This window comes from Polypterus senegalus, chromosome 13, assembly GCF_016835505.1.
Source record: "Polypterus senegalus isolate Bchr_013 chromosome 13, ASM1683550v1, whole genome shotgun sequence".
Lineage (NCBI taxonomy): Eukaryota > Metazoa > Chordata > Cladistia > Polypteriformes > Polypteridae > Polypterus > Polypterus senegalus.
In genome coordinates, this window is record NC_053166.1 from 75,144,538 (window position 1) to 75,288,716 (window position 144,179).

The 144,179-nt window shown below is 38.3% G+C and overlaps 2 protein-coding genes and 1 long non-coding RNA gene across 3 annotated transcripts in view; 1 reads left to right on the plus strand and 2 right to left on the minus strand.

The window, feature by feature from the left end:
- Positions 1-7,032: 7,032 nt before the first annotated feature.
- On the minus strand, positions 7,033-68,215 carry fam120c (family with sequence similarity 120C). The gene is made up of 10 exons (XM_039775370.1): positions 67,091-68,215; positions 31,334-31,580; positions 30,979-31,061; positions 30,514-30,642; positions 30,169-30,271; positions 28,622-28,704; positions 27,788-28,143; positions 22,444-22,702; positions 22,161-22,332; positions 7,033-7,286 (listed from the first exon to the last, which is right to left on the minus strand). Exons 1-10 carry the CDS (start codon positions 67,601-67,603, stop codon positions 7,033-7,035), a joined length of 2,199 nt encoding a protein of 732 aa, XP_039631304.1. The 5' UTR covers positions 67,604-68,215.
- A 30,729-nt stretch (positions 68,216-98,944) lies between these two features.
- Positions 98,945-144,179, minus strand: part of si:dkey-151g10.3 (serine/threonine-protein kinase WNK3) — a 321,517-nt gene continuing 276,282 nt past the window's right edge. Inside the window, exons 20-25 of the mRNA XM_039776345.1 lie at positions 135,897-135,984; positions 127,289-127,407; positions 126,489-127,084; positions 110,604-110,818; positions 104,956-105,155; positions 98,945-99,354 (exon numbers count right to left, since the gene is read on the minus strand). Coding sequence (XP_039632279.1) covers positions 98,995-99,354; positions 104,956-105,155; positions 110,604-110,818; positions 126,489-127,084; positions 127,289-127,407; positions 135,897-135,984 — 1,578 coding nt within the window. The 3' untranslated portion in view covers positions 98,945-98,994. The remainder of the gene's footprint in view (positions 99,355-104,955; positions 105,156-110,603; positions 110,819-126,488; positions 127,085-127,288; positions 127,408-135,896; positions 135,985-144,179) is intronic.
- LOC120542868 lies at positions 141,173-141,752 on the plus strand. The gene is made up of 3 exons (XR_005636246.1): positions 141,173-141,263; positions 141,357-141,530; positions 141,627-141,752. It is a non-coding gene; the product is annotated as an uncharacterized LOC120542868 (long non-coding RNA).

A 144,179-nucleotide genomic window follows, 5' to 3' on the forward strand; every position in this document is an offset into this window, starting at 1 on the left:
CGCTTCCACACTGAGAGGGCAATCCACCCTATTCCGGCTGAGGACCGTGGTCTCCGATTTTGAGGTGCCGATTCCCATCCCAGCTGCTTCACACTCTGCTGCGAACCAATCCAGTGAGAGCTGAAGATCACGGCCAGATGAAGCAAACAGGACATCATCATCTGCAAAAAGCAGTGACTCAATCCTGAGCCCACCAAACCGGACCCCCTCAATGCCCTGGCTGCGCCTAGAAATTCTGTCCATAAAAGTTATGAACAGAATTGGTGACAAAGGGCAGCCCTGACGGAGTCCAACTCTCACTGGAAATGGGCTCGACTTACTGCTGGCAATGCGGACCAAGCTCTGACACCGGATGTACATGGACCAAACAGCCTTTATCAGTAGGTCCGGGACCAAATACTCCAGGAGCACCCCCCACTGGATTCCATGAGGGACACGGTCAAATGCCTTTTCCAAGTCCACAAAACACATGTAGATTGGTTGGGCAAACTCCCATTATTATGCGAGTCTTCATGAGTTATTGAACAAATAGACCTCTTTTCTCTTTTTGCAGTATAAAACACCAGTTTGATGTCTTAAGTTGTCTACACAGTATGCATTTTGCTTCTGGAAGGGACGTTCACTGGTTGTCAGCCCAAGTACATTCAAAAGACCATCTCTATGACTTAAGACAAATACTAAATATTTTTGATTTTGGGTTGGGAGAGGGGTTTTATGGGGGGGGATGGGGTTTCACATCAAAGACTGGTCTGAACGAGACACTGGCAGCGTCAAACTATTTAAATGACGATCATGGAAGCATGCTGCAATTGCTACCAACTCCTTAAAAATTTTGTAAATAAAGTTTATAACTAAAAATCTCTGGAAAAGCCATATAGTGTGAAGGGGGCATAAGTGTTCAAAACTGCCATTTTACGGCTTTCTGCAATAGTATGTTTTAAAGTTTGGCCACCAAAGTAGTTGTACTGTTCAAACTGGCCTGCATGCTTTCTGTTAACTGTTTCTCAAGTTTCCTCAACAGCAGTACATTTTGTTTAATGCTGCTGCTGTAGTATGTGAATTTCCCCTTGGGATTAATATATTATCTATCTATACAAGCCTCCCAATACAACCCTATGCCTTATTCCTAAAATGACTAAAGTTTCCTTCTTGACAGTTCACCATCAATATGTAGAAGGCGTTAAGAGGTTTATCAGGCTTTTAGTTTTTCCTGTCCTATTTAAAATTTACTGGTAGCATTTAGTTTTTGACCATCCTTTTCCTTGTGGACATTATCAACAACGTCCTACCTAAAAATACCGTAAAATTGACAAAGTGCATTTAGCTTACAACAGAGTCAGTCCCAAGTCATAAATTAGGCCGATGAAACATTTATACATTTAAAACAGATTCCAGTGCCTCTCCTTATGACACACTTTAATATTTTTATTGTGGTTTAGCTCGTGTATAAAATACATATATATTCTACAATTGGTTTCTGAGGTCTTTTTTAGGTATTCTTTTAGAGTCAGAGCTACAACACATGCAGCCAAATGAAACTTTCCAAACCATATGATCAAGCAGTCTTCAACTATTAGATAAAAGTCGAACACTGTCTAAATTAATTTCTTTCTGAGATTCTTAAGCATGTTTATTTATAGTCCCCATGTTAACTTTAGAATTCGGAAATCTTTGAGCTGTCCTCCATTTTAAACCAATCAGATTACAACCAGTTTACTTTACCCTAAAGCTGAGCTTTACTTTTGATATTCTCCATTTTGATGGTCATCTGTATACATTAGACCTGGACAGATAACTTACATCGGGGTGCCCAATACATCGATCGCAAAGCTAGTGCAGGAAGATCGCGTTGCATTCAAAAAAAATTTTTTTTTTTTTTTTTTATTAAAGTTAGTCTATCATATATCCTCTCTATAGCATTTGCCACTTGATTGGCATACAGGGCGGCCAGTCTGAGATCTCTTTTCTTCTAACACACTGGTCATCCCGCACGCACGATCAAACACGCGAGCTACTGCCACACTCCGGCTGTGATCTAGTTAGCGTTCCAATTTATATCGACTAAAGAAGGGAATTAAAAAAGAATTGTTTGGGGAGGGTATGGGCTAGATATGGAATTGAAAGAGGATTTACTTTCTCAAAATGTCAAAATTGAACTGCGTTTGTCTGATTTGTCAATCTATCATCATTATTCCAAAGAAGGAAAATGTGGAAAGGCACTTTCGAACTGTTCATAAAAACTACGAAACGGACTTCCTTCCGAAAAGCAATCTAAGAAAGAGAAAGGAGAGGGAACTAAAATCGAAGTTAAATCTGAAAGCCGTCATTTTTCACTCGGCTGAATTCAAAAGCAAAGGCAGACACACCAAAGCATTGTTCCGGGTGAGTCACTCGATCATTTAGCATAAGAAGTGTGCTATCTCCTTGACTGCGTTATTCAGCTCTACTTATTTAAGCGAGTCAGCCTTTTCCCACATGAAGATTACTAAATCCAAATACTGTAGTGACCATAAATGTATTGAATTGTTATTGTACCATAAAGGTTATTCAGTTATGCAAGGTGCGACAACATATATTTTATGTATAAAGTATACACAGTATGTATGTATGTGTGTGTGTATAACATACATACACAGTATGTATGTGTGTATAACATCCATACACACATAGTCGACCCTTGATATACAACCGGCCTGACATGCGAACAACTTGATTTACAACCAACATCTTGCGTTACGACCCGAATGCGGTTACTTGTATCCTCTTGTGCGATTGTAAACAAACAGCTGAGAGCGTTCGTAAGCGTCAATCGGAGCCCAGATACATGTGTTTGTGGACGTAATTTTGGTCAGTGCAGTGATCTATCTATCTATATCTATATATAATTCACTAAGACCATGGCAAGCAAGACGCATAATTGCTAAGGAAGGAAGAGAAGGTAACGAAGGTAAAGCGATTGTTAAGGGATGTTAGCTAGTGGGCTGGCGCGGCACATGATGATGTCATCAGGCTGAGTCAGCACCGGCTTGCTTTGGAGTGTATTATTACAGCAGTTCAGAACGCGACCAGCTTTGAACTGAGTGCTCGACTACTGTCATTATTAACTTGAGAAACAGTGATCAAAATCGAAACGAAGGAAATTATGCAAAAATATGAGAGCGGTGTTCGTGTGACCGATCTCGCTAATATGTACAGCATGTTGAAATCCACCATCTCAACAATTTTACAAAGAAAAGATTTACATAAGGAGGCCCCTTCTAAACAATAACCACCTTCCATTTCATTCTCCTCCTCCTCCCTTCCTGCAGCCCAAAGATGTCAAATTAAATGGTGAGTACAGTGTGAAATTGTTGTTTCTAGTAGGCTAGGCACTTTTTACAACTTTTTGGTTAGTACATTAGAAAAATTATTGGTGTTTTGGTAAGTTATGAACATTATAAAACCCTTTTATTATGAAAAGGTTAAGTAAGTGTTGATGTGGGAGGTTCAGAGCGCATTATGGGTATTTCCATTATTTCTTATGGGAAAAATAGTCTTGACTTACAACCAACTTGAGTTACAACCAGCCCTCATGAGCAATTGAGTTAAGTAAGTCAAGGGTCCACTGTGTGTGTGTGTGTATATATATATATATATATATATATACATATACATATATATATATATACATACATATATATACACACACACACACTAATAAAAGGCAAAGCCCTCACTGAATGACTCACTCACTCACTGACTCACTTATCACTAATTCTCTAAGTTCCCGTGTAGGTAGAAGGCTGAAATTTGGCAGGCTCATTCCTTACAGCTTACTTACAAAAGTTAAGCAGGTTTCATTTTGAAATTCTACACGTAACGGTCATAACGGTCGACAACGTCCGCCATGTTGAACTTTCTTATTTATGGCCCCATCTTCATGAAATTTGGTAGGCGGCTTCCCCGCTAACCAAAACCGATGTCGATACTTATTTCGTGGTATGGCGCCATTGTCGGCCGCCATATTGAATTTTCCACACGTCACTAATTCTCCAACTTCCGTGTAGGTAGAAGGCTGAAATTTGGCAGGCCCATTCCTTACAACAATTAAGCAGGTTTCATTTAGAAATTGTCCGCGTAACGGTCATAACGGTCAACAACGTCCGCCATGTTGAACTTTATTTACGGCCCCATCTTCACGAAATTTGGTAGGTGGCTTCCCTTAGCTAACCAAAACCAATGTATGTGCTTATTTCGGTGGTATGACGCCACTGTCAGCCGCCATATTGAATTTTCCAACATCACTAATTCTCCAAATTCCCGTATTAGGTAGAAGGCTGAAATTTGCAAGGCTCATTCCTTACAGCTTACTTACAAAAGTTAAGCAGGTTTAATTTTGAAATTCTATACGTAATGGTCATAACGGTCAACAATGTCCGCCATGTTGAACTTTCTTATTTATGACCCCATCTTCTCGGCCACCGTGTGAGGTGGCGTTGGGTCCCCCATCCCAACGCCTTCCACGTTGTTGGCTGCCTGCCTATATAAGACCGTCCGTCGTTCCGGTCTCTACATTCCCTTCATTGCTTCGTCACGGGATTCACGTTTCCCTACTGATAACTGCAGCCTTTTTGTTTAATCCACGGCTTCTCCGCTGTTTTATTGTTTGTTTATTACAATTATACAGTAGTTATTGTATAGGTATTTTAGACTTACTTTACATTTCTCAGGTACCCATTTCCTTTATCATTCCAACCCCCATTACCATGTCTATCGAGGTGATCACTATCGATCAAAGAACTGTCACTTACCGAGTGGTTTCCATGCCCGGAGATGGCACCTACCTTTTCCATTCTCTTTGCTACATATTGCACGGCCATATCAGGCTCACTCTTGATATCCGGAGGAACATTGTGTCTTATGTATTGAATGACTGGGACAGGTTCAAGGTGTGGACTGATGACAGTACAGGAGATAATTATACTACACAGGAGCACTAGAAGAGTGAAATGCTTAAGCCCTTCACCTATGGTTCTGCATGTGAGTTGATTGCTGCCGCTGAATTGTTTGGTTGTCGCTTTAAAGATATATAGATATATATAATTTTTGAAGTAGGTAGATCATTTCGACCTGGTCATTTTAAAAGTAGCTCGCAAGCCGAAAAAGTGTGGGTACCCCTGACTTACATTATGTTGGCAACACAAGGCTTTTCCACATTGCCATTGCTGTTATTTTATTCATAACATTTACTTTTGTGTACTTTCTGGTTACAGTAGTGCCATGTTTACATTAGAAACTTTTAGTAGCCTAACAGTACACTAACTATGGCTACAAACATTTAGCTTCCCATTTTTCAGATGCATCACTGTCTTTCTTTTCAAAATCTTATGCTCTTGTTTTTACACAATGCTTCTGTGATCCTTCTACAAGTCACGGCAGGGCCTTTTACTGATGTAATCTTTGGTTATAATTCTCCTTATGGTTAGACAACCAAACCTCAACCCACTCATATTTGATCTAACCTTCAGAACCCAAATGTTTTGGGCAAACATTTTCAAGCATTACATGTGTTTATTGAACACCTACTTTATGGAATTACGAGAATGGTTTAAGAACAAAGCCAGTTTCAAAATACAAAATTGCTTTAATAGTAGAAGCCCTCTGTGGTTTAGCGGGTCCGTGGCTCCCAAAAAAAATATCAGGTTTTTTTAAAATCCATATAGCCGTGTCGTTCTCCATGGGCACAATTGCACGACCGCGGGGAATTAATGAGGTGATTGGAGCAAGTCGCACCTGCACGTGTGGGTGCGGTCGTTCTTGTTTGCTTCATTGGCTTCCTGCAGTGTGCAATTAAGATGCTGTGCCCACGGAGGCAGAGGTGTGTGTATATATAGACGGATGGATAGGAGTGGAGGAGGATAAATCGTGGAAAAAAAGAGATAAATCAAGGAAAGAAATGGAAGGAGGTAGAACGATGTATGAAGGAGAAGGAGGTTAAAGGACAGCAATGGCAGTCTAGGCTAGATGATCTGGCCACCTTAAGAGAGAGACAGAACGAGCGGGGGCCCCACAAAGGAGCGTTAGATGGAAGCACTCTTGGGGGCTAGTTCGCCCCACTGACAATTAGCGAGTGGGGTGAGCAGGAGAAGGGTCATCCTGTTGGATCTGAGGAGCGACTACGGGTGCGTGAAAGATCACGGGAGGAGAGCCAACCTTGTCGGTCTGGCAGTGACGTCCGTTTGGAGGCCAAGACGGAGGTTGACAGAAGGAGCTTGTGGCTGTTGGGTCTCCGCGGCTGCGAGTAATGGTGAGCCGGGGAGAGTGTGATGGAGGTGGGCCAGAGAACAAGGGAGTGAGCGACTGCATTTTTAACTTCTACATTTTTAACCTCAGATTTTAAAGGATTTATTTATTGTTGATGGTTTTAACCCCACTGGACACTTGATTTTATGGATTTATTTACTGAACTTTGACACTGCACTTTTGCACTTTTTGATTTGATTATTGTTTTAAATAAAAGCACTTTATGGAGTATATCCCCTGACCTTGAGAGATTTGTCCCTATTTGTCAGCTCATCTCGGTGACATTATTGACGGTGTTGGGTTCAAGGTTCCCGAACAGACTATGAGAGCATGGAAGAGAACCCGCATCGTGACACCCTCTTGTACTTGTCCAAGCTTTTCAGTATCCCTTCTACAACACCAGCCTCCACCTCTATAGCATCCTTATGGTATTGAATATTGAATTATATTGAATGGAAAGATTGGAGCAGTGATCAGTGCTATCACTCCACAGCAAACTACAGCAATCTACAACTTGTTCAGATGAAGGAGTCTAATGTTTGAAAGAGCACCCATTTGTAAAAAATATTTTTAAGGTCTGTCTGTAGTTACTGAAATCTCGCTAATGAAATGAATCAAAACTCATAACAAGAATTTACCTTCCCTATATATCTTTTATAGCAAACTATATTCCAAACCACTCTCTTTAAAAGCATAATGTATATAAATGGAAGCTTGTCTGCCTCTATGAATTGTTTCTGGCTCAGCTCCTTACCTCAATACACAGCACATCAAAAGTAAGTGTGTTGGCACATTGCTGGGGTTAAGCATTCCTGGTGTGTCAGATTTGAGGCAGGCCAGAAAAGCTCTCATACGGCGGTTCTTGTCTTCAACAGCACGGCCCAACCAAAGTTTCTTAAGATTCGGGCAGGTCCACTCCCTGAATGTCAATGCAGGAACCAGCTCAGGTGTCAGTGGAGATTTTGCCTTGCTGGCAGACCATTCTTTGATGAATACAGGAGGAACTGGGGACAAAAGGAATACATTTTGGTATTAATCAATAGAATCTAAAATGGTGGTAAACACTGACAGCAGTAGATCGTTTTATTAGATTTGCCGCTTTTTCAATTAAGAAAAATGCTGCTTTAGTTCTACTTTGCTAGATAATTCACAAAAAGAGATTACTACCATTTTCTGTACACAATACATTAGTAGCGTTTTCAATTAGATTTTCTCTATACTTTCTGATAGTGATTTTTGACACTTGCTTTAATGCAACAATATACTTTAAAACATACTTAAATGATTAAATGACTTAAGTAGAAACAGACATGAGAAACAGAACATAGATCTAATTTATAAGGTAAAAATCAAAGTTTAATAGGGTGAAAGCAAATCTAGAAAACATGTTTACCAAGCTAGGTCTGGGGGAAAAAAAATGATAAAATTCCTAAATCAAATGTCACACCGGATAAAAGGAGTTTACATTTGTTGCTAGACCACTTATTGCTGCACATCTTTAAAATTTTTTGGCTTATTGGCAACATTACTGCTATGATTTAACTTTGGTGATCTTTAAGGAAAACTTTAAGTGTCTACTTCACTTAAAGAAAATAATAATACTCCTCAAAGGAGCAAAACTTGTGCTTATATGATGAGGGACGTGACATGAGGTTTTCAGAGCACGGTATGTATGGCTCATGTGATTTTTAGTTAATGTATTATCAGTTTCATCTGCAATGATGCCGTCTAAAGGGGTGCTTGCTTTAATTTGAAAAAGTCATGCTTCATGAAGCAGGTGCTGCTACTAGTTAAAGAAATTTAAACCACTGACAGACTCTAAAAAGGGATGCTGGACGCATGTTAAAGTAATGTAAATACTGTACCTGACACTGGATTTCATCTTATTAGAGCAGACAGAGACCCAGTGTGATGTGCAAAAAAAGCAGGAGGTGGACTGGTCATGTATATTAATGAGGAATGTGTAAAAGGAAATGATTCATTCTATCACCAACACTTTAATGAGGACTCACTCCGATCCTGTTGCAAATACAGTATGTGGTGACTTCAACCATGTGAATTTGGAAGAAGCTATGACAAATTTCTGTCAGTTTGTGACCTGCTCTGTTCAAATGTTAAAAATACCTTTAGGCAAACCTGACCATAACCTGATTCAACTTGTTCCCTGCTGCAAGTCTGTTATTAGACGGAAACCTGTAGCCACCAAAACAGTGAGTAAGTAGAGCCTGGAGGATGAAATGACTCTGAATGACCGCTTCCAAATAACAGACTAGGCAATTATGTGCTAGACACATGGGGAAAATACAGAGGGACTCCATTCACTGCATCCCAGACTATATTAACTTCTATGTTGACACAGTGCTACCCAAAAAGACAAATCCAAACAACAATCCCTGGATTTACTAAGGAGCTAAAAGGTGTCCAGAATGAGAAAAAATGCATTCAAATTCAGTGGCAAAGAGGCTCTGAAGGATGTGCGGAGTATGCTAAAGTAAAAGCTGAGTGAAGGAAAGGAAAGTAAAACACACTCTAAATCAGAACATGAAGGATATCTGGAATGGACTAGGTATAATTACAGTACTTAAGCAATCCAGGGCTCAGGAGCTAGAAGGCGATATGGACAAAGCTAATGCCGTGAACAAAACATTTAATAGATGTTTCCATTCCACTGCCAACTTTTTCCAATGACCAGTCTCCCCACACCAATTCATACTTCATCAACAATTCCAACTACTTCATCTGGAATGGCCAGTGACAAGTCCACCTCTGACCATAAATCAGACTCTCCATAACTGAAGACCATGTACAGAGAAAACTGACAACCAGGTACACAGAGGAAAAGCTGTGGGACCAGATGGAGTAAGTTTGAATTATTAAGGCATGTGCTGACCAACTTTGTGGTGTCCTCTGTCGCCTTTTCAGTTCCATAAGGCTTCAGAAAGTTCTACTGCTGTGGAAAACATTCTGTATCATTCTTGCTCCAAAGAAGGCAAGTGCCTCTTCACCCAATGACTTGTGTGTCACATCATTAAGACCTTTAAGAGACTGGTCCTGGACTATACAAGTCCTGTTGTGGAAGACCACCTGCACCCACTAATATGCCTATCAGACAAAGATTGGCATGCAGGATGCAGTTATCTACAGTATATGCTCCACGAGGCCTACTCTCACCTGGGCAAAGCTGGCAGCACTGTGAGGATTATGTTTTTTGATTTCTCAAGCACCTTCATTACCATCTAACCATCCCTGTTAAGAGGTAACCTCAGAGATATGCAGGTGGATGGGCCTGTGTTGTCCTGGATAATGGACTGTTGGGCAGACTGCAGTTTGTGAACACCATATGGAACAGGCCTATCTCCTTTTCTCTTTACTCTGTACATTTCGGACTACAAATATAATTTTAGGTCATGCCACTTGCAGAAATTTACAGATGATTCTGCACTTATGGGGTATATTGATAAAGGGAATGAGACAGATTATCAGAAGTCAGATGGTGAACTTGGTTTCTTGGTGCAATGTGAACTGTCTGCATCTTATCAGCAAAACTAACTAACTGGTTATTCACTTCTAGGGCATAAAAGAGACTCCATATCCAGTCACTATTCAAGGAATAGATGTAGAGGTGATGTACTCCTACAAGTACTTGGGGGACCTTGGGGGTTGGAATGGTCTCAGATCACAGAGGAACGACATAATGAGAAAGACAGGCTCCTTTTCCTCTGGACGGAGGCTACATTCTTTAATGTGGGAAGTGATGTCCCTCACATCTTCTATTGCTCTGTGATAGTCAATGTGATTTTCCACACTGTGGTGTGCTGTTAACATTATTTAAAGAGAGGCTTGTCAAATCAACAAGCTAAAGGTCAAGCTCAGTTATAGGATACACTCTGGACTCCCCTGGAGGAAGTAGTGAAGGAGAGCATTAAAACCAAACCGTGTGCCCATTAGGAAACAATGCTGCACATCCTCTCTCTGACACAGTAACACTAAATAATTTCAGCTAACGAATTAGTCAGCAGAAGTGTGTCAAAATGCAATTAGGGCTCCTTTAGAGCAGCAATACATCTGCATAATGCCTAACTGTGACTGGGCTTACCTAGATAGAACTTTTCTTTCTTTTTAATTTTCTTGCTTTATAGTCATTCTGGTGTGTGTTGAAACAAAAGTGTGTCTTTAAATTTATTTATTTACTTATCTGCTTATGTGTTTATTTATTTAACGAGCCTATGTAAAAATCCAAATTTCTCCTTGGGGACAAATACATTTATCATTTTATATATGTATCGGTCTATATAAAACTATCTATCTATCTATACAGCAAATGCACAGAAAGTGGCTACCTCAATGCAATACATAAAAACATCATTTTTGATACATTAAAATATTTATAAAGAAATTAGTAATGAAGCTTATACAATGTAAAACTTGCACTCTGTGATTGAATGCTGAAGAATTATTCAAAACAACATATACTGAAATAAAATAATTGGAGGAAATCTCCACTTAACTCGCTTAACTAGACAGCTTGTACCCCCAACACTGAAACCAGCTGGGATTATACAAGACTAGTAAAATACCCGCGCTTCGCAGTGGAGAAGTAGTGTATAAAAGAAGTTATGAAAAAGAAAAGGGAACATTTTAAAAATAACGTAACGCTGGCATATTATATATATATATATATATATATATATACATACACACACAAACACACACACATACATATATACACACACATATATTATGGGGTGCCTAACAGGCAAATACATTGATTTTCTGAATATATAAAGTCGGCGTCAGAATACATAAAGTCAAAACTTGAATATATAAAGTCACTGTCGGAATATATAAAGTCAAATCTTGAATAAATAAAGTCAGCGTCAGAATATATAAAGTCAAACTTGTTTTTGAATATATATAGTGAAAGTTAAAATCTATTGATTGAAACGGCTCTGAACTGAACTAAGTTAACAAAAATGTATTCAGAAAAATAAATTAAAAAAAACACTGTTCGGTTAATGTTTTGAAAATGATGCATGTGCCCTGCCCAGGATTGGTTCCTGCCTTGCATCCAGTGTTGGCTGGGATTGGCTCCAGCAGACCCCCCGTGACCCTGTGGTCGGAATCAACGGGTTGGGAAATGGATGGATATTCCAGCGCTTACTTTATATATTCCGACGCTGACTATATATATTCAAGATTTGACTTTATATATTCCAGCGCTGAGTTTATATATTCCGAAATATTCCAACACCGTCTTTATATACTCAGGTTTTGACTTTATATATTTGGGAATGACTTTATATATTCAAGTTTTGACTTTATATATTCAGAAACAAGTTTTGACTTTATATATACGACGCGACTTTATATATTCAAGTTTTGACTGACTTTATATATACAAGTTTAGACTTTATATAGTTAAATTTAGTCATCATTGCATAACTTTTTCTTTACCATAGAAATTTAAAGACTAAATTCAACTTCCATTCCTACCAAAGATATTTCTGGCGACTAAATAGAACCTACTTATATCCAAATTCGAGCTATTGAGCTGTCGCCTGCCTGCCTGAATAAGTCACCCTTGCTTCGCTCTTACTTTTTTACCGTTCATTTAATCATGGCTAGTGGCGGAAAATTTATAAAATGCAAGGAGGATTACACTGAGTATGGCTTTACAAAAAGAATTATTGATGGCATTTCGATTATTCATAAAGCTTGAATTGGTGATCTGTTTTTCTGTGTTAACCTCATATTTTTCCATACTTCTTCTCAAACCAAGGGGGTGCGAGGGTAAAATGAATCGGGAAGCTGATCAATGTAATCGGTGTACCAGGAAATCATGCATTGACAGAAGTTCCCCTTTGCATGGAATTGAAAGTGTGATTAAATGCATTATTTTTTTAACGCATTATGGAGCACATGCATCGAAGCTTCTCAGCTGTGCTTGTGCTAAGAAAAGGAAACATTTTAAAAATAACGTAACACGATTGTCAATGTAACCTTTTGTAAGTAGGATTCAGTGTGGAGAAACTCTAGAGACAGCGTGTGTATTAACTTGTGGATTTTTCTGTGAGTATTTGGTAGCAGTGTCACAAAGTCACTTCCGTAAGACTGCGTTAGCTCAGAGCGAAATGAGATGAATGGGAGGGGAGATGATGACGTGACTCCCCCACCCGCCTTAACTGTCAATCCCCCACAAACACAGTCTCTCGGAATTTGCATAAGCACAGCCCTTTACCTGCAATTTTAACTTAGTTACAAAGTGATCAAAACTCTCGTTTATATCCTGCGTCCTCTCATTAAACTTGTATCCCGCATTACCGTGGGCATGACAAACGCCAGCGCAGCCTGTCTATGAACTTAATTTAAACTTTAGGTTTACACCGTGCTTTGTTTCCGAAGTAGCAGCACTCATGAATATGGTTGTATATGTCACTCGCTCGCTTCTTATTGTTTCGCTGCCTTTTCAATTATATAATGCATGTTTTCTTCAGCGCTTTTTGGAGCTCTTCCTGGTTTTCTACGTACTGCGTTGACAGTCAGTTCACGTGATTGCGTGGGAGGCGTAATGATGTCACACAAAACTCCGCCCCCCACGGCTTTCGAGCTCAACTCCATTACAGTATATGGAGAAAATAGCTTCCAGTTATGACCATTATGCGTAGAATTTCAAAATGAAACCTGCCCAACTTTTGTAAGGAAGCTGTAAGGAATGAGCCTGCCAAATTTCAGCCATCTACCTACACGGTAAGTTGGAGAATTAGTGAGGAGTCAGTGAGTCAGTCAGTCAGTCAGTGAGGGCTTTGCCTTTTATTAGTATATATATATATATATATATATATATATATATATATATATATATATATATATATATATATATATATATATATATTTATATTGTGAGCTGGAGGGCTGATCGCACCCCAAATAGAGACAAACGCCGCTGGGAAAACCACAAAGACTGAAACACTGACTACCCTCACATTGCTCCTTATCCTTGCACTATAACACGTAATACAAGCCTCGCACAGTACTCCACCGACTTAAAAGCCGTGTACAACGCCTGTCAGATTTGGAATTGATTGTTTGCTTTCATCTCTCTCTCGCTCTGCTCCTAGCGGAACTGTCATCTCTGACTTGTCATGGAGCAGGTTTAAGCTCATGTGTTTGCAGTGTTTGAATAAAAATCCTTCTTGTTTCTACAACCTCCTGTGTCTCTGTGCAAATCTGTGACCCAAGCGTGACAATATATATACATATACATATACATACATACATATACATACATACATACATACACATATATATATATATATATATATATATATGTATAGCGCAAAATCCCCGCGCATCGCAGCAACGAAAAACTACTTTTACATTTTTATTAAGAAGAAAAGAAAACATTTTTAAACTGAGGGAAAATATAACAATAACTATCTGTTAGGGATCTCTTTGTATACCACGTTGTCAGTTCAGCACTCCGGTTGTAATATGACCAAGCTGTGCACTGAGATTACTTGAAGAATACTGAGAATGCAACGTATAGTTGTCCAGGAGAAACATGTTGCCTCAAATCAAGGGTCTATCCCTGAGACTTATTGTCATCGCAAAGCAGAGCCTTACTGGAAATTTGAGGCAATTGAACTGAAATGGGAGATCAGAGGGTATAATGGTGATGCGAGGAATACATTCAGAGTGTGGCGCTCTGCTGTTTTTTTGTGTAGCTGCCTTCACACAGCTTCTCCGCTGCTTTATAAACGAACGCCATATAAGGCCGTCATTTCTCCGTGCTTCGCGGTTCTGTACTGTTTTATTGTTCGTTTATTACGATTGTTATTGTTCTTGTGTAGCTATTCGAGACTTACTTTACTGTTCAGGTATCCATTTCCTTTATTTAATCCGCGGCTTGTACGCTATTTGTTGTTCGTTTATTACGATTAGAGATATTTATTGATTCCCTTCTTTAGCTGACTGCCAGCTCATATAAGGCGCTCCGCTGGTTTTTTGTGAAGCAGCCTTTACACAGCTTCTCCGCTGTTTTATAAACGAACGACACATAAAGCCATCCTTTTTCCTTGCTTTGCCAAGGAAGCTGCCTTTTTATTTAATACACGTGTTCTTTGCTGTTTTATTGTTCGTTTATTACGATTATTATAGTTCTCTTCATATATCACGTTGTCAGTTCAGCACTCTGGTTGTAATATGACGAAGCTACGCGAGCTCACTCTTGAGAATGCAACGTATAGTTGTCCAGGAGAAAAGCAATCTTGCCTGAAATCAATGGCAACCTTTTGTACGGTCTGTCCCTGAGACTTATTACTTGTCATCGCGCAGCAGAGCCTTACTGAAAATTGGAGGCATCTGAATTGAAATGGGAGATCAGAGGGTATAACGGGGATGCGAGGAATACATTGAGTGTGGAGAAACTCTAGAGACAGCGTGTGTATTAACTTGTGGATTTTTCTGTGAGTATTTGGTGGCAGCGTGATGAAGTTGCTTCCGCAAGACCGCGTTAGCTGTGGAGCTCAGCTCGGAGCATATTCTTTTCCTACGTTGTCAATTGTGTAATGAGTTTTTTGAACAGGTTTGATACATTTAAGTGATCACTCGTACTGCGTTCAGTCAGTTCACGTGAGCTGCTCTCTTGTGTGATGTTGCGATGTCCACGGCTTTATTTAATGTTAGCTAAGACCCGCACTTAAAAGTTTCTCGCTACAGCAATTTTAACTCCGTTAAAAAGTGATCCAAAGTCTCGTTTATACCTCGTGTCTTCTCATTAAACTTGTACCTCACGAATAAAGTATTCAGCGTTTTTCTTCAGTGCTCTTTGGGAGCTCTTCCTTCTTTTCTACGTACTGCGTTCACAGTCAGTTGACGTGATTACGTGAGAGGCGTGTTGATGTGACATGCAGCTCCGCTCCCCACGGCCATCGAGCTAAAGTCCATTACAGTATATTAAGAAAAATAGGTTCCAGTTATGACCATTACGCGTAGAATTTCGAAATGAAACCTGCCCAACTTGTGTAACCAAGCTGTAAGGAATGAGCCTGCCAAATTTCAGCCTTCTACCTACATGGGAAGTGAGGAGTCAGTGAGGGCTTTGCCTTTTATTAGTATAGATTTAACTCGAAGGCAAGAATTACACACATCTCAGACCCATCATTCTTACAGAAAAGTTTGACTAACTGCTTCAAATTAGTCATTGAGATATATGGTGATTATGATGCTTCTTTTGAGGCAGGCAGGACTAGGGAGCCCCAGAGGTCCACCTTTAAAACACCTGAAAAGGGATGCTGTAATGACAGGAAAATCAGTTACTAGGAGAAATAGGCAGGTTAACAGCACTGAATGTGCAATGCTGCCTCCTCACTGAACAACAAAAGTGGTCAACTCTAAATACAATGATATCCTGATATTTGGGTAATGATACAATATGATTTTTAATGTTTTACAATATATAAAGGATTGTAATTTAATTCAGCAATAGAGTCCAAATCATTTTTTTATTTGCCCGCAGTATAGTGGAAATTGGTTTGAAGCATCTTTCAATTCTACAGAAATTGGTAATATTTCCTTTATCAGTGATAATGTAAAGTAATTGGCATATTACCGATTTTGGTTTTATTATACTACTGGCTTTAAAATGATCATTTTAAAGACAGTTTTTACTGTCAGCAGTCCTCATTTAGCTACCTCATTTTATGCATAATCTGAGGTGGCTGAAGAACTGATGCACATTGTTTAAAATAATGAGGTGCAATTTATATACAGTATAAAAAATTATATATGAAAATATATGCTGTATAATCAGGTCGCCTGTATCACTTTTTGCTTCCAGTATACAGTGGAGAAATGAGGGAAATGCAGTTGAGTTTAGTTATTCCCTGACCAAATGCTCCTGCCTAAAGCACCGAATTGGCATCCCATGCTGCACATTCTCCTTCTGACCTCCAAATGTGAAAAAGAACCACTATCATAAAGATTAACATGAAAAACTATAAACATATTTAAACTACATTGCCCTACAAAATGTTGTGAGATGACATATTTTTCCTTGATGTATTCCTCTCTGCTCCATAGTTTAAAATTACAAATCAAACAATTCAGACATGAATAAAGCACACACTGCAGACTTTAAGGATATTTTCACACATTTCGGCCACACCTTGTAGAAATGACAAAATTTTTTATACATGGTCTCCTCACTAAAGGCACCATAATGTTTTGGCCATGGCAATTACAGCAGTCATAATTAGTACATTGTTGCATAGTTCTTGCATGCAATGACTGCTTAAAGTCTGCAATTCATAGACATCACCAAGTGCTAAGTATCTCCTCTAATAATGCTCTGCCAAGCCATCTTCAGATCCTGCTTGTTGCTGGGGTGTGTCCCCTTAAGCTTTCTCTTCAGCATATGGAAGACATGCTCAATTCAATTTAAATCAGTGGACAGGCTTGGCCACTCATGAGGCGATACTCATGTGTCGCCTCAGCAATACGTTTAGGATCATTATCTTGTAGGATGAAGTCCAATGAGTTTTAAGGCATTTACTGGACCTTCAGCAGATGTTTCTGTACACCTCAGAACTCCGGTCACCGGTTATATCATCACTGAAGAGAAGTGAGTGTGTTCCTGTGGCAGCCATACATGCCGAAGCTATAACACCTCCACCTCCATGTTTGGATGAGGTGGTATGCTTTGGATCTTGGGCAGCTCCTTTTCCTCTCCACACTTTGCTCTTGCCATCACTCTGATACAGGTTCATCTGTATCTCATCTGCCCACAAGACCTTTTTCCAGAATTCTGCAGTTCTTTTAAGTACTTTTTCACAAACATCCTCTTTTGTGGCTAGTGGTTTGCATCTTGCAGTGTGGCCTTTATTTTTGTTAATGAAGACTTCTGTGGATAGTCGTCTGTGACACACACATCCGCCTGATCTGTCGGAGAGGCAATTGGGGCTTTTTCTTTACCAGAGCGAGGATTCTACAGTCTTCAACAGTGGATGTCTTCCTTGACCAACCAGTCTCTTTCCAATTACTGTGCACACCTATGCATTATTTCTTCATAATGACATTCCAGACATTTGATTTAGTCTCCAATGGTTTTACTGTTGTTTTTTAGTGTATCGATTACTTATTTGTCTTTCATTGGCACAGCTCTTGTTCTCATGTCGAACAATGGCATGTAAAAACTACAAATGTAGTCTGTATATAGAAGCAAGCCGTAGTATCTTAGGCCTGCACTAATGAAGGAATGAAGCACGCTTGAGTAATCACAAGCATCTATGACACCAATTGTCCAAAACGTTATGGTGCCCTGACATGGGGAGACCATGTAGAAAAGTTGTTAGCATTTCTACAAGAAGTGACCAAACTGTATGAAAATATCCTTAAAGTCCGTAAATATCCTTAAATTTGAATTGTTTGATTTGTAATTTGGGGAGCAGTGGGTTAACTTACAGAAAAATGCGTCTCTGTACCAAACATTACGGAGGGCACTGTATGTCTGAACATTACTCAAATATTTGCTTACTTTTAATCTAAATATCCAAACCTTAACTTTTGGCTGATTTGAGAACCCTAGGCAATACTAATTTTACATGGAATACATTTTTATGTGTATCATAAAGACCACAATAACAGAAAGGTGATATACCATGACAAAAACTACAGCAGCATATATCAATTTTTCCACTCATCAATAAGATAGACTAGTGGTTATGTTAAATAAGACCACAAAACCGTGGTTGTCATTCATTCAAATTGGAACAAAAGGTAAAGTTAATGGAAATTGACAAGATCATTTTCTAAGAGACTCTGCTTGTGCTACATGCCAATACAAGATAAGATAACAGGTTCTGGGGGCACTAAACACCTTTATTACAAACAGAACCTGTATTGCTGGGATTTCCCTAAATCTAAATTGAAACACACTAACATACTGGAAAACCACATGTGAAGGTTGTTATATAATGGTTTAAAGAAGGGAACGGTAGAGAGTTTAAGGCAAGAATGCTTAATACAAGAAATTATAAAAAATAAAGCCAGCAGAACTGTTTGTGAACGGATGGATGACATTGCAAGAACAACAGAAACTTGAATAAATCCAGGAATTAAAATTAAAATGAAAGACTGAAAAAAGTGAAGGTGAGATTGAAAGGCCAGATACTTAGGTGAGTTGTTCTATTTCACAATTGTTACTTGTTCAGTCTGTTGCATGTTTATATGTAATACCGTAGATCCCGGAATACAGGCCGACCCGGTATATTAGCCGAACCCCTTCTCTACCTACTAAATTACATGTATTTGCCGATGACGGTATTTAAGCCGACCCCTTCTCCAAGCAAAATTTTCTAAATTTCCTTAAAAGTGTCTCTTCGGGTATATTTATAATGTTTATTGGCGAGAATTTGAGACTGCCGGCATTTTTGATACATAATATAATGTGCATAATTTACCAAAACACCAATCATTTTTCTAATGTACTAACCAAAAAGTTATAAAAAGTGTCAAGCCTACTTCGATTAAGCTAGGAGCATGGCGGCACGCATGGTCGCAGCGGCTCAGGGCTCTTGTTTTCAGTGCACTTTTTTGTTGTTTTTGTACTTTTTTTTTTGTCCTTGTTTGTGCACGATCGGTTTGGCGAACATCCGCTACACCATTCAGAACCTTATAGACATCGGTGTCCAGAGCCAGACATCTGTTTCGAGCGTTTTTCATCACACGCACAACATCCCAGACAACATAGCGAGACCAGCGGGCTCTCCATGGATTGTTGTCGGGTCTAGGAGACAACACAGACGGAGGAGGAAAAGAAAGCAGAAGTGGGGCCGCAGATCCGGGGTTATGCTAAAGCTAAAAAACAACCATACAAGCCCTGTACAGAACTTTTTTCTGCACTGAAGGAGCTGCTTTTAATCTCATTGTAGATGCGTATAGTGACAATAAAAGGCATTCTATTCTAGAAACAATTTCATACTGTACTCACCATTTAATTTGACATCTTTGGGCTGCAGAAAGGGAGGAGATATTTCCACACAATGTCCATCTTCGTTTCGATTGCGATCGCTTACTTTTACCTCCTCTTCCTTCCTTAGCAATTATGTGTCTTGCTTGCATGGTCTTAATGAATTATATATATAGGTAAATCACTGCAATGCCGGAAATTACATCCACAAACACATGTATCTGGGCTCTGACTGACGCTACTAACGCTCTCGGTTGTTTGTTTACAATCGCGCAAGCGGATACATGTGACCGCATCCGTTTCGTAACGCAAGATGTTGATTGTAAATCAAAACAAAAAATTTCATTTTAAACTTCCTGATAATTTATTATAAATTTTATTAATAAAATCAACAACTAAAACACTTTTTTGAATAAATTCTTTATTTAATTTAAAGTACCGGCATGCAAAGTTACTTCTTCATCTGAAAGATGGCTGTGGTTTCGTCATTATTTACTTCCGTATTCATCGGCAAAACCGGCATTGCGCTGGAAATCTTGAATCTGAAACGATACTCGTTGTATAAACCGACCCCCAAACTCCAAGCCAAAAATCTAGGACGAAATTCTCGGCTTATATAAAACGGGATCTACGGTATTTATAATTTTTTAATTAGATATGGTTGCACAAGTGGTGATATGTACTGGTGTTTTATCATCATTGTGTTGGTTAGTAATTTATGTCGTCTTCTTCTTTAGCCATTTCTTTTTTTCTGGAGGTCACTATTTTTGACTAAACACCTACTGTGTCACTACACATTGTACTGTATTGCTATAGTTTTGTTCGAGAGGGACAATCTTTCCATTATACTGATAAGGCCTAGTGAGAAAGTGAATTCAATAAATCGAGGGATTTTAAGTGCAAACGCTGCTTCAAGGTAATTAACATCTTAATAACGATGAATGGGTTAGTCTTGAAAGCTGCAACAATAAAGGTATTACAGTGAAATACTGTTACAAAACACTGTGCATACACAGTAAGGACAAGGTTTTAAAGCAGCTCTGAATAGGAAGGGCTCAGAGTGTATGCAGTGTTATATCCTGGTGCTGTGTTCAGCCCAGTTTTGCCTAGAGATGCTTTTCATCTCCTTGTCGCAGTTCTTACTTGGACATAATTTTAGTATAGCAGTGGGCAAATATTGGTGTATTACATAGAGGCAAATCTTGCATTAAGATTAAAATCAACTCATCAATGTCCAATCATCTACATCTCAATTTACCACGTAAATATAAACTCTGAAATCTAAATTCATAAGAGAAAAATGAGAAGTCATGAAATTATGAAATGTCTGACATCCTGAGATAAAACAACCAACCATACAAAAACAAGAGTGGAAGTTGACGAGAGCAAAAGGTCTTATAGTATTCAGGTAAGGTGGTGAGAAGGCACAGTTGTCAGTGTTGCTGCCTCTTCGCTCCAAAAACTTGTCTTCTAATCTGAGTCAGTCACAGCATAGTGAGCAAAGTTAGCAACTTTCAAGTGTGAGTTTGTGCATTAATGTGCACTGAAATGGACAGGTGTAGCATTGACAGATTATTTCTCTATTGGGTGTGATGCTGTCAGGATAAGCTCCATGACTGTAAATTGATATATAACACAGAGAGACCAAGGATGGGATTTCCTGTCTCTGAAATCAGCAAAAACTAAACAATTTAGCTTAAAATGTTGGCTTTGAGGAGATGCAAAATGTGTAAATACAACTATGTTTTAGCAGAGATGGGTCAGGCAGGAAAAGAAACTTTCATAAAATACAGGTAATCCCAAAATAAGAGGGTTCACATTTTATGAGAGGTATCACCTAAGAAAGCTTTTTGAATTATAAGTCATCATCTTTTACAGTTATGAGAATCAAGGTGGCAGATTATTTTCAGAGTGGCAGACAGCTATGTAAGGTAAAGATACAAGAAACCAGGGATAACAGCATCTTATTCTTTCAAGCAAATAATCCACAGTTGTTTCCAATGTTGCTACTACATCTGGGACTACTGCAATGGAAGGGAAAAGGTCAGAAGACACAGAAAATCCAGCAATGGAGTAGAAGAAATCTATGCCTCTTTCTCTACGTATTTTCCTTCTCCAAAAGCCCTTGAGACCTGCCACCAATCTGCCCACAAAAATGATGCCGCCACCCGCCACCACCACCCCTTCCTCTATTTGTTATCAAATGGCTTATTGAGAAGGATAGTGATGGCTTTTTTATTGTTTATAATATATAGAAACTCTGTTGTTGTCGCCCATTCTAATTAAACCACAAATGCTCTGTAAAAATACAATGAGTATCAAACAGCCTGTTTGATTTTCTGACAAATTAGTGTATACTACAATGCAGTAGCTCCAAATGGGCCAAAAGGGAGTCAGTGAATGGCAGTATTACCGAATCATTAAAAAAGGGAACATGCTTATTTAGAGTTTGTTGAATACTAATAATAAATTAGTTAATTCAGTGGTTAATTTGGTGTTCTGTGAGGAAAAGAGAGAACCAGCTTTTTGGACTTGGAAATGCATACATTTTTCCCTGTTGATTAATGACAACTATGGTATTTGTGAAACCTTGCCTTATGAGGGTTTGTTCAGGTAAACATTATTATCATATAGAGGGTAGGACGTGTATTTCATGTTATTCTAGAAATTAGAAACGGTACAACAATTCACATCTTTGACTTAGGGCATAACAATTAACAAAGAGACTTTAATAAGAAAATGGAAACAGCACTAACTTCGTATACGAATATGAACGCTTGAGAGCAATTGATGAAAGAAAACAAGTAAAGGAAAATATTTCTGCTAACCCAAAATATGACATTTAAAAGTACTTTCAGTATTCGTAAAACCACACAACATTTTATAAAGCATTAAAAATGTAAATATGTACCATCAAGTGGAACCCTCTTTCGTAGAGACAATCTCTCCATTCTTCTCTGGGTCTCTGCCAAACTGAAGAGAACACCATACACATATTGACGTGCTGATCGAAACAGTGCAGCAGCAGGTGGAAGATCAGGATTGCACTCATCTTCTATGCACACTGCAATCTTAATTTCCCCCTATGAAAAACATGCAAAATATGTTAAAAAAAGAAACAAGCACAATACCATATATGTCCAAACCTCTAGACAAGAGATCTATTGTTAAGCTGCTCACTTTCACAATCTCACCTTTGTAAGAACATGGTAAATGTAGGGATACATAAGCCCCCTCCTGTGTCGATGCTCTGCTACGCGTAATACTTCTGCACCAACTTCGGGCAGTGGAGGCGTAGTGATGTCCATATGATTGCGGGTTGCCATGGAGAGGAGGGAAGGGATCTGAGGGCTGCCATTCCCATGATGACATTCACTACTACCACCTACTTTGCCCCGGTCACTCCCAGAATCATCCCAACCTCCTTTTGATTGTGATTTATCTGGGATATGGCTAAAAAAAAAAAAAAGAAACACATGAGAAAGCACATTAGTAATTCTAAGATGTTAGCCTTTACAAAATCCCTCCTCGACAGCATCCTAATTCCTAATGAAAAATACTGCAACGGCATACTACTATATTCAATGAACTGTAAACTAAATACAAAAATGTAGCAACAAAAAATATTGCATCACTGTGGCATGTAATTCAGCATAATAATAAGTGCATAAAATACACCATAGCAGTGGTGGCAGGGACTGGACATGGGCCACTGGAATTAAATCCAGTTTTATCAACTACTCACTTAAATGGATATCTGTGTTCAGCCAGTTGACAATCTGACTGCTAGCTTGGAGGGTCTTCTTGTGTCAACAGTTCCTCTCTCATCAGCTTTGTGGTGCACAACTCACTGGTTAGCTTTCCCCACAAATACATGCCATTGTACCAATTGTATCCACTAAGTAATTCTCATAGGGTGTCAAACTCCACCCTCCACCAGCCATTGTGAAGGCATATCTACAATACGCTTACATCACCAAGCTCTTGGTTTGCTTTACTGATGTTGGCCAGTGATTTTCAATTGCTTTTCATTATCTGACACCTAACCTCCATTTCAGAAAGAAAAATGCAGAGCTGGCTGGATTTAAATTAGGAGATTTAGTTCACCAGTCCCAGGCTTTTCACTTGTTTCCTTACTGAAATTCTTAGCCACACACATTTTTCTTTAACATTATACAAGAATAATCCATACACATTAAAAGATACATTTTTTTTTAAAATCACATTTCACAATAGAACACAATTTTGTCCAAAGCAGAAAGATAATAAAACAATTTGGAGGATGTGTTGTGTTCAAGTTAAATTCCGTGTTTGTCAACCGCTGTAAAGATAACAGGATTCATTCATCGAAGTGTTCACTACCCAAATCGGCACTCGTGAATCTAAGATGTTTAACAGGCATTCCCGGTATTAAGTTGTGGATTTGCCTGCGAATATTTAGCGGCAGCGTGTCTATGAACTTAATTTAAACTTAAGCTTTACACCTTGCTTTCCTATTGATATGTCTACAAAGGCTTGTTCAGCTTCAGAGGGTTGTTCCTCTCATACTGCATCAATAAACAGCTCGTCTTCCTCTTTACCCGAGACATCACACACTGCATGCACGGGTTTACCTTTCCCAGTCCTGCAAACTTTAGTGAAGTGGTTCAATTTACCATTTTTTACACTGTCTTCCTTTAGCTGGACATTGACTTTTTCCACCGTGTACTTTGTTTCCGCAGTACCCGCACTTATGAATATGCTTGTATGTGTCACACGCTTCATATTCTTTGCTGCTTTCTCAATTGTGTAATGCGTTTTTTGTTCAGAGCTCTTTGGAGGTCTTGCTTTTTGTGTGCGTACTGCGTTCACAGTCAGTTCACGTGAGCCGCTCGGAGTACATGCATCGAAGGTCCTCAGCTGTGGTTGCGCTATCTCGTGCGATCTTGCCATGTCCAAGGATTTATTTAATGTTTGCTCGGACCCTTTCTCTCCCACTTTTGCCGAGTTTGTGCCAAACACTATTCTATCCCTGGCCATCTCATCTTCGTTTGCATAAGCACAGTCCTTCACCAGCAATTTTAACTCCGTTACAAAGTGATCAAAAGTCTCGTTTATACCCTGCGTCTTCTCATTAAACTTGTATCTCGCGAATATTGTATTCGTTGTAGGCATGACAAACGCCAGCGTGTCTATGAACTTAATTTAAACTTAAGGTTTACACCATGCTTTGTTTTAGTTTTTATTGTTATATTCTTTTGCTATATATATATATATATATATATATATATATATATATATATATATATATATATATATACATATACATATACATATATATATACATACATACATACATACATACATACATACATACATACATACATACATACATACATACATACATACATACATACATACAGTATACACGCACACACGTGAAATCTGCTTTTTTGAATCTCTCAGCTTGTTTTTGTATTCCTTGGAGAATCATCTGTGCAATTTTAACACCGACTTTGCTTTCTTTGTAATTAACTTTTGTATCTCTAATGATTTTGTTTCAATATAATTGTTTCTGTCGCTCATATTGTTGGCTATTTGTTATAGTTTGTGATGATCACAGCTGGCAAGGATATACTTTTTTTGTGTAAAAATATATTTTGTTGTTTCCTGCTTCTCTTCAAACATCTTCCGTGTGTTATGAACTGTATACACCATTCAGAGGACAGACTGATGCTTGGATCGACTTGCGTTGATGTGCTCAATACAATCAGAGAATGAATGCAAAGCCCCCGTTCCGTTTAACCTGCTCCTACAAATGCATGACACAAAGTAAATTTAATTGGTCACATAATTTTTCTTTCATAGCACTCATAAATCAATTTCTAAAGTAACTCAATAATAAGATAAAAATGGAAATAATAAATGACTATGTTCTTTTTTAATTTAATTATTCATGAGTTCTGCTGTTGTGGACTGAAATTCTACATCGAACACAAAGCACAAATTGCTTCTAGTTTGTGTGATCAACCTGCAATGGGTTGGTGCCCTGTCTAGGGGTTGTTCCTGCCAGTGTCTGTTGCTTGATGAGATACAGTAGGCTCCCGCTGCCTCATGATCCTGCCTTGAATAAGCAGGTTTGGAAAACAGATGGGCATATGTATGTATCATTACCACTGGAAGCCATTTTGATGTGATTTGTCTACTTGTCATGCAAGAATCCAGTACGAACTTTCATTCTATACTACCAATACTGTAACAAACCTAGTGTCATTATGTTTTTGGAATTTTGGTATCGACTTGGTACCAAAGCATTGGTTACCAAGTATTGTGTGGGTATATCTGTATGATGACTTAAGGTAATGAAGCAACTATTTATGTATATTTTAAAAGTTTGCCCCTTTGTCATTGTTGGCTGAAATGCTAGTATGCTTCCATCAACTACACTACATCTCGTTTTTGTGCATGATTGATACTTTGTATTTTTATGGTTTACAGTTAATTCAAAAATACTTTTTCAATAGCACAATAAACTGGATGGCTGGCTGAATAATAGAATCCACTGACCACAGAACACATCTACAGTGTTGGTGTGAGTGGGTGGGGGAGTGGTTTTCACAAACATCACTACAGGAGAAAGCGGCATTCGATAATACTATAAAAATTATTCAAAGTTGATTTCTTGTAAAATTAAAATTCCTGCAAATTACAAGGCTGTAATGGAATTGAAGCCTAAAACTAAAACTGCCTCATCGTAAAATGAACTTGAACAAATGTCTATCTTCAAGAAACAGTAATGTCATCATCAGTCACTCTCTTTATACCGTATGCTGAATAGCAATTCAACATACAATAATGTTCTGTTCCACCACAGCTTCTCTCTATTGCATTAAGTAACAATACGCAGATGTACAATGCTGTTGGATTTTTGATAAAACCATACTGTCATCAATTGATTTCAGAGATTTGGTGTTCCACATTTTACTCCGGTGTTATAACGTCCATCCATCCATTTTCTCAACCCACTTATAACATCACAAAATAGTGGTGAGCAAAACATGTTTGCATACATCCATATTCCAAACTTGATTACCCAGAACAAGGTTGGGGTGGAGCTGGAACCATCCCAGCAAGTTTCAAGAGAGAGGCTGAAACAATCCCAGTGTGGAACACCCATCCATCCCAGAATGAATGTGCGCACACATACACACTATGGGCAATTTAGCATTGTGGCTTTGCAAAACTTATGTTAAACTTCATTTTACATGCGATTACGCAACCGTGAAACTCATTACTAAGGGTGTTTTGGAGTTTTATAAGTTTTTTGAGGGATTGAAAGAAAGTAGGTAGGCTGGCGCCCTGCCCGGGGTTTATTTCCTGCCTTGCACCCTGTGTTGGCTGGGATTGGCTCCAGCAGAACCCCCGTGATCCTGTAGTTAGGATATAGCGGGTTGGATAATGGATGGATGGATGAAAGAAAGTAAAACTGGGTTCGGCAACACTGTACACCCCTACATGACATATACAGCTACAGAAAAGGATCTAGATGAAAAACTGGCACAAACTGTATTTCGGAAATGCAACATAGTCAAACAACCCACAATGAGACAAAAGATGCATGCTTAGACGCTAAAATTATCCAAGTTAGATGAGAAAAAAACAAAAACGCTGTACTTGTGGTCTTAGATATGTGCAGATAACAATGCCCCAGTGTACTACTGCTGCCTGTTGGGAACTGTAGTACCCATGTCAATTACGGTTTTTTGGTTACAGTGCCCCTCCCTCTCCCTGCCATATAGCCCATATTTTCTGTTGGACTATCCACATATGCACAATTGCGTGTAAATTGGTTTAGCTGGTTTGACGCAAAAAAGCAAACTGACAAACAAACAGCTTACAATTTTATTACACACACACTGATGCAAGTGGACAAAGAAAAATGCAATATTCTGTTACAACATAACAGGCTATTGAACTAGCAATAGCGGTTGCCCATCGCGATATTATTGTAGACTAAGATGGTACAATGTGCACATCAATTCACTGCAGTCAAAAAACATTCCTAAAAGAATGGTGCCAACTGCAGTATTTGGTTGCATTTATTTAATTATATACTGTTCTCCATTTGAAGAAATATGTCCTCAATTTTAAGGAAAATATACCCTTAACAAGAATGTATCTATTCTAAAAAGACTTAAAATCACAAGGTGTAAATGAACATAAAAGTAATTTTAGTTGGTGGAGTTCACATCCCATATCAGCCTGTCACTGTTCTAAGTTTAACTGGAAAACAGCAAAAGTGTCAAGGCCATCGGAAGAACATAATCAACCAGACATTTGCACATAGCTCTGTGTATAGTTGGCAGCCAAGATAAGACAGAATCATCTACACTGCTCAAAAGTTTACAATTTTTTTTCAGCACTGTAGTATTTTATTAGTAATAGTATTTAATTTTACAGAAACCATTGCAAATATAGCAAATGAAATTTTTCAAGAAAACAGTGTAAACTAATTGCATAAAAATCACCTTTGTATTTACAGTCAAAAAAATCTCTTACTTTACGCCTGCACTATTGTGGTCTTCTCCATCTGAAGACGATGATGGTGATGAAGCAGGCCCCGAGGAAGGAGATGGTTTAGTGGCTAAATGATGATTAGGATACTTGTTTCCCATGTTCCCAGATGATGTGTTGGCCATTGTGGAGCCAGAAATACGGCCAGCAGTATTATCATAAGGAGCAGACCACTCTGTGAAGGGAATCTTGGATAAACCATCATTACATTCCTGCACAGGCAAATGGCCTCCGGGTGCTGAGGATGGGTGCGAGAACATCAGAGCTGGGTTTGGATGGGGACCACTTAGGAAAGATCCTCCATGATAAGGTATCTTTCCAGACATATTTGGGGCCACAAACTAAAATAAATAAACATAAAAAATAATCATGAAAAACAATGCAACAAGAACATTTTTCCCCCCACAAAGTCCCTTTAAATTTAAAGCATTAGCAAAAAAGTTACTCTTAAATACATAAAAAGGAAATGCACCAAGAAAAAACAATTACAGGAACACTTATTTCTCTCTCTGTATCAGACAGTATACAAGTTTGATGTGTTGTGTCATAACTGTCAAGAGTATTTCAGTATTGTACAGTCCACCAATTTAAATAATTTTTTCTTTTGAAAGAAGATATTTCATAACACAAACACGCACACATTTAATAAAGTAATAAGACATACAAAATAAAGTTTTTATTTAAAATCTGTCAGTCTAACAAACTTCAGTACGAGAGCCAACGAAGCATGATGCACACAAACTGCCTTCTACTTTAAGTATAAAACATATGCATTTGTCAGAACACAAGTGTTACTTTTTTTAATCAGTGGTTTCTCACCAAAGATTTGCCGGGTTGCAATGCTCCAATGTGACCATGAGGTGGTGCTGGTCCTCCAAATTGACCTGGACCAAATCCAGAAACTGTAGAAAAAGGAAAACATCCTTTGGATCAACCAACTTATCACACAAAGACACAGACTACTTTAGTCTAAATAGTGTGGGAAATATTCAGCCTTCAGAAAAAAACGTTCTAAAAGGCTAAAGTTTGAACTACACTTTACTACTATTTTTTATTATTAATTTCTATAAAACTTTATAGGACTCGAATGATTTCATTACAGGTGTCCTACTCATTTACCTACTATTTGACAGTATACCATTCACACTCTCATCGTCTACGTTGATCTTCATTACATTGACTGTGACGAGCATATTTTGCACGGGAAGTACTAAAAAAATCTCTTGTAACATCCCTTATTGAAAAGAAACCTTATGTCACTGACAGGGTTATATTTAATAGATTCCACTTGCAGAACCAGTGATCATTTTTGTGTGTTATTATGAGATTATTTGCAAAACTGTTGATACATAATGAGTCCCATGAGTTGCCTATTAAGTAAAACTTAGAATTACAATAATAAATGAATAATAACATATACAAAAATTTGTGATTGGATAAAGGCTATTCTTGGCTGGTTTGAAGATCATGATTATTTGTATTAATTTCTGTTAAAATAAATAAGCCTTGGATTTTACCATTAAAACCATAAATAAATGATGTTGTGTCATGTCTCTCCAAAGTCATTTCCCTCCTATTAGTTCTAAATATGTATACACAATACATCTACAGTATATTGCAGCTGGTGTCAAGGATGTGAGATAATGTGCTTGTGAGTAAACGTCAATGTAAGGTTACATAAACGTTACAACGATCTATAAGATTATAACGTACTCAAATTACACTGAGAGCAGAAACCTAGTTATGTATGATCTATTACCTGCACATAAAATAAGTTGTTTATAACAGAGAATTAAACCTACCATATATCAAAAATGTTAATAAATATGAATCTAGTATCTAAACACATTATGCAAAGCAGTGGTAAATATAATTTAGATATGGATGACATAGGCAATCGCCCAGGGTGGCATCTTGCCAATAGTGGTAAATGGTGCCCACAAAAAAAGATCCAAAATGGAGATTAGAGCCAGTCAATACATTAGTGGTCCCATTTATGAAATGTAAGGGAAGTGAAAGGTAAGTGGCACATACGCGGTAAATTCCACAGTATGTACACAGAGGGACACAATTTATGCAAGTCTAATATTGACTATCCATTATGGGCACTGATGAATGCTGCCACCTCTCCCTTCCTTGGGTTCCAAATGTCACTACGGCAAACAATGTAATAAGAGACCCAAACAAAAACAAGTATTAAAAGGCTGTTCATAACCTTTTTTTTATTTGAGTTAATGGAAAAAATAATTGTCGTATTGCACTGTAATAAACATATTTCACATCTTAATTTAACTAATGCTCAGTGAATAATACTTATTTTTGGATTTAATAACCTCACATAAAATACTAACAAAATAATTACTCACAGATAAATGGTGAAGGACCCATGGCCAATGGTCTTGGTTTGCTAGCAGCAGAGAAATATTCAACTGCTTTTTTAAAGCGTTCAACCTTGTCTTCAGTTCTAGACTAAAGAAATGGCAGAGAAACAATACTAAGCTTTCCATTAGATATGACAGACCGGAAACAAAACCCATAAAGTACAATAACTCTAAGGCGAAATATCCATTACACACCACATTAATTTCAGCTCAAGTGAACAGCTATCAGCAACATCAGGATGAAACATTCAGACCGACCATCCAAACATAAATATTACATATAAACAGTGTGAAAAACTTTAAAGTTAGTTCTAAATTTCAGGTACATACCTGAGACTGCCGAAACACATCACGTGCGATTGCTTCTAAATTATTAAGGTCCTTAATGGCAGCCACATACTCTGAGACAGCTTTAATGACCACCTCACAAGGGGGCAGAACAAGTTGATGGGCACGCACCTAAAGTGTTTAAAAAAAAATCAAAAATAAGTTTGTTCTTTATAGTAGAGGTAGATGGAGACACTAGGATTTAATCTCACAAGTGCCTAGCTCGACACAAAGAAGCAAGAATAAGACAAAAGGAGAATCTTTACAGCCATAGAACTTACAAAAGATCTGGAGAAAAACAAAATGGTGAACTGTTTGCAGTTTTTAATGGAGGAAAGACAGCTGTACCACCTAGTATAACAGCAAGAAGACTAAAAGTAAAACCTCAATGCAGCTGACAATTTTAAATGATATATTGTCATTGCTTTCTAAAATCTGTAAAATTACACATATATTATCTAGATGTACCTTTAGTGATGCCAGAGGATGCTCTGGCCCCAGAAGACTCCAGTGAAATGCTGCCAGATCTTCATCTGGAAGGATGTGATTACCTGTAATAAATACATTTTCAATATAAGCATGTTCTTATGAATATGACAAACAGTAGTCAGGACAAACAGGACATCTTTGTGTGTTAATATGGTCTGAAAGGAAAGAAACTGTTCTGCTTTCACCAACTATCTTTATTATGTTAACACAAATAAGATCACATTCATTTGTCCAGCCAGGTTAAATGTGTTAACATCAGACTAATCAGATTATATAAGTACCAATGAAAGGTTAAAAAAAAAATGGCGCAGGTCTGGCAGTTTTTAACTCTTACCCAAGAGTGCTGCAAAGGTAGGAAATTGTGAAGGTTTCAGTCCCAATTGCTTGGCCACCTCTGCCATGAGATACTGGTTTGTAGTTAGGTTCTTGCCATTCCAGCTGAGTTTGAGAGCATGTGAACTGAAGTAAGCTGGGATATTACAAAGGGCATATTCCGAATCATGAGCAATGAGTCCCTGGAAACCATAGTCCCTGTAAAAAGAGATCACTTCCTGGTGATGATCCTCCAAACTCTGTACAACCTGAAATACAAAAAATCAATTATAAGAAAAATTAACAAGAGAACACATGAAGAAACAATACTACATTCTAACACATTAGTAAACCATCATCAATCTCCAAAAAGACCTGGCTGAATACAAAGAATACCAAAAGAGATCGGGGAAGAGATAGTCAGAGGCATGCTATGGATTCAATGGCTTACTTAACTGGGTTCCTTGGTAACCTTTTTGCCTAGGAGCACCTGGTGTTCCTGACTTGAAAACAATTGAAGCATGTAGAAACGTTTTCCAGTAAATATTTGATAAACATTTTTTCTTATCCACAAACACGTAAAACGCATTCAGTGAGCACACCTAGCACAGATTAGCCTTTTTTTATTAATTGAATGATAATAAGCACAACTGTAGTTGACTATCCTATCTCACTTAAGCAGCGAGTGCCTGGTTACAAATATTGAATTTCCTGAATGTGTACTCCTGCCTCAATCACATCATTTGCAGAACATAAGCTTTTTACAAAGATTAAACTCAAGGCGGGAAAAATTAACCACTAAACCTTTAAAAGTAGAATGTCTCCTTGATCCTGTGCACATTGGCTGTCTCCTCACCCAAATTGCAGTATCATTCTTTAAACCTCTAGCCATTTACACCATGTCAACTTCATTGTGTCAGTACTCTTGAACATGCGCCGATTTCTGCGGAGGAAGCTCATGGCTCTGTGTCAGATTCCACTGGATTAACATCTCTTTTAATCCTCACCACCGTGGAACTAGCTACCTATTTTGCAAGTCATATTATGCCAGAGTTAAACTAATAAACCCAGCTATAGATTGACATGAGATAGATACATGGAGCCAGGTAACACCCCTCCTGCCTTACAAAGAGTATTGCTCGATTTTTCTCATGCTACATTTTAATGTAATCACTAAGCTCTAAATTAATGTACAAAAATAATTTAGCTATATTTCATTTATCTGACTTAACATGGCTTAACTTAAGCTTACTATAAAGGTTATTTAAATTTCAACAGACAGATTGAGATATGTTATAAATTCTATTCCTTAACACAGATGTTCGCATTTAATCCATTGTTGTTGATTTACTACTGTGTTTCTGGTCATTGTGTAACATTACCAAATAAACTTCATTTCATTAAATTTCATTTGATTTGCCACTGCCCTGACACTCTACTGTAAAAACTGATACAATTTTGCCTTCATTGTACCCTTTGTAATAATAAGCTCATCATCGTTTCTCTCTATTAAATAAAACAACTTTTTTGAATGTTTGGCTCTGAGATTTGTTAATGTTCTTTACAAAAAATATTCTAACGGGAAACTGTTACCGTTTTAATACGAATGGCAAATCAAGATCTCCTTTGGTGTCTAATGTTATCCGCGTAAGATTTACTACATTACCTTTCTTGGATGCATCCTTCTTTCTAAAGTAATTTTTGCAGTGGAAGAACGGATGGTGTTAACGTTTGTAGATATTCTAAGGAATATTGTACGTTGACGTTTTCATGTTTCACACGGTCACCACAAACTGTATCAGCATAGTCTATTGATATGCATTTAACCAATTTGCTGTGTAACAGATCAACATTTTTGGTGTTAATTCGTTTGACTTCATATGTTTCTCTATTCTAGGATTGCTTGTGTAGTAATTTTTCCGGTTGAAAACCCTTCGGGATGAAATTCTTCAATAAGATTTGGACATCATCATCTTTAATTGGGAACATAGAGAGGAAAACGTAAAAATTTATAAGAGCTGAGAAAGCAGGAACTGTGTCTGTCCAAAGCACTCACAGGAATGAGAGGTGAGAGTACCGTGTGCGTGGTTGAATATGGTTGACAGGAGGGCGTGACTTGAAAAAATCTCATGGCCAAAGTCTTGTCTCGCAGGATTTGAAAAAAAATCTCTTGAAAAAAGTCTTGCCTCATCCCAAGATTTTTTTTTTTTATATAATAGATCAGGAGTGCACAATACGTCGTTCGCGCTGCATTGAAATTTTTTTTTTTGTTAGTCTATCATATATCCTCCCTATGGCATTTGCCACTTGATTGACATACAGGGTGGCCAGTCTGAGATCTCTTCTCTTCTAACATACTAGCCATCCCACACGCATGATCAAACGCGAGAGCTACTGCAAAACTCCGGCTATCTAAGTGATCTAGTTAGCCTTCCAATTTTAAATTGACTAAAGAAGAGATTAGAAAAAAAATGTTGTTATGGGCTGGATGTGGAATTGGAAGATGAATATCACAATGAAAGTGCGTCTGTCTGATCTGTCAATCTATCACTGCTATTCCAAAGAAAGAAAAAGTGGAAAGGCACTTTTGAACTGTTCATAAAAACTACGAAACTGACTTCCTTCCAAAATGCGATTTGAGAAAGAGAAAGGAGAGGGAACTAAAATCGCAGTTAATCGAACAGCCATCATTTTTCACTCAGCTGAATTCAAAAGCAAAGGCAGACACACCGAAGCATCGTTCCGGGCGAGTCACTCGATCATTAAGCATAAAAAGTCCTTCCAAGATGGACGGATGATAAAAGATGCCTTTGTTGAGGCAGATGGCTAGGGAGAAATTCCTGCTGAGATTTCAAGACCCCTGGCCAGAGAAAAAGGAGTTTCTCCGTCATTAAACACCTGGCCGCTAGTCTTGGCATTTTTTTTTTCCTATCTGACAAACATGTTGAATGAGCTTAATTTACACCTACAAGGAAAAGGGAAAACCATGGTCAATATGACTAGCTCAGTTAATGTATTCAAACGAAAAAAGGAACATCTGTCCACAAATCAACTTGATTTGGGGAACATCCAAAACCTCGTATCAGAGCTGGAGGCGCAATGGAAGGCGTGTGCGCAACTTGACAGCATACGCTACACAGAGCAGATTGAAAAATTGTCTGTCAGACTTTGACAAATGGTTTCAAGACTAAGCTTTACTTGACTTTAAATATTCAGGAGTGACTTTATATATTCTGCTGCTGACTTTATATAGTCAGATTTTGGTGTTATATATTCCGAAAATCATTATATTTGCCTGTTTGGCACCCAAAAGTATACTCAGAGTGTGTGTGTATTTTTATATATATATATATATATATATATATATATATATATATATATATATATATATATATATATATATATATATATATATATATATATATATATATATATATATATATATATATATATATATATATATATATATATATATATAATATTTTTTTATAGGGCGGCACGGTGGCGCAGTGGTAGCGCTGCTGCCTAGCAGTTAGGAGACCTGGGTTCGCTTCCTCGGTCCTCCCTGCGTGGAGTTTGCATGTTCTCCCCGTGTCTGCGTGGGTTTCTTCCGGGCGCTCCGGTTTCCTCCCACAGTCCAAAGACATGCAAGTTAGGTGGATTGGTGATTCTAAATTGGCCCTAGTGTGTGCTTGGTGTGTTTGTGTGTGTCCTGCGGTGGCTTCGCACCCTGCTCAGGATTGGTTCCTGCCTTGTGCCCTGTGTTGGCTGGGATTGGCTCCAGCAGACCCCCATGACCCTGTGTTCGGATTCAGTGGGTTGGAAAAATGGATGGATGGATGGATATATTTTTATATATTTTGATTGCATATAGTTTTACTGTCAAATAATGCAAAGAGTACGCGACACGTACAGTCATGTGAAAACATTAGGACACCCTTTGAAAGCATGTGGTTTTTTGTAACATTTTTAATAAATGGTTATTTCATCTCCGTTTCAACAATACAGAGAGATTAAAGTAATCCAACTAAACAAAGAAAACTGAAGAAAAGTCTTTTCAAGATCTTCTGTAAATGTCATTCTACAAAAATGCCTATTCTAACTGAGGAAAAAGATAGGACACCCTTGCCCCTAATAGCGAGTGTTACCTCCTTTGGCTGAAATAACTGCAGTGAGACGGTTCTTGTAGCCATCTACCAGTCTTCGACATCGGTCTGAGGAAATTTTACCCCACTCCTCAATGCAGAACTTTTTCAGCTGTGAGATGTTTGAGGGGTTTCTTGCACGTACAGCCCTTTTCAAGTCACCCCACAGCATCTCAATGGGATTCAAATCTGGACTTTGACTTGGCCATTCCAGGACTCTCCATTTCTTCTTTTCAGCCAATCTTTGGTTGATTTACTAGTATGTTTTGGGTCATTGTCATGTTGCATGGTCCAGTTCCGCTTCAGCTTTAATTTTCTAACTGATGGTCTCACATGTTCTTCAAGCACCTTCTGATACACAGTAGAATTCATCGTGGATTCTATGATGGTGAGCTGACCAGGTCCTGCTGCAGCAAAGCAGCCCCAAACCATGACACTTCCACCTCCATGCTTCACAGTTGGTATGAGGTTCTTTTCTTGGAATGCTGTGTTTGGTTTACGCCAAACATGTCCTCTGCTGTTGTGTCCAAATAATTCAATTTTGGACTCATCTGTCCAAAGAACATTATTCCAGAAGTCCTGGTCTTTGTCAACTTTATCTCTGGCAAATGTCAGTCTGGCCTCGATGTTTCTCTTGGAAAGCAAAGGTTTCCTCCTTGCACACCTCCCATGCAAGTTAAACTTGTACAGTCTCTTTCTGATTGTAGAGGCATGTACTTCTACATCAACAGTAGCCAGAGCCTGCTGTAGTTCTCGAGATGACACTTTAGGGTTTTGGAGACCTCTTTTAGCATCTTGCGGTCTGCTCTTGGGGTGAACTTGCTGGGGCGACCAGTCCTGGGCATGTTGGCAGTTGTTTTGAAAGCCCTCCACTTGTAGACTATCTTCCGGACAGTGGAATGGCTGATTTCAAAATCTTTTGAGATCTTTTTAAATCCCTTCCCAGACTCATAGGCTGCTACAATCTTTTCTGAAGTCCTCTGACAGCTCTTTTGTTCTCACCATGGTGCTCACTCTCACTTCAACAGTCAGGAGCACACCAAACTAAATGTCTGAGGTTTAAATAGGGCAAGCCTCATTCAACATGCAGAGTAACGATCTACTAATTATGTGCACCTGGTGTGATATACCTGTGTGAGATCTGAGCCAATTTAAGAGGGAATACATGTGAGGGTGTCCTATCTTTTTCCTCAGTTAGAATAGGCATTTTTGTAGAATGACATTTACAGAAGATCTTGAAAAGACTTTTCTTCAGTTTTCTTTGTTTAGTTGGATTACTTTAATCTCTCTGTATTGTTGAAACGGAGATGAAATAACCATTTATTAAAAATGTTACAAAAAACCACATGCTTTCAAAGGGTGTCCTAATGTTTTCACATGACTGTATTTCGCCCTAATTCCGGGCTCATCAGGCGTACACACTCACTGCACCCCCTCTCGGGGATAGAACCTCAGACATTAGCGTCTACCTACTTGCCGACCAACCACAAGCATTACCTGGTAGGTAACCACCCATACAATCAGATTGTGATTCAGACTACAAATGCCATGAATATGAATATAAAAAAATTCTATATATATAATTTTTTTTTTTATATAATAGATCAGGAGTGCACAATACGTCGTATATATATACACACACACACACAAACACATACATGTATACATACACACACACACATATATATATACAAACACTGATCTCTTGCTATATCACACTTCGACTTTCGCAGCTTCACTCCATCACCCACACCCTCAGTCTCAGCTCAATATTTGGCATAACTGACTCAAATTAGCTTATGGAGGAGGTACACAAGCTTGTTCTATCCCAGACTGTGAACATTTAAAATGTTTACTCAGTACTGATAAAAGGAAAAACAAGCATTTTGTGTTGTTAGTTTAGGCAGACTACTATACTCTTAATTACTGTATGGGTTTCTACACTCAATTAATGGTCATTAAAAAAGGTATGTTGCAGTTTAGTAGATTGCATAAACTAAATTCAGTATTGCTAAGATTGATTAACCACTGCTTAATGTTTTTCAATTGTTACATCTTTATGTTGTTAAATGGAAGTTGACAAAGTTCCTCTTTGTAATTCAGCTTCTGCACACCTCTTTTATAATTTCAAAATGTGTTTAAAAATGACTATTACAGCAACGGTTTGAGCTCTGAATGATATCAGTGATACTAACTTGGTATTATTTTGTTATTAGTTAAGCAGTTGATATCTGAGACATTACCACATGTTTGATAAGTGCACAGCAAATGCTCAATGTACTGAACACACACACAATTACTATCTATCATTTACTTGACACACTTTTTAACTGTTTTGATAATAGATATTTTTCATTAATACGAATAAATTAGAGTCACAAGAATGCACACTTCATCCATATCAGTAGTGGCATAAAGTGCTGGGGCAGGTGATCTGTACTGAATCTGTACTGAGGTCTTTTAATTTCGACCTAATATCTCTGTTTTAAAAAGACGGAATTCTTCTTAGAATTGGTTATTTGAATGCTTTATTTTAGACGTGATTGAGGAAGACTAATTGTAAATATCTGAAAATGATTCCACGCGGGAGCATCAACTTTGTCGTTGATTGTGAATCTATTCTTGTTCAATGCTTAGTTGTTTCAACTAGTAAAGTGACCACTTAATATATGCCAGCAGGTATGTGAACTAGGAAAATATGGCACTGCCAGATCATTGCAAATACAAAGACACTTCTCCAAAACTAAACGCCAGGCAAGGAGAAGACTCTTCAGGACAGCTACCACCCTGAGCACAACAACCACCTTAAGGGAACTGTTATTTCTCTTAAAAAAGTAATCCTGCCAGCCTGTATAAATCTTGCAGCACTACATATTTAATCCTGCAGAAAACAAATGGTGATATCTTTATTTTATAGGTCAGAACCTCTTTGACTAGAGCAAGGGCCTTAAGTCAAAACAGAGGGGAAATGAAGAGCTCCAAAAGGAGGAGGAGAAGTTTGGTGCAAACCTTTTGCCCCTTTACTAGAAAACACAGGTTAAGGACTCTTCTTACAAACACAGGAACAAGCTGGAGGACACAGCCAAATCAACCAAGAAAGATCACTGTTCTGAAACAGCCCAGTCACAGCCCAAATTTCAATTTTATTGAAAGTCTTCTTTTCAGCGAGGAGCCTCTTACAATTTACCTGACCTCAATCTTTCCCGCAAATTTGTGCATCATCATCATTCTTTTTTGTGTCCTCCCATAGTGTAATTCACTCAAGTGCGCTCAGCTAATTTGGAGGCACTGGGATCAGTAGACATCAGGTAAGTCTTTAAGAACAACAGGCTGTCACTACCTATTTGTTCTCTACAAAATCCAAAGTGAAATATTCATATTTAAAAAGCATTTAAAGTTTCTTTTAGGCACAGAAATCTCAGACAACCTGCATAAAATGTTTTCAAGTAAAATAAATTATTCACTTTTTATTTAATTTATACTTTGGATGACCAAAAGGACTAACTTCCAGTATGAAAAGAAATATTCAACTCTGCAAATGATGAGCCATTTTGAATAAATGGCACATAACCACAGTGTGCCTTCCGCAAATAAAAAATACTTCAACTTTGCTGAAAAAAGACCGGAGCGAAAACCACCAGGCTTTTAAACTTGCAAACTTCCAACTTTTTTTTTTTTTTTTTCTTGTAATTAAATACTGTACATATTTGTTTCCTTTTATTTATTTATATTATCTGTTTACTGAAAGAACACTCTACTCACATTTGTTTATGCTATTTTCCTCCTGGTCACAACAAACTAGACCATTTTATATATTTTTTTTTCTTTCCAAATGCATTCTTGAAATAGTATTCATCTTAATACATCATTAATCATCCTATAAAGTGAACTCTAACTTTAACAGTTTATGTAACTCTTTAGACTCCATTCCCATTATTCACATCTTCTTTCATTCACCAATATTAAGATAATTTTGTAATGATCTTTCTAAAAAAAGCTACTAGTGTTCATTTGTTTACAAAGTGCTATACTAAAAGTTCATTACTTTATCGTCAAACTGGCACATTGCATTAAGTCTGTACTCCCCTGCATTGTTTTTCTCTCTACGAAGACACCCAAACTTGTCTGTCAGAGCTGGGAGACCCCAGCGCCCATTTGTGACCATATACCTTCAGACAGGTTTGGTTTGATTGTTAGGCTTCTACTGTTACAAAGAGGAATGCTTAGCACTTAAATACTACCAGTCATTCTCTCCTATGACGTGAAGATCATGAGAAGACAATACAAGTATGAAATATTCAAGGTACCAGTCGGTCACCTAATGATAATCATTGTCAATATCATAGTGACCGCCCAAACCCAACCAAAACCAGATTTCTAGATTCTCCAGGTTATGTCTTTCAAACGAGGTATAGCTTGTCTAACAACCAACACCTTGTCATGAAATACTCTTAGAGAACAAGAAGAGGGAAGAGCACGTCTGTGTTTACAAACTTCTACTGAGACAGACAGGCAGACAAAGGAATATGTTCACATGTGCGTGGCAGTGTCTGGAGGAGAATGACAAGAAAGAAAAACCCCCATGATCAAGCCAAGAAACTTTGAATGTTGTAATAGAGGATAGTGAAAGATGTCTATACGGTATATTCAACTTTTATATCTAAGATGCTTTAGTTTGAGGGGTGGGTGGGTGTTTTGGGTATAAAGTGTAGGCAAGTTCCTGGTTTTTCCAAGGTAATAGGTAGCAATGTTGTTATAGTTTTGTCTTTTTTATATTAGTTTTTACTTCTATATTTTTTCTGACCTTACTTGGAAATTCAGTTTAGTTTTCCTTCATCGTGCATTTTTAGTTTTAGTTTAGTTTTTTATTTTACAAAGACATTTCTGTTTTATTTATATACATATAAGGTTCAGTTTTAGTAATTATAGTATGGTTAAAGAGCTACTATGGAGTTTAGTTTTTGTGTCACAATGAGACAGAACTGTGCACTTATCGAGTTTGGATATAATATGAATTTAATGTTAGTGGAAGCTTACTACACTACACAAAACACTTTACTATTTGGTTTTGCTTTTGTCTGATAAAAACAAGCATAATCAAAACCAGATACTGAATATGAACAATTTCACACAATTTTATAATTTTTAAAATATTTTCTATGTCATTTGTGCTGACTGTTGGCACTTTTTTCTTTTCCTTTTATTGCCCAGAATGGGACAATTTGTAACGAAATTTAGGTGAATTTTAAAGTTTGAGGGTTTTTTACTCTAAATGTCTACACAACACATCCTGCTCCAACGACAAAGTGCTTATAATGAATGCCTTCAATATTGCATTCAAAAATCTCAAATACTGGGCTTCGTTATTTTCTACCAGCCATATTGATCTCCTATTCCATCTCAGGCAGAAACAATTTATAGACAGAATTTTGCCACCTGCAGGCCTGAAAAGATATCAAAAATCAGAAAACAGAAGCTACTGTGTTGTGACAGGTATGCACGGGGGGCTTAGGAAGAACAAGGCTCTTAGGCTTGAATCAGTATCCAGACCCCACCTAGCTATATTGAGGGAAACAAAGAAAAACAAGCATTTAGTGTCAAGGTTAGGGGCAGTGAGACTTGAATAGCTCAACATAAGAACAGTAAACCCATAATGAGCAGAGCAAGAGCAGGTAATAAGAGTGTGGACAGGCACAAAACGCCAGAGACAGCATCTGAGATTAAGAACAATTTATACATTATCTAAACCTGTTTATCCAGAGCAGGATCACAAGAACCTGGAGCCTACCCAAGCAGGTTTGGATGCAAAGCAGGAAAAATCCCTGGTATGCAATATGTACGATATGACTAATGTTAACTACAAAAAGAATATGATATTTCAACTATCTATTTTGAGAGAGAGAGAGAGAGAAACGTTGAAAAAATGGGAATACTTTTAAACATAATTCTGCTATAGGATTCTTTTCACAATATCTGCTATTAATAATGATATTAACTAAAAAAGATTAATAAATATAGTATAAATACAAAAACACATTAGTACGTTTAGCTTTTTATCACTTGCTCTGCCTACCTACCTGTAGTTCAGTAGAGACATTGCCAACTCAGAAATTTTACAAGGTTTGTATCTCTTCATAGATAGATAGATAGATACTTTATTAATCCCAAGGGGAAATTCACATAATCCAGCAGCAGCATACTGATACAAAAAAACAATATTACACTTTTAAAAGCAAAAGTGATTGGTTAGCAACAATATGCTGATCATGTACTACGACCTGGTCAATCTCATGATCAGTGCCATTTTATTTTCAAAATTCGGGAGTGGCCTCCTCTCACCTTTCTCGTGTACTCAATTATGGGGATGGATATTTGAGGAGTAAACCACAATACAATGATTATATTATGTAAATTAAAGAGCCATCAACAACAAAACATCCATCCATCCTCTTCCGCTTATCCGAGGTCGGGTCGCGGGGGTAGCAGCTTAAGCAGAGAGGCCCAGACTTCCCTCTCCCGGCCACTTCTTCCAGCTCTTCGGGAGAATCCCAATGCGTTCCCAGGCCAGCCGGGAGACATAGTCCCTCCAGCGTGTCCTGGGTCTTCCCCGGGGCCTCCTCCCAACAACAAATCAAATAATATATTGATCAATTATTATAAAAGTTCATTAAATTGGACTCTGCAGCTGCATGAATAAAAAATTAAAAGAGTATGTGTTCAGGTAAAGTACCACTTCCGGTTGATAGATTTGGCCCAAAAGTTAACAAAGATCCACAATTTTGTTGTAACGACCACATGCCAAATTTCATCCATCTAACTTTTTTGAGTTACCGTGTTTACCCACAGACATAATTCCAAAAAACAGTATTTTCGGAGTTGGGGAGGTCTAAAACGTCAAGATTCACCAAAATCTTGAGGTCAAATTTTTTTCATAATTATACTTTCTCTATATTTTGTATGCAAAGTGTCAGGTCAATTACTGTCAACAAAAAGCAGGCACCTCAGAAATAAACTGAAACGTTACTCACTCGTGATTATTCTGTCCATACGGTTTTTGTTGACCACCACATTCCAGTTTCAGGCGTTTGAATTACATCTTGATATATAACAAGTGCAAAAAAAGGCAGTACATAAATCACTTTCTATTCCACATGCTTTACCCGCATATTCAGCTTGCTCTGCCACCGCAAATGCTGTGTCAACAGTAGGGCTGCAACTAATGATTATTTTGGTTGTCGACTAATTGTTCATTTCATCCCCCATTGGTCACGATTATTTCATGCCTGCGGCCTGTGGTTGCACATCCTGTTCTGGGCTCCAGTGCATGTCTTACCTCATCTGCTCATATCTGTCCACCTGTGAATGTCACCTTGATGTCACTGCATTAACATGATTAAAATTTAATAATAATCAAATTAAAATAACTAGTGAAACATATGAATTTGAAAATAATCAGATGTTTTATATTCGTGTGACCATCACAATAAAAAAGAAATACATTTAACAATACAAACTAAAGTGCACATAGTCTTTAAACAAAAAAAGTGCATTTAACTTAACAAAAATGGCCACTGGTGTGTCTTAAAAGTCCAAAAGTTTAAATAAAGCTTTAATACAAATAAAATAAAACAATGTACAGTTTATAAAACATTAAGTTCATATATTCCTGATTGCAGAGCAGGAACGTGAGCATTTCAATGTGCTCTGATGTGAGGCTGGCTCTCTTCTTTGAGACAATGTTCCTAGCTGCTGAGAAGAGACGTTCAGAGGGAGTAGAGGTAGCAGGAATACATAAGAATGATTTTCCAGACAGAGAAAGATATTTTAATCATCACAATCTGAAGGTAAAGTGTTGTAGTTTATCACATCATGTACTATATTATGCCAAAATAAAAAATAACGGACTAAAATATGTAACAAGCTAATTACTGATATACTTGCAAAACACAAGTTACCCAACGTTAGTTAGTTAGAGATGGTTTACTATTCATATGAACTCAAATAATATATGAGCTACTCCTGTTCACTCGTTTACTATAGCTCCAAACACGTTAGCAAACGTAACTGAAGTTATATTCACTTAACCCTTAAACCACCACAACCGGCTCGAGTCGGTTTCCAGTGCAATTTGGAAGCACGCCGAAGCCGGGTATATGCGGCGACATACATTCGGCAACGTACATCCATCTCAGTGCAATTTGCCAGCACGCTGGGGGCAAGTATATTCGAAGCCATACATTCATTGAACCCCGCAACTGGCTATATGTGCTTCACAAAGCAATTTGGCAGCATGCTGCAGCTGATCAGTCAGCGCCGCACATTCGTTGAGCAGCCAGCTCATGAGCACCAATGTCTCTGAGATTCAGCCGCTGCACTAGACAAGCCTGCAATCATCGGCGTTTATCCCTGTGTGTTTGCATGCAGCCAGTTCAAGCACAGTTGGCTTGGTGATTTATTGAATTTCATCAATGGCTTCAGTTGCACCTTGAACATAATAGATTGTTGTAGTAGTTTTATTTAATAGTTTTTACAATTCATTTGCAGTGTGTAAAATGATCAGTGTTGCAGTAACTGTGATGCTCTTTGCATGAAAAAAAAATACATGTTCCATTAAAATTTCACATTTTCTTTGTGAATTGTGAAGTTTACTTAAAAAGTGCAGCTAAAAAGTATTTGGCATCCAGAGATGCATTAACCCCAAGTATGTGTCGGTTTAAGGGTTAACTATCATTTTTGAAACCTTGATATACACATTATAATACAAACATCAACGTTAACACGTGGCACTAACTTTACTCGCTAAAACTTCTCTCTCAAGAGACGGCGGCATCACAGCTTCAGGATGTTTGTGTTTCAGATGCTCATGCGTCGCAGTGGTGCTGCATTCAACATTTTTTTCTTTTTCAGGGAAGTGCTCCCTCACTTTAGAAAGTTTCATTCTTAATTTTTTTCCATCTCCTTCACCCTCCTCTATCTGACTCACCATTGCAACCACATTTATTTTCCTGTACGTTCTTCTTCTCCTCAGAAGTTCTTCTTCATTTGGTAGGACTGTGTGCAGTCTTGACAAACAATAACAAATGATACTGCCCCCAGAGTTCATGTAGTACATTGCAGTTACAAAAACCAATGAGGTTCTTTGTGACTGGTGCCTCTATTGAAGGTACTGTTTATGATGCGTCGACAATAAAAAAAAATCCATGTTGATGTCATCGATTACGTTGACTAATCATTGCAACCCTAGACCGCCATGCTCCTTCACCAGCCGCCGTTCACTGGATGAATATATGTGGGGGGCTCGTGGTGGATGACTTTCAGTTTTAGAGTTTAAATGTTATAAGGGTTAAAAACTAACAGCAAGAATATTCATACAAAAACGAAAACTAAAATCATTTTAGTAAATTATTTTATTTCAGTTAGTCTTTTCAGCTACTTTAAGTTTCGTTTAGTTTTTCATTCGGTTTTGTTAATTATTTTATTTCAGTTTACAAAATTGTTTTTTAATAATAGTTTCAGTTTTGATTTTAGTTTTCGTTAACTATAATAACCTTGATAGGTAGTAAGATTCTGCATCTACTTCCAGTGTTTTTTACAGTGTATATGATCCAAATTAATCAACACTCATAATAATGTTACAAATAAGTAATTTGTGTAATTTGTGTGTGTGTATATTCTGTATATTGGTGCTACAAATCTTCATCAGGTTCATAAAAATATTTTATATTGGGAGGTTGAAATTGAATTTTGCACAGCTGTTTATAATAAACTTTGGCATTTATTGTTACCTTTTCACAGGACATAATTTTTATCATTTTAAAAGCTGTTTAACTTATACAATGCCACTACAAGAACAAAATATAAACCATGTCATGATGATAATGTTTTTATATTTTAGAAAAGGAGTTTTTTTTGGTAAAGGCATTTTTGAATTTTGCAACTGTGTGTGCCATAAATTAGGAACACAGTATAAATTTTTCTCCATATGTACAGTATGAAATAACAAGATCTATACTTGCATTACAAAAGATGTGGTTTTATTTTAATTGATCAATAAAGTAAAACCCTACAAACTGGTTGCATAATTTTTTCCAGTAGTGCATTTTGCTTTGTCTTTGTGCTGTTTAGAAGTATATTCCAACAGTTATGACAATAAAAGTAACATTCAATGTGCATTGTTAAGTAAAATGTAGATGGAGTTTGCAAGCTTACTGTAATTTAATTTGTGCCACACACATAGTTCCTTCACCAGATGTATAAATTTGTAAAGGGCAATGCATTTAAAAATCTAGTAATTATGATTTCAGTAAAATATGATTATAATATAGTCATTTATACAAAGTACGTTTTTGGTGTTAAAAAAGGGGAATTTTGAAAATCTGCTATTATATTAATATACTAGCCAAATATCCGCGCTTCGCAGCGGAGAAGTAGTGTGTTAAAGAAGTTATGAAAAGAAAAGAAACATTTTAAAAATAACGTAAGATGATTGTTAATGTAATTGTTTTGTCATTGATATGAGTGTTGTTGTCATATCTATCTATTTATATATATATATATATATACATATATATATATAGATATATAGCAAAATACCTGCGATTGGCAGCGGAGAAGTAAAAAGAAATGGAAACATTTTAATAATAACGTAACATGATTGACAATGTAATTGTTTTGTCATTGTCATGAGTGTTGCTGGCATATATATATATATATATATATATATATATATATATATATATATATATATATATATATATATACATACACACACACACACACACACATATATAAACATATATATATATACATATATATATACATATATATATATATATATATATATATATATATATACTGTATATACACATATATATACAAATCTACATATATATATCTACATATATATATATTAGGTGGGACTCGATTAAAAAATTAATCCAATTAATTAGAGGCTGTGTAAGAATTAATCTTGATTAATCGTATGTAATCGCACGTAAATTTGCCCCAAATCGCAAATGTTTTTTTTTTATTTAAAAGCGGTTTTAGTGGGCGACAGAATCAAATAATAGACATGGACATGAATATTGTAAACTGAAGCTGTTTTAATTTCTGAAAAAAAGCTTTAAACTGCATTTGAATTCAAAACAGAAACAAAAATATCATCCCTGGTTAAAATTGGGCAGACTTAAAAATAAAGTGGTAGTTTAAGTACTTTAAGTACATTTTCAGAATAGTATTGTCTTTAAATAATAATAACCAAAATTTCAACATAAAGTGCAGTTTTCTTCTTAAAAACATAAGTCAGAAACATAAAAGGTAATTTGACCAGCTTACTCTTTAAACTCTGAGTAACATTAGCCAAAATTATTTTGTACATTAGGCTAAAACAGTGTGATCATTGAACATTTTGTAATTAGATGTATTTAGAATTACTAACGGTCACGGAAGTCCAATGATCCCCAGTAAGAGCCACAAAGTCCGCTTTCTGTTAATGCATCTAATTTTGCTTGCTTTTCAGTGTGCACAAAACCATGCTTTTATCAAGGCTTCTTCGGGTAGTCGAAATGATCAGTCGTAGGAACGCGCTTTATTCCGACTCTAACATTTTTGTAGCTGTGATGTGTGCATCAGTGTAATGGATGTACCAGGAAATCATGCATTGACAAAAGTTCCCGTTTGCTTGGAATTGAAAGTGCGATTAAATCGTTATTTTTAGCGTTATGGAGTACATGCATCGAAGCTTCTCAGCTGTGCTTGTGCTAAGAAAGGGAAAATTTTAAAAATAACGTAACATGATTCTGCGTTAACCTAATATTTTTCATACGTCCCAAACCAAGGAGATCGAAGGTAAAATGAATCGGTAGCGCGTACATAGTCAGTACACCCCTCTCGGGAATCGAACCTCGAAATCGGCGTTAGAGGCGAAGACTCTACAATTAGCCACAGCGTGTGGCTTGTCTATGCTAAAGTATGTATTGTAGATCGGGTATATATATACATTTATATATATATACCCGTGTACGCAGTGGAGAAGTAGAAGTTATGAAAAGAAAAGGGAACATTTTAAAAATAACGTAACATGATTGTCAATATACAGTAATTGTTTTGTGAGTGTTATTGAATGTTGCTGTCATCAAGGATTTGATTATCATTATTTCTTTCAATCAGGCTCGTATTTGTAGGATGTGTTCAAGTTACATTCCGTGTTTGTCAATCGTTGTAAAGATAAGAGGTTTCATTCATCGATTAGTTCCTTACTGCATCAATAAACAGCTCGTCTTCCTTTTATCTGTGATGTGACAAACTGCATGCACGGTTTTTTTACACTGTCTTCCTTTAGCAGGACATTCACTTTTTCCACCGTGTGCTTTGTTTCGCAGTAGCTGCACTTATGAATATGATTGTATGTATAAGGCGCTTCATATTTTTTGCTGCCTTCTCAATTGTGTAATTCGGTTTTTGTTCAGCACTCTTTGGAACTGTTGCTTTTGTCTGTGCACTGCGTCAGTTCACGTGAGCAGCTTGGTGTTCTTGCATCGAAGGTTCCCAGCTGTACTGGTGCCATCTGTGTAATGTCAGCTAAGACCCGGCACTTAAAAGTTTCTCTCGCAGTTTCAATGAGTTTGTGCCAAACACCACCCTGACCATCTCATCTTCCTCTGCATAAGCACAGTCCTTCACCCGTGAACATTTACCGGCAGTGTTTGTATTGGATTGCCGCTGATGGGCGGCCTTATATGGGCAGGCACTAAATTACAAACGCTAGTGGCAGCCTGTCTATGAACTTAATTTAATATAAACTTACGGTTCACGCCGTGCTTTGTTTCCGCATATGCATCATTTGCTTCATAATGTTTTTCTGCCTTCTCAATTGTGAAATGGCGTTTTGTGCTTGGAGTTCTTCCTTGTTCTCTACGTACTTACGTAGGGGCGTGATGATGTCACACGAAACTCCCCCCACGCCATCTCCAACTCAAGACTCCATTACATTATATGGGAAAAATAGCTTCCAGTTATGACCCTTATGCGTAGAATTTGAAATGAAACCTGCCCAACTTTTGTAAGTAAGCTGTAAGGAATAAGCCTGCCAAATTTCAGCCTTCTACCTACACGGAAGTTGGAGAATTAGTGATGAGTCAGTGAGTGAGTGAGTGAGGGCTTTGCCTTTTATTAGTGTATATATATATATATATATATATATATATATATATATATATATATATATATATATATATATATATATATATACACATACACACAGACACAGACACATATACATACATATATATACATAAACATATATAGCAAAATACCCCAGCGAAATGGAGAAGTAGTGTGTTAAAGAAGTAATGAAAAAGAAAAGGAAACATTTTAATAATAACGTAACATGATTGACATTGTCATTAGTGTTGCTGGCATATATATATATATATATATATATATATATATATATATATATATATATATATACACACACACACACACATACAGACACACATTTTTTACATACACATATATATCTATCTATATGTATATCTATACATCTACTTTGTATATGTATATCTATATCTCTCTCTCTCTATATATATCTATATCTCTATATATCTCTATATATCTCTACACTGTGTGCACAATTATTAGGCAAGTGAGTATTTTGACCATATCATCATTTTTATGCGTATATTCCAACTCCAAGCTGTATTAACTTGAATTGGATTTAAGCACATCAGGTGATGTGTATTTGTGTAATGAGGGAGGGTGTGGCCTAAGGAGATCAACACCCTATATCAAGGTGTGCAGAATTATTAGGCAGCTAGTTTTCCTCAGGCAAAATGGGCCAAAAAGAGATTTAACTGACTCTGAAAAGTCAAAAATTGTAAAAAGTCTTTCAGAGGGATGCAGCACTTTTGGAATTGCTAAGATATTGGTGTGTGATCACAGAACCATCAAACATTTTGTTGCAAATAGTCAACAGGGTCGCAAGAAACGTGTTGAGAACAAAAGATGGAAATTAGCTGCCAAAGATTTGAGAAGAATCAAACGTGAAGCTACCAGGAACCCATTATCCTCCAGTACTTTCATATTCCAGAGCTGCAACCTACCTTGAGTGCCCAGAAGTACAAGGTGTTCAGTGCTCAAAGACATGGCCAAGGTAAGGAGGGCTGAAACCCAACCACCACTGAACAAGAAACATAAGTTGAAACGTCACAACTGGGCCAAGAAATATCTGAAGACAGATTTTTTTCAAAGGTTTTATGGACCGATGAGATGAGAGTGACTCTTGATGGACCAGATGGATGGACCTGTGGATCAGTAATGGGCACAGAGCTCCACTCCAACGTGGAGGTGGGGTACTGGTATCAGCTGGTATTTTTAAAGATGAGCTAGTTGGACCTTTTTGCATTGAAGATGAACTCAAAATCAACTCCCAAACTTACTGCCAGTTTTTCGAAGACGCTTTCTTCAAACAGTGATACAGGAAAAAGACCGTGATTTTTATGCAGGCCAATGCTCCATCACTTGCACCGAAGTTCTCCACTGCGTGGCCAGCCAGTAAAGGCCTTAAAGATGAAGGAATAATGACATGGCCCCTTCCTCATCTGACCTAAACCCTATCGAGAACTTGTGGGCACTTCTTAAACGCTAGATTTACGGGGGAGAAAAACAATACACCTCTCTGAAGAGTGTCTGGGAGGCTGTAGTCACTGCTCCACAAAAAGCTGATCGTCAACAGATCAAGAAACTGACAGACTCCATGAATGGAAAGGCTTATGACTGTTATTGGAAAGAAGGGTGGCTATATTGGTCATTGATTGATTGATTTATTTTTTTTGAAATGTCAGAGATGTTTATTTGTAAATTTTGAGGTGTTTGTTTATTATTCTCACTATAACAGAGGAAAATAAACAAGTGAGATGGGAAAATTTTCATTTTTCCTTTAGTTGCATAATAAATCTGCACACTAATAGTTGCCTAATAATTGTGCGCACATATGTATTCCCCTGATGATGTTCACACTCACATTTCCATTGTGAAACATTCAGGTTTCAGGTTTATTAACATTTTGGATTGACTGATAGCACTGTGTTTGTTCCATATTAAAATTAATCCTCAAAAATACAACTTGCCTAATAATTCTGCACACAGTGTATATATATCTATATATATCTATATATCTATATATCCTTTGGGGTGCGAGCAGCTGTTGCTGGGGGTGCCAGAATTCATTGAGGATGAAAAATTAAAAACATTATTTGAACAAAATCTTAATTTATCTATCCATTCCTAAATAATTAAATGGGCAGGCTATTTTATATCAGTGCAATACGCTGCTTGTTAAAACGGATGACTCCTAATCTTACGTGCACTTAGTGCTGCGTGGGTATTATGAACGATTGTATTTATTCTTTTAAATTTTAAATATAAGTAATTTTTATTTGGTCGACAGAAATATGTTTAGTAGGAATGAAAGTTAAATTCAATCATCATTGCATACATTTTTCTTCACCATAGAAATTTAAAGACTAAATCCAACTGCCTGATGGGCTCATCAGGCAGTACACACTCACTGCACCCACTCTCGCAAATCGAACCTCAGACGTCAGCACTAAAGGCGAAGCCTCTCATGTTGCGCTAGGGTGTGTGGTTCGTTTATTATTATATATATATATATAAAACTTTTGAGAATGCAACGTATAGTTTTGTCCAGGAGGAAAGCAATGCTGCCTCAAATCAATGGCAAACTTTTGTAGGGTGTGTCCCTGAGACTTATTAATTGTCATCGCGAAGCAGAGCCTTACTGGAGATTTGAGGCATTTCAATTTAAATGGGAGATCAGAGGGTATAATGGTGATGCCAGGAATACATTCAGAGTGTGGCGCTCTGCTGTTTTTTTGTGTAGTTGCCTTCACACAGCCTCTTCTTTGCTTTATAAACGAACGTCATATAAAGCCATCACCTTGTCAATTGTGTAATGCATTTTTCGAACAGGTTTGATGCATGGAAGTGATCACTCGTACTGCGTTCAGTAAGTTCACGTGAGCTGCTCTCGTGTGATGTTGCGATGTCCACGGCTTAATTTAATGTTAAGTAAGACCCGGCACTTAAAAGTTTCTGGCTGCACTCCGGTTGTAATATAACCAAGCTGCGCGAGGTCACTTTTGAGAATGCAACGTATAGTTGTCCAGGAGAAAAGCAATCTTGCCTGAAATCAATGGCATCGTTTTGTAGGGTCTGTCCCTGAGGCTTATTACTTGTCATCGCGCAGCAGAGCCTTACTGGAAATTGGAGGCATCTGAATTGAAATGGGAGATCAGTGGGTGTAACGGGGACATGAGGAATACATTGAGTGTGGAGAAACTCTAGAGACAGCGTGTGTATTAACTTGTGGATTTTTCTGTGAGTATTTGGTGGCAGCGTGACGAAGTTGCTTCGGAAGATGGAGTTAGCCGTGGAGCTCAGCGCGAAATTAGGTGAATGGGAGGGGAGATGATGACGCGACTCCCCCACCCGCCTTAACTGTCAATCCCCCACAAACACAGTCTCTCGGAATTTGCATAAGCACACCCCTTCACCTACAATTTTAACTTAGTTACAAAGTGATCAAAACTCTCGTTTATATCCTGCGTCCTCTCATTAAACTTGTATCCCGCATTACCCGTGGGCATGACAAACACCAGCGGCAGCCTGTCTATGAACTTAATTTAAACTTTAAGTTTACACCGTGCTTTGTTTCCGAAGTAGCAGCACTCATGAATATGGTTGTAAATGTCAGTCACTCGCTTCTTATTGTTTCGCTGCCTTCTCAATTATATAATGCATGTTTTCTTCAGCGATTTTTGGAGCTCTTCCTGGTTTTCTACGTACTGCGTTGATAGTCAGTTCACGTGATTACGTGGGAGGCGTGATGATGTCAGACGCAACTCCGCCCCCCACGGCCATGAGCTGAAGTCCATTACAGTATATGGAGAAAAATAGGTTCCAGTTATGACCATTACGCGTAGAATTTCGAAATGAAACCTGCCCAACTTTTGTAAGTAAGCTGTAAGGAAAGAGCCTGCCAAATTTCAGCCTTCTACCTACACGGGAAGTTGGAGAATTAGTGATGAGTCAGTCAGTCAGTGAGGGCTTTGCCTTTTATTAGTGTGTATATATATATATATATATATATATATATATATATATATATATATACACACACACACATATATACACACACATACAAAAATAACATTCTCCAGATGTAAACATTCTAAAAGAAAAATGTCTGAACTTCACTTTGATGGATGGTATTTGCATATTGAGCTAAGTATGAAGAATTTGTGGCCAGTTAAATCAAAGTAGCAGAAAATGATCAAAATTGAGGAAGAGTTTAAAGGGTTATGTGACAGTCACATAAGATCATGTAAAGGATGTTTTACTTAAAACAGACAGCTTTCTAAATTCTCAGTTGGTTCTTCAATCAGTTGTTTGTCTGATCTGTGCAAATCAATTACCAAAATAATCACCACTCATATGAAGGTTTCCTGTATAACACAGTATAAAATATTTTTTTTTTTTTGTGATTTTAGTAGTAACATGAATCCACAAATACTTTTTCTAAGGGGACATCAGGTTGTCATCCATTCTATGTGACTGGAAGCATGTGGCATACAAGCCACAGGACAGAGCTCCATAATAAAAACCTACAGGCTTTGTAGAGTTCCTGATATTTAACCAAAGTGTTTAATTATTTACAATGCCCCAACCGTGAACATGTGGAGTTTGCATATTCTTATTCTAGAGATACACAAAGTAAACCAGTGACTCTAAATTTGTAATTTGTGATGGATAATATGTCATGAGGTTGGTTTCTGCTGTGAGTCCAGGGCTCACAGAAGAAGCCCCAGCTTCCAGTGAACTTGAACTGGGAAAAAGATTAGAAAATAAATGGACCAAAAAAGTGGGTGAACACTTGGAAAATGCACTTTGACATTAAAGTGAAACATACAGACTAAAGATATGTTAATTACAAATACAAGATGGATGATGCTATTTTATAAGAAGCAATCTCTGAAAAGGGTTTGGGGTTTACATTGGCACCATATTCTCATCATCAAATGAATGTACAGAAAAAAAACTAAGACAAATAAAATGACAGGTTTTTGCATTAAATCTGTTGGTTATAATATACAGACTTCTTAATGCACTAGTGAGACTTAGGCCTTGTTCACACGGGCGTTAAGTTTTTGGATAAACGAACTTGCTCTGAACGTCCTAGACGTTTATGTTGCATTTTGTGGTGGCGATCGATTGACTTCTACACCGGCGCTCGTTTGTCTCTGTCTAACGCCAGCCTGCAGCCCAAATTGTAGTTTGTGTGTTAACCTGTGGAGGCAGTGTCGGGAACTGGATATGAAAGCCCTTGTTTTATTTGAGGTGCCTCCTTTCAATATGGACCATTTTGCTATGTTAGATATTAATCTTCTTGTTTTAAAAATACTCGTAATACAGCGACGTACGCAGAGAAAAAATCGCCGCCGCTACTGGGTTCATCCTCTGGCTGCACAATGTCGGGTTAAAGGAAGTTTTTTTGTGCTTAATGAAGAAATGCGAAAATTTCCGCGCAAGTTTTTTAATTACTGTCGGATGTCGGTTTCCACTTTTGATTGTCTGCTGCAGCTGGTGCAGTGCCACATTGCACGCCGATCAACCAATATGCGACTTGGTATTAGCCTTGAAGAGAGACTACTTGTCACTTTGAGGTAAGGAAAAAGTAGTCGAGTGTGCGCTTACACCGGTGTTATGCACTGAAATGCCCCCCCTCTCCTCCGAAGCGTAAAATAAACGCGCAGAAAACGAACTAGAAGCGGTTTCCTTGCGTTTGTTGGGTTTTGAACGCCAAGAAAATGCTGCATGCAACGTCTTTTTGATGCCGTATAAGCGCGAGCCGACAAACGCACGTCACCAAAGCCCGTGTGAACACTCTCATTGACTCCTACATGTAGAAAACACTCGGCGCTTGATCCGCGCTCACCAGACACTACAAACGCAAAAAAAAACGCTCGATTTTAACGCCCGTGTGAACAAGGCCTTACACTGAAGTACTCCGGTGCAATTATGGCCACCACGCTACCACAAAAAAAAAAAATGATGAGTACTAGAATCTGTGCAGGGGGCAACAACCTGTTGTATCCCAGAACGAAAGGGCACTTCCGACTTGACAACATAAGGGAATAAAACCTCCTTAGTGCTGAGCAGAAGGCAGCACCTAATCCAAGGACTTACAATTCACAAAGACATTGATAAATTTGATCCACAAGAATTACACACTAAATAACACTGCTGTAAATTTAAAGGGAATTCAGTTAGGATTTAAATCATAAAACACTTAATTTAAGATTTAAACAACTCTTTTTGTAAAGAACTACTGAATCAAATAATTGAAGTAGAAACCTTGACTTTTAGCTTATTAGCAGACCCAGCAAGCTTGACATACTAAATGACCTCTTCTTGTTTGTCAAACTCCTTATGCTCTTATTTCTGGGATAGGTAATGTATTTGCCAATTTCAATTCCATTATTGACACTTTATATTTAATTTACTACTTTTTCTGTATGCTATTTATATATAAGTTGCATCCAACGGTTCAACTTGAGTACAGCCGACTACTTAAATGAGGCCAACTTTATTTCCCAGAAAAGCTTTGACTTTTGCGAATTAGCCTACTTTCAGAAAAAAATCAAAGTAATACATTATTATGTGCATATTATTTACTGCCTGTTTTACATTGAAAAAGGATGTACTTCAACCATTAATTTCAGAGGACTACTGGGTTATGCTTTCAAGCCACTTAGACTGAATGTCTTAGCTGTTTAGAAACAGTAGCTAACTAGGAAAAGGAACAGCTGCCTGTGATGTAAACGATACAGGAGTTTCACCTTTAGCATAGATGTAAGCATCTTACCTGTCCAGACAGGGTTAATTTTAGATGATTATTTAACTCTGTTGTGTCAGGATTCCTCTTATTCCTAATATGCAACACATTTGCATAACAAGTGCCACAAACCATGAAATGTGGTTGCCGATATTCATAGTGAAAAATCTTACATCTATGGCCTAAAATTAATTAGTATAGCGTATATTATATGCTCATGATATTCTAGCCAGTTAAGCCTTTGGTTTCCAGACTTCAGGCAGTCACTGACTGTAAAGAATGTTCAGCCAAATATTGAAAATGATCAATATATTTATGATTATGTTAGTTTGTCCAAATAGTTTTGAGCCCCTGGAAATCGTTGGGGGCATTGAGGTAGGGTTTATTCAGAAAAATGGTTGTTATTCCTTAACGGCTCGTATGATATTTTTGTTAAACGCCTTAAAGTAAAGCTGAAAATCTACACTTCATATAGCAAGATGTCAACACACAACGTCCGACACAAACAAAAAAAATATGACTGCGCCTATAACTTTTTTTACGAAAATGAACTATGATCACCTTCAAAATAGTTCCCTTCTGAGCCGACACAAAGCTGCATACAATACTGTCAACGTTCAAAGCAATTACACAGATCGTTTCTGAAAGGCTGTTGAAGATCTCTGTAGTTTTTGCCATCAAATCTTCTATTGACTCTTGCTCTCTGACCTTTTCCAAACGAAGGTAAGAAAACATCTAAGTTTGAATGTGTGTCCACATGTACTGAGTGATCGAGCTGAGCTTTTTCTCACTGTGACAAATCAGAGCATATTCTATAACCATCAACTCTGTTTCTCCCCTCCCAGTTTTGGTTCCCAAGCTATAAGGTTAGTCTCAATTTTTGTGTGTCGGACCTCATATATAAAAATATAGTAGATAAGGTATGTCTAGTGTCCACTGCTCTACTGATACACTTTCTTTGTGTGATATATTTTCAGACAGTTGCCATTGCACAGCCTGATGATGAAATCAGGACAGAAGAAGCATATTTCTTTGCACACTTTTCTTATATTTTTTCTGTTGCTTGCATAAAGGAAGGTAAAATGTCAGTGCCAGACATGCATGATCGAAGGGTTACTGCAGGCTACTACTACACAAGACTTAGTGACTTCTACATTTCCCTTATAACAAACATGACATTTCACATTGTGAACAGTACTTAAGGGGACTAAAGTCTTGCTTGTCCTTCCACTTGATTGCAGTTATTTAGACTTTTTTGTTAGACAGGTACTGTCACACCACAGTGAAACTTCAGGCGACCAAATTTACCGGGCATACCTTGGTGGTTCGGTCATACAGGTCCATATCATGTTTCAGTTTCACTTTCCAGGTCAACATATGATGACCAAATCACATGCTCACTGTTAATGCTTGATCTGATAAGTGGTTCCTTTTAAGTTGATGCTAAAACTGACTTCATGGCTTTTCATTTGCCATGGTGTTTTTTATTGGTGGCTTTGCCCCACTGATGAAAATTGATGAGGTACCTAAGAGTTATGATAAAGTGGCAGAAAGAATTTTTTTGGCATGATGTTATTTCATTCACTAACATTTTCACTGCTTGATTTGATCAACAGTTCGCTTTCAGTTAATTCTAAAAGGGCCCTTATGGCTGTTCGTTTGCCATTGTGATTTACATTGAAGACCCTGCCCAACTTATGAATATTGAAGTTTTACCATACATAGCCAGATCGCAAAGAAATAATTTTGTTTATTTTTGCAGCATGATGTTATTTAATTCACTACATAGTAGCAGATTAACTGGACCCAAGAGTTATTTGGGCATAACACTATACACTGTGTGCACAATTATTAGGCAAGTGAGTATTTTGACCATATCATCATTTTTAATGCGTATATTCCAACTCCAAGCTGTATTAACTTGAATGCTTATTGGATTTAAGCACGTCAGGTGATGTGTATTTGTGTAATGAGGGAGGGTGTGGCCTAAGGAGATCAACACCCTATATCAAGGTGTGCAGAATTATTAGGCAGCTAGTTTTCCTCAGGCAAAATGGGCCAAAAAAGAGATTTAACTGACTCTGAAAAGTCAAAAATTGTAAAAAGTCTTTCAAAGGGATGCAGCACTTTTGGAATTGCTAAGATATTGGTGTGTGATCACAGAACCATCAAACATTTTGTTGCAAATAGTCAACAGGGTCGCAAGAAACGTGTTGAGAACAAAAACGCAAATTAGCTGCCAAAGATTTGAGAAGAATCAAACGTGAAGCTACCAGGAACCCATTATCCTCCAGTACTTTCATATTCCAGAGCTGCAACCTACCTGGAGTGCCCAGAAGTACAAGGTGTTCAGTGCTCAAAGACATGGCCAAGGTAAGGAGGGCTGAAACCCAACCACCACTGAACAAGAAACATAAGTTGAAACGTCAAAACTGGGCCAAGAAATATCTGAAGACAGATTTTTTCAAAGGTTTTATGGACCGATGAGATGAGAGTGACTCTTGATGGACCAGATGGATGGACCTGTGGATCAGTAATGGGCACAGAGCTCCACTCCAACGTGGAGGTGGGGTACTGGTATGAGCTGGTATTTTTAAAGATGAGCTAGTTGGACCTTTTTGCATTGAAGATGAACTCAAAATCAACTCCCAAACCTACTGCCAGTTTTTCGAAGACACTTTCTTCAAACAGTGATACAGGAAAAGACCATGATTTTTATGCAGGCCAATGCTCCATCACTTGCATCGAAGTTCTCCACTGCGTGGCCAGCCAGTAAAGGCCTTAAAGATGAAGGAATAATGACATGGCCCCCTTCCTCATCTGACCTAAACCCTATCGAGAACTTGTGGGCACTTCTTAAACGCTAGATTTACGGGGGAGAAAAACAATACACCTCTCTGAAGAGTGTCTGGGAGGCTGTAGTCACTGCTCCACAAAAAGCTGATCGTCAACAGATCAAGAAACTGACAGACTCCATGAATGGAAAGGCTTATGACTGTTATTGGAAAGAAGGGTGGCTATATTGGTCATTGATTGATTGATTGATTTTTTTTTAAATGTCAGAGATGTTTATTTGTAAATTTTGAGGTGTTTGTTTATTATTCTCACTATAACAGATGAAAATAAACAAGTGAGATGGGAAAATTTTCATTTTTCCTTTAGTTGCATAATAAATCTGCACACTAATAGTTGCCTAATAATTGTGCACATATGTATTCCCCTGATGATGTTCACACTCACATTTCCGTTGTGAAACATTCAGGTTTCAGGTTTATTAACATTTTGGATTGACTGATAGCACTGTGTTTGTTCCATATTAAAATTAATCCTCAAAAATACAACTTGCCTAATAATTCTGCACTCCCTGTAAAGTGTTTCGTTAAATGTTACTCCAAGCCTGACTTGGATTTAACTGGAATTGCATAGAATTCTGAGCTACAGTCACACTTATGTTTAATTCTAAGGAGGTTAACCAAAAGCGAAGTCTACCACAGTGATAAAAACCTTAATAAAGGCATTAACAGATAGGACCCCAGAAGCCACCATTAAAGAACTGAATACATACATTCAAGCCACAACTTTGTTAGCACCACCTATAGGCTATTTCACATTGACTCTAAACTGAGCTTTATCTTATATTTTTCACCCATGTAGAACATTAAAGAGTCCGTCCAGAGGGGAACTGATTATTACCAACTCATTTAGCATTATGGGCTAACATAAAGCACAATATAATCATATTTCACTCTCTCGCTCTTTTTTTTTTGCTTTAAAAGTCACTGTGAAATCCTCCCGTTACTATTATTAGTTTTTACTTGCATTTGTTAAAAAGTAAGATAAAATGCTTTTTATTTTCTAATTTCACGTCAAAGTCACTCATTTACAAAGAAAGTTGACAAGAGACTTGATCTACCTTTTACATCTCTCCTTTGAAAACCAATACCAACAGATTAAGTTAAATATCACTGTTTAATTGTTTCTTTATTTCATAGTCTCCTACAAGGCAGTCCACTATGGGTATGGAATGACCAGCCTTTCGTTTCAGAATCCAAAGCCTTATGCAGGTGGGTGCAGCAAGTAGAAATAATGTTTAGCCAGTGCAGATAGGGTACTTCTTTTGGCTGTTCCCGATAGGGGTCGCCACAGTGGATCATCTGTTTCCATATCTTCCCGCCCTTTGTATCTTTCTCTATCACATCCGCCCACCTGCATGTCATCTCTCACTACATCCATAAATCTCCTCTTAGGCCTTTCTCTTATCTTCTTGCCTGGCAGCTCCATCCCTAGCATCGTTCTCATGATATACTCGGCATCTCTTCTCTGCACATATCCAAAACAACACAATCTTGTCCCTCTGGTTTCGTCTCCAAATTGTCCAACCTGAGCTGGACAACCACTCCAGCCACTCCACCCTGCCTGCACTCTCTTTCACACTTCCCATTACTCTGTAAAGTTGATCACAAGTATTTAAACTCATCAACCTCCTCCAACTCTACCCCCTGCATCCACCTCTCCATTTCTCTGACCTCCTTTTTATTTACACACATGTATTGTCTTGATCCTACTGACATTAATTCTGCTCCTCTCTAGAGCATATTCTAGATCCACTTCTCCTGGGACTCCTCAATCTGCTCCCTATTGACTCACTCATCTTGAAATCTCCTGAACAATGAGGACTTGGGACTTGATCGCTAAGAAACGGTTTTAAAAATGTGCGAAATTTCTTACAGTTTTTTAGACCAGTTTGTATGTCTGTCCGCTTTTCACAAGAGAAATACTTAACGGATTTAGATTGGGTTATTTTCTAAAATTTGCTTGAACATTCTGTTGATTTTGCGACTTTCTCATTGCGCTAAGTATCATAGTTCGCTTGTGGTACAGATTTATTCGAGCAAATCCGAGAGAGACTCATCGGGCTGCAGGGAGGGGGGCAGGGCCCTCCTCACTCACTTGTCTGCCTTGGGGTGTAACCTTAACTCCATTTATATAGCGTACGAGAGAACTACTTAACGGATTTAGATTTTTTTTCTATAATTTGCTTGAACATTCTGGTTGATTTTGCAACTTCTCTCATTGTGCTAAGATTTATAGTTTACTTGCAGGAGCGATATATTCGTGCTAATCCGAGACAGAGACTGTGGGCCAAGGGGATAGGGAAGAGTGACATCAAGAGTAGAGAGCTGGGTGGGGCCCCCCTCACTGTCTTGTTTCACTAATATGCGGGCGAAGCCTCGGGGGATGGCTAGTGTATTTGTTTATGTATAATATATATATACATATATACACATACATATACACACACACACACATTAGCCATCCCCCGCGGCTTCGGATTTATATATGAAATCCAACATCGGTCTGATTTATTTCCGCAAATCCGACAGAGTGACTGCAGACCGAGGCCCTCCTCACTCACTAGCCTCCATTCCAGTTGGTCTACCATGTGTTGGAGCATACCTTGCCTGCGCTTAGCTAGCAATACTTGTTTGTTCAACAGACATTATTATCTACAGATTGTTAAGGAGTAATGTTTAACTTTTTGGGAGAGATACGTATCATAGCTGTGTGTGTTTTAGAGTAGCTGCCGACTGCCACAGATATCACAGTCACATGCTATTCTCTCCACGTGGAGGACGCCGTCAGAGCTCAACACGATCAGATACAGTGCCAATGTTTGACGATGGAGCGTACCTACCTTCCACTTAGCCAGAATTACATTTTTTTTCATTTTTAAAGACTGCCCTGTTTCACTACTACATTGGCGGAGCTGCAGGGGACAGCTAGGTAACGTATAAAATGTGCTTTTATCGTATTTTGACAATGTTTTTTTTTTTTAATTTCAAATGTTATTGATATATACTAAATTAGATGGAACCAAAGAGCTAGTAATGTCATTCTGCCCCCATTTATGCTGCACAAGTATAGGCAGCTGAAAGTTTGAAAAATGGTAAATTCTACATTATAGATTAAAGTGCTTTGGTATCACTTTAGTAACACAAAGGACAAGCATGTCAGGCATAATTTCCACCTGAATTTTCAAGATTATGACATTTCTTAAATTACAGTATTTAGATACGTGTTGAAAAGCCAAGAGTTTACAACAATAAAGTAATAACACTTAAGGGCAGTAATTGTTTCATTTAATAATTCAGACTAAAAGGCTACAGCAGTAGTATACATACTGTAGGCTACAAAAGTCTTTGATATTTATAGCATGCTTTACAAACTACCCCACGTTAAAAATTGATTGCAACCGTTGAGAATTTAGCAGCAACCCCTCTTAAAAATCTGTTTATATTTAACAAAAAATAATATGTTTGTGTGATCTGGGTGAAGACAAGAGAGCAGTCTGTTTACTAGTGCTGGGCGGCATGACCAAAATTCTTTATCACGGTATTTTTCAAAATTGTACAACGGTATTTTTTTCCCATGTATGAGTTAACCACATTTTCCACTGCAATTACTGCTGTAGACTGGCTAAGAATAACCTATTCCACCGTCATGAGAATGGTACACTGTACAAAAAAACATTTTAATGTGCACACAAGTATTAATACAGGTTTGCATGGCCCCGTAAAGTGATAGTTTTCAAGGGGATGGCACTAATGAAGAGAAGGAATCACATTGCATGACAGTTGCAGTCAAAATGAACCTTTTTATTGAACAAATTTTGCAAACAACTTAAACTAAAATTTTGACAACATATTGTCAACCATCCAAAGAGGCATTTAGACTTAGTAAAATATCCAGAGGTGCTTGTCAAAAGTTCTATTGCACTGAACCAGTCTTAGAAAAGGAATAAATAGTAAATATTTTTTGGAAACCAACTATACTTTCTATTAATGTTAACAGTCTCTGTCCACGGACATGTTAAAGTGACTTTTTAAACAACTTTATCATCATTAAACTGCATAATATTTAAATTAATAAACAATAACAATAAAATAAATAATAGTGCAACTTCCAGTAATAATACTATTACTTCAAATGAGATGAGGCGATTGGGGCGAGTCACACCCGATCGTTCTCTATTGCTTCATTGGCTTACTGCGGCGTGTGAATAAGGCGTTGCGTCCATGGAGATGTATATTTATGGGCCAGCAGGATACGGGGAAGCAAAAAAGAAAAGATAGAACACAAGGAGGTTAAAGAAGGGAAAAGGCAGTCATGGGAGACGATAAGACACCAGGAAGGTGAAGGCAGCACAGGCTGAGGCGATCTAGGGGCTGGCTCATCCCACTGACTAAGCGTGTAAGAGTGGGGCGAGCGAAATATAAGACCTCCCAATGGATCTGAGGAGCGACTGAGTGAGCGAAGGAAGACGGGAGGTGTGCCAACCTCGGACAGTCTGCTGCGCAGTGTGGCGCCAGCCAAGACAGGAGATGGCAAAAAGCAGTTCATGCTGCAAAGGCTCTCCCAGCAACGCCCTTAAAGGATGAGCCGTGGAGAGAGAAGGTGGTGTGCTGTGATCGGGCGAGGAGAGAGACTGCATTTTAACCTCTATTTTAATGGAGGTATTTATTATAGATTTTATCCCCAAATTTCACTGGTTTTATGAATTTGCTATATATTTGGGTACTGTATTTTTCTGAACACTGCACAATGGACACTTTTGGTTTTACTTTTGACTGTTTTTGACAAAAGCACTTGAGCACTTTCTACCATCCCCTGGCTTCAATGAGATTTCTCAGCTCATCTCGGTCATAATTATCGACAGTGTTGGTTCAACAGACTCCCCCATGTGGGAAGAGGGGGTCTGTAGGGGACCGGCATCGTCACACTATTACACAGTATTGAGAAAAAAAAAATAAAAACAAGTACAACTTGGCTTGCAGTATTATCCAGTAGTATAGAAACAGTATTCACACATTTGAAAATAATGGTCCACATACGAACTTTTAAAACCAAAGTATCTTCAGACAACAGACACGGCATCTTTTTTTGTCAAAAGTTCTTCTGTGTCCTCAAGTTCAACTTTATCGTCTGCTACAGCTTCCATTTAGGAATGTTCTCTGTTCATTTTCACTGCTCAATACCTCCACCAACGCATGTACTCTGTCACATGCCTGTTTAGCGGTGCAGCAGTGAAAAAGGTCCCCCCTTGGACTGTTTCCCGCTGCGTGACGTTCTGAACATTGTTTAGGCTATTTAAACCAGTGTTCCGGTATAAGAAAAATCCATATCATAACAAAAATAAACGTTTTTTTGGTATGAACCGGTATACCGCCCAGCACTACTGTTTACAATGAGTCTTACTGTAGAAAATGTTTCTTCTGAAGGCACAGATATAGCAGACATACCCATGTCAGTTGTGCCGGCCCCAGATACTTATTTGTCTTCAACCAATCAATCTCTAAGATTCACGTGAAGTGGTATGTACTTGTCCCTACTACAGTAGAACTGAAAATCTGCTTCTGTTGGTTCTGTTATTTCCATGTTGTTTTTTTCGCACCAAACGAAACTGCAATGGCAGACTTATTGTCTATTTGTGGTTTCTTGGCCTATCACTTATGAGATATAATATTAGCAACAGTGTTTACATTTGAAAGGAGGTCGCACACTTTTGCTTTTATGGTGCATTTACCTACATTTGCCTTAAACTTCAGGGGTTTGAGTTGAGAAACACTGTGATACAAGTATCACCTCCACAGAGAAATATTCATGGTGTACTTTCTTTAGATGGCCGTCTTTGCATTTCATTCATATGTTTTGAAAGTACAATTGCTGAAAAGGGATATACAATTGAGACAGGTACTGCAGACTGCACAACGCTGTGGTGGCATATTTCAGAGAGAGTAGCACAGATGACACCTCCTGCCCTCACCATCATCAGATTGTTCAACGGTCCATGTAGCTGTCCTCTAATGGATACTGCTGCACATTGGTACTGGATCTAGTAATGCTTTAATTTATTCAACAGTGACTCAAGGCAAAATTATACAAGTACTTTACATGGAGCCTTTGGCTGCTCCACAAGCACCACTGCTGCATTTGCATGCTATGGAAAAATTAAGTAAACGCTCTTATAATTGCAATAATTTGGCAAAACTCATATCATGCAAATTAGCAGAATTGCACATCTCTCACTTCAATTGAACATATTAAAAATAAAAAAAACAACTTGAGCAGAAATAACATCTTGTCATTGTGCTGTATTTAATGCAAGACATACCCAATGGATTTAGCTTTCCCGTTATATTAACAAATAACGTCTACCGTTTAATTACTTTCTGCATAAAACAAAGAACAAATAAATCAACAGTTACTTCAATGTGACTGTAAAATAATTTTGATTAAACCTCCAAAACACACCATTAATGACAGCCCTCACTTCTATTTGGTTGGCTTTCTTCTCTATAACAGATTCAATACGTTAAATCACCCCGTAATATTTATTAGTCATTCATGGATGAGACCATGGTGCAGATGGTGCTTTGTTACTACTGGGGAGAGTTTACATGACTACGCCAAGAGACAAACACATAATCTGAACAGCTCTCCCAGTATGTTCATGTGAATTCTGGCAATAACTTTCATGGCCAGAAACAGAATCATGCACCTCGCAGTGCCAGTTCAGGAAAAAATTAACATGAAATGATCAATGTATGGAGAGCTGAACTTTTCAATTTCATTTTGAACATACAGAATGTTAAAGAATGTCAAATAAATTCTAAATTCAAATCTGAATACGACACTCCTACTTAAAGCAAACTGGCATCCTCAGAATAAGTCTGCATGAAGCACTAGGATGATATACTTAGAAAAATCTAACTGGTATGCAAAAGTCCAACAGCAATTGATCTTAACAACCAGCACCCTCATCACTCCCAATCTAAACTTGGATGCTGGCTTGCTCTGTGGACTCTGAAAACCAGTCATCTAAGATATAGCATTCTGCTAGGACAGACAAGTGGATCTTCCAATCAAATTAAGTCATTCTTGTGAAGTGAAATCCCACTTTTGAGCCCAGTACACTATACAATAACTACAATATGAAAAATAAAGGCTGCAAATACAAAACATAATTAAAATTAGTCTTTCGGTTCTGTATCTGTTTCTGCCCTTTTACCTTACTTTTAAAATTTCCAGCCAGTCACCTCATACTAGCCTAAGTTCAATTCTACAGCCAGACTCTCTTTTAACACCTGCCGGTTCAGGTTCAGTTTGGGGTCACGGACTTGTCTTTGACTGGAGATAGTTATATAATGACACAAATACTGAGAATTGGGGGGGGCTTTAGCATGATATAAGCAGCAGTGGCAATGCACCTCTGTTTATAATAAACTGACTTTCAAACATCATGGAATCTGGAATGACCAAAACTACTGACCTTTGCTAGACAAGTTGTTTCAAACCTTTGCTGATTCTGCACAATTCACCCTTCAGACTCAAAATAGTTAGCATACATTAAGGGATCCTTATTGCTCTTTTTGCAAGCATTTTTACAGCAAAGCAAAATAATACGACTGCCCGATTTAAAATGACTTGCTAAATCCAACTGAGAAAGGAGTTCAAAGAACCGTAAAGACGTTTTTCTAACTGAAGAGTATCCATTTAGAAATGGATCATAGAACACCATTCTAAAAAAAATCTTGCTGTGGCACAATGGCACATAACTGGGTGAGAGAGGGAAAAAAAAAAACACACACACACACACACAGCTGCTGGGATGGTGTCCTATGAGACAGATTTTCCAGTGAGAAATCACATTTGAATGCTCATCTGAAGAGTAGTGCCCCCCTGCAACAATTCGAAGATAACCATTATCTGAATTAGTAGCACTGTAACATAATGCTGACCTCTAAACTCATTTCTTTATAATGAAGAAACCAAATATGTAGCTTCCCTTTAATTGTAATTATTTTCTTAGTATGTTTTGTCAATTTGAAAAATTTGGAAATTAAAATAAAATAAAATAAAAAAAACCCTCTGGTCATTTCACCATATGGTTCTTTTTGTATGTAGTCTGCTTCTTCTATTCATAAAAAGTAAGAGCTAATCTTTAACGGTTTTTCAACTGGACTGAGCCACAAATCAACAGAGCTCATCTCACATTCCCCAAGACACACCGTGCACTTGAACTGAACGAGGTGGGACAGGGAGATGTCACAAGTGGTTAACTCCAAAAATTCCCACAGCACGTGAACGCAGCGCCTGTGTGATTTGAGGCTCAAAGTGATCATTAAAACACACCTCCGAGACAAGTCAGGAATGACAAAGGTTGGAGGCTAGCCCACCAAAGGCACCAACTGACCCACAGTTAGGAATGCCTATGAGAAGTGTGGTTTGGCCACATTCTGCACAAGGCTGACCCTGTTCTGGCCCGTTTAATAAATACTAAAGATGTGACATTAGGATTTGAGAAGTATGGTAGGTTGGAGGATAGGCCCTGTTCTACACATTTCTGTCTACAAGTACCCAGCGTTTTCAAGCTGTCGGTACGGTTTCTCTAAAACCACGCCAGGCAGGCCACATCTCTGGCACCAATTTTTAACATAGTCGCTTTGGACTCAATCGGATGGTCCGGACTGTACAGAACAAGCAGTAGCTATGGTGGTGTAATTGCAAAATGAACACTTGTATCCTACCGCTGCCAAATGGCTGAGGGTCTTAGTACTGTATGGCCAGTCTAATCCAAACATCTATCACACCTCATACTCTCAAAACTCTTAATCTGTACCCACCTCCCTCCCAAAAATAAACACCTCCTTTTTCTTACCCGCACTCGAAATCGAACCATCGCCAGCCTGATGCAGTGGCTGAGACAAGCGGGGGGTAAAAACCAAGCTCGAGGTGGCGGGGTGCCCTTGTTGGCGATGTGGTTGACGATGAGCTGAGCTGTCTGGCGCTCCCCTTGCGCCCGGCGCGCCCACTCGGGCCAGCGCTCCTTGCCCAATGTCCCGTTGAACATGACCACCAACTCCAGGCCCCCCTGATAGAGGCAGGCCTGCGACAGCGCGGCCAGATATCCGAGCATGGCATTCCACTGGCCGCCGCAGGCCCAGTCCGTTTGGTAGCCTCCATAGAGCCTCTGCAAGCCGGAGTCCGCATCGATGAGCACTCTAGCAGGTGGTGGAGGCGGCGGGGCCAGCGGAGGTGGGTGCGGGTGCGGCGGCGGTGGTGGCTGCTGCTGCTGACGGGCCACTGTCCGGGCGAGCTTGAGCAGGTCGACGGGCACTGCGGCGCCCGGGCATCGTTTTTCCACGTACTCCTGAAAGCCTTGCACTCCCATGGCAGCCTCCCGTACCCGAAAGGAACGAAGCGTAACTTGGCGTTTCTCAGAACTGCTGGGAAAAGTAATTAATGGATCGGGGGGTGTTATTCTTAATGATTAAGCCCCCCCTCCGCCTACTTATTTTTTTCTGTAAGGTTGCGATGTTGTCAACTCTGGGATAGGGAGAGATAATTCCAAATACGTGGATGGAAAATACAGCTTTAGATTTGTTCGGTTGTGAGGGGGGTAAAATTGGTCTCTCCCAAGCCCCTCTCTCAGAGATGCATGTTGAAGTTCTTCATGCAATGTCCGCCATGTTGTGGTCTCTCGGCGAAGGGGGAAGAGTGCGCTCGCAGGATTCTGGGAGTTTGAGTCCTCTGTGCAAGGAATTAACGGAGTTGAGGACTGTAACAAGCGGAAGCACTGAACTACAACTCCCAAGATATCTCAAAGGCCTCGTTTTTCACGCCGAAAAAGAACCCAGAAAATTTCCCTGCTTGCTAGTTATTTTAAAGACACAATTTGATGCGTCTGCAACTTAAAGGATATATTGTTGAGCGGGAAATATCTCCTTAGACTCCCATTCTCAACATACAGCAACAAAATCGCGTACGAAAGAAGCATTGTGGGTCTCAGTAGTCCTTGCTTTTATCTTCACCGAAGCTTTTTGCAGAAGTTTCAGAGTTGGAGAACTTCAGGTCCCATAAGACCTTGCGACTTTAGGAAATACTATTTTGAAAAATTGCATCCCTTTCCTTGCTTGATCTCTAATAGAATGTATGTTTCTATTATGTCATAAAAATATATATTAACTATACTAAATAATTCTTATGTCGTTGTTGGCGAGGAGTAGATTCGTATGTCTCCACCCCGAATTTGCGAAGTTAGTTGGTACGGTCCAGCCTTCGTCCAAGTTTTGTCGGCGTTTCACGTGACTGCGCTTTCTGCCACGGGTACAAGACGTGGACAAGCAAGCTGAGGGAAAAGGGGTGGGGGTCGCTAGGAGTGTAAAGCTTCACTGGGTGACAATTTGGTCGAAGTTTTATGATTGTATGCTGAAAAGACAGCCGTATTGTTAAATATTTCTGTAGCAGCATGTAAATAAAAAACGTGTCCACTTTTAGAAGGTTTGCGGATCGGGTATTGAAATAACGTACCAAACGAGTTCGATGGATGCCTAGTCTCCACTCACTCGGCTACTTTGCGCATTTCAAATTTGATCTATGTGTCTAGTATTCATCGTGTAAAGCACTTTGAGCTGCATTATTTGTATGAAAATGTGCTATATAAATAAATTTTGTTGTTGTAGTAGGTGTAATGTCGTTTGTTGAACCGACGTCTGGGGACCCTGGTTAGGGCCATTTGGAGCAAAACTGCGCGACAGTGCCAAATGTTTGTAAGGAGGGGGTTTATGTAATCAAGTATTTTATATATGTGAGAGAAAAGCTTGTGTATAGTGAGCCCTATGCAACTTTTAAAAGGAGTTTACTGTAGGTGTGTGTCATTTGTGTTCACAGCTTGTTAGCTGCATATGAAAATTTAAGTAAGGTTCAACAGAAATTATTAGGCCAGAGTAATGTGTAATTCTGGGGTATACAAAGCCCCTTTGAGAGTTTAGACGAGGACCCCCACATTGTTTGGGTAAAGGTTTGAAAGAGATCTTAAACATTTGTCATCTCTTAGAATGTCTAACAATACATTTTTGTTTAGTTCTAGACTTGAGTCAACTTGAGAAACAGACCAGGAGCCTCATGCATAACGCCGTGTATAGAATTCATACCAAAACATGGCGTACAGACAAAAGTCGAAATGTGAGTATGCACAAAAAAAAATTCAGATGCACAAAACTGTGCGTAAGCCAACTTCCACACACTTCTGCTACATCAATCCCAGTCAGTATGAAATGTAACGCTTGTGCATGCGCCTGCAGCCCCACTCTGTCTCTTTCCAGAATTATGCCTCTTTGAAAATGCAAATCAATATAAATACTCACTTAAGTAGAGCGTTCTGTGAAAAGAGAATGGCAAAAGCACAGGGAACAAATAAGAATTTCAGCAAATGTCAAGTGGAGGTAATGAAAAACGTACTGTTTGTTGGTTTAAGCAATTGTATAAACAGCAAAAGGAAGCTGATCGAAAGTTCAAGTTCAGAAAGTGGCACAGTGCCCGAAATAAAAAAAGAAGTCAGATATCAAAGTCACCGTGAAAGGGCAAGTCGTAGCCCACCGTCTGAGTGTCATATGGAAGCTTATTAGGGTACAGAGAAAAGAAAAAAAAAAAAGCGATACAGTGGGGAAAAAAGCTTGAAATGTCAACTTTAATTTTGAAATTTCCACTTTAATCACATAGTTTATTTTGTCATTAAAGTAGAACGTCATAAACATCATCTTAAAATTGTTTACCAGTTTCGCAAATCCCATCGTAGGTAAAGTAGCACGTTAAATGTTTCATATTCTATGTGCTCTATGTGTGTGAATCACTACTTACTTCTTAAACGGGCTTTCTCTTAACGCCAACGGGACACAGAATACATTACATTGTAGTGATATTACAGCTCTTTGAACAATTTAAATACCGTATATACAGTGTATAGCTCCCTCCACAATTATTGGCACCCCTGGTTAACATGTGTTCTTTAGATTCTAATACATTCTTTATTTTCCAAAAAAATATAAGCTCACAACACAAAAAAGAGAAAAATCCAACCTTTAATTGAAGCACATTTATTCATCGGGAAAAAAATCCCAAATAAAGAAATACATTTTTACATGAAATCATGTGTGCCACAATTATTGGCACCCCTGCTGTTAATATTCTGTACAACCCCCTTTTGCCAACAAGACAGCACTTGATCTTCTCCAGTGACATTTCACAAGGTTGGAGAATACAGAGAAATGGATATTTGACCATTCCTCTTTGCACAATCTTTCTAGATTGTCCAGAGTCCTGGGTCCTCTCCTCTTCAGCTCACCCCACAGGTTTTCAATGGGGCTGAGGTCTGGGGACTGAAATGGCCATGGAAGGAGTTTGATTTTCTGTCTGCAGAGCCATTTTTGTGTAGATGTTGCCATATTTTTTAGGGTCATTATCCTGCTGGATGACCCAATGATGACCCATCTTCAGTTTTCTGGCAGAGGCCACCAGATTTTGATTTGAAATGTCCTGATATTTCAAGGAGTTCATGCCATGCACCCTTACCAAGGTTCCCAGGGCATTTGGAAGAGAAACCACCCACAGCATCACCATACTTTACAGTGGGCATGTTGGTGATGTCAAAAAGTGGTGTCTGTAAGCGATAAGTGCTAGCAGGGGCCACTGCCTATTCATCTTAATAGAAGGTCAAGTGTCGGCCCGGTTGCTATATCTCAGTTATATGCTATGTGGTATGGCATTTGTAAAAGTTGCTAATGTTTGTGTGGCCCTATCTGTTGGAATGAAAAATGCAGTGTTTTTTATCACTATATGTATTACAAAATGTATTCCAAGACACTGCAAACATTAAGGCTGAATATGCTGAGGTTAATGTTTATTAATTAGATTTCAATCTGTCCAGTCCCCTGTTTTACATGGGTAGCATATAAATGTTCTAGTTAAAAATATATTCAGGCTGGTTAAGTGTGAAGGTGGTACCAAGATAGAGAGGCAGTTAAAAGACAAGTCTGGGAATTAAGCAGAAGAATAAGACAGAGAGAGAGTGTGTCCTAAATAAGTTGGAATTAAACTTCCAAGAAGACAAATGCATTGATGGAGAATTTGAAGTGTGGTGCATGATCTCCTCTTTTAATATCAATGGCAGAACTGTTGAAAACTTTCACGTTCCAGGGGCTTCATTTATAAAACTTGGTGTGGACTCGAGTGTGAATATATGCACATGACAAAAAGTCTGATATATAAAACCTGGGGTATGCACATTTCTAGGTGTTTTACTGGTTTATGAATCACAATCTCCTTATACATATGTGTACGTGATTGTACCTTAAACGCCTCTGTGAAGCATCCATATGTGAAGCATGCTAATCAGACTCATATTTATGCAATCACGATGCTGCAGAACTTCATTGGCTGGTAGTGCAGCTCCCTCCTTATACCAGGAGACCCCGCCACCTGCATTCAAGAGTATCTGGCTGTGCTTTGCAACTGAGAGCACAATATCATGTACATCGTGGGGGTCAGTAACATGACGTCTCTCAATACATGAATTACAGGTTGATCCAGGCCACTGAGACACAATGGGTGGCAGTCACATCTTGGATGACAGTTAACAAAAGCAACTTCATTCTCGCTGGGTGCCCTTATTGCAGTAAAGTGCTCCAATTACGTTAGGCCATTAGGAGAGTTGGACTCGGCTACAAATTGCCTTTTTATATTAGCAAAAATGTGTTTTTCTTTTTTTTGGTGTATGTACACCCACACTGTTTAAAAACTTAATGTAGTGCTCTGTCGGTCACAGTAGGCATGGCAGAGAGAAATGTGGCAGAGATATCCCTGAAAAGTGACAACAGGCCGCCAATTTAAACTGAGGAAAGACCAAAAAAAGTTCTTCAGTGCAAATACGCAGCATTGACACTCTTAAAAGGGAACTAAAACACGGGCTGTGATTCATATTCGTTGTTTTTGAGGAGTAATATGTTTGTCACATCAACGCACATTATAATAACAGCTCAGTGATATGAATTATTATACATGTGAGTTATCATTCTGTTGGCTGCCTTTCAGTCATCATTTCCCTGTTTCTCCGAAATGTTGCGTAGGCATGGGGCTGAGTTGCTATAAATACACGCACTTCCCCACATCAATCTTCAATTTCATAAATCCTGATGTTTGAAAGTGAAGTTCTGTATGCACATTTCGCTCGCCTTTTTGTGTGCATCCAAGTTTTTAATGTCAGTTATTGTCCCACTCGCCTTGTGCTGTTGCACAAAAAGGGTCATCGGGCTGATCCAAGTAACTACAGACTAGTAAGCTTATAATGTGCATCACAGGCAAATTAATGGAGGCAATTCTTAAGGAAAAAATTGAGCAATGAACGACTAGATCAAGAGAATTAATAAATACTCACCATGGGCTCAGACACGGAAGGTCGTCTTTCACTAATGTGCTGGAATTCTGTGAGAAAGCAATATAAGTGTATGCTAATTTATCTTGATTTTTGGAGGCTTTTGATAAGACAGCATGTGAAAGGTTAGCAATCAAACTAAAAAAAGTGGGAATTCAGGGCGCAATCTGCAGGTGGGTACAAAAATGGCTCAAACACCAGAAACAAAGGGCTATGGTGAGGGGAACTTTTTCAGTGCTGGGGCTGCCACTATTTTTAGTATTAATGACAGAAATAGGTTTCCTCCCACAGTCCAAAGACATGCATGTTAGGTGCATTGGCGATTCTAAATTGTCCCTAGTGTGTGTGTGTGTGCGCCCTGCGGTAGGCTGGCACCCTGCCCAGTGTTTGTTTACTGCCTTGCACCCAGTGTTGGCTGGGATTGGCTCCAGCAGACCCCCGTGACCCTGTAGTTACGATATAGCGGGTTGGATAATGGATGGATGGATGATAGAAATAAAAAGCTTCCAGATGATGTAGAATGAGCTAGAACAGGGGTGTCCAGACTACAGCCCAAGGACCAACTGTGGTCTGTGGTCCATTTTTAATTGGCCCACAGCAAATTCTAAAAATACTAGGGGGCTTTGCCCCCTGCTTGCTTCACTCGCTAGCTTCTTTGTGGTTCTCCCTCTCCCGTATGGGGATGTGGATGTACAATTTAAACAGATTTAAATTTTCATGTGAAGTGTTACATTTGTATCCACACGACGTATTGAATTTCGTTTCTTTCTCTCTGTTAAATAAAACGAGTTTTTCGAATGTTTGGCTCTGAGATTTGTTAATTGTCTCTGCAAAAGCTATTCTAATGGGAAACTGTTAACATTTTAATACAAATGGCATGCCAAGATCTCCTTTGTTGTGTAATGTTATCTGCAGAAGATGTACTACATTACCTTTCTACAGTAATTCGTGCGGTGGAAGACCGGATGGTGTTAACGGTTGTAGTTATTGTTCGTAAAATTGTAAGTTGTTTTCATCTTCCACGAGATCACCACCAACTGTTTCAGCATAGTCTATCGATATGCGTTTAACCATTTTACCGTGTAACTGATCGACATTTTTGGCGTAAATTTGTTTGATTTCCTCGTTTCTAGGTCCTACAGGAATGCCTGTGTACTCATTTTTTCTGTTGATAACCCTTCGTGATGAAATTCTTCAATATGATTTGGACATAATAAGTCTTCTTTAATTGGGAACTTAAAGTGAGGAAAATATTAAAATTTATAAGAGCTGAGAGTGCTGAAAGTATGTCTGACAAAAGCATTCACACGAATGAAAGGTGAGAGGACCATGGTCTTGTTTGAAAATGGTTGCTGGGAGGGCGTGACGGCAATATTTTCATCTCGCGGGAATTGAAAAAATCTTTTCCAAAAAGTCTCGTCTCCTTAAAAATCCCGTTAGGCCGAAAGATTGTTTTATATAATAGAGAGAGATAATGAAATATGTCCCACACACGAAACTTGTTCTTAACCGTATTGTACTTCTTAGTTTTAGCACAAAGCGGAGCTACTGTCTTGATCAAGGCAGCGTCTTCACAAAACTAGCGCAACCAAAAAAAAATTTTGCTACGGGTGACTAAAAATGGCAGAACCAAAGAAACGCAAAATAGCAAGTGAGTGCAGAAAATTTAAAACCCGGTGGGAAAATACATTTCTTCCTAGAAGTCAAGGGGAAGTGTGTCTGTTTGATTTGCAATGAAACTATAGCAGTGATGAAAGGGTATAATGTGCGACGACACGACAAAACCAAGCATCCGACTTACACGTCCTACACTGGTGCTGAGCGAGAACAGAAAGTTAACCAAATGGCAGCCAGTCTGCTAGCTCAACAACAGTATTTTTTCCGTGCTAACAAAACACAAGAAGATGCCACATTGGCCAGTTATGAGGCAGTACAGTAATCCCTCCTTGATCACGGGGGTTGCGTTCCAGACCCCCCGCGATAGGTGAAAATCCGCGAAGTAGAAACCATATGTTTGTATGGTTATTTTTATATATTTTAAGCCCTTATAAACTCTCCCACCCTGTTAACATTATTAGAGCCCTCTAGACATGAAATAACACCCTTTAGTCAAACGTTTAAACTGTGCTCCATGACAAGACAGAGATGACAGTTCTTTCTCACAATTAAAAGAATGCAAATATATCTTCTCTTCAAAGGAGCGCCGTCAGGAGCAGAGAATGTCAGAGAGAGAGAAGAGAAAAGCAAACAATCAAAAAATCAATACGTGCTTTTGGGCTTTTAAGTATGCTGAGCACCGCGATAAAGCAGCATTTTGTAGAGGAGCGTCCGTGTCCTCTGTGCAAACAGCCCCTCTGCTCACACCCCCTCCGTCAGGCAGAGAGAGTGAGAGAGGTAGAGAGAAGCAAACAATCGAGCACCGCGCGGGAAGCCTATCATATATCATTGAGGAGTTTTAGTTAATACGTAATACAAGCTCTGATTGGGTAGCTTCTAAGCCATCCGCCAATAGCGTCCCTTGTATAAAATTAACTGGGCAAACAAACTGAGGAAGCATGTACCATAAATTAAAAGACCCACTGTCTGCAGAAATCCGCAAACAAGCGAAAAATCTGTGATATATATTTAGATATGCTTACATTTAAAATCCGCGATGGAGTGAAGCCGCGAAAGTCGAAGCGCGATATAGCGAGGGATTACTGTACAACTCATTGCCTGACATGGGAAACCTTTCTCAGGTGGTGACTTCATAAAACAGTGCGTCACTAAAATCACAGGAATAACGTGCCCGGAGAAAATGCAGGAATTCAACAACATTAGGTTGTCCAGAAACACAGTTGTGCACTGAACTGAAGAATTGTCATCTAACTTAAAACATCCAGCGTCAGATAAAGCTTGTGCTTTTGATTTTTACTCGATTACATGTGATGAGAGCACAGACACCACGGGGGAGTTGATGATAACTTTTACATTACGGAGGAGCTACTTGTTCTTCGGAGTCTAAAGGGAACAATGGGTAAGGACATTTTTGAAGCTGTGTCAGATGCACTTGACAAGATGGGACTTAAATGGGACAAGCTATGTGGAGTTACAACAGATGGGGCTCCAGCGAGCACAAAGGAATGGCATCTGTGGTGCAAGAGAGTGGAGGTGAGGCGTTGTCGTGGATGCCAAGGGCGATGACCCAGCCGGGATGCCTTGGAAGACCGGAAGTGGGTGAGCACCCATCTGGGATCACATGGGGGCCACCTTCCTGGTTGCTCTGGGGGCCACGGGTACAGGGCATGGAAGCTCCACCCTGTAGGGGCCCGTGGTCAGTGGAAGTGCTGCGGGGAAGATTTAAGACGGCACCCAGAGAGCTGCCGGGAGGACAGCCGGCACTTCCGCCACGCTGGGGCGTGGCCAACGAAGGAGTGTCAGGAATCACCTGGAGCTCATCCGGGAGAATATAAAAGGGGCCGTCTCTCTTCATTCAGGGCTAAAGTCGGGTGGAAGAAGGACGAGGCAAGAGAGGAGAGTGGAGGCGGCCCGAGAAGAAGGCATTTGTGGCCAGGGCTGTGTGTGTTGGGGTTTGTGCACTTTATTGAATTGGGTCTGAGTGACCAAATCATTGTAAATATTGTACATAATAAACGTGCGGTGGTGAGTAACAACATGTCCACCTGTCTGTGTCCGTGGCCCCCAGAGCAACCAGGAAGGCGGCCCCCACGTGATCCCAGATGGGCGCACACCAACTTCCGGTCTTCCAAGGCATCCTGGCCGGGTCATCGCCCCTGGCATCCATGACAGCGGTTAAAATGCACATCCACCAAGGAGCCCTATTGTGCTTGGTAATGTGATGAACGCCGCTGTGAAAACTGTCATCATGACTCAAACACTGGGGCTCTACCACAGAGAATTTCAAGCTTTCCTATCCGACATCGATGCTGAATATGAGGACCTCCTCTACCATTTTGATGTACGCTGGCTGAGCCGCGTCTCCGTGCTGCAGCGGTTCTATTTCCTGCGATCAGAAATTGTGCAGTTTTTGAAAGAAAAGGATCGACCTCTTCATGACCTGAGTGATCCACTATGATTAGCACATCTAGCTGCGCCACCCTGTATCTCTTCAGAAGTCAGGGAACAGGTGGAGAGCCTGGTGCACACAGCTTCGCAAAAAAACCAACCGTCGTCATCCCCTCACTGTGGATTCACTCTGCTTTGCCAGACTCAAAGGTACAGCCATTAAGATCTTATCTGAGCCATCACACCCCACTGCCCCTCTGGTCGCTCTTCCTCTGTCTGGTGACCAGCTTAGGACTTCCTCGTTTCATAACTGTGCTCGTGCAATTAAGCAGAGCTGTAAGAACTCGCCATCGTGACCACCCGAGTCCCCTGCACTGCTGGTAAAGTGGGCATTTGACGGATGTTGCGTTGTTTTGTGTGAGCTTTGCCAAATCAAATTCCATACGCCTAATGTTATGTCAATAAAGTAACATTTTATTTTGTCATAGCTCTGATCCCGTTTGCCTCGTCCCGGTTTCTGCCAAAAATATTTTAAATCTGAGGTTCCCAAGTTCAGTCCTTGGGGACCCCTGTGGTTGCACATAATCATTCTAACGGATTTCCAAGCAGTGTGTTACTCTTACCTTCTCACTGTTTAAGGAGATGTCCTTTATTATTGTATTGTTCTAAGACATTCTAAAATATTAGTATTTTTGCCAAATGCTTACACCCTGTTTGCCATTTTCTTTGAAATTCACACTTTGCTCCATAAACTTAAATCGACTGCTGACAACACTGAGCACTTACTGGAGCCCGTTACTTCAGTACTGCATTCACTCCTCTGCTCATTTGTAACGAGACGATTCCTAATGAGCAGGCGAGTGAGAATGGCTCTCTTTTAGTGTCATTTGCACCCGTGTCTGCACAGCCCATTGCCAGTCGTTAGGAGTTGAATAAAGTTAAAGGATCAAACTCTACAGTAAGGGCTACGTAAATAGAAAATGACAACAGAAACATAAACAGGTACAGCTATGGCAAAAAATACAAATGCTTGCAAATCACTGCCGTAGTTTCATTGCAAATCAAGCAGACTTCTAGGAAAAAAATTCATTTTTCCACCAGGTCTGAAATTTTCTGCACTCGCTATTTTGCATTTCTTTGGTTCTGCCATTTTTGGTCACCCGTAGCAAAAATTTTTTTATGAATTTCCCCTTGGGATTAATAAAGTATCTATCTATCTATCTAAATTTCTGCAAAATAGGCCAGATAATTAAATAATGAGATCACGAAAAGAAAGAATGATGTGCAACTATTGAGTGTCCAGCAGGACTAACTTGGAAAGCCATACTTTAGGTGAGCCTTTATTGTATGAAGGCAGTAATGTGAGCTGCACGTGTGATAGCAGAGTAGTGGAGCCCATCAAACAGAGGATGAGCGCAGCCACTGGACGGCCTTCTATCCTTCACCCAGAGGAGGCACAATGTTAAGGTCCACTGAAACAGGCAGACGACAAGTTGTGTTAGTGAAAAGGTCAAAAACAAGACTTTTGGTTCTGGTGCTCTCAGCTCTTCTGTGTGGTGTTACTGCCAGCAAGAGAGATGCCCCCCATGAACACACTGCAGTGTGACTCTTCAGTTGGTGAGCTGAGGACTTCAGAACTTTGTGCTCCAATGTTCTCCTCCAACGTGCCAAGGATGAAACTATTGTCTGCCCAGCCATTTCAGATTTTACTGTGGTAACCCAAAAGTCAGTAATCACTTTAGTTTTTATACTGAAGGTATTCAGGGGACAGGAAGTTGTCACGTAGCAACTGAAGTAGGAAATGCTGAAAACCCTGAAATGGAATCATATTAGGTACAATGTTATTGTTTGACATTAGTAGTCTGATCCCTCACACCCTTAACGGCACAGTCAGCTGAGAACATGATGGCATCAATCAGTCTCTCGTATTCGCTCCGGGTGTCGGTTTTGAAATTGATCGTGCTACACAATGTAACATTTTTCTGGCAATGTCTTGCTAAGAAGAGGGGAAACCATGAAGTGCTGTCTATGTAACTGGGGGCACGTGCTCTGCGAGAATGCGTTCTTTTCGAATTGCAGCTCATCCTTGAAGCCATGCATATCCTTTTGGTAATCACACAGAAAATGTTAAAGACCAGAAATGTTTTGCCTTCACCCATGATATATGTTGGTGCACACACAGCTGAAGAGACACCAGGGGACAATACAATTGTCTTCCAGTGCGTCAGTGGTCTGGTCAGGTCAGGGAGCATGCATAGGCACAGCACATTGCCACACCCATCACACGACGAAACAGCTCGGGATCCTGGTTGGCAATCCCTCAGGCAGACACGCGGTCCAGTCCCACCCTCCAGAAATGACCCTCTATCTGCCGCAGCCAGGTGTTACGTGGGCGACCCCTTGGCCTGATCCAGCCACTCGGGTCCCCAACAATGAGGATCTTATGAGCCAGATCACCCTTGGGGAAACGTACCACATGACTGTAGTGCCATAACTGAGGCTCCCTCATAATGCTGGTAATGTGCCTCATTTGGGACTCCATGAGCAAACCGCTCATTCGACACAAAGTCAAACCAACGGTACTCAAGGATTCTCTGAAGAGACACAGTACCAAAGAAGTCCAGTCTTCGTCTCAGGTCACTGGCTAGCATCCATGTCTCACAACCATATAGCAAGACAGGAAGCACCAGGACTCTAAAGACTTGGACCTTCGTCCTTTTGCATAGATATCAGGAGCACCACAAACCCCTTTCCAGAGACCTCATGACCCCCCATGCTTTCCCAATCCGTCTACTGACTTCATAGGAAGAGTCACCAGAGACATGAATGTCACTGCCAAGGTAAGTAAACCTCTCAACAAGGTCAACACACTCTCCGCAAACTGACACACTGCTGATGGCTGTGCCCAAGAGATCATTAAAGGCCTGGATCTTGTTTTTATCCAGGACACTCACAAGCCCAGACACTCAGACTCCACACTCAGTCTCTCGAGCGCCATGATCAGAGCCTCCATTGACTCCGTGAAGATCACAGCATTGTCAGCAAAGTCAAGATCCATGAATCTTTCTTCACTAACAGATGTCCTACAGCCGCTGGACCCACGGCCTTGCCCAACACCCAGTCCATACAAGCGTTGAACAGAGTAGGAGCAAGAACACACCCCTGACGAACCCCAGAATCAACTGGGAAAAACGCAGAGGTCCTGCCTCCACTCTGCACAGCACTCACAGTACCAGTGTACAGGCCGGCCATGATATCCAGCAACCTCGAGGGGATTCTGCAAAGTCTCAAGATGTCCCACAGAGTAGCTCGATCAACTGAGTTGAACGCTTTACGAAAATCAACAAAGACTACAAAGAAACTCTGCTGATATTCACGTTTACGCAAAATGAGAACCCTCAGTGTCAGAAAGCGGTTAATGGAAGACTTCTTAACCCATTCTGTGCTTGTCCCAGTCACTAACCTCCACTTAAAGCCCATAGTCTGTCACAGATGCCTGAAAAGATTCTTCTTTGCTTTCTTTAGTTCAAAGTTATATGTATGCTAAACTCAATTCTTACTTAAAATGAAAAGCGTGCGCACGAATCACAGTACTGCAGAGTTATTTTAGGATCTCGCCACAATATGCATAGACTGGTCTTCTCATGGACTCCATGATCACCGCTCAGTGCTGGAGGAGGTTAAAACACATCTGGAAAGGTGAAGAGAACCGCAGCATCAGGGGGGCTCAACTCATCTCGTACATAAAGCCATCTGTGCAGATCCATGTCATTCAGCCCATCTTTGACAAAATTTGAACATGGCAAGTCCACAGGTTGTTTTGTTTCCGACATCCCCCCCATCGGGTAAATTTACTCAGAGACCAACCACACTTGCACTTTGTTACAGCCTGGACAGCACCGGGTACCCGACTAGTGTCATAGATGTATTGATGCCAGGGGGGCATCAAGCACAAGACGAGACCATCAGGGTTAAGTTTTATCCTATATATGGTGGAAACTTGAGTTTGTGGCTGTCTTAGCCCCTCTGGCCAGCAGGTCCCCAGGTGTGCGGGCTGAGCTCTGGCCTTGGACTCCACACATGATTCATATTCTAACACGTGCGGAGTGCACTGAAATTCCTTGTTTCTTGCCCAGCCAACATGCGACACGTCTCCAGTCTCTGACGTCAAGATAAACAAGAACGTATTAAAAGGCATAACTTCATGTAATATCATCAGTGTTGATGAAATTTAAAACTGTCCACACATATTCAGCGCACGCATGTCATGCGGCACTCAGACACGGCAATGTGCACTCGTACCTGCACCAGAAACACCAGTTAGGGGCTGTCACACCAAGTCTTACTCCAGTGGGAATCACTCAAACCAGTTTCCCTGCCTGAAACGTGTTACTTGTGCTTTTGACGTTGTGCACCAATTCAAGCAGACGCAGTCAGGTGCATTTGGGGTAGGAATCCTCCGTGAAATGTGTCATAACATGAGGCAGCATTACGTCATGTACAGTATGTAGCCGGCTTAATTCTGTTCAGGGTCACAAGGGCTGGAGTTTGTCCTCTGCAAGGCACCCTCATACTTCAGCAGCAGTCAGCTTGCAATCGCCGATTAAATCAACCTGCTCGTCTTTGGATACGTGGGCAGAAACCCGCATAGCCGTGACAAGACTTATGAACAATGAGGTGGTCTTTTTACAATGAAAACATATTTTTTATAAAGATTTGAAATTGAAAATTCCAAAACTGAAATCTTTCATTCACGTAAGCATGCAGATCCTTAATTCAGTACTTTGTAAAAACCCCTGTGGCAGCAATCGAGTCTCTACAAGCTTTGCTCACCAGGATATGGCCAGTTTTATTCCGTTCTTCCTGTCAGATCTTCCCAAGCTCCGTTACATTAGATGGGATGTGTCTGTAAACTCCCATCTTTAGGTCTCCTCATGGATGTTCTATGAGGTTTCCGTCTGGGCTCTGGCTGAGCCACTCAAGAACACTCAAGACACTTGTTCCAAAGCCATTCCAGTGTTGTGTTGGCTGTATGGTTTGGGTCATTGTCATGCTGAAAGGTGAACGAATGTCCCAGTCTGAGGTCTTGTGCTCTCCAGCAGGTTTTCTTCTTTGTTCTTCTCTCATTTCGGACCAATCTCCTTGACCCCCTTGCTGAGAAGCTCCCCAAAGCATGATGCCGCCAGCACCATGCTTCACTGTAAGGATGGTATTTGGCAGGTAAAGAGCAGTGTCTGGAGTTCTGCCCAAAGAGTTCAGTTTTTGTCTCATCAGACCAGAGATCCAGTCGCTCACACTCTCAGTGTCCTTTAAATTTCATTTACTCAAGAATGGCTCCTGTCTAGCCACTCTACCATAAACATCTGATCAATGAAGTGCTGCTGAGCAACACATTCTCCTACCTCAGCAGGGGACCTCTGCTAGAGTGACGGTTGGGATCTTGGTCACTTCCCTGAGCAAACCTCTTCTTGCCCATTTAGTCAGTTTGGCAGCTCTAGGAAGAGCCCTGGGGCCTCATGTATAACGCCGTGCGTAGAACTCGCACTATAACATGGCGTAAGCACAAAAGCCGAAATGTGTTTACGCACAGAAAAATCCAGATGCAGGAATCTAGGCGTACTCCAACTTCCACGTTCTTCTGTTACATAATTCCCGATCAGCGTGAAAACTAACGCTCGTGCACGCGCATTATGTAACGCCCCAAATCCTCCCAGAATTACGCCTCTTTGAATATGCAAATCAATATAAATCGCCCTTAAGCGCAGCCTTCTGTGAAAAGACAATGGGAAAAGCACGGGGGGAAATATAAGAATTTCAGCGAATACCAAGTGGAGGCAAAGGAAAAACATACTATTTGTTCAAATAAACCGTGGTATAATCAACAAAAGGAAGTTGATCGAGTGACATAGCGTGTTGGAGAAACTTGAAAGCTCACGTTCACAAAATCACACAGTGCCGGAAATAAAAAAGAAGTCACATATCAAAGTCGCCGTGAAAAGAAGAGTTGTAAGCCCACTGTCTGAGTGTCATATGAAAGCTTATTAGGGTACAGAGAAAAAAGGCACACGGTGGGGAAAAAGCACGAAATGTCCACTTCGATCTCGACATTTCCACTTTAATCTAGTAGTTTATTTTGTCATTAAAGTAGATCATCATAAACTTCATCTTAAAATCGTTTAATTAACCAGTTTCTCAAATCACATCGTAATTAAAGTAGCACGTTAAATGCTTTGTTTTGTATTTGATCTTCTATGTGCTCTATGTGTGTGAATCACTACTTGCTTCTTAAACCGGCTCTCTTCCTCCAACTGGACACAGAATCCATTACATTTGTGATATTACAGCTCTGAATAACTAAAATACTGAGATGTATACGTGATGTCATTTTCATGATAATAGGAGTTAAAGCACGTTATTAAACATGTGTTTCACTTCGATGAAATAATTTATTGCAGCAGTACTCAGGGGCGACTCTAAGCTTGTGGTGGCACTGGGCAGAGGAAGAATCGGTGGCTCCTTCGCCCCAATGTCAGTAAGGTAGCTTATCACAGTGGATGGCCACGTCCGTTGCAGACACTGCATAGCCGCCTCGTGCTCATGACAAGCATTTAACTTTTGCCGAAATTTGTCGCTGTATTTTTAGCTGTGTTGTTATTTTATCTTTCTGTTTTATATTCAATATATATTGGCGTAGCCATCACTGCAGTCAGTGCTTTTCTTTCCCCAAGTAACCGATCACCACACAATCAGCTCTGTAATAGACGTTAAGCCATCTGTAAGCTTAGCGCCGATTCTTTAAAACGTTTAAAGAACATTGAAATATCTTCGTAGTACATGTTTAATTATTCTATCCTTAACGACACTCCCAGTGAAGAATATAGATTATTTAAATGAAGTTAAAGTTTTATCTGTATAATTTAACAAACATATTTTGCTGCATTTCACCTTAAAAATGATATCGTCATCATATGTAAATACGCGCTTTATAAAGTGGCTCAGGTTGTGTGATATTATAACTGTAGTGCAAGTTTACAGTGGGTGATTGTACTTATAAGTACAAACAGTTCTACAAGGAGCACTTGATTGGCTGCATTTAAAGTTCTTGGGATGAAACTGTTTCTGAACCGCGAGGTCCGTACAGGAAAGGCTTTAAAACGTTTTGCAGTGGCTGAGACAGCGTGTCCATGAAACTGTATACCGATAATTCTCTTTCCGATCAGCTGCTGCTGTGATTCACACTCAGATACAGTGATATAAATACTCCGAGTGGTGCAGTGAGAGTAATATGGAAAAAGATGATCCGCTGTGGCAACTCCTAACGGGAGGAGCTGAAAGAAGAAGAAGAAGAAGAAGAAGGAGAAGTGAGAGTAACAACGCTAAAGCAGTTATGGTATTTGGAATACTATGGCTGTTCCCTGGACCATTATATTGTTATGAGTTAATTACAATCAGATGCATTACACTAATAAACAATATGTGGTTAGTTTCTGTGTATTTATAAAGCCGCGTCATGAAAATAATGAGTAATCACACAAGAACAGTAGCACTGCTTTGACGCTGGGTGCTGCCAGTCTGCAAAACCGAGCGGAGAACTTGCGTACGACAAGGCATGAGGTACCGTGGAAAAGTGCGTGGATTTACGCCAAGTGTAGTTTTTATACATCGCGATTTGAACATGGAAAAGTTCTTACGCAACATTTCTGTGCGTACGCACCGTTTATCATGAGGCCCCAGGTGGTTCCAAACTTCTCCCATTTTAGTGTTGAGACTGTGGTGCTCCTGGGAACTCTCAAAGCTTTACAAACAGTTTGCTACCCTTGCACTGATCTGTGTCTCACCATTGGACTTTATGGATTGGTTTATGTTCTGATATGCTGTGTGAACTGGGGGACATCACACACAGGCGTCTGCCTATGTAAATGACGCCCAGCCAATTCAGTTTGCCACAGGCGGACTCCACTCAAGTTCCAGACGCTTCTCAAGGAGGATTAAAGCAAATAGGATGCACCCGACCACATTTTGGGAACCTTTGCCATGATGGAATGTCCCAATTTCTAGAGTTTTGTCATGTGACATCATTGATACAACCATATTTAAGCCGGTGCAACAACCGAGCCATTGTCCAAGTTTGTGGATACTCTCCGAAAGTCTTTATTGTGTTAAAGTAAAAATGTAGCACGAAAAACAGAAAAGGATGAGGGGAAGAGTTGTAGACGGGAGGCAGGCAGAAATCGCCACTTAAAGGTTAAAAAAAAAAAACCACAAACACCTAAGTCGATAGATGTGAAGTCAAAAGGTGGAGTCAAAACTTCAACAAAACTACAAGAATCCAAGGTTGTGATCTCGGACAGAGAAGAGGCCTTAATGACAACATTTTATCCCGTTGTCTCGCTGATTTCATGGGGAGCTCATAAACAAGTCCCTTTGCATGCTGGTACATCAAAAAACCAATACAATACATAGAATCCTGTTATTTAAAAACACAGTAAGGTAGAGAAAAACCTCGGGAAATTCTGGGCAGAAGGACCAGAATGAAATGGCAGGGCCATCTTAACAGCATCATAGGCCCCCAGCAAAGTAGTGCACCGAAGCCCCCATTTTCATCGCAAAAAAGCAACATACCTAGGCATCAGAAACATCGTGGGCCCCTGTGCTCCCGGGACCACCGGCCAGTGCCCATTGTGCTTGCATGTTAAAACGGCCCTGAGGTACGATTACCAATAGCACGATCTTGTACAAAGCATAGTCTACGCTTTCTAGCACATTAACTAGCGACTGTGGCTCCGACTACAACTTTGGTTTGTCTTCTGGTTTTGTTGAAGGATGGGCCCATTTTATTGGTTTTGACTTTCATTTTGCTTGAAAAACATAAAGCAATTGAGATTCATGACAACAACGATTAAGTCACACAAATCCTCATTTGCCAACACAGTGCCCACTCACAGCAACTTATTTAGGAGTCTTTAGTTACATTAAATTATGGACTTTGGAGATGTGCAAAAAGAAATTGAATAGCAAGAGAAGAAAATGTGAGGAAAACATGCAAGACAGGCATGGTACGAAAACATCCTCCGAGAGCAACTTCTCCCAAACATCCAAGAACAGTTTGGTGACTAAAATGCCTTTTCCAGTAAGATGGAGCACCGAGCCATAAGGTATAAGTGACAACTAAGTGGCTCGGGGAACAAAACATTAAAATTTGGGGTCCATGGCCAGGAAACTCCCCAGACCTTCATCCCATTGAGAACGTGTGGTTGGTCCTCAAGAGGCGGGTGGACAAAAAACAAAATCTACAAATTCTGACAAACTCCAAGCATTGATTATGCAAGAATGGGCTGCCATCAGTCAGGATTTGGCCCAGAAGCTGATTGACAGCATGCCAGGGTGAATTGCAGAGGTCTTGAAAAAGAACGACCAACACTGCAAATATTGACTCTGTGCATAAACATAATGTAATTGTCAATAAAAGCCTTTGAAACTTACGAAATGCTTGTAATTATACTTCAGTATACCAGGGAAACAAGATCTTAAAACACCGAAGCAGCAAACTTTATGAAAATGAATATCTGTGTCATTCTCAAAATGTTTGGCCACGACTATAGTTATTTAATCATTCTTGGTGACTTCTCAATGTGTCCGACTTTAGATAGTTCTCTTATTTATGAGGCTAATTTATCTAAAATTCTGCCCGTCTTCTCCTCCAGGCTTTATTCCTTGGGGAGCAGGTTTACGCATCTATGGTGTTTTCTCTTGCAAAGTTGGATACCGGCCTTCCAAAATTATATGAGAAGTGGGACAAACTTCAAAACAGCACCTCCAAAACCAGTCAGAAGGGATTCATACAACCTTGTATCCCAAAAAGAAACCATCAACTGTGTGTGTTTTGTAGCAGCTACGTTTGATTTAAACCGGTTCTGCACAGAGAAATGCCATAGGAGCATTAAGCACCAGCCACACTCACTGTGCATTTTGGGACTGTTGTAACTTTTGGATAATACTGGGAAAAAATATTTAACAGTTATTGAGTGATGAAGTCACAATCACTCTTCATCACTTCCAGAGGCAGGGCAGGATAATCAAAGTGAAAAATCCATTGTGATAGCTTGGACTATGTTGCTCACTCGTCGCTTTCTCTGTTTCAACTCGAAAAATTGTAATCCACCCTCTTTAACTGTGTGATGAGATGTCTTATTTAATTGTAGTTAAAAACCAAAGGTTTTCATTTAACTCTTCAAAGAATTTGAAGAATTTGTTCACGTTGTTTTTAAAGCCGAGCCTCTGTTAACCCACCATGTTTCGATACCCTTGACTGACAACTGCACCACAGCTTATCTTACTTAATGGCACTCGAGATGTGTTGAGCTTGGTATCCTTTTTTTGCTCAGTTGATCAGCACCTAACATATTGTAATGTATTCTTTTAAAAACACAAAGTGGATATAAAACTTAAAAAAATAATAATAAAATGCTGCAGATGTTCTATCAGATGGTTGGGGTGAGTGCCTTCTTCTACGCAGTGGTGTGCTGGGGAGGCAGCATAAAGAAGAAGGACGCCTCACGCCTGGACAAACTGGTGAGGAGGGCAGCCCCTATTGTAGGCATGGAGCTGGACAGTTTGACATCTGTGGCGGAGCGACGAGTGCTGAGCAGACTTCTATCAGTCATGGAGAATCCACTGCATCCACTGAACAGTGTCATCTCCAGATAGAGGAGCAGCTTCAGCGACAGACTGCTGTCAGTGTCCTGCTCCACTGACAGACTGAGGAGATCGCTCCTTCACCACACGATGCGACTCTTCAGTTCCACCGGGGGGGGTAAACGTTAACATTATACAAAGTTATTGTCTGTTTACCTTCATTTTTATCACTCTTAAATTTAATATTGTTTTTTTATCATTATGATGCTGCTGGATTATGTGAATTTCCCTCAGGGATTAATAAAGTATCTATCTACCTATCTATCTATCTAAACCAGGGGCGCCCACACTTTTTTGGCTTGCGAGCCACTTTTAAAATGACCAGGTCAAAATGATCTACCTATATTAAAAATTCTATTATATAAACTGTATATATATATATATTGTGGTGGATGGCCAGCTGTTTATCCTGGCCAATACCCCCAAGCCGCCAGGTGGAGCCTTCCTTGCAGTATGGAGGTCCCCAGAAAACCAGCCGGGCATCATGGACAATGTAGTTTTTATATGCAACCCTGCTGGATGCCGTGGGGGCCACTAGGGGATGCTGCAGGGAGGAATAATGAATATTTTCCCTACGCCCCAGAAGCACACGTGGACAGAAGGAATGACGTGCTTCCGGGGTGAAGAAAAGAACTTGTACCTGGCCCGGAAATGATTGAGAGTCACATGGACTGAGGATGGAGAACACTTCCGGGTCAGGAGATATAAAAGGACTATGGGAGCTCCCAGACGGCGAGCTGAGATGAGTGGAAGGGTGGCAACGTGTCTGGGAGCTGGAGGATTGTTTATTGATTTTGTATTGTTAATTTATGAGTACAGTGGTGGAGAGTGTGCTTTGTGCACTGTGGAGATTGAAGAAAGTCAATATCGGGACTTTTACCTGGTGTCTGGAGTCATGGACAGGGGTTCAAGGGAGCGAGAGCGCCCCTTATCTACCACAGTGGCGTAGCTGGCAGGATACTCCAGCGTCTATTGCGGAGGACCTGCATACAAAATTTCTGTGGGCAGTGAACCCTAAACAGACAACAGCGTCAGGAATCACCACAACATCGCTGAAACCCGAAAAATCAGAGTCCAAAATGGGGAAGAGGAAGGGCAAGCAGAGCGACAACGCCAGTGGGAAAGCCTTAGGTGCAATGGCCAATGCTCGGGAAGAGTCAAGGAGCGGCCTTACAAGTCCGGAGAAACCTCCAGGAACCAACGATCGCTCTGAGGTATGTGCCGGGAACGTTAATGAAAATCCGTTTATTATTACTCACTTTGTTCCATGCATGTACCTCGGAGATGATCACCTGGAGGCTCCAAGGGAAGAAGGAAACTGCCCCGAAGACAACGGCCTGCTCCTGTCGAAGCCAGAGCATCTAGGAGATGACTTCCGCATGACGGTAGCCGAAGAGGGACATGACAGCAAACCCGTTGCTTGCTGGGAAGGAGGAGGTCCGCGTCCTGCTGTTTGCACCTTCGAACCCAAAGGAAGTGACTTGGACTTTCTGAAGGAGAAGGGGGAAGTGAGCGAGGCACCGCTCACCACACAAAAAGGTAAGGAGGGTCGGGAAATGGCTAGTTGGGATGTTATAAATTTAAACAAGACAGACCACAGCCTGCCGAAAGAGGCAACCCGACTCTCCAAGAACTCCAAGACCCAGAAGCCTCCGCAAGACACTCCAGAGCACATGCCAGAAGTGGACGTGCTCATTGGCTCCCGGTCGGCAGGTAAGACGAACAAGGAAGTAAGTTTCCTGCCGGCCAAAGTAAACATTAATATGGACCTGCGGGAACTCGAACAGTTAGTCGAACCCGTAAACAGTTTCTTAAAGGTCCTGAAGACAATTGAAAAGATAATTGAGGAGTTGGGAGCAGCAGCCAGAGAGCCGTTAGAGAAGGTGAGGGCCTACGTGCGGCGATTTGGTGGGGAGCCTCCAAAGATGACGAATGCGGCGGTACAGATGAGCCAAGCCGGTACCGTAAAACAAGTAATAGGGACGCAGTGTAATCTGGGCCCGCTTGTAATGAGTAGTGGGTGCCAATACACTGCGTACCCTACAAAGGAGATTGCTACGATGACTGACCGGTCGGAGGAAGGAGCAATCGAGCCAGGGCAGCTGGATAGTGCTGGCTCCCGGAGCGAGGCGGTCCTAAAGACGCCGCCACCGGTCTTTTGTAAATCAAAAGGGGTGCAGACAGTATAGGGTCTCTCTTTACTTAATAGAGAGACTCAGACTGTGGACAAGCCCCAGATCAAACAGGAGATCCCGAAAATAAAACGGGGGTCTCCTAATAAGAAAGGAAAAGGAGAGAGAACACCGTTAGAGGCGGCAGGGGTTTCTTTCCCAGCAAGAGAAGGGGCAGCCCTAACGTTTCCCCATTGTTTCCAATTCCACAGGGGGAGAATACCAGGAGGACGGAGGCAGTGCTACGGGTGCCGAAGGTTGGGCCACATTTGGCGAAACTGTCCTTGGAGAGAGGGGGACAAGATGTCGAATTGGACTAATATTCCCCCTAGATTCCCCAGGGATCAAGATACAAAGATTAGTCAAGGCTCAACCGGAATGTCCTCTTGGAGAAAGACTTCCCACTCGGGGCAGGCTGCTCCAAATGATAATTCGTCGCTGGGAGGGGAATACTGTGGTGGATGGCCTGCCGTTTATCCCGGCCAATACCCCCAAGCCGCCAGGTGGAGCCCTCCTGGCAGTATGGAGGGCCCCAGAAGACCAGCAGGGCATCATGGACAATGTAGTTTTTATACGCAGCCCTGCTGGATGCCGTGGGGGCCACTAGGGGATGCTGCAGGGAGGAATAATGAGTATTTTCCCTACGCCCCAGAAGCACACGTGGACAGGAGGAATGACTTGCTTCCGGGGTGAAGAAAAGAACTTGTACCTGGCCCGGAAATGATTGAGAGTCACATGGACTGGGGATGGAGAACACTTCCGGGTCAGGAGATATAAAAGGACTGTGGGAGCTCCCAGACGGAGAACTGAGCTGGGTGGAAGGGTGGCAACGCGTTTGGGAGCTGGATGATTGTGTATTGTAAATTTATGAGTATAGGGGTGGAGAGTGTGCTTTGTGCACTGTGGAGATTGAATAAAGTCAATATCGGGACTTTTACCTGGTGTCTGGAGTCGTGGACAGGGGTTCAAGGGAGCGAGAGCGCCCCTTATCTACCACTATATATATATATATATATATATATATATACTCAGCAAAAAAGAAACGTCCCTTTTCAGGACTGTGTATTTCAACAATGATGTTTTAAAATCCAAATAACTTTACAGATCTTCATTGTAAAGGGTTTAAACAATGTTTTCCATGCATGTTCAATTAACCATAATCAATTAATTAACATGCACCTGTGGAATGGTCGTTAAGACCTTAACAGCTTACAGAAAGTAGGCATTTAAGGTCACAGTTCTAAAAACGCAGGACACTAAAGAGACTTGTCTACCGACTGTGAAAAACACCCAAAGAAAGATGCCCAGGGTCCCTGCTCATCTGCGTGAACGTGCATTAGGCATGCTGCAGGGAGGCATGAGGACTGCTGATGTGGCTAGGGCAATAAATTGCCATGTCCGCACTGTGAGACGCCAAGACAGCTACAGGGAGACAGGAAGGACAGCTGATCATCCTCGCAGTGGAAGACCACGTGTAACAACACCTGCACAGGATCGGTACATCTGAATATCACACCTGCGTGACAGGTACAGGATGGCCACAACAACTGCCCGAGTCACACCAGGAACACACAATCCCTCCATCAGTGCTCAGACTGTTCGCAATAGGCTGAGAGAGGCTGGACTGAGGGCTTGTAGGCCTGTTGTAAGGCAGGTCCTTACCAGACATCACCAGCAACAACGCCGCCTATGAGCACAAACCCTCCTTCGCTGGACCAGACAGGAGTGGCAAAAAGTGCTCTTCACTGATGAGTCACGGTTTTGTCTCACCGGGGTGATGGACGGATTCGTGTTTATCGTCGAAGGAATTGAGCACGTCTGGGACCTGTTGGATCGCAGGGTGAGGGCTAGGGCCATTCCCCCCAGAAATGTCCAGGAACTTGCAGGTGCCTTGGTGGAGAAGTGGGGTAACATCTCATAGCAAGAACTGACAAATCTGGTCCAGTCCATGAGGAGGAGATGCACTGCAGTACTTCAAGCAGCTGGTGGCCACACCACATACTGACTGGTACTTTTGATTTTGAGCCTCCCTTCATTCAGGGACACATTGTGAAACATTTTTAGTTTATGTCTTATGGTGTTGACTCTTTTAGTGTTCATACAAATATTTACACATTAAGTTTACTGAAAGTAAAAACAGTTGAAAGTCAGAGGACGCTTCTTTATTTGCTGAGTATATATACTGAGCATCAGAGGTGGGTAGTAACGAGTTACATTTACTTCGTTACATTTACTTGAGTAACTTTTTTAAAAAATTGTACTTCTAAGAGTAGTTTTACTGCACCATACTTTTTACTTTTTACTTGAGTACATTTGTGAAGAAGAAACGCTACTCTTACTCCGCTACATTGGGCAACACTCGAATCGTTACTTTTTTTCCATTAGATAAAGTCTGACAGACAATTTTCAATCTGCTCTGTGTAGCGTATGCTGTCAAGTTGCACACACGCCTTCCATTGCCTCTCCGGCTCTGACGCGAGGTTTTGAATGTTCCCCAAATCAAGGCGCTGCAGCTTTGAGGACAGATGTTGCATTTTTCGTTTGAAAGCATTAACTGAGCTAATCATATTGACCATGGAGTTCTCTTTTCCTTGCAGCTGTAAATTAAGTTCATTCAACATGTTTGCCAGATCGGAAAAAAAATGAAGTCTAGCGGCCATTGATCATTATTAAGTTGCTTGTATTCTGCATGTGTAATGACAAGGAGAAACTTCTTTTTTCTCCAGCCAGGGGTCTTGAAATCTCAGCAGGAATTTCTCCCTAGCCATCTGCCTCAACGAAGGCATCTTTTATCATCTCTCCATCTTGGAAAGACTTCTTATGCTTAATGATCGAGTGACTCACCCGGAACGATGCTTCAGTGTGTCTGCCTTTGCTTTTGAATTCAGCCGAGTGAAAAATGACGGCTGTCTGATTAACTGCGATTTTAGTTCCCTCTCCTTTCTCTTTCTCAGATCGCTTTTCGGAAGGAAGTCAGTTTCGTAGTTTTTATGAACAGTTCGAAAGTGCCTTTCACATTTTCCTTCTTAGGAATAGCAATGATAGATTGACAGATCAGACAAACGCACTTCGATTGTGACATTGTGAGAGAAAAAAATCCTCTTCCAATTCCACATCCAGCCCATAACCAACAATTTTTTTTTAAATCACTTCTTTAGTCGATATAAATTGGAAGGCTAACTAGATCACTTAGATAGCTGGAGTTTTGCAGTATTTCGTGTGTTTGATCGTGCGTGCGGGATGACCAGTGTGTTAGAAGAAAAGAGATCTCAGACTGGCCGCCCTGTATGTCAATCAAGTGGCAAATGCCATAAGGAGGAGATATGATAGACTAACGTTTAAAAATTTTTTTTGAATGCAACGCGATCCACCTGCACTCACTTTGCAATCTACCGGTTGATCGCGATTGACGTATTGGGGCACCCCTGATCTAAACTAAATAAATTCATCAATGATTGAAAGATTAATTAATGTTTTTCATTCTGATATTTGTTAGTCCCACTTAACATTAAAAGCAAGCAAAAAAAAGAAGTAAAACTAGGCTTTGTTTAAAAAAGAAAGAAAAAAAATGTAAAAAACTTACACTCACCCTGTGAACACGTCTTGTAAACAGAAGGCAGGTTTCTGTACTATTGAATAAAATTCTGCTCCATTCTTCAGCTGATAAAACATTCCAGGTCTTCAAAGTTATGCTCGGGAACTGATTTGATGACTTTGTAAATTGTACCGTTGTGGAAATTTCAGGGATCCCAACACATACAAAGAGATTCCAACAATTGGTCTGTCGTATAATCTGTAGTTATTGCAGCTCCCACACGTCCACAATCAAAATCTATCGCGCATGAACAGGTCTAAACTCACAATCTCGAGGATCCTTATTCTCCAAATTGTGGATCTTGCAGAAAATGAGACTTCTAAATAAGCAGAGCAATCTTGCTGTAATACCTTGTGTGTTATTTTGTAGTTTGAAAACTAAAAGAATAAAGTCCATTTTGTTCTGAAGATGTTCCCTTCATCGACAATGCTGATTGCTCATTGGCTATCAGTCATTCACATTTGATGTCAAGATGCATTGCAAATAATAAGCTTAATCAACATAATATCCTATACTGGATGCCTTTGGATTAGACGCCCAAGTACCGTTTGCTGTTCTGAACCATGGGTTTCAGGGAGATTCAAATCAATACTCAGTGTTGGCCACCACCCGCATCAATTTTAGATGCTGTGAGATCGACATTTAGAATTCGTGCCCTACTGGAAGGCAACACACCTTTAATGGAGACCCAGTTTATACTCCAGAAGGTTCATTTTGGAATTCCATGCAAACTTTCACGACCTTCAATAAATGGGGCAGCAAAGCAGTGCCACCAGATTACAGGACTTTCATAAAGATTGTAGAAATGGGTTCTGTTTCGCAGGTCAAAAAAGGGAGGAATCACATAGATTTTTTTGTCTTCAGTGTTTGTTTATAAGTAAATTTTTGTAAGGTTATGTCAAATATAACATCTTCATGTAGTGTCCAGTAAATATTATGGGCCTCAGACCAGTGTCGTGGATGGTGTTCTTTTAATATTTATCCCCACCGACTGGCAAACTCTCAAGTCAGTGTTCCTCTTGTGCACACTTCCTAGGACATCATCTCTTCTAATAACTTGGCAAACAGGAATGCCAAAGATCTGATAAATTGATTTATAAATCATTATACATTTTACTTGATTTTATTTTAATCATTTGAAGAAGCTGCTTATCATCAAAGTCAACTCCTTAGAAGATGCCATTGTTTTTGTGCAAGCCTTTATTTGCTAAGCAAAGTGCAAAATATGAAAAAGCAAACAATTTATAAATAAAAGAAACAAATAAAAGTGAGGTTCGCATTGTATTTGTTTCTATTTATAATAAAAGACATGCTTAAAGTTGCTAGAGTGCCAACAACCGCTTAGCTTACTTGAATGTCACTGGAGTAGCACAGAATCCATTCAATGTGACACGTAGGAGTTAAAAAATGGCCTAGAATTACAAAACATTGACATTGTTTGCCTCCACAACAGCTTGAATTCATCAAGGCAAGGATCCAACAAGGAGATGATCAATCAGTGGACGTTTGGTCCATTTCGAGTCAGTGGCACAGGGCAGATCCTAGCTCTGAATCCCCAGCTCCACTTCATCCCAATGACGCTTTACTGAATCGTGATCTGGAGACTGTGTAGGCCAATGGTGTAAACTGTCATCACCGTCACATTCAGGGAAGCAGCTTGAGGTGATGCGTATAATGCGACATGGCACAATAGCCTGCAGGAATTACTCATTTGAAAAATGGCCAGAGAAGGATGTACACTGTCAATAATACTTAGGCAGGCTGAGACATTCGACTGACACTCAGCTAATATCAAGAAGTTGTGTGTGTGTGTGTGTGTCAATATCACAATCAAAGTCACCAAGGTCACACATCTCATCTAAATAATTAGTGACAGCCTCATGATTGGCTATTTGTTAACAAGCAGTTATTCCTAACGATGTGGATGGTGAGTTTCAGTATGTACACGATACAAACACAGTACACATCACGGGCACCATTAAGGTCACCCATGAATGGAAAAAGAAAGACTGCAAAATAAAAGAAACACCAAAGAGCAGTAAGATGTAGAAACAAACAAGGGTACAATTTTACTTCATAAACTGAGAACTTGGTGAAACAAGTAAAAGAAAATAGAAATGGAATATATTTTACATAACCTGCAAATTACATGGAACGGAAACAAATCTTGCACAACTTTACAAGTGCTTAAGCATTTGTTACATGAACGTTGAAGAATGAAGCCAGCTGTTCTTGGTCTAAAGGCAAGGTTAACACACAGCTGAAGAAAAATAAAGACTTTTTATTATTCTTTGACTGTAGTCATCCTTTTATATTACACAAAAGTAACCAACTGTATTACCATTTACACTTAAAATGTTTTACATTGTGTGCTCCACAAAGGCAAACCAGCAAATAATGTTTTGGCTACAAGACAGAATAAAAATGTAGAAAGGGGTCCACAATAGGCACTCTGACCATGTGCAAGGCTTGATGGTGTGGATTACCTGTTCTGTCTCTTCCACTTTTAATTTTTGAAATTATGTGCTTCTTAATGCAGCAATTGTAGCAATCCAAAGGTGCACCTTTGGATTTACATTAAAATGTATTATTTGAAATACACTTAAAGAGATTTTGTTTTGTTTTAAATGAAAAAACCATCAAATGCACATCCAGATTGGCCAGACTTGCACACTTCAGATAATTGTCAGTTTGAACACAAACACATATTGTGCTCTTTCAATCCAGTTGGCTTCTACCAAAAAAGGATTTTAGCAATCTGCAGTATCATTTATATCTTAAGTCACCATTTCTATTGGTAAATACTCCGGAGTCTATCAGCTCCTGAACTTCCACAATTCACTCCACTGTGGTAGAATGAAGGAGAGGCAAGTTAGATTGCTTTAAAGTAGGTTTTCCAAAAAACAAAACAAAAATCTTTTTAACAAATTTAAAAGGATTAAATTGTAGATGGATGTGAAATTTCACAAAGGACCCCAGACTGTTTCTTCCTTTACCTATCTGGAGGAGAAGCCAACTGATTTAATCTCCTACTTCACCAAAGACCCATTAATGATGTTTAAATAAAAAGAAAAGATTAATTAAAGTTTGTCCAAATTTAATTATCGAACTGTCTAATTTTATGGTGGCATATATTGTTACAGATTTAGCTTACTCTCTTAGATTTGTTTTCTATGGAGAAAACAAAATACAAAAAAAAAAACAAACAAACAAAAAAAAAAAACCACCAAGCCCGTTTTCATAAACTAACAATTACAATATAAAAAACTTTCACATTATGCCTTGTCACCAACTTATGTACAGATCATTAATGAAAATGGTTACAACAAAATCCTTTCATTTATTTACAATATCATTTTGCTTTTTAAGCTTTAAGAAATAAAAGTACTCTCTTTCCAGTACAAATCTGAAAAGAATTTAAAATACCAAAAGGCACAGCATCAACAACTCTTGCAAGCATTACAGGGATTAAGAGTTATGTATGAAGTAAGAAAGCTAAAAACTTTCATTCATTTTCAGCTGCAATATTCACATTTATAAACTAAGTGATGGATTGATGGGATTCATCTTTAGTCAGAGTTCTATAGCTACCTAAAACAATAAACCAAGCACATACGTATTCTTGCCACTGAAATTTAAAGGTATAAAAATAGTACATCAAATAAGGGCAGAAAACATAAGGAACTGCAACATCTGCTTGTGCCTACCCTGTGTGGCTCAGACATAAAGTGTGCAATTTAGTTGCTATACAGGTGTAGGAAGAGATGCAGGAAATGAAAAGTCACAGGTTTGAAATCTTCAGGATGACAAGTGAATCAAACCCCTAATAAGGTGCACTTCTGGGAGACAGAGAGCAAAAAGCCAGACTAGCATACAGCACAGCTCCAGGACACTTTAGAAGATCAATCACTGCAAAAAAAAAAATCACTTCAGTGCTGTCAAAGATGAAAGAAGTGCATTTTGAAACAATGAAAGGACTGCCAAAATCTTAAATCAACTGCAAAATGTTTACCAGACTTGACTGATTTTATAAGGGAGTATCCATCAAGCGTGCTGGTGTAGGCAAAGAGTGATCTTGCATGCACATTGACACAGATGATTGGGACCCTCAATAGTGGTGGGGGGCACCATATTGAAAGATCCAAGCCTGTCAGGTCAAATTTCACTAAAGACATTTCTACATTGAACCAACAGGCTCTTAATTCAAACATAACTCCTAACACCCATAACTGTTTTTCTCTCAAGTATATATTAACATTACAAATCAAGTAGAGATGGATCTTAGCACCCACCTGCCTCACAAGAAACAGTAAGAATAAAAAATGCAATGGTGCAAATAAAACTCAAACTAAAATGTCTTCATTTTATTCTTAAATTCACATTTTCATCCAGTTGTCGGTGACTAGAAAGGATAACAAAAGTGCCTTGCTATGGTATCACTAAGGGAAACTACAGGCTTGTTTTGTAACCAGCTTCACCGGGTTACTTTACGTTAAGTATTTTACCGTCTAACATTATTTAAACCAAGGGCTACAAAATTTCTCTTGTGCCTGACTAGTGTAGAACCTGTCATATGTAGTTAATGGACAGGAATACTTTGTAAACAAAGTCAGGATCCGTAAATTATCACCTCTTCATTTAACAAAAAGGTGCAGCCAATAAGCTCTTCAGTTGGACTCAAAATACAAAGTTGGTACCTTTGAAAATTAAATGTGAATTCAAAATAATTAGACAGGCATTTTTAAGAATACAAATATCAAAGAAATACCATAGGAAGGCAAAGAAAGATACACATTTATTCACATTGGCACACTGGTGTGATGTGCGTTTTCTCAAGCCATAAAGTCAAAGCAAGAAATAGAACAATACCAATAGCTGCCAAAGACTGATAAATATATGCTTCATCACAAGTGTAGACAATGGGATGAAGAACAGAGGCAATCCAATGTTAAGCATCTGAAGGATGTTAACATTACAGTACACAATTTCTGTCAGCTAAATGCCTCCTACTATATACCTGCCTTCAAACCTGTAATAATCTCTCCGACAAAGTAAATGGCCCTCAAAAAACACCAATTAGTTTTCAACAAAAACTGGATTACTGTGCATGAAAGCCGAGAGATGCTGTTCTTCATAAACTACTAATACTACCGTAGCTATATTGGAGGCAATCATGCTGATGGGAGCAACCTTACAATTTTACAGTTTAGACTCATAAAACCATTTGGTCTCATCCTTAACTTGCCACTTGAGCAAAGCAACTCAAAGTGAAGATACTGAAATAAGATGAATCTAACAAATTTAGTATTTGATGAGCAACCCAATATGAATACCTGTTTTGCACAAACCAACCTTCACCACTTGTGTTGTCTCACATCTGGACCAATGTTGACATTTTGTGAGGTTAGCATTAGAGGGTAGACATATTTTATTCATGTAAATCCACAATAATCAAATCTTTAACAAAGATCTGACTGGCAAGGTCTAAGGCTGGCTCTACAGCAGATAGAAAACAGGGGCCACTGTGTCTCATAATGTACTTTAAATGAGGATAAAACTATCCTAAAACTACTTTGGAAAAGGCAAGTGGGTAGTGGGGGAATACTTTGCATTTATCTCTGCCTTTTGTTTTTGATGGAATATTTGTAAGGTAGTCAAACAGGTTTCCATTTTTTGTAGAGAACAATGAGATAAAACTGGAAACAGTAATAATTACACTTTCACCTCAAACCATGCACAACCATGGTGGTCACATACATGGTTTAGACATTGACTCCACAAAGGCTCCCCAAAATGTAACAGGCAGCACTTCTTTAGACTGCACAAGACAGTCGAATTTCTCCCCAAGAAACCCATTAGAGGCCAGGATCCTTAAAGGCGAGAATATATTATTTTGGTCCAGGAGGAGTTCCAGAAGTTTTCTGAATTACTGAAGCAGGGTGCATTACATTCCCAGGTGTTGTGAAGTGGCCCAGAGCCTGAGACGGAGAAGGAACTGAAGAGGAGTGTTGTGGCAGTGCAGAGGAAGGCAATCCAGACCACTGTGAAGAATAAGTGGAGCTTGCAACAACACTATAAGGACAGAGTTGTGGCACTGCATACGCAGAAACGGAAGGTGTTGCAGTGACTGGGGCCCCCTGGAAACTAGGCGTAGAGGATGCAGAGGATACAGCCACTGGTGCAGTTTGTACGGGGACTGTTCCAACATTAACAGGTGTTACAGATGAAAACCATCCTGGGGAAGGGCCCTGTAATAAGGAAAAAAGATAACATATTAAGACACAGTCAAATGTGTTTTACACACTTTAAAACTTTACAACCTCCTTCATTCTGTTGGATGTAAAAATTATGCTTAAGCAGATTCTGCATTTCAGGGACACACTGTGTAGGCTTCTCAATAATCAATATGTTGAGCATTCTAATTCCTCTGTGTCCCAAAGAAATGCAGTGACAGTGGCACACATTCAAGCAGATAAACCACCACTGGCATGGAGTTCAACCATCTTCTTTGAAATATGAAACATGACCACTTCAAGAAAAACACAGTATTAAAGTGTGGTTAATCATACTAAAAATTTTAGTACAGTTGTTAACATTTCACAAAAAAGCAATGTAGCCAAAATGTGATTATTAACAAATACCCTTCAATACTCAGCCACGCAGTAAAGACAGAAAATGTCAAGGAACACTCAATTATGACACCTTTCTAAACAAATTACCTACAGGAACACATGACAATGGACACAAAGTGGAGGCTTCACCTGATCAACTTTGTTCTGTTAAAAAAATAAAGTGTTGGGCATCTTTCAAAAAACGTGTGGTGCCTAGTGATTACTGACATGGCAGTTTCAAAAAGACACTATGTGAATCCAATTTTGTAAATAGAATTTGGAGTGGAAACCATAGCTGATACTTGAGCTACAGATGAATCAGGAATTGCTCCTAGGTCTCTAGGCTCTAAAATTAGAAAGGAGGTGAAGTAAATTCATGGATGTATTATTTTAAAAGGAAACTACATGGTTTGACAATTTGAATTACCTAATAAGACACTACATATCTTCATGAAGCAGTTCTAAAAACAGATAGCCTTCAAACCGATTACTAACAGGACAAGTTTTTTCTTTGTAATGAGGAAACAACATATCTTACATTATAAATTTTAGTGTGACTAACACTCAAGTATCCATATTTGAGAACAATGTACCTTGCATGTGCATGTATTTTCACAAAATAAGCACCAAGGAAGAAAAAGACTGGAAACTTCACTTTTGCTAATGAACTGAAATATTTTCAAATATGTGGAGTGCTATTATGCTAAATATGTATAGTATTATTTATTTTAAAATGAAAATGCCGAAGTATGAGGTGATATACTGTACATTCTAAATGATGGGTCATAGTACAGGTTGAGCAGGGGTGGGCTCCCCAAATGCTTTGTAGCGAAAAACGTTAATTTGTTTGCTAAGTTTGACACGACTCATATGTTAATCTTAAAATATGATGTTAACTGGTTACCTCCTGCAGTACAAATAGAAGATAGACCGCAACAGACTTGCCACCTAGGAGATTATCCGAAAGTAATTTCCTAACAAATAGCTGGAAATGTTGAAAACTACAATAAAAAAATGCAATATTGCTGTGAAAGCAGGCGTTCTACTGTCCATTGTTGATGACGAATACAAGCAGGAGGATGCGGATGAGCTATAGAGGTTGACAACAACTATATGCCACATCTTACACAACAGATGCCTGCCAAGCTGGTGTAAAAGCAACACAGGCTGTCATCTAAACTGTGTTTGGATGAATATTTTGCTTTGGTTTATCTTTGATTTCATAAGAGGTAGATGTCTTATTCTTATTATTGTTTATGTGGAAATTCATGTACTGAAGAAGAGGTTAATTTTTTTAAACTAATTCTGTTACTGTTAAATTGTGAACATCCATGTACATTTGAGGAAAAAAACAGTTACAATTGAAAGATAACCTTTGAACTATAAGTATGTTGTCAAGGATTATCTCCATCCTGAATGGGCAGTGGTTGTCTTTCTGCAGCAATGAATGGTTACATTAACTCACACTTAGCAGAAAGCTGCAAAAGTGTTTACTTAGTTGCTTATATACAGGGTTTTGCTTAATTAGTAATTTAATGTGATGGTGTTTTCAATTTGCCTTTCTTTTGGCACTTTTATTTTACTATAGCGCTAATGATGGCACTTAAAATGTACTGTCCATTATTTAAAATTGACTTGTAAGGCTTGTTCAAGGGTGGAGCTTCCAATGTTGTACTCTATAGTCGTGGCCAAATGTTTTGAGAATGACACAAGTATTGGTTTTCACAAAGTTTGCTGCTTCAGTGTTTTTAGAACTTTTTGTCAGATGTTTCTATGGTAAACTGAAGTATAATTGCAAGCATTTCGTAAATTTCAAAGACATTTATTGACAATTACATTACGTTTATGCACAGAGTTAATATTTGCAGTGTTGGCCCTTCTTTTTTAAGACCCTAGTATGCTGTCAATCAACTTCTGGGCCAAATCCTGACTGATGGCAGCCCATTCTTGCATAATGCTTGGAGTTTGTCAGAATTTGTGGGGTTTTGTTTGTCCACTCGCCTCTTGAGGATTAACCACAAGTTCTCAATGAGATTAAGGTCTGGGAAGTTTCCTGGCCATGGACCCAAAATTTCTGTTTTGTTTCCCGAGCCACTTACTTATCACTTTTGCCTTATGGCACAGTGCTTCATCATGCTGGAAAAGGCATTGTTGATTATCAAACTGTTCTTGGATGGTTGGGAGAAGTTGTTATTTGAGGATGTTTTGGTACCATTCTTCATTCATGGCTTGTGATCGGGACACAACCAGTGCAGAGCTTTCTCATGAATGGCAGCAGGCAGGTGTGAGCATAGACATACATAGGTAGACGCCGCATTCACTGTGTTGCCCAGTCGACACAATACGTTAGCGCATCCGTCATATTGCGAGTGATAAAAGTGCCATTTAAACTAATACAGGTAGACGTGGAAACCGGGTTTTCTGATTAAAAAACAATAACGTTTAAAACAGTATCATTTACATACAACATATTTTGGCGAATCGTTTATGTGCGATTATTTATTTCCATTTATACACTAATAATGTCAATTATTAAATAATTCTAATAATTATTATTAAATAATTCCTCCCATATAAGTAACATTTCTCAGACTGCCTTGTTCTCTCTCCGAAACATTTCTAGACATTTCTTACGCAACACAGTACTGAAGTATTGGTTAATGCCCTAGTCACCTCGCGTATAGATTAATGCAGTGTTATTCAACCATTTCACTGGAGTGGAACACTGCGCGAATGGTTACCTTGCTCACAGAACCCTGTGCAATTATCCACCAGTATGTCCTATATCCTTAGGACTTTTTTGGCGGAACCCTTGGCTAGCACTCACGGAACCCTGGTTGAAAAACACTGGATTACTGTAATGCTATTCTATTTGGCATCCCACAAAAATGTATCCATCTCTTACAACAAAATTCTGTTGCCAGGATAATAACCTGCTGTTCTAAATCCACTGAACATATTACACCTATTCTCTCTCAACTTCACTGTCTCCCTGTTCACTACTGAATACAATACAAAATACCGCTCTTAACATTTAACGCTCTTCACAGTCTTGCTCCCCCCTACCTCACTGATGTCCCAAAGACTTACACTCCCTCTCACTCACTCAGATCCTGCAATTTGAGAGTATTGAGTCTGGCAATATGGTGCAGCTTTAGTTTGTGACAGACACAACTAAAGACATGAGCATAAAATGATGGTTGTCATTTTCAAACTGTGCTTCCTCAATGTGCACCTTAAAAAAAAACACATCATCTGAACCAATCTCAGTCCAAACAAACTGATTGATCAAAGATACGCTGACAGCTTGCCATAATGTCGACTGTTGGATAACACGCTCAACTACTTTGACCACCTTGACTGTACCCTCCGAAGGAATCTCAAACCTCCTTTGTTTTTAAATGTGAGCAAGTGGTAGCTTTGATCATATGATGCGAGTAGAGCATCTGTTACCAAACTAGCATGGCACACATCACAGGACAGCTTTCTCAAAATCCCGTCTAAGGCCTACCTCCCACTGTTTCCTGAGGTGGATTTCTTTGGGAAACCTTCAAAGTTTGAGAAACGTTAATAGTTAACAACAATCTACATAGTTAGTGACTAAATACGTTTAGCCAAAACATTGTTTGGAGGCTCACTTGAGCAAATAAATGCATAGCTTTGCTAGTTTAGCCTGGCGTAGCTAAAGATTATAAAATAGGATTTTCTAATGACCAAATATAACCAAAACAATTGTTCAGCCTTACCTATGAAATGTAATCCCTCAGGATCTGGTTTGGACCGTACAGCAGTTTGTTAAATCCCAAGCAGCAAATGCTTGAGGCATCTTTATCAATTATTTCACTCCACAGCAGTGCCACTCGCAATATGGCGGCGACGTTGACATACGATGCTGTTAGTCATGCGGCATCTAGTAATTCTGTATCTATGGGTGTGAGTGCATCTGCACGCACAGTGAGGCAAAGACTTTCGGAGGATGACCGGGTGTTAAGATGGGTAACAAAGCCACTTCTCTCCAAGAAAAACATCAGGGACAGACTGATATTCTGCTAAAGGTACAGGGCTTTGACTGCTGAGGACTGGGGTAAAGTCATTTTCTCTGATTAATCCCCTTTACGATTGTTTGGGGCATCCAGAAAAAAGAAAAGGTGAGCGCTACCATCAGTCCTATGTCACACCAACAGAAGCATCCTGAGACCATTCATGTGAGGGGTTGCTTCTCAGCCAAGGGAGCGGACTCACTCACAATTTTGCCTAAGAACAGAGCCATGAATAAAAAATGATACCAAAACACCCTGAGAGCAACTTTTCTCCATCCAAGAACAGTTTGGTGACGAACAATGCCTTTTTCAGCATGAAGGAGCACTGTGTCATAAGGCAAAAAAACAACAACAATTCTGACAAACTCCAAGAATTGATTATACAAGAATGGTCTGCCATCAGTCAGAATTTGGCTCAGAAGTTGATTGACAGCATGCCAGGGTGAAATAATTGCAGAGGTCTTGAAAAAGGAAGGGCCAACATTGCAAATATTGACTCTACAAATAAACTTAATGTAATTGTCAATAAAAACATTTGAAACTTATGAAATACTTGTAATTATACTTCAGTATACCACAGAAACATCTGACGAAAAGATCTCAAAACACCAAAGCAGCAAACTTAATGAAAACCAATACTTGCGTTGTTCTCAAAACTTTTGGTCACGACTGTACTTTTGAGCATAGGATTTCCGTCTTAAGAAGCCAATTAGAAACATGAGTGAAAGTTGCTTGTTAGTTACATATGTATTTCTTTAAGTCGTTCGTTATTTACTAAGTACGAACGCTTTCGGCAAACTCACCCCTGAACAGTTCATGGATTTAACATGTTTTCTCCAATGCTTCCATGAGTTTCATCCTGAAATCAAAGGATCATTTCATTGTTCAAACACATCTTGTCAGTATAACAGGTCAGTGCTATTGTGTGTCTCTGTCTTTATAACCTGGCATCTAAATAAGGTTCTGATTACCTACTACTGTTAATAGCATATGATGAGGAGATAAAGAAAGTATTACAGAGGTCAACATTAGTTTAAAGAAAACAAAATGTACTAACTCAATAAGATACCAGTACAAAGTAAATGAAAAGAATGATTACATCCTACAACAGTCTATGGATTTGTTAAGAGTATCTGACTAATACAACTGCACAAAACAAAATCTTAAAGCTGTCACAACAGTTGTAAAACTTTGTTACCTCAGATGGTGAATTCCAAAAGGCAAATTCCTGTTTCTGCTGGATTTGCTTAATCTGATTCAAACTGGGCTTTAAATGGGCAAATCCAACTGCTTCTCTCTTCCAGTCATCTACTAACTTATGCAGCTCATCAGTAAACATGGTCTTCTTGCTAGATGACTCTTGAAGGCAAAAGTTAGCACTGTCGCACATCATGGAACCTAAAATGAAGGGGAACAGATGACAGTGGGAGGAAAAAAAGGATAAAACATTTCCATAATTACATTCTTAAAAACAAAAGTAGATCTCATTCTCCTACTAGAATAGCACATTTAACCTTAAAAAAAGCTTCCTTAATATTCATTTACTTATTCCTCTGATAAAATGCTTAAGATGATATGTACTGAAATGGCAATATCTGTGCCTGGTTTAATAAATTAAATATATCTAAAAACTGCTTGTGGAGCGTTTTATAAACCACTTAAACCTTTATAGCAGTGGTTCATGCTAAAACATTCCCAGGAATATTTCGGCATTAGGATAAAATATGTATGTGTAATTTGGTTATGTCTTTTGAACATACGACACTCTACTAGTGATTAAACGTTTTAGAACACATCAGTTTTTCTTAAAATTTAATCAGCTGAAATGCAACATATGACCTAAAATGCTGAAAAGGTAAGCAGTAAATTGCCAGAGGTATAAATTTGAAGTTTGTTAGCAAAAACTGAAAAAAGGAAATATTAGAATATTGTAAATGGTCCTTGTTCAGGGAACCACTAATAGATTACAACCTACAGATGTTCTGCAGCAATTGAAGTAAATTAAACCTTGCAAGTTGAAGTAATCAATTAGAGCTGCTGTCCCCACTTCTGCTGATTACTTAAAAGTCTGTCTTAAAGCAGAGTTGAAACAGGCTGTGTTACTACACACCCTTAAGTAATACTTATAATGGCAAAAAAAAATGGCAATTAACAAATGAAAGACGACAGCATTGTTGCCATTATAAGTATAGGTCGTTCATTTAGAAAAATTGCCAAAAAAAAGAAAAATCAAAGTGTCAAGTGAGTATGGTGTCCTACACAATCCAAAGGCAATTGGAAACTAGAAGAAACTAATAGGAAGAGATATGGCAGACCCAAAGTCACAACCCCAAACATTAAAAGAACTGGGATAGGCTGCAGTTTCCCCATGGCCCTGCTCTGAATAAATAGGTTTGGAAGAAAGATGGATTGGGGTATTTATGTTTTATACATGAACTTGTTAATACTGATCTGAGTCTGCATTTAGTGAAGAGAGCTATACAATAATAAACTGAACAAAATCTGTATTGTAAATACTTTCAAAAGGTGTAGTCCCCACTAGCTAATATGTTCTGTCTACACTTGGAATACTTCAGTTTACAACCTTTGGAACTAGAATCAACCCCAGCCAACAGCAATATGTGGAGTAACACTAAATGCAATAAAATTAAACAATGAGAATTTATTTTGATGCCAGTTGAAGTACCTGCCGTTTCTTGGATACATTAGTATAATGGATTAAGGTAAGAAAGGTAATATTTGTGTGTGCTAATGAGTCAAGAATTTGATCATTTTATACATGATTGGATCCTATTATTGCTAACTCCTTGTAGGATTGGAACCTTGATTGCTACTTTCTTTGAATATCCTGGTTTATAATGTGGTGTCTTGAATGGTGGCAGCGTTGTGGCCTCACAGTAAGAAGACCAGAGTTTGGGTCACGGGTGCTTCCTGAATGGATTCTGTATGTTCTTCATTTGTCCATGTTGGTTTCAACCTATATTTCAAAAGACATGCAGGTAAAGAGAGTTGGGAATGGAATATTGACCTGTGTGTGTATATATGTTCACTCTGAAATGGCCTGGTACTCGGTCCAGGGACTTTTCCTGCCTTGCGCCTCAACCTTCTGGGATTACCTCATGTTGCATCATAACCCTGGTCTGGTAAGTGGGTTTGGAAGATGGATAGCTGTTTAATCACACATAAACTGTATGCCTAATTGAATCTCTATATCTGCATAAAGTCTAAAGTAACAGGGCTGGAAAGGGTTGGGGCTTATAGACATCCCAGCAGGTTTCTGTATTATCATAGGAGACCACAGCAGTGGCAATTTTCCATAATGCTATAAATATGATTGGAAGTTTAAATCCTTCTATATTGATTTAAAATTGGTACAAATCACAATACTGTATTGGCATTCAAACCAACAATTAGGACTGCTTAATATTAACATGACTTGAATAAATGTCTCCCCATCAAGAAATAGTTTATGAATGCTCTCCTCAGTCATTCTCTTTCTACCATATTCTGAACAGCAACTCAGCATGCTAATAAAAAAAACTTTCATTTTAGCTTATTTCTACTGCACTTAGCAACAATATGTGTTTGATAGTGTTGGATTTTTAAAAATGTAAAGTTATGCTTTCATAAAAATATAGTGCGATCATTTAATTTCAGAGCTACTGCCAAATGAATGCAGCACATTAAAATACCTATCTGTATGTTTGACCAGCATGGAGCATGCTGCCGCTATACTTGTTCGGTGTTCCAAATCTCGCTGCCTTGGTTATGTACAATATAACATCACAAAATAATAGGTAGAGTTGGGAAAAACAACTGAGTTTCCTTTTGCATACAGTTTCTGAAAACCGATGCTAGGCTTTGTTTGGTATGTGATTTGTGCAACTGCAAAAATTCTAATGAAGGTTTTTTTTAAGTTTTCAAAGGTTTTTGGGGGTAGAAATAAAGGTGAATTGCTCTAAAAGGGTTTGGCAACACTATGCACTCCTTTTGGACCCATATCATTCTCAGAAATGGGTCTAGATGACAATACATCAGAAAAAACTGTATTTTTAAAATTGAACATGGCTAAGCAAAACCCATAAATCATAAACAAAAGCTGTGGTCCAGCGAGACAATAAAAATGTAAACAAATGCCTTAATATTTACTGGATACTAAAATATTAGATTACTGATCTGCATATCAATGTTGTTTAAGGAGGAGGAAACAAGAAAAAAAAAAACCAAAACAAACAAAAAAAAAAAAAACTATATTTAGGCACTGTAAAAGGAGAATGGCTATGCTCTTCATTTTGCCTACGTCTTTATCCATGGCACCCTTCGGCAACAGGTGGGTGGGCTGACCTCTTAAAGTCATCACCAAGCACCATTATTGACATTATTGAATGTTGATGCCCAGACATGAATTGCCATTTCTATTCTGTTCACATCTAGACAAAAATAACTGTGAAAGGTCACTTAGTATCACTTATATACATTCAGTATACAGAAGCTTATTTTTATTTCACAAGATATTATGGTGACTTGACCTATGACAGAACCAAAAGGTGAGGTTCTGCAGTGAATACATGGGAGCCATGTGTGCTGCAGCAGCTTAAAGGGAGGTGGACTGAACTGCAGAAGAGGTCAGACATGGCAAAGAAAAGAAGCTGGCTGGTATGACATGAAGACTTGAGAGGACAGTGATTTTCTAGAGCAGTTTTTCCCAAGGCCAAATGTGGGAGCTGAGTAGGGTCCTTTTTAAAGGGACAATAAAGAACCACTAAACAGCTGCATGTGTCTGTTTGCAAGTCCTTCCTCTGCTGTACCACAGGTTGTTACAATAATTCCTGCTGCAACTGGACTTACAACGTATACCTTATTACAGACTCGATGAGAGAGAACATTGAGTACACATTTAGCATGCAATCAAACATTCATCCATTCATCGCCAGCCCGTGGCTTAAGTGACCTAAGAATTTGCCTAGGCCCCAAGCATCCTGGAGGGCCCCTGCTGGTGTTTTTTGTTACTTGTAGGTGGTTGGAACAATTGATGTTCTACTTTAGATGGGAGGTATTTGATATGTTCACTTTCATAGAGTGACATTTTGTAGCTTACATGTTCTTTATGGGCTGGCAGGTTGGTGGCAACTTCCAACCTATGATAATTAATCTGATGGCTAGTGGCATGTGTTTACCTATCAGAGAGAAGGTGCCACAATAATGTATAAAACACACACACTCAGAAAAGCAATGCTGAATTAATATCTACTGTATTTACAGTTGCTAACCATTAAAATATTTTGTGAGGAAATCCATACAAGAGATTTCTCTGCACCCTAGAAGCGTCCACAACAAAGGAATCAGTATCTCGCCTCACAGAAAAGAGAACAGAACTGTATATTATTTAACTATTTTAAATAATCATTCAAAATTCTCCACAAGGGACAACTTATCACATGTGAGAGATAAACCTGGGCTAGGACCGATTATAATTGCTTCTCATGAAGGAAGGAAAAAAAAAAAAGGATCAGCCTCACTGTTATATTTGTTAAGTCAGTTGTATTTTGCCTAGCACAGGCCTTCTACATTTACTGTTTGAGAAGTCTGATTCTCATGGTTTGCTTCAATAGAAAGACACTTATTCAGTTTTATAAAATAAAAAAAAAAAACTCTCTGGCTACATTATAAAAATTCAGATTATGCCTTTTTTACATGCCAATTACACAATACAGAACATTGTGTCTTACTGATACAGTACCTTGTGTTTAATATCATTTACTAGTTGTGTAATATTCAATGGAATATTAATTATTCCAGTTATCTAGGTACTGCAGCTTGCAGGAGGTTAAACATATTATCAATATTTATGTAATCAGGCTAGAATAATTTTATATTGCATCTGAATAGTGTATTTTCAGGTGCACTACTGAAAAATGTTCAAGCACCATCCTCTGTGTCTCAACAGCCCTTGCACTCACCCTGATCTTTCAACATGTGAGACAAAATCTTTGGAAATGCACCACCACTTGATCCTGCTTTTTGGTCTCCTCTCATATTCTGTTAGATGTGATTTGGTTAGAAAAGGACAATTTCAGAGAAAGAATGGTTTCACTTTTCCAAAAGGAGAGGATGGCAGAAGCTGCCATCACCATTATTTTATAAGAACATTAGTTAATCAAGTAAAAAAAAAAAAAAAAAAAAAAAAAAGAAAAGAAACTGTGTCACTTACTCCAAGAAGCAGCAAATGCACCTATACTTCTTAGAAACCATGAAAATAGTCCAAAACACTCAAAGCATACGACAGCTTGGAAGGCTTCAGAAATGTCTCTTAAACCTGACTCAACGCCCATAAGGAATACTTTGATATTTACTTTTTGTTCCACTTTTTGCTAAGCTAAACTTTAAATTTAAACCTCTGGTACTTTACTGCTTACATTTTCACCATTTTAGGTCATTTATTGGATTTCAACTGACTGAATTTGGAAAACTGAAAAATCTGAGGTGTTCTAAAACTTTTGACCAGTAGTGTGTATGTTATTTTAAATTTGTCTTAATTGTATGTTATCTTAAAACTCTCAGATCAAGCATTTTATAAAATGTGTCAGAATTCATAAATGATACAGGTTTGCCAGGACACTGTCTAACACATACGAGAGGCCACCTTTCTGGCTCTTTTGTCATATGCTTCTCTCTGCTTTGGGCAGTGGAAGGAGGTTGTGTTTGTTTAATTTATGGATTTTTTTCCTTTTTTTGAAGCCCAATGACTTTACTGATATGTTTATGCGAGTGCCTCTGACTAAACTTTGTGTTGTTACATGTACTTTTTTTACTTGAATAAAAAATGTGTTATTTCCTACTACTTACCATTGCTGATAAAGCCATTGTCCGTCTGAGTGAAGGATTGTGGTCTGCTCCGCAGTTTTCCCTTGCTTGACCTTTGTCGCCTAGGTGACAAGCTTTGATTGGAGCACTGATGAACCGGTGTGTACTTATGTTCCTTCAGCTGACGCAGTTGCTCATACAGTTCATTCAGCTCTCGACTCTGTTGTGCTTGAAGTGTTACAACTTCCTGAATGTGTCTATAAGAAAACAAAACTACATTAGAACAGCTTTTAGAATACAAAAAAAGTCTCAGATTTGCACAGGAAATATTTAATTTGAATACTGCAATTAGTTACTAGCAACAAAAAAAAAAACAACACATAACAATTTTGTTCTACTTGGTAGTAGTAGTTGAGAAGGCTTAGTCAATGAGGCAGTTATTAATGCATTGATAATTAAGGCAAGACTGATACTTAAATCTTCAAATATTAACACTTAAAAAATAATTCTTTTGCATATATACTTTCCTGCTGTAGATAATTCAAAAGACATTCAAGCTGAAGAAAGGCAGTCTCAGATCTCAAGCACTCAAATACTTAGAAGTTTTATAAATGACTTATGATTGACAGTCTGGTGGCAGATAAATGTCAGAGCTAGAAGCATTACAGTATATTTTGCTGCAGCCAGACGATAAAATTTAGAGAGCAAGAACAATATAATTTGCTCCGTTTTGTATGTGATACTGTTCCAGACAAGTATATAAGGAAGTACTTTAGACATGGTCATTTTCCTGTAGCCTACTACATTATTTCTTTGATAAATGTTATGAATACCCAAAACCACACCAACATAAGAGTCAGACAATGCTGTTTGAAATATGATTATTTATGGCTAGTAGGGATACACCAATATCAATTTATCGCAGCTGCTACTGATCTCTGAAACTCAAATTTTATCTTCTTGTATGGAGTACAGATAACAAATCCTACACAGGAAAGTAACCTTCAATGAGGTGTACTTACTAAAATGACTTATTAAAGTGAAACAGTTTAATCTACGCCACAGACTTCTACAGTTTAATCAAAGAAAATTAAAGACCTACCTCTTCATATCTTAAATCATTCTTGAGGCAGATTGAAGACTTAAGTGCCAACTTAAGTGAAAAATTAAGCAAAACGTACTAAGTAATTACAACACAAACACTGACTTAATTAGTTTTAACGCGAAAAGATGTCATCGAAAGAGGGTGGAGAAAAGAAGAGCGGCTCAGGAAGCAGCAAGCTCAACCACCTCTGAGCAAACGAATGCTAAACGTATAGAGAAAGAGTATGAAAATTATGAATGCTCAGGTTAAGTGTATTAACTTCACCTTATTGTGTAGTGTGCCATTACTGGTTGTAAACAGAACATAAGTTTAATATGCCAATGTCCTCTGTGCAAATATATTTTATAAATCTACTTTTCTTTCTACTCACATTTAGCACAAGGGCTCATCATTTAGAACTGCTAAGTAAAGCACAAGACAGATTAAAAACAGCTGGGGAAACGTGCATTATTTTTCATCTGTTATAGTCAGCATGACATTGTATCCTCTTTGCCTTGTTTGGAATTGTATTATTCACCTAAGTGGGGGTCTACACATGAAAAAAAAAGAGTATAAAGCCTTGGAAAATTGCCTTGCACACCTTTGAAAATGACGGATGTATAGGAGATAATTTCATCTGATCCTGAAAATCCTTCCAAAGCAGCGGTGAAAATGGCTGGGTTCTTGCCATTGGCTTCCTTCGTCTGTTATGCAGCATTAAGCCGTCATTAAGGAAAGCTACATTATTTCTTACTGACGTATCACTAAGGGAGGGTTATCGCTTTTTAATATTATATCTATATAGATTTCGGTTATGTAACACGCTGCAATTACAAAAGAACTCATTCCAACAAGGGAGCTAACGCCCCGTGCTAGATACACTGGCATGTAAAATAATGCTTGGTGTACCTCCACTGCCATTTTTAAAACAATATTGCTCTCCAGACTTAGAATTCATAATGCTTAAGTGAAGACCTTTTTATCTGCTGAGAGAATTTACAGTTGTGTTTCTTACTGCAGTTTATATTCCTCCTAGTCAAGCTAGCATTGACTAAACTGCACGATGCTAAACACAGTCTGCAAAATATTCATCCAGATGGCGTGTTTGTCATAGTGGGAGATTTTAATCATACCAACCTTAAAACTGTGCTCCCCAAATTTGATCAGTTTGTTGATTTCCCAACAAGAGGGAATAATACGCTGGATCACATTGTGGCGGCCGGGTTCTATGGCTGGCCAGCATGCCCCTTCCACATATGTTCCGGGGGAGCATCCATAGGCTCCTCAGTACCTCGTCCGGAACGCTAGGTGGCAGCCTCCCTGGCAGACGATGGTGCCACAGTTTCTCGCAAGGCTCCATGCAAGATGGGGATCTTCACAGCCCTGTTGGGGTCTGGGGTGGCCGCCAGGGGGTGCTGCATGTATCCCGGAGTCAACCTGGACAATTCTACAGCCCCACCCAGAAGTGCAATCAGGAACAGGTGAAGCACCTGAAGCACTTCTGGGTGGTCTATAAAAAGGACCAGCAACCACCACTCAGGGCCAGAATCGGGAGGAAAAGGAGGTGGTTGCCTGAGCGGAGTGGTGATGCCAGAAGAAGGGTTGTGTTTTGTTACCATGAGTACTTTTGGGACTGTGTTCTGGCTGGAGGGATTACGGGGAAGACGTGACCTCCAGGTATGGAAAAATAAAAGTCTTGTGTGTTTATACACGTGCCCTCGTGTCAATCTGTGCTGGGTCGGGCGCTATACAGCGTCCAGTTCACAACATATACTGCAAAATAGTGAATGCTTATTCAGCATCACCCTCCCCCCCACCTCAGCCGTTGTGAACACATTTCTTTGTTCTTGACTCTTGACAAACCCCTTATCGCCAGGACAAAGCAAACAGTCAGAATCTGGCCTGAAGGAGCCATAACTGAATTATAAGACTGCTTTGATGATACCAACTGGGAGCTGTTCAAACAGACAGCTACAAAGGGCAGTCACATGGACTTAACTACTTATGTCTCCTCTGTTTTATCCTACACTAGCAAAATGAGAAGTAGTGTGTTAAAGAAGTTATGAATAAGAAAAGGAAACAATTTAAAAATAACGTAACATGATTGTCAATGTAATTGTTTTGTGACTGTTATGAGTGTTGCTGTCATCAAGGATTTGATTATCATTATTTCTTTCAATCAGGTTCGTATTTGGAGGATGTGTTGTGTTCAAGTTACATTCCGTGTTTGTCAACCGTTTTAAAGATAACAGATTTCATTCATTGAAGTGTTCACTACCCAGATCGGTACTCGTGAATCTAAGATGTTTAACAGGCATTCCCGGTATTAAGTTGTGGATTTGCCTGCGAGTATTTAGCAGCAGCGTGTCTATGAACTTAATTTAAACTTAAGCTTTACACCTTGCTTTCCTATTGATATGTCTACAAAGGCTTGTTCCTTTCTTACTGCATCAATAAACAGCTCGTCTTCCTCTTTATCTGAGACATCACACACTGCATGCACGGGTTTACCTTTCCCAGTCCTGCAAACTTTAGCGAAGTGGTTCAATTTACCACATTTTTTACACTGTCTTCCTTTAGCTGGACATTGACTTTTTCCACCGTGTGCTTTGTTTCCAGAGTAGCTACACTTATGAATATGCTTATATGCATCACTTGCTTCATATTCTTTTGCTGCCTTCTCAATTGTGTAATGTGTTTTTTTGTTCAGCGCTCTTTGGAGCTCTTGCTTGTTGTCTGTTCTGCGTACAGCGATCACAGCCAGTTCACGTGAGCCGCACAAGGTACATGCATCGAAGGTTCTCAGCTGTGCTTGTGCTATCTTGCGATGTCCACAGCTTTATTTAATGTTAGCTCAGACCCGGCACTTAAGAGTTTCTCTCGCACTTTTGCTGAGTTTGTGCCAAACACTATTCTATCCTTGACCATCTCATCTTCATTTGCATGAGCACAGTCCTTCACCAGCAATTTTAACTCTGTTACAAAGTGATCAAAAGTCTCGTTCGTACCTTGCATCTTCTCACTAAACTTGTATCTCACAAATATCGTATTCGTCTTAGGCATGACAAACGCCTCATAGTGGCAGCGTGTCTATTGGATTGCTGCTGACGGACGGCCTTATATGGGCAGGCACTCAATTACGTGGGAGGCGTGGGTATGGGGGACGCAATATAGGCAGGCAGCCAACTATGTGGGAGGCATGGTGATGGGGGACGCAGCGACACAGCGACCGAGATGCAGGCTATGGCCGTATATATGTATGTAAGTAGGGGTCAGTTATGACCATTACACGTAGAATTTTGAAATGAAACCTGCTTACCTTTTGTAAGTAAGCTGTAAGGAATGAGCCTGCCAAATTTCTGCCTTCTACCTACACGGGAAGTTGGAGAATTAGTGATGAGTGAGTTAGTGAGTCAGACAGTGAGGGCTTTGCCTTTTATTAGTATAGATTAACTTCTGTATGGATAATGTCACTATTACTAAGAGGATCCATATTTTCCCTAATAGGAAACTCAGGATGAAAAGGAATGTCCAAGACCTATTGAAGACATGTGACAATGCTTTCCGTATGACCAGAAACCTACAAATCAGCTAGGTCCAATTTGAGGAAAGGCATTAAGGCAGCGAAACCCTGCTACAAAGCAAAAATAGAGGAGCATTTTAACAGCTCTGACTCCAGACGCATGTGGCAGGGAATTAGGTCCATCACAGACTACAAGGGTAACACCTCCTCAACCAACATTGGAAACTCATTTCTTCCTGATGACCCCCATCACCTCTTTGTATGGTTTGACAAGAACAGCAACCAGCTTATCACCAAACTAACCCAGATAGAGGACCCATTATGCACATGAGGTGAGACGGGCTCTATCAGCCACATTGACCATAATAAGAAGCTGGCCCTGATGGGGTTTCTGGGTGAGTCCTGAAGGATTATGAAAGAAAGGTGAAAGCAGTGTTCACCAGCTTGTTTAATATCTCTTTAGAACAGGCCACTGCCCCCACTTGCCTCAAGTCTTCTACAATTTTCCCTATTTCTTTTTTTTTTTTTTAATTTTATTGAAATTACACAACAGTCAATACAAATAGATCAATTTTTACAAAAATAGGATCGAAAAACAAATCAACCCCCCACCCCTGAGAAAGAGAGCATGGCCGGCAGAGTAAAACTTAAAGCTAGTAAAAATAAGTAGATAGATGAATTAATAAGTGAATAATGATAAATGGAGAAGAAAAAGAAAAGGGGAAAGAATCTGCCTCCTCAGTGCTTTAAAAGCTTATTCTAAAATGTTATTGATTAGATCCTGTCAGGTTTTGAAAAAGATCTGCATAGATCCTGTAAGTGAGAATTAGATTTTTTTCAAATTTCAAATAGTATATAACATCAGTTACACACTGACTTAAAAGAGGAGAGTTAGAATTCTTCTAGTTGAGCAAGATAAGTCTACCTGCCAATAGTGTAGTAAAGGCAATTACAGTTTGTTTGCCCTTCTCCAATTTAAGTCCATCTGGGAGAACACCAAACATGGCCGTTAGTGGATTAGGAGGGATTGTGACACCAAGGCTGTATGATAGGCATTTAAACATTATGGTCCAGAATGATGTTAATTTGGAGCAGGCCCAAAATATGTGACCCAGTGTGGTTGGAACTTGATTGCAGTGTTCACAGGTTGGATCTTAATTTTCCCTATTTCTGAGGTCCCTGAGTGATTATTGCCATATGGCCCTGACACCTTTTGTTATGAAGTGCTTTAAATGACTTGTCCTCAGACACATTAAGAGCAGCATCCCCGCCTCTTTGGACCAATACCAGTTCACTTACAGGGCAAAGAGGTCAATTGAGTACACTGTCTCAGTTGCCCTTCAAATTTCCTTATCACATCTGGAGCAGAGGGACATGTGTGGATGCTGTTCATCGACCACAGCTCTGCCTTTAACACAACCCCGCTAACAAAATGGCTGTCAAACTAAACAACGTGGGTCTCAACTCACACCTATGTAACTGGATTTTAGATTTTCTCACTTAACAGACCACAAACTGTGTGCATGGGTAAGCACTTCTCTTCATTAGTAATACTGAACACGGAGGTACCGCAGGGATTTGTACTGAGCCCTTTTATTTACTCTCTTCTTCACAAATGACTGCAAACATACCCATGATATTAACATAATAACAAAGTTTGCAGATGACACAACAGTGATAGGTCTGATCTCCAATAATGATGAAACAGCATATAGAGAAGTGGTAGAAAATCTGAAGTTTTGGAGGCAGAAAAACAGCCTTGCAATCAATTCCAAGAAAACAAAGGAACTGATTCTGGACTTCAGGAGACTGAACTACAGTGGTCACCATCCCATAAGCATTAAATGCGAGAGGGTGGAGACAGTCCAGCGTTTCAAATTCTTCGGAATCCACATCTGCCAAGACCTGTCATGGAGCCTGAAAGAAAGCACAACTCCCACAACAGGTGCTGGGTAACTTCTACAGGTGCACCATAGAGTCTGTCATCACGTACTGCATTACAGAGTGATTCTCTGGTTACACCTCTGAGAACAGGAAGACCCTCCAGCATATCATTAAAACGGCCCAGAGAATTATTAGCGCTCAGCTTCCAACAATGGAAGATATCTTCACTGCCTGCTGCAACAGAAAAGAAAATAACATTTGTAAAGATCCAACCCGCCCGGCCATTGCATTTTTATTCCTCTGCCTTCTGGCAGGTGCTTCATAGTCCTGCATGCCTGCACTACCAGGCTGAAGAACAGCTTTTACCCCAAAGAAATCAGTCTATTAAATGCACAGCCGATCACTGCCCCTTCCAATAACAGGAACCACCACTGATTGAACTGAACATTCACATCAACCACACATAGGCACACTTATACATGACCCATGTGGAACTCATGACCATTATATTGACTGTAATCTTCACTGTGACTTCATTTATTTGTGACTTCATTTATTCTTTTTATGCTTACAAGTTTACCTTTACTTTTACTCTCTGTATATTAGGAACAGTTAACAGTAACTGTGGTTGTCATAGTTTAATGTTTGTTTAGTTTTAAAAAGAGGTGTTCTAAAAAATTATATATATATATATATATATATATATATATATATATATATATACAGGTATATATATATACAGGTCATTACAACGAACTCCCAGGGACCTAAAAAATATTTTGTTGTAACGAAAATTTAGTTGTAATGAGACTCTGTATTTGTTACTATAGTGCTTTCTTTAACTTGCGCCCAGGCATTTGCAATCATTTGAATAGCTTCTTTCGCGTTAATTTTAATCTCCTCCTGCTTACAAGTTATGATGATGAGAATTTTTCTCAGCATTTCCTTGCGATAATACACTTTCAGGGTGCGAATGATGCCCAGATCCAATGTGCAATTAGGTGGGAGGAATTCAATGCGAACATTATCTAAATGCGGAAGCATGTTGTGGACAACACAGTTATCAATCAGGAGCTGAATCATCCTTTTCTTCTTCATATTGTGAGGTTTCTGAACTCTTTTGAGACCGACCCCCTCACTCCAGACCCAACGGGAACGATGCACTGCGCGCCCAGAAGAGCAACTGCAGCATCGGTGGAAGATTGTTTGTTTGTTGCCGGGGCAGGGCAAAAACAGGCTCATAGCGCTGCTGTGAAGCGACACAGAAGCAAATCATAAAAGATCGGGGTTGCGCTATTAATCCCTGTCTTGCACCCCAAAACACGAGGCTGAGTCTCAGTACTTTAGCAAAACCAGCTTTATTCAGCTTGAAACAGGAATGGCACACTTATTTATTGTAGTGTGATCTGCCACTCTGCTATACACAGACACAGCAGTCAGGCAGGGTCGTGGCCAGAAACGTGATCAAGTAATCCTGTTGCCTGCATTTAACAATGTACCATGCAGCACCCATTGAGATCTATTCTGTTTGCTTTGCTGGAGAGACGCAGACCTGGCAACAGATAAACAGTGTTTCACAGATGAGTAGATTGGACTTCGGGACGCTCTTCGGCGTGCTGTCTAGTTGGGGGAGGTCCCAAGAGAGTTTACAAACCTCACATTTTCTTGAATGAGTGCCGCATTAATAGGAACGTTTCTTGAACAAGCATCACTGAACCACATAAAAACTGCTTTTTCGATATCTTCAAATGCAGCAATTCACATATGTTTGCAACCCGAGATTTTTCTTCTTTTTTTGCTTGGTCTTTCAAGGAAGTTGACAGCGTCGATGGCGAAATTCTGAATTCACTGACAATGTGTTTTCTTTTTGCCGTAATCGAGAGCTGTAAAATGTAGTTATTTTTCTAATATGAACCGTTATTGTTTTTTCGTGTCTGTCATTTCTATAGGAGGGTGACAATGAGTTGAATTCAAATGGATGTTTTTCAAATGTTGACGAGCACTAAGCAAAAGGTATCACTGAAAACTGCAGGAAAAAAAGGCAAAAAAAAAAAAAAACCAGTACGAGGAAAGTTTGAAGAAAGAAAAAAAATTACAATGTTTCTGTTCGGGGATCGTTGTGCACAACTGAGCTGCGGCCACAGAACTAGCTGCTCTGTGGATGATTCATTCAGCCATTTCAAGGTCTTTTGGGCACTTGGTTGTAATGAAAGTATCTGCTGAATGTATTTCTTAGTAACGAGATTTCTATAGACTCGTGTCAAATGGGGAAACTGTCGGAACCATAAAATAATTCGTTGTACTGAAAATTTCGTTGTAAAGGAATTTTACCTGTGTATATATACAGTGTATATATATATATATATATACAGTATATATATATATATATATATATATATATATATATACAGTATATATATATATATATATATATATATACATACACACACACACACACACACACACACATATACATATATATACAGATATATACAGTATATATGCACACACACACATATACATAAATATATATACATACTATATATATGCTTTAAAGTAAAAGTGCAAATAATGAAATTGAAATAATTCCAAAAAAAAAAAAAAAATTGTATATCCTAATAACCAAACGCAGGAGTGGGCCCCCTAGTGTGTGCATGTATGTATATATATATATATATATATATATATATATATATATATATATATATATATATATATATATATATATATATATATGCTTTAGAGCATCATTAAAAACAATATTTTTTGGAGACACATTGTGACAATGTTCTAATGTTTGTCCCTGTGATGTATTGATTGTCATAGCAAAAGCTATTCTCACAGTAAACTGTAAACATTTTAATACGAATGGCATATCACGATCTCTTTTGGTGTGTAATGTTAATCGCGGAATATATACCTTTCTTTTTGCCTGTTAAAATTTGCATCGCTTCTCCGTGATCATAAATATACACCTGATCGAATTGTGTATTCTTTGAAATTCAACTTGTCGTTGCTTTAAATGTTGCGGGACCACAGATTCTCATAGCGTATGGTCTATTATTGTGTAAATCCATGTTTTTTGCACAAGAATGATGCAAATGCAAAAAGACTCTACTCTTTGCCTTTTATTTCTGACCTCGATTTGTCCTGCTCTTTTTTCAATTACACCTGGTTCTGATGGTTAATCACCTTTTGTTTTGCGGTAATGCAATCTTTTCTATCTTTTCTTTGATACTGTAGCCACTGACATGATAAAGTGTCACAAAAGTTTTACTTGAACATTCGCTGACTTTGTAACCCCAAACACAACTTTCTAGCACCCTCTCCAATCCTTCATCCCCCTGTCTCGCCCCTCCCTTACCACATCAATCAATACCCCGCTATCAGTCTTCCGTGCTGTACTCCGCCATCCGTCAATCGGACCAAAGGTTACTTAAAACCAAAAAGGCCGCAACCTGGCTGGGACGGTGCAATACTTTAGAATTTTACTGGTTTCATAATCTCTTATCTGTCTTTTTGTCTCTCCAACGCCTTTGGGTGTCTATCTCCATATTGTTCTTATATGCTTTATATGTGTTGAGAGCATGTGTGTGCATTACGTGCTTTTACACGACTGACTATTTTTTGATGGGTGTGCTCTTATATGGTATCTTTTGTAAGTAGGGCGTGTCTTACAAGAATCTCATGTTCCATGTCCTCGTGAGACGGCCCTGGGACAGTCTTTTGGCACCAAGTCTCATGTTTACGGTCCCCGTGAGATGCTCGGTGGCAAGTGTCTGTTGTCTCGCACGTTTTTTAAATGTCTTTCGAGAACTTCTGAGAAAATCACGTATCGTCGCCTTGCTTTTGCATTTCAGGATTTCTTTTTATTATATATATATATATATATATATATATATATATATATATATATAAAATATATATATATATATATATATATATATCTCTCTATATATATATATATATATATATATATATATATATATACTGTATATATATACACACACACACACATAGTGGAACCTCGTTTTGCAAGCACAATTCGTTCCGGAAATGTGCTCGCAGTCCAAAGCACTAGCATATTAAAGTGAATTTCCCCCATAAGAAATAATGAAAACTCAGATGATTCGTTCCACAACCCCAAACTATTCATATAAAAATGATTAATATAAAATATAAAGTAAAAATACATAAAACAAATTAACCTGCACTTTACCTTTAAAAAGAATCATGGCTGGTGTGAGTGAGTTTCTAAACTCTTGTGGGATTCCACCCAACGGAACGACACTGGAAGAGTGTCCCAAAGCAATCGTAGTTTCCCAGCAATGTAGCAGTTCGCCGTATAAGCGTATCAAAAAAGATTGCAGACATGCTGTAAGCGCCTGCCGTCGATGGGTGATACAAGGAACATTATAAAGATCCCGCTACAATAAATAACCGCGCTGTTGCTGTTTCAAGCTGAATAAAGCTGGTGTTGTTAAAGTACTGAGACTCAGCTTCGTGTTTTGGGGCGTAAGACAGGGACTAGCACTTCACAGCACAAACGTGTGCGCGCACACACACACACAAACACAGTCACAATGCTGTAGTAAACAGTATACGCTCATACAGCTGTTGACTATATGAGTAAGGCACGCAGACTCAGACGGAGAATAGGAGATGATTGCCCTCAAGAGGAGAAAGAGAGAGAGAGAGAGAGAGAGATGCTCGCGCTAGAGAGAAGAACAATCTGCTCAGTTGTGATCACATGATGCTCAGCAGACAAAGTGTATCCATACTACTCGTATTGCAAGACATCGCTCGTTCATCAAGTCAAAATTTATTAAAAAATTTAGCTTGTCTTGCAAAACACTCGTAAACCAAGTTACTAGCAAACCGAAGTTCCACTGTGTGTGTGTATATATATATATATATATATATATACACACACACACACATCTATTTTTATACAACCCTAAATCAGAAAAAACTGGGATAGTATGGAAAATACAAAAACTTAGTGACTTTTAAATTTACTTTGACTTTTTTCATTGCAAACAGTATGAACCCAAGATTATTTCATGTTTTGTCTGGTAAGGTGATGTGAATGGGTGATTGCAATCATGATCTGATAAAAAAGCAGTATCCACAAAAGGCACAGTTTTTGAGGAGGAAAGATGGGAAGAGGATCTCCACTTTGTCAAATTATTGAAATGTTTAAAATCAATGATCCTCAAAGAAAGATTTATCATTAAGCTAAAAGCCATTGGCATGAGCATTATTTTACTACACATAACAAAACTTCCAATGGCTTAATAGATAACATCAGAAAGCACCATGCTGCAGTACATCAGATATCTATGATTTTCCAATTCATTGCGGATGCGAATTGCTGTATGTAGCGTGTAAAACAGTTCGCCCAAATTTATGCACCTGCCTGATTTTGTTTGAACAATTATTGCACACTTTCTGTAAATCCAATAAACTTCATTTCACTTCTCAAATATCAATGTGTGTGTCTCCTATATGATATAATTAACTGACATTTTTTATCGTAACAACCAACGATTTATACAGGAAAATAATGACTATTAACAAGGTTACCCAAACTTTTGCATCCCACTGTATATTCGTCTGTCGTAAAGGCCTCATGTACCTCCGAGCCACCTTGACTGTTCATAGAGGCATGTTTCTCGCGAAGGTGAGTCACCATATGCAGCGTGTAAAACAGTTTGCGAGGGGTATCCCATGGGATCCTTAAAACAATCCTTTACAACTGAGGTTAAAACACAATGAAGTAAGCAGTCTTTAAAAACCGAGTTTTCAGTTACGACGCACGACTGCGTGCACCACAGCAAACTGTTTTACACGCTACATACATCAATTCGCATCCGCGACAAACATGCATCTTCTTCACTCACGGACAATTATATGTTGCTCTCTCCAGAGTTCCATCTTTTCATTCACTTTCTGTTGTATCCTCAAACCCTCCCTTTTTAGACAACTGTGTCTTTCCAGAAGTGTTCAACCATCAATAAATAATTATGCGGCGTTTGTTATGCTGCGGGTTCACTATTGTGTTGTATTTTGCTCTCTCCAGAGTTCCATCTTTTCATTCACTTACTGTTGTGAGTTTGTTTGTGAGTTGTGAATTTCCCCTTGGGATTAATAAAGTATCTATCTATCTATCATCTTGTATTCTGACACCAACCCGTTTTAGACAACCGTGTCTTTCCAGATGTGTTTTTAGCATTCAATAAATAATTATGCATGAGATTGAGCGTGTGTCTACCCGGCGCAGAGAGGCGTGGGTGAGCCGTTGAACCCCATTCGGGCTGCAAACCGTGGAATTCCCACTAAGTGCGACTCATACGCTCCCACTGGTTGCGTCCCTACCCTTTGTGCACACCCCCCTCCCACCTCGCTACTACCGTGATCGGGTGTCTTGGTGGATTATATTTAGAAAAGCAGCCAACGACTCAAGTGACGAGTTGGAGGTGGGCACATGAGCAGGCAGTACATACTGAACGAGAATTCAGCAGACTAGCATGACGGAGGGAGCTTAATGGACGTCCTTCTTCTCTCCTCCTGTTCCACACTCCGCGCCGTGCACCCCCATTCCTCCGTCTGGCAAGAGAAGGCGCATGTGCAAACATTATCTTGGCGACATACACAGATACACAAACAGGCATGCACCAACCTGGTGTGGGAGGGACAGCGGAGACCGAGGTTGGCTCGTTTCTTTGCTGCCGCACCTCGCGTTTCTCCTCTATATTTGATCAGGAAATGCACAAATCAGCAATTTTGACTATAAAAATGAGCAAAATTATTGGAATCACACAGAAAACAAATTTATAGCACAGACCAGTGGACAAATTTATTTTATGTTATCATTACTAGTTTTTTTACTTTTCATAATGACAGGTGAGACTGCACGTCCCTGTATGAAGTGTAGTCATAATGTCAGAGAAGTGCTGAACATCCGCTTAGTACTGATCCAGCTGATTCTGTACTGAAACTGAGTCTTTTTCTTGCACGCTACATTTACTTTTATTATCATCTGTGCTTTAATTAAAGCATTTCCACACGTTACTTTCTCACTTTCCACCTGCAAACATCTGTGCAAAACTTGCAATCGTCAACCACAAGTGCTTACTGCTTCAACCCGAAGAGTCAAATGTGCTCAAGAAACAAACAACGGTCCTTTACGGAACTTGCACCACATGACTCTAGTAAGCCTAAGTTACAAGATGACTGCATAGTGGACAGTGCAACGAAACTAAACGCTCTAAAGGCGACCTACAAACAAACCCACTGCACTACTGCACCGGATGGAATGAAAATGCTATTGCTGTTTTTTATCCCTCATTTTAACTCAATTTTCGTTCCGTTTTACTTCGCTCCCATATTGCTAATTATTATTTTTCTTTAGTTATAGTTTCTCCGATAGCCTTAATTTCAGTTCTCGTTCTTGTAAAATGAAAAACAATATTTTTAGTTCTAGTTCTCATTTTCGTTATGAAAATATCACTGGAATAGCGGTTGTGTAACTGACACACTACTAGTTATTGTTTTCAATTTTGTTCCCCTTACAGTCTAGATGTCTTTGTGTTTATGTAAGCATTTATTGGTTGCATTGATCTTAGCCATATTGCTTTTTTCAATAATGTTTGAATTACAAGGAGACTGGCAAATATGAAAAAACACAAGGACAGTCATTGTACCAAGCATTTTTTGAATGTTTTGTTTTTCAACAGCCCTAGTACAATATCATCTTCCATGAAAATTTAAATAGAAAATTCTAAATAAATTCAATTTAAATAATAACTGAGGTGGCGACTGAAAATGCACTTCTATGAAATCAAAAATATTTTGAATCTAGCTGAAGCTGATTTATGGTCTAGTGCTTCTTGAGACTTCAAGAGTTTTGCTACTTGATGGCTAAATTTTAAACTGGCGTAGGTCAATTTATGGCTTCAAACTTGGGTGTAAGCATGAGCGGGATTTTTGATGAATCAGCACTTTATCCAAGGCTGTTTTCCTTCCTTGCGCCCAAGTGTTGCCACAATAGGCTCCAGTCTTCACAACTCTAAATTGGACAAAGCAGGTGTGTTATTATTGTTCTATCCGCTCCATAGCTAAAGAATTAATAATAATACAACAACTACATTTATATAGTACTTTTCGACCTACTCAAAGCGGTTCATATAAAGAGTGGAGAACCACTTCAACCATCATCAATATGTAGCATTAATTTTGACGATGCAACCACAGCCAATATGCCGCCAATGCATTAACCACACATTAGCTACTAGGTGGTGAAAGGGTGAGAGAGATTTGATTTGTTATACTTTATTAATAAGGTCAAGGAAAAATGGTCTTATTGCATGTCCTTTAGATAATCAGCCAATAAGGGCCAGGGGATGATTGCAGGGTCAGAATGGTCAGGCCAAGGTGTGCAATTTAGCCAGGACACCTGGAAACACCCAACTCTTTTTGAATGATGCAAAGGGATCTTTAATGGCCACTGAGGGTCAGGACATTGGTTTTATGTCTCATCTGAAGGGACAGTTCTAGTTTTTACAGCACAGTGTCCCCATTACCACACTGAGGCATTGGGATCCACACAGATCACAGGGTAAGCACCCCCCTCCCCCCCACACACACACCGATGGCCTCTCTAACACCATCTAACAGGTTCAGAATTTACTGTTACTGTAAATAATCATTATTTAATTGAAGAATTTATAAGTTCAACAATAGCAAAATACTTGAAGCTAAATTAATAATATTCCTAATTCAGGCAATTACAAGTTGAAATTAAATTGCAGTGGTCAAAACATACACAAATTGCGTGTGAAGTAAAAATGTTTGCTTTGGTCTGATAAAAATTGAATTACCTTAGCAAACATATTCACTGAGTGGAAAGATATAAATATGAAAGGCCCTGTAAGTTTTCAGTTAGTGGAACCAGTCACTGACCGCGTCATCTCTGCATGCACAAAGAAAATGCGACTTATATAAATGACACATTCCTGATCACTGGAAAGTTACTTTACACTATATGCAAATAACGTCATTAACTACACTCTGTGTCTGAAAGGAGCCTCATTTATATTTAACAGTAGCCATAATTTTAAGTGCAATGTAGTTCTAATACCCACAAAACGACTTTAGCTGTCATTCAGCTGCATTGCAATTCAGTAAGAGATTTAGTGATTTGATAACTAAGGCACACTAATAAATTAGTGGAACGCTTACCTACCACTACATTTTCAGGCAATGTTCTACATAATGTATGTGACAATGCCTTACATTTTCCACTGGTAGTGTTGTGAAAGAAATGTGATCAATCAATGACAAGATTGGTCAATAATATGATGAAAATAAACAAATGACGCCTTTATTACTATCCACTGTCATTCAAAGAAAAAAGTACAACAAAGCAACTTACTTCTCCCTAAGCCTCAGCAGTTCTCTTCGCAGATCTTCATCTTCTACTTCAGATTCATCATCACTACTCATTGGTGAGGAAGGAGAATACAAATGAGCAGAGTTTTGCTTTTGAAGCCTATGGGTACCTTCCTCTTGCTGTGGTGGACCAGCTCTACAGTTAGCATCCCCACTGGGTCCTACTGGCACAGAGGAATCATCTCCATCAGTCATGGATTGTTTAGGGGAATCTGCATTTACAGCATGTGCTTCTATTGTGAAATTTCCATCTTGATTCCAACTTTCTGACTGAGTACTGCAACTTGCTGATGTTAAGGTACTCTGAGAGTCTTGTTCTGGAGTAAAGGAAGAGCTGTTCATTTCACATGTATGAGTGGAAGGTAAAGAAGCAGTTTCCAAATGGCTCTGACTTTCAGTCTGGGTCTGGGTGACTGAGAAGCGTCCAATTATTTTCTCTGTTTGAAACTGTTCATCTGTTGTAAATAGTGATGATCCTTGAATACATTCTGTCATACTACTTGAACAATCTGCACTCTGCATGGTTCCAGATTGAACAGGCTTGGAAACTAACTCCATTTCAGTCAACACAGGAATGACCTAAAATTAAAATGTAAGGAGTTAAAGATTTTACTCATTTCATGCTATAACTGTTATTCTGACATCAATGCTGAAAATACAATAACTGCAAAAAAAAAATGAACATTAAATATAACACTTGATACCAGAATTATACAAGTGTTTAACGCTAGTGAACATGACCGCAAACTGTGATTACCCAGATAACTGAACTGAAACAATTACCTGGAATCTACCTCTCTGGACTGATTCAAGAGGTTCCTTAGGTTCAGCTCCACTTAGACTATGATGCTCCACAACTGAAGATGACTCAGACAAACCTTCCACTTGACTGGAAACAACTTCTATAATCACAACAAAAGTAAACAAAAATGACGGTGATATATTTTTTTTATGCAGATACAATTTGTGACAGAAGTGAAGGTAAACCTAAAATGGCATGAATAGTACAGATGTTAAAGCATAATTTCCTAGTTCTTTTTATCATTTATTAAATGTACCCTACATATCAAAAGAAATAAAGTATTTTTAATACTCAGTTTTCTTTGAAGCTTGATACTAGATAGCGCCTAACTCCACAGCAAGAAAAGAATGTGTTTTACGTCACTCCCTGAATTACAATAGTTGCCTAATTAAAGAACTGCTTATTTTTCCTTCATATCTGCTATAAAGGAATATATTGTTATGAGATTTATGCAGACAATGGCATTAACCCCTGCCAATCTCGATTTTATTTGAGATACCTAGTGTGAGTACAAATGCCAGAAAATATTGGAAAAATTGTGATATTTGGCAGTCTGATGATGATTTCTTTTTTTCATAAAACCAAAGCTGGACAACGCTAAAATATGAACTTTTCTTTTTCTGTTTTGATCAACTTTTCCCTAGGTGGTAAAGACCTTCTGGTATGCGAGTGGTCTGTATTTGTTCTGATGTTTGAAAATATGCACACACTTTAATAACAAAAGTTGACTCTTCTTCCTACACAATTGCATAAAATGAATAAATACCACAATTAAAACATTTATCTACTTCAATGATCCTTGAAAATAAAGTGTTTCCTCAAATTATTTGAGTAGTACAAAAAGTACCACAGGTTTATTTTTTACATTTAAAAATAATGCTGGAAGTAATGAGATTAAAACTGCATGACTTTCAAAGAGGTGTTACAATTTGGAAGTCATTAAAATAAAAAAAAAAGAAAAAGGTTAAGTTTAGAATTTGAAAGTGGGTAGCAAAAACTGACTTGGTAGACCTGTCCTTGCATAGAGGATTTTTTTTTAAACCATTTTTAATTAAAAAATATTTGAGGAAATTAAATTGTTGGCATTAGAACATTGTCAACATCATGGAAAGCTGATGAAAATTTAAGCAGACTTTAGCCAAATTCTAAATTTACCATTTTATAGAAAATTACACAATAAACTTTAAGAAAGCAGCATTCTTGGGTATTAAGAAAGCTCCTGGTTAAATGTTATAATGACTTTATGTATTAAAATAGTTAAGTAAGTAACCCTTGAGCATAACTCAAGAGCTTATTATTTTTAAGACTGCACATCTTTCACACAAATGAGCATGCCTGAGTAAGTAAATTCTAAATAAGTATTTTTTTTCTTTTGAGAAAAATGTTGTAAATGCATATAACACATTGTGATCAAGTATATATATTGCATATTAATCTACTTTTTATATAAAATTCAGTTTTAGTTTATATATCATTTAATGTAAATTTCTTTTGAATTAACCAAGAAACAAAAATCAAGATTTTAGTTTAAATACTTAAAGCATTATTTTTGCAAAGGATTTTAAGTATTAAACTATCAGCCTGAATTAAAAAAAAGTACTTCAAAATATTCTGTCCCTAATTCTGTATTCAGGGTCTATTAATAGTAGCTGTTAAAATATTCTTAAACTAGAAATTGAAAACGTGCACACTCTTTGTTAGGTTCTGTGCTGGTAACAGATCCTTCAAGCGCTATCAATCAAAGCTGGCATGCAATTAAGAACCAAAATCCTTGCAGTTACTTCTCCTTTTGCTTTTGAATAAAATAAGGTCATAAATAAATAGAATTATTTATTGTTTATAAAAAATTATACTGAATATGGACAGAAATCTTTGAGTCAAGATAAGCAGTGAGCACTTCTAATGTTTATTAACACAATTATCTACCATTGGTCAAAGTAATACTGCAAAATGCTGGAACTTTTAACTGGACAACACTTTAATAAAGACAGTAAATTCAACCCACCCCCACCCTTCACCCATTAGTTTAACAAAGAGAATCAAGGGTGCAGGTGATGTTCAGGAGGAATCCCATTATTACTGTAGCACTCTAATAATGGCTGGAAATTATCAAACATTTTGCTCTTTACAAATTTGCAGATAAAAAAATAAGAAAAAAACACGCAATTAGAATTCAACCTTACTATTTTACATGGGAGCGACAACTTTACTCAGAATCTTAAAGAAAACATTTGGCAATCATTATTATTTACACTGTCTGAAGGATCAACAAAAAAAGGCTATGAAAAGCACGTTTACAAAATAATCCAGAAATATCTTGTGCTATGTTTCAAATGCTAATCATGAATGCACATTTAAGCATTTGTCAAATACACACACTGTATTAAAACCTCTGAAGTGTCAAAGCTAATCTGAGAAGTTTTAAATAACCTAGCTATGAATTTTCTTGAATGGTAAAAGCCTCTGTAGAGACTTTGGGGTCAGAAAAACATATGCACCAGATGTTTATTTATAATCTGTAAAATATCTAGCTTATATTATATCCTTTGTGATCTTGAAGATGGATGATCTGAATCAGATATATTTGTATTTTATTAATTACAAAGCTGCCACATTAAAATCTATATTCTTTAGTAAATAAAAGTTTTTAACGTCTGGTTGATTTCTAAGATTCCACAAGATTTTTACAATACATACAGTATTGTTATTCAATAATTTTAAATACCATTATTTTTATCATTCATGATCTCAAAATTTAAAAAGGTAAAATTTCCATCAAATGACAATACCTTATGAAGTTTACACTAACGATAAAGAAATTCTGTTGCTGAATTTAAAAATCAAAGCAGCAGGCCCTTTATACTCTTTTTTCAATAGTTGCACAGTCCAAAGCACAGATTAAAAGTTGATGAGATGTTTACCAATTATTTCAAAAGTGTCACACTTTAAGTAAGTGCTGACAAATAAATTTTGTTTTGAGCATACGAGCAAGGAAGAAAGAGAAGACAGACATTTGAAAACCTCTAAAGGATCTGAATACTCTTTTGCATATTTTGCAATTTATAAAGATTAACATCAATTTTGGTTATTATTTATATATATTAATGCATAGGAATGGTATTATTTCAATTATACTGTCAATTAAAATGCTTTAGTGAGTTTATTTAATAGGAGGTATTCTAACAAATAGTACAATAATACGGAAAAGCATTACTTTATTTAAAGAATCTGGCTAAATCTAAATGTTATTTAAAGGAATTTTAAAATGTTAACATTTCTCATGAGAAAAACTGCTTTCTCCAGTTTAAAAATATAGAAAAACTAACATGCTTTTCTAAAATGACCTTGATAAACTATTTAGTTCATTCTTAGTATACTGTAGACCTCAATGTGGAAATTGAAAAAAGAATTAGGAAAAGCCCAATATAAAATGAAAATACATAAAAAAGTGATGGATATGGAATTAGCCTTATTTCCAAGCAATAACGATGTATCTGTTTCTGAAACTAAGCTGACAAGTGTTTACCTTGCTGTATCTCAGCAAAATATAATTAACTTTTAGGCAATCAGAAGTTACCATAAATAGGCACAAAATGAAGAACAAAAAATGTAAGTTTGTACATGATTTTCTACCGGTATTATTAAAAAAAAAAAAAAAAGGTTGCAATTGATAATAGGCTGCATTCTTTTTAGTGCTTTCTAGTGTTGGCCAGAACATACTGTATACAGTATCTGTGAGCAATTGAGATGATCTTAGAAAAACTGAAAAAAAACTTTTGCAAGGGGTTCAAAATCATTTTCACAAGAAAACTGTAACCAGCTTATTGAAACTTTAACCGTGAATTAAAGTCTGATCTGGCAATGGGAGTATCAATTTAAGTGGGTTGCAAATAGAAGTTTCCATAACAGGTCTAAGTCCTATTAAAGTAATTAATTGGGGGTTGATTAGTTTTTCGATCCTATTTTTGTTAAACTTTATTTATTTGTATGGAATGTTGTGTGTATTTTAATAAAATCAATAAAATAAAAAAATAAATAAAATAAGTATCTATTTATTAGGAAATACAGTAAGTCTAACTAATAAGATTATTTAAACTAAATATGTTCAACTGTATGACACACTGAGCTGTAAATTAAAAGTGTAAAATATAAAAAATTAATTGAATATGTTCACAATGGCAGTAATGTCTCAATCCCAAGCTACTTCAGCAAAGGGGCAGAGGGCTATCATTTAATTAAAAACTGTATATAAAAAAAATCTAGTAATACTAAATTGTGAAAAAACAGATTACAAACACTACACAATTAAAGATGTTTGTTAAAGCATGTAGTTTTCCAGTATTTGAAGTAAACCATTTGAAATCAGGGCGGCTAGCAGACCAATAAAAATTACATTCTCTAAAATGGCAACATGACCTTGAGCAACTTTAAGAACTGTCACATCTTGGTGTGCCCTAAGTATTATACAGGCAAAAGACTAACATTTGATCTAGATAGGATTAAACTTTGTATTCTGTGATTCAGATGAAAATTTTGCTAACTATTTTGGATCCTACTTAGACTAAGGCACCATCATGTGGTTAATTTCAAACAACAATATCAGGTCAGGTCCCTGCATGACCTGCAGACTTGCGAGTGTTTCTCTTTTCCCTCCTTGTGAGAACATACAAAAATATATATTTATATATTGTATCTACAACGTAATAATCCTTCTCATAACTTGCAATAACACAAGTAACAGAAGGTGCTAGAGTGTTTGCAGTGATAAAGGCCAATAATCAAGTGATGCAAAGTACTTTTACAATACAACACTTATTTAGATTAAATATTCACTTACTTTTATATTTACCACATCAGATAGTCTCTTATATTACACAGTCTTAGTATATGCCTGCTTTCTTGGTTAACCTGTGTTATTATTTTATTCTATTTCTATTTTATTATGTTATAAATTAGCGCCTGAAGTAAAACACCTGAAAAGCTTCGGGCATTATCTGAGAAAAGGTACTTAAAAAACAGGTATGTTTTCAAACGTTACTAGCCAAATACTGAAAATTAATTATTTCTTTTCAAATTGTCAAAAGAATGCTGAAAAATGTTTTTGCCTTCCTAAATTACTTTATTTTTTCTCCTTTACTATCAGTTGCATAATAGAATAAAGTCTTAATTTACTTATAAGGAACTTCAAGGTCATTGTTTTTCATCTTCAAATTGACTGTAAAATGACATTTTATGTTGATATGCTTTGTAATTTTTTTAGCAAAATGATCTAAAAAAATTGAAAAAAAAAAGGAATGTTAGGTTTTTTAAATCTTCTGCGTCTTAGAAACATGTTGACAAAAGTAGGGAACAAACGCAACCAATAAGAAAAATACTCACAGTGCCAGAAGGTTTAGTGAATATTAAAGCTACCACCTTTTAGAATTGTAAAAAGATTTAATAAATGGCATCACAGAACTCACAGAAAATAATTACTGGGGTATAGTGCCATTTCCCAATTATTGTAGGTTAAACTGACTTTACTCAAAATGAATATATTTGTAAGTTTAAAAAATGACTTTCTGGGATAGCCTGTCATTATGCAGCCATTTTTAAGCTGACTCAATAGAAAATTAATTGTGCTGCACTTGAAGGCTTTATGTACCTGGTTATAGAACAATCAACAAGGTTAATTTATATTAAAAAATGAAATAAATCTCTTTGGCGCGGAATCACCAATCACGTTTGGAGGCCACACATCAATGTTGCCAAAATCAAATGATTTTTTGGGGGAAATATTAATTAATTTACAAAATGCTTGATCCGTTTTTGGTTATTTTCAGTAGCAAAAATGCATTATTAGAACATGTTTAGTTAATTTGCATTACGTAAGGGACTTTCTTTTTTGTAAAGATACTATGGATGCTTAGCAATCTCCACTCTTTTATCTAATATCAGAAGAAGTTAAAGACTTTGTATAACACTATTTTTTAAAGTTCCCAAAATTTACGTTGTTATGAATGTAGCTTTAGGCAAATTTGTCCTTGATAATCTGGCAAACCTACTGCATAGGCTAAATCACTTGGCAGGCTTTTCTTGCTCTTATGATTAAAGCAGACTATATAATACGTATATTAATGAACTTGGTGTCATTTTTTATTTGTGAATATTATTCAATAATATAGAGGTTGTGAGTTAAGGATCAGATGACTTGCCAATTCAATTAAAATGTAAAAATAAAAATTCACATAAAGCAAGAGTAGGCAGTACACATATTTACATTTAGTTAACTTTTTGTAATTTGGTCTGAGTAACTCAAACAAATTCTTTCCACGGTGGTTGGAGTAACTATTTTGATTAAAATTTGGATTAGCTACAATTAATTGAGTTTGAATTACTCAAGTAATTTGTGAAACTTTTACACATTATTCAATCAAGCTCCTCCAACAAATCACTTTTGAAGTGTACTACGGAGTTAAATGCAACAATGCTCACTACGTTCTAATAAACAAGTGTAAATTTTTAGGAATGGAAGCTCAGTAGAAGAATAACTTTTGATATTTGAATCTTTGAACATTAATTGCATGCCTTAAATCATTTTCAGGGTAGAATGTGAGAAGTTTATCCAATGAACAACAAATAAGTAAGGCATTAAATATAAAATAAAGACCAAAAGTGATTTAGAGATAATATCAGGAAGAGAAAGGGGGATACTTTGATTGCATTGATTTAATAGATATAAAATCATCAGGCTTAACTTGTCAACTATTAAGCAAAAGTTCAACATTCAGTGAAAGAAAGTTATATAACACAGAAATCTAAGACATCTGTGTTTGAGATTTAAAGCAAATACATAAAATAAGTTGCACCGGCTAATTACTGTTTAGCTTGAAACTAGAATTTTTAAAACATTTACAAGGACACAAATTATTTAGGGTTATGGAGGGCTGTAGCCTATCCTAGCTGGTCTGTGCACTAGGCAAGTTGCCTTCACAGCCACCAGCTGTACACAGATGGTGAAGCTTATAACATCACCCATACACGTATGCACACACGCTTTCTTTCACAATGTGCCAGTGTGGAGTTGCAAAATAACATTGCACACACGTCTTTGGGGAAAACAACAGAACCCAAAGACAAACCCATACAAAGAAATGGAAACTCTACACTGAAAATGGCTGAGCTCAGTATTCAAACTCAGAATGCTGGATTCTTGAAACAGCATAAAACATGTAATTAATCTTAAATAATGCTTTTAAAAATACATATTCATAGCGCTCCAAAAAATTAGGGTTACGGTTATGCATGTGCTAGATTGGGATTTACTGAACATCACTATGTCCCCCAAAACAAATCATTCAGTTTTTGGAAAAAAAAAAAATGTAGGAAACACTCAGAACTTGATAGGATCAACCTAGATTATAAAGCGTCTCAGAAGGTGAATAAATGATTTCTTTAACTAAATATGTTTTGGTAAAACGTTGTTACCTCATAGTGTATATCAAATCCATATTATACTACATATTTAAGATGTTTATATCACTATCTGGTTTAATAGTTCAGTGATACCATTTAAAATTTATATAATACTTGACGGTTTTACATATAAGTATTTTAAGTACTGAAAAGCACATTTCTAGTGAGAAAGTTTCTACAATTTTTGCTACTTTGATCAACACCAGACTACAGAAACAAAAATATGTGCACAAAAATATTTAATATTTTGTTTTCCCATTGTCCTTCTTAAGATATAGGGTGGTCCACTCCAGTTCTGAGTCTTATGTTTGCATTACAGATAACAAGAGCCTAACTCTAATGATCATAAATACTCACAGAGGAAGGGGGATGAATATGTGTGGTAAAAACACACACTAAAGACAAATTAAAAATGAATGGGGTGGGGGGGTTGGGGCGCAAAAGGACAGGTGTAACAATAAAAATAATCTCAAAATATTAACTCAAAACGTTATTCCAGGTGTGACATAAAAACCATTTGGCAACTTAGCTGTTGCTGCAGAAAGTTACTGAAATTAACAGGATCAAGATAAAAAAATCCAATATGTTTTGTTAAAAAAAAAAATCCAGTATGTTTTAGGCTTCATTCTCAAAATAGGTTTTTTTTCTTTTTTTTGTGCACAATTATTTTTTTTTGCACAGAAATGATTAAATAATTACAGCAGAAAATAAATGACTTCAGTAATAGAAAAATTAAAGTTGGACATATCCAGATATAATCAATGTCATACTTTTATAGAATAACATTAACCTATTAACATCCACTGTTGGTTTACGGTTTTAAGTTTTCACATGGCAGCAACAAAGTAGCAAAATGAAGAGTCTGTCACCTTATAGGATCAACTCCAACAAAAAATAATAAAGAAATATGAAAATTCAAACAAAAATACGAAACAAAAATGTTCCCTATAGCTAATTTGGTTTAATTTTAAACCCTGACTCTAAAAACGCTACCTTGACGGACCCGTGTTCTCTTGAAAAAGCTGGTAGATTGCCGAAGCTTGTATGCCCAGCTTTTCAATTTTCGAGTCCAGGATTTCTTGCTAACAGGGTTTTTGAGACTAGGACAAGTAAAGGTTAGGCCAAAATATCCACCTCCTGCTTGCAGCTTGTAGGTTCCACCTCTGGAAGGAAGGTACTCTGGGTCTCCAGGTGAAGAGGCATCCGAATGTAGAGGTACATCCTAAAAAAGGAACCCCCAAATAAATATAATTTATGCAACAACATTAAGTATATACAAAAACATGCTTCATAACTTTTTTGTTTTTATATATAGCAATCTAGAGATTTCTTAGTTATACAAATATCAATGTTAAATGGCTATTCTTGTCTGAAGTTAACTGAAAATCTTAATAAATCTGTAAAAATGATTTTGATTCTTGATGGGAGAAATGAATTCCGAAGTGCAAACCAATTTTGAAATATTTGTCTAATATATTCTTTAAAATATATTTGTTTGAAATGGATGAGACGAAAGCTTCTGTTTCTACTAACAGTTCTGACCAATGACAAAGGAAAATGCAGAAAGCATGTAAATTCTATAATATACAATATTAGCACAGCTTTAACCATTCTTATACATGAGAATAATTCAGAATAATAAAAGTATGGAGAAATATGTTAATAAAATGCTAATTAAAAGCAAATAACAAAATGCTATTGCAGGTAGCTTTTGTGTGAGACCAAGAGCCCTATACACTGCTTCCAGCTTATGATAGTGAACACAAATACAAAAGTACTTTTGGAATATTAATGTATACATTTTCTTAACCCCGTTTTTTTTCATTACAAGAACAGAGAGAATCATAAAGCATTAGGGCAGCATAAAAAGCAAAGGAAGGATATCACCCATGGCTAAAACATACTCATACTCTCAATTTTTTGAAGCCTAATATAATAAAAGAACACAAACTAATATGGACAGATGGTACAAATTCCTTATATAAATTCAATGGGATACAGGTGTCTTAAGCTGTGTGACAGAAAAACTGATACACATTTCTCTGCTACACTACAAAACATTTTTTCTTAAGAAGTAAAAATTTCTTATTTTAAGGTAATATATCTAATATTTTGCCCCAAGAGATTAAATATCTCATGTTCCAATTAGATTATTTTGCTCAATTCAAGATAACTGGTCTTAAGCTATCTGACTTAGATATAAAAGTGTAATTCCAAGACAAATTTCGACTTAAAAAAAGCACAACTGTGAGAGAAAAGCCCTTTATCAACTACAGCGATGAGCATAGCAGGACACGTACTCTTATTTCAAGAACCAAAACTTTCTAGGTTTGTCTTGTTTTAAGAAATGAATAAGACACAACCCCGAGACAAACTCTTTATTCCAGAAAGGTTTTAGAATACAACCTTGATTTTGTTAACAATTACGACATTTCAGATTAACACTTGCCTAATTCTGAGGCCTTTCTTTGTAACTAGTATGATTTAAAAGCTGGATTCCCTGCAAAGGGTAGTATTTTATTATATTCAAATGGTAATATTTTTCTTCAAATCAAAATGGTTTCCACATTTTAAAATAAATGACCCTTGTATAAAAAATGTGTCTAGTGGTTTGATGCAAGAGTTTTTTTTCACTGTGTCAAATAAATGGCTTAATCCAAACAGTGTTGCTGGAATTTATTAACATAAAAGGAAAAGTTCAAGAATTTAGGAATCGTTAAAAGTTTTATATAGTTCAATGATATCTCCATGGAGTACTTCACAAAAATATATATTTTGTTTTTTAGTCATATAGTCTCACTGGAACTAAAATTAACCAGCTTCATAGCATCAACAAAACGGGTGGATTTATCCAGGTTAGGGATTTTAATTTCAAATGACAAAACTTCACTATCAAAGACACAGCATCATGAACTTGAAACTCCAAACAATATAATGTGTAGTGTTGATATGGTTCAAAAGTCGTTTTAAACTCAAAGCCACAAACGAGCAGCAAATAAAACAACGCCAAATCATCTTTGGTGTTTAAACAGTCGCAAAGCACGAGTGCTGAGCAACTGTAGTCGTTATGTGTTGTAATATGCAAGATCGTTCCATTATTTTAGGAAAAAACATTATTTACGTCAATGACATTGTTGAGTATATGAAAAGCTAACGGGTATAATTACAATTTCCTTGCAGTGTCCAATTGTTTTTATTTTATTTTTTTTTTACATATACGGTTATTTTTTTTTTCAAATGTAATATCGATCGCTGTTTTTGACCCCTTCTTTGTCATGTAATGGAACATACCTTTCTTTGAGCATGGTATAAACGTGTTCTCTGTGAAGCGTCCTTAGCTTTCCCGCGCATCAGGTGTTACATTTCGAAACTTTCTCACCGTAAGGTTATTAACAACGTTACATAGATAGCTAAAATACTGGTTTGCTCTTCGCAGCTGATAAGTAACATATTTACGTATATAAACCAAAGGAGTCACTTGACGAAGTCAAACTGGAAATATTAAAAGGTAGGTTTCTAATTGACATTTACTGTTGCTGCAGTGCATTCTGTTTTTATGAATCCACAAGAATTCACCTGTCCACGTTGATACCTATAATCATTACGACACAAAACAGAAGTAGAGGGGCAAGCTAGTTTCGTGTAACCATTACATCAAATTTTAAAAACAAATGAAGGTGTTTGTTATAAATATTTATTTTTTAATTTCCGGTTTTCACCCTTGCAATTTATCCAGCAAACACTTACCTGAATTGTAACTTCCACTGCACCCAGTTCTTGCATTCGAACATATTGGTACATTTAGCGCTTCTCTTGCCATTTTAGGCATTAATGAGTGGTTTGAGGCTGCGCAGCAACACTGGACTCTCTTTATCGAGTGCCATCATTGTTAGATTTCATATATACAGTTTTATTATGAAATAAATGTTAGTTAAATGTCGTTGATTTATTTGTTACGTGATTTATTAAAAATGTTGTTGAAGACGTTCTGATACAGACTTCTGCTTGCTTAAAAATAAATTGAAATATATCTTTTAAAAATGTGCCAAGTTCTAACTGCATTGCACGTGCCTCATGCTATTACCGATAGTAAAAGCGAACACGACCGAAGTCGCTTCTATTTGAGATACCTTTAAAGAAAAACTTAATAATTTTAAAATACTGGCCTCTAAATTTTTATCGATTTTGAGGTATCCACAATTGTAAGCTCATTGCTCGAATATAAAATGATCGCTGCACTTGAAACTGCAATGGGAGCACCTATCCCTCTTAACTTCGTTATCAATACCATACATGAGCGCGTCATATAAAAAAATCGAATGTTTGGGTGCGATCTGTACAGCTTTGCCTATATTCTAGAGCCAGTCCTGAGTGTGACAGTGCTCTTTATTACTTTAATGGCACAGGTGAAGGCCCCAGTCTGAGTGAAACGTTAACGCCCTGCTAATTTTATACACTCTAAGTTAGTAAGTCGTATGTATCGTGTCCTTGATCAGGCAACATGGTAAAGTCACCTCTGTAGGATATCTCTACTTGCCTAAAACCTCAGTATGATATACTTGTTTAGAAAGGAAACAAAATATAAAACATTTATAAAAAGGTATCATGATTTGCACTTGTACCATCTTTTAAGAAGCTCTTAAACTTATAAAAATTTAGCACTTAAAGCCTAAAACCTGAGTTGGAAATGGCTGCCGGTAATTGTGCAGATGACATCCAAATATGAATGAACTACTGGTCTTCTCTGTTGCTTTCAAGTTGCAAATGTTACAGAAGATCTTCTAGGGACTCTTTCACGTGAAGATCTGAACATTCCCTTCGAAGAAAACCTCATGGCCAGCAGTACATCAAGAGGTCAGCATAATTTATTTTAAGAAGTATTGTTGAGTAAACAATGTACTTATTATCACCTTTGCTATGTTCTTTTTGTTGAGATTAAAGGCTTCTGTAGCAACTTTTATGTCAGAAGTGTCCATGTCCTGATGATATTTGAGATCAAGCAGGGGAAAAATATAAATGATAATAGGGAAAAGGAGGATGTTTATGATATGAAAGTGATGACAACATAAATATATATTTATGGATGTGGAAATTTGAAGAGTAGAAACTTGGGCTTGGTCCTTCTCAATTAAAATGTTCCATAATTCAGTAGTTTGAAATGTCACATCTCAGCACAGGACAGCTCATGCATCCATCAAGGCTGTTGCTCCAACATGATCACCTCACCATATGAATCTTTGTGTAAACACATATTTATGTATGTTTGTCATTTATACAAAGTCTATATTAATTTAGAAATGTTTTCATAAACTTCATCATGGTGCCAGAGATAGCGTGTTACATGTTAATTAGCACACAGAAGTAAGAATTTCACAGTACTCATGTAGTACTTATTTAGTTCAGTACAACATATTGTTAAAATACTCCATATCAATAGATAACTGAGCACATATTGTTTCTGTATTTTATCAGGAAGTAAAGAAGATGACTACTATCTTGTTTTTAGTTACCTAAAAATTTTAACAATGGAAATATAGGCGATCAGATATTTGAGCAATGCTGTCCTTGATTACTAATTTCATTTACATTAAATAAAAGTAAATATTTCCATTTGTCAGGCTTCATCAAATTTCATAATTCATAAACAGTTTATTGATAACTGGTGACTATTTTCAATGTCCTTTTCCTGTATTTGTTTTTTAACAGGAGCTGCAGTTTTCTCTGCAGCAATATAACTTACAAGACAGCTGCACATCTCCCACCTCTTCTGAATGCAATACTGTAATACTGCAATACTGTAAAAAATGCTAGTCTTTCACCTACCCCTCAATCCAGTGAGCAAGGATGTTCCAGAAAACATTTAAGAGTAGCCAGCCCCTCTAAAATCATTCAACTACCAAGCCCCAGATACATACTTCATAGTGACAGTGAGTTACAGGTGGTCAGAAAACACTGCAGCGCATAGGGAAAGAGGAGCATTGTATTCTTTCAAAGGATCTGCGGTGTAGATTAATTAGATATACAGTGACCAACATAGTGCCCATACACTAGACAAATATACTTCCAAACATGAGGTTTCTTCAATGGCAAAACATATATTACATAAGTATTATCCAAAGCTATGTGCAGCTGAAGATCAAAATTTATGGCCAAGTGTTAGTTTTTATAGGGGATATTAGACTGAGCAGTCACACCTTGTATTCACTTGCACACTTTTTAAAAGAGTGTAATCTCATTACAGGAACCTGTGTTTAAACAATTCCTGAAAAGGCTACAGAATATCTGCACACCTCAGAAGCGACAGGGCTGTATGCCATAAATAAATAAAGAGATGTCTCGGCATCACCACAGACAAGCCTGATGCTGCTGAAGTAAAGAATTCAGGCGAGGCTGATTCCACTGTATCTTCGGGGAATTCTATTGCTTCAGCGACACTTGTTAACGTGTCAACTTCTAGTCGTACCCAAAAAGTTACAGTAGAGAAAGAATGTGAACCATCTGGTAAGTGCACAATAGAGATGGTCATATCCCATCTTAGTTCAGACTGTTTAGAAAACACAACTGATTGGATTATTCATTTATATGTTTTTGCAGCTGTTGACAGCTACTAAATACAGGTCAGGCGATACAAAACACTACAGGACCTTTACAAGAAACCAAAGCCAAATAAATTTGCAGTTACCCAGCTCCTTGATCATGAATTTAATGCACAGAGGTCATTTATAGATTATATGGGAGGCTTACCCATGCTTTAAAGAACTGGATCATGTAAGTACATAAAACACAGACATTTGACAGAAATATTTTTGAAAATGGTTTCTTAAAACAAAATATGTGATGGCTTAGAGTGTGCTTATTTTATAGGTAATGGATCAAATGTGTTGTATTCTTCCTTGGAATAATCTTAACTACATCACAGAAGTTAAGAGCAGATGGACCAATTTTTATGGAAAAGCACAGCTGTATGGAGTAATGAGGAAGATCCTGAAGCGTCCACATATGCATGATGATGGTAACATTTGTCATGCATATTTTATTCAAAGTCATTTTATAGTTAGTTATGCACTTTACTCAGTGTTGCAGCATGATAGGCCTAAATGAAAGTCAAATTGAAGTTGTTTAAAGTTATGATATTTTGCAGTTGATGCACAAAAGGTTGCACTTTATGTCATTTTTTCCATAAAGACCAAGTCTATATTATAGTAAGCCAAACTTTGTGAAATTTCCATGCAAAATATTATTACTGCTCTCTTTGCCAGTAACTACTGATTTGTGAATTCCAGGTTCCCTTATCTTCATTGTACTAGAAAGTTGTACTGTGTTATTCTGAAATAAATTTTTCCCTTTAATTATGTTTTCAAAAGGCCATTTATTAGCATTGTAAATAGTTTTGTCTAGCATCTTTTTAAGACACAACCGAATAATAAACTGACTGACAATATCCTTTATTAGGTATAAATAATGAAGGAATATTTTAAAGAATACTTAAAACTTTAAGTATGATCTATGTAAGGTTAATTTCAATTGTTTGTTCATGTTCTAGCATATTAGTAGGTAAAAATAATACCAGACATCATATCAGTTTTGTTATAAATCATTCTTAATTTAAAGCTTGCTGTATGTTGTTGTTTTCATTAAAAGGAGACTGTTTGAGTTATATTAGAACATAATGCATAAGATATTTAATAAGATTGTTTGTTTTTTTTTTTCATTAGTAAAAAATGCCAGGGCCATGTTTAGAGCTCTGCCATCCATGTTTCCTTCACTTTCTCTACAAAAAAGCTGGGAAACAAAACATGAGGCATTAGTTCATAGCCTTAAGGTAAAACTTTGCATTTTTACATTGCTTAAAAGAAAAATAAATAAAGGCAATACTGCAATTCTGTCATTATGTGACTGGCAGCAATTTTCAGGGATGTTTTTAATGTTAGCTACAGGAACGACATTATACATTAAACGGTTTGATTAAAAGGGCTCAACAGAATATAACAATCTTCAATTTTTAGTGATTTCTTTGCTATTTTCAATTACAAGCTGTGTATAACTGCTTCTGTTAAAATTAGCACATTAATTCAGTATTATAAATAAGTAAATGTATAATAAATCTTTAAATAAATTCTGCCTATTTTCTTTGTTGGTTTTTGTTTGTCTTGAAGACCTCCATGAATGCTGATGCCTTTCTACAGCAAAGACTGACCACTGTCTAGCGCTGCCCTTATTGTGGACTAAGATAACAGCATGCGAGCTATTGGAAGTGACCATTTGACAACTTTCCATCAAGAAACGTTGTAGGAAGGTATCATGTACCTTATGGCATACTATTATGCACTACATCTAACATGTCCTAAGTGCATTGCTGCTGTCCTCTCTGCAATTCAAACTGAAATATTACTGGACACAATTTGAAGGGAAAATAAATATTCTAGAAGAAAAATTGTGTGAGCCAAATGTAGAACAGGAAATGCATGTCTATGATGTTTTGTATATAATTACCATAATATTTAGAAAATCAATTAGATAAATTGTAAATAATTTGATATTTTGTGAATTTTAACATGTTCGGTTGTATTTTCTTTGTCCTGTTTTTTGGCAAAGTTACCACTGTTAAAATTTTGTTTATGTAATTAAGTTTGTTATGCATTTCTGACTGTGACAGGATGAGACAGTCCTGAACTACAATGTACAATAATGATATGGATAAGACGTTTTGTGTTACATACATGGTAATCTTCCTGTGTCAACTAATTTTCATGTGCTTATGTTTTTCTCTGTTTCTGTATTGTAAACACAGCAGTAGTGCTGTTAGATACTGATGTAATACTTAAATAAAGAGCAATGCTAATGATAATGTCTTTATTGTAAGTTATTTTATCTATTCAGGAAGCCAACATATATCAGGAAATTATATATTAATTATGTGTCTTGAATGTAGGAATGAATTCCTAATTCAAACCTCTGCTAAAATATTTGGTTTCAATTTGAAATGAAGACCATCCTAAATGACAGCACTGTGCTACTTTTACCTTATTCTTTTGTAGGTGGACTGAAATTTATTGCATATATCATGCAAATATAGCTTAGTATGTGTTGAAATTAACTACTTTCAGGATTTTTTAAAAATCCAAGTCAGTATATCTCACCCCATTGGCATATAATTTTGCTTATTTCAAGCATTTATTTCTTAATAATCGTATATTTTTTTCTTATTCTGTGATTTCTGTAAAATAATTTTCCTGTTTTAAGATATAAGCACTGAGATTAAATATTGGACTACTTATTTCAAGATGAGATAACTTGTTTCAAGTAACAAGACTTTCTTTCTCCACTGGTATTAAGAATTTTCCACTTATATTAGAGATTTACTTAATCCCTGGCCTTCATTTTTCAGTGTGCTAAAATTAAGAATGCAAAACAACT

What these genes read in the sequence shown, in the direction of transcription:
- fam120c (XM_039775370.1), bottom strand. Translation starts at nt 67,603, where the DNA reads ATGGGAGTGCAAGGCTTTCAGGAGTACGTGGAAAAACGATGCCCGGGC. An exon ending in TACCTTTGCAGCACTCTTGG is followed by an intron (nt 31,062 to 31,333) that starts GTAAGAGTTAAA and finishes TATTTATTACAG; the next exon opens with GTAATCACATCCTTCCAGAT. An exon ending in TGCAACCCGGCAAATCTTTG is followed by an intron (nt 28,144 to 28,621) that starts GTGAGAAACCAC and finishes TATTTATTTTAG; the next exon opens with TTTGTGGCCCCAAATATGTC.